General features: G+C 39.7%; 6 protein-coding genes and 1 long non-coding RNA gene across 11 annotated transcripts; all 7 read right to left on the minus strand.

Annotated features, from left to right (window-relative positions):
* Positions 1-391: 391 nt before the first annotated feature.
* On the minus strand, positions 392-3986 carry LOC139626427 (uncharacterized). Its single transcript, XR_011692266.1, has 3 exons — positions 3046-3986; positions 2854-2946; positions 392-2776 (listed from the first exon to the last, which is right to left on the minus strand). It is a non-coding gene; the product is annotated as an uncharacterized lncRNA (long non-coding RNA).
* A 19408-nt stretch (positions 3987-23394) lies between these two features.
* Positions 23395-69050, minus strand: kdm4b (lysine (K)-specific demethylase 4B). 3 transcript variants are annotated; one of them, XM_071485978.1, is made up of 22 exons: positions 68909-69050; positions 63450-63890; positions 62250-62425; positions 61542-61656; positions 60940-61133; positions 53778-53827; positions 48798-48901; positions 46291-46428; positions 40330-40526; positions 39245-39492; positions 38184-38419; positions 37750-37870; positions 36619-36779; positions 36191-36395; positions 34413-34489; positions 34056-34111; positions 33427-33535; positions 30028-30216; positions 29240-29416; positions 28553-28672; positions 26901-26993; positions 23395-25614 (listed from the first exon to the last, which is right to left on the minus strand). In XM_071485978.1, the coding sequence occupies exons 2-22, from the start codon at positions 63861-63863 to the stop codon at positions 25084-25086; spliced, it is 3711 nt and encodes a 1236-aa protein (XP_071342079.1). In that variant the 5' UTR covers positions 63864-63890; positions 68909-69050; the 3' UTR covers positions 23395-25083. The 3 variants fall into 3 exon arrangements, with proteins under 3 accessions (XP_071342079.1, XP_071342077.1, XP_071342078.1); XM_071485976.1 differs by having other exon boundaries at positions 38169-38419; XM_071485977.1 differs by having other exon boundaries at positions 38169-38419; positions 63450-63976; positions 68909-69045.
* A 464-nt stretch (positions 69051-69514) lies between these two features.
* Positions 69515-82023, minus strand: uhrf1 (ubiquitin-like with PHD and ring finger domains 1). Its single transcript, XM_071485980.1, has 17 exons — positions 81877-82023; positions 79977-80139; positions 79382-79648; positions 78120-78274; positions 76788-77003; positions 76208-76323; positions 75852-76038; positions 75263-75386; positions 74840-74947; positions 74552-74656; positions 74213-74319; positions 73945-74107; positions 73528-73665; positions 72821-72944; positions 72458-72606; positions 71778-71876; positions 69515-71437 (listed from the first exon to the last, which is right to left on the minus strand). Exons 2-17 carry the CDS (start codon positions 80127-80129, stop codon positions 71291-71293), a joined length of 2358 nt encoding a protein of 785 aa, XP_071342081.1. The 5' UTR covers positions 80130-80139; positions 81877-82023; the 3' UTR covers positions 69515-71290.
* A 78-nt stretch (positions 82024-82101) lies between these two features.
* Positions 82102-94012, minus strand: kcnn1b (potassium intermediate/small conductance calcium-activated channel, subfamily N, member 1b). The gene is made up of 10 exons (XM_071485979.1): positions 91098-94012; positions 88790-89936; positions 88138-88575; positions 87766-87861; positions 86679-87097; positions 86303-86444; positions 85947-86057; positions 85546-85673; positions 85290-85359; positions 82102-84873 (listed from the first exon to the last, which is right to left on the minus strand). Exons 2-10 carry the CDS (start codon positions 89927-89929, stop codon positions 84589-84591), a joined length of 2829 nt encoding a protein of 942 aa, XP_071342080.1. The 5' UTR covers positions 89930-89936; positions 91098-94012; the 3' UTR covers positions 82102-84588.
* A 146-nt stretch (positions 94013-94158) lies between these two features.
* On the minus strand, positions 94159-97495 carry ccdc124 (coiled-coil domain containing 124). The gene is made up of 5 exons (XM_071485981.1): positions 97347-97495; positions 96387-96564; positions 95143-95335; positions 94850-94955; positions 94159-94710 (listed from the first exon to the last, which is right to left on the minus strand). Exons 2-5 carry the CDS (start codon positions 96543-96545, stop codon positions 94506-94508), a joined length of 663 nt encoding a protein of 220 aa, XP_071342082.1. The 5' UTR covers positions 96546-96564; positions 97347-97495; the 3' UTR covers positions 94159-94505.
* A 588-nt stretch (positions 97496-98083) lies between these two features.
* cluap1 (clusterin associated protein 1) lies at positions 98084-104000 on the minus strand. Its single transcript, XM_071485982.1, has 13 exons — positions 103911-104000; positions 103553-103620; positions 103322-103433; positions 102921-103005; positions 102642-102821; positions 102117-102212; positions 101468-101551; positions 101224-101357; positions 100815-100956; positions 100142-100214; positions 99932-100042; positions 99693-99742; positions 98084-98452 (listed from the first exon to the last, which is right to left on the minus strand). The coding sequence occupies exons 2-13, from the start codon at positions 103572-103574 to the stop codon at positions 98276-98278; spliced, it is 1266 nt and encodes a 421-aa protein (XP_071342083.1). The 5' UTR covers positions 103575-103620; positions 103911-104000; the 3' UTR covers positions 98084-98275.
* Positions 104001-109524: 5524 nt separating this feature from the next.
* Positions 109525-124127, minus strand: slc5a5 (solute carrier family 5 member 5). Of its 3 annotated transcripts, none has more exons than XM_071485983.1 (17): positions 123987-124127; positions 121768-122200; positions 120893-120958; positions 120631-120682; positions 118871-118938; positions 117550-117704; positions 117008-117148; positions 115216-115345; positions 114733-114821; positions 114073-114185; positions 113767-113837; positions 113293-113379; positions 111766-111968; positions 111257-111354; positions 110872-110957; positions 110317-110409; positions 109525-109849 (listed from the first exon to the last, which is right to left on the minus strand). In XM_071485983.1, exons 2-17 carry the CDS (start codon positions 122131-122133, stop codon positions 109733-109735), a joined length of 1935 nt encoding a protein of 644 aa, XP_071342084.1. In that variant the 5' UTR covers positions 122134-122200; positions 123987-124127; the 3' UTR covers positions 109525-109732. The 3 variants fall into 3 exon arrangements, with proteins under 3 accessions (XP_071342084.1, XP_071342086.1, XP_071342085.1); XM_071485984.1 differs by having other exon boundaries at positions 109685-109849; positions 110298-110409; XM_071485985.1 differs by lacking the exon at positions 110317-110409.
* Between the last annotated feature and the right edge of the window lie 6573 nt (positions 124128-130700).

Genomic DNA, 130700 nt, shown 5'->3' on the forward strand with positions numbered 1-130700 from the left:
CGATTTGATTTCCCTCATTCTCAGCTGAAGCAGCGTCCACACACCCGCACACACACACATACACACACACACACACACCATGGGAATGACAGCAGGGTACAATATGAATACTGTAATCAAAGGAAACATCTCAGATGGCTCCAGCATGCTAATATTGAATAATCACTCCGTCATTGCTCTCTCTCTCTCTTTCCCTCTCTTTCACTCACTCGCCACTTCAACCACAAACACACGTACACACGCGCGCGTGCGCGCGCACACACACACACACACACACACACACACACACACACACACACACACACACACACACACAGAAACTCTGACTCTCCAATTTATTGATGGAATGAAAATCAAGGCTGCTAAAAGAACAAATTAGAGGGTTGGAGAAGGAACACTTCCCCTCCAGGCGAGGTGACTTCAATTACAATGGAGAGCCGTGTTTGGCAAAAACAAAATAAATAAATAATCATAATCATAATTCAAAAAAATATACAATAAAAATTGTCTGGTGGATTTGCTGCTCGCCTCTCCACAAGAATCAATTTGTCATATTCAGCGACATACATATATGAGAAGCAATCTATTTCACACTCTGAAAGAATTACTCATTTCCAATTTTCCTTGTTGATATTTTAGCCGTAGGGGTGGGGGCACTGTTTGTTTGTATGTTTGCTTGCTTGTGTGTTTGTATGTGCACACACACACGTGTGTATACATAGCTACATAGCCACAGAGTTGGGAACTCCCTTTTCTGAAATCCTTCTCTAGTTCTGTCCAAATCTTTTTTTTTCCTTTTTCTCTTACGCTGCGTCCACATCACTATGTGCTAGTTTTAAAACACATCCTTTTTGCTAGATTTACACCAGCTGTCCACATCATGAACGCCTAAAACTGAGGCTTTTGGAAACGCTGCTGGCCTAATTTCAGTTTGAAAACTCTGGGGTTGCGTGGCAGAAATGGAGACCTTTGGAAATGATGCTCAAAACACTCATGGGTCTTATCAGCCTCAACTACTGGTGGTGAATCCAACATAGATAACAAATTACAAGCATTACTGACCTTGTTGTCTTTGCTAGCAGCTGTTGTGCAGTTAAATTCTGCATTTTAATGCTACAACTGCAAATGTAAATCAATGAGGCGCAGGTCAAATGTAATCAATGCAAAATAATTAAAAATGACAAAATAACTTCCTGGTATTTAGTTGTAAGCAGAAGCAAGTGATGAAGGACACCACAGTGTTCACTTATCCACTTGCACAAAATGTTTAAAATCAGTCAGTTCAGTTCCGTTTTTTATGCGTGGCAATCCTGACTTAATTTTTGCTGTAAAATTACTTTTTACATGTATGATGTTCAACATTGCAGAAAAACAGGTTATTTTCCATTTTCAATGTGGTCCAAATATAGAGAGAAATGTCATTTGTTGCGTCTCCTCAGACACAGCATATTATATAATAATATTATAGAGTATAATGAAAAGCACTTGAATACATATATTTCCATACCCACATACACCCACACACAAGTGCGCATTGCCTGATGTTGAATGCTGTGGGTATAAAATATCTCTCATGTAGATTCTTTGTTAGCCTCTTCATGAGGCTCTTGAGCCGCCATTTCATTTTCCTCCATTTTTCATTCTGACAGTGTATTCATGTTAGCAGTTTTCTTACTTTAGTCAATTATTCATGACTGCAGTTGATACAGAGGCTATATTAGCAGTTGCTAGGAGACAGTAATGTTTGTCACCTCATCTGAAGAAATAGATTAAGAGTTTTTATTTCTGCAAGTCAACTTACAGCAACCTGTGCATCTGTGCTGTTCTCATCTGTGCAAAGAAAATGACATCCCTGTTCTTAATCGCGCCTACAAGACTCTGATTGGCTCCGTTTTTTTTTCTCCAACCGGGAAAACAGCAATCTCTGAGCACAGATCAGACGTATTTTCAATCACTGGAAAATCAGAGATGCTGGCGGTGATTCAGAGCTCTTGTGGTACATTAAAGCAGGAAATGCTGATGTACATCAAACTTATTTATGTGAATGCCTAAAATTGACTTTTCGTTGAACACACGTGCTGTCAACACATTATCTGTAATCTCTTGCTCAAATACAGTATGTTCTTACTCGTACTATTTCCCTGATGCAACGTACAGTCATTTACCTCCTATGACATTCTCTCCTCATACCTCACATAGTCTGCCTCTACTATACTGTCTGTCTCTTTCTGTCCCACACACTCTCTCCCTCTCTCTCCCTCTGCTTGGCTGCATCGCCAACTGGGGTCAATTAATCATCAAATACTATTTGCATATTTACAGTGGGGCTAAGCTAAGCTGATTACTGCTAGTCCAATAGCCGCTGATTCAACAGGGCTTATGCTGCGACATAATGTGATGAGGATTTGGGGAAAACGGCTTTACAGCGATCTGATTGGATCTCATCCCTGAAAGCCTAAATAACAGAGGAGCGCAACATCAGTGACCTTCACAAAACACCTTACTGTCATCTAAACCTCACAACTGTACAAGCTGATCCTGTCCTTTTCTCTCTCCCTTCTTTTGCCTGTACTTTCTGTCCATGCGTTTCTCCATGCCAGTATTGTATACACGTGTTGGTGTCTTCTTCAACTCTCCAGTCAAACGAAGATGTTCATGAGACACCAAGGCCCAGTTTTGATGTGATGTGGGGGTCCTGTCCAAATGATATCCAGTCTAATCAGGTCTAGGTGGCTCCCAGTCTATCGCTGTCAGCAGGTCTGTGTGTCGATATGTCCTGTTACACCAAAGAGCGGACTTGCTATCAGATCTCATAATATGGTGTGCTATAATCGTCACAGGAGAAAAAATTACCTTTGTCTTCTTTAGGAAGGTAGACGCTTTGGTTGGAAGTTGCATGTAACACGCAAATCACTATGTAGCAGTGGAGTCAGAGTGAGTTGAGCCCTGTGTGAAAAACGCAGCCTCCTCATTCATTTAAATGGAGCCAGTCGAGTCGTGTCATAAATTGATAAGAAAAGAATAGAAATTCAACATTCAAGTTACCTGCAAACTCTATGTAGACAGATAGAGCTGGCTGCACCTGCAGCAACGGAACAGACAGATCAGCAAAAGCAGCTGCGATTAACACGCCACGCGTCCAGTGTATCTCCACCATAACTCCAATCCAAAAATGGGCAGAGGTGGGGTGTGTGTGGAGCCAAGATTTGGTGCATGCCAGCTTGTGGTAAGCATATGCTCATCCACCTGTCACTCAAAGCGGCACATCCTCAATTATGCATAACTTTAAGTCTATTTTAACAAGTGAGTTACATAAAAATTCAACCCCGCACAGTTGTCCTGAAGGGGTAATTTAGCTATAGACACCAAAACCATCTTTTGTACCAGGCAATAAACATCCTTACTCATGCTGTAAAGTTGGGCATTTTAACATGGGAGTCTATGGGCATTGACTGGCTTTTAAGGACCGCTCCAAGTGGTCAATCGAAGAACTGCAGTTATTGGCACATCCATTTTGGTCTCAATTTTCATCCCCAGAGGTTTCCACTTGCTGCCAACATAGGAAGTTCCAGAAAAATAGGGTCATTTGGCAAAAAAAGGTTAAACCAGGCTCAGCTTTTTCCACATTACAATGGCAAGATGCTGTGTTGGCCAATCACATGCATGATTATTTTGTAATGTGAACACAGTTTATCTCACAATTGTCCCAATAAAAGATAAGCAAAGTGGCAACTTTCCAGAGTTATAAACCTCCAGTTCACTGATCTGTTACTCAAACTGGACTTCCTGGATCTTATTTCATGTCTCATTGAAGTATTAGTATACTTACTCTATGGTTTATGGTACGAAGAATCACAGAGTTTAACAATGTTTACTGTCACCTGCCTCCTGCACTTTTCATACAAACTAAAAGTAACCTCAGTTCATAACAAATAACAACATTGTTCAAAATAAAATATGTCAAGCTTTTCACAGGATTTCCATTTAATTTGGTGCAATCATTTATGTCTGCAGAGAGTGACTTTTCACCCACTGCCACCAACAAAATGTGGATGCTAACGTAACATGCTAACATTAGAACCTTATATTTAATTCAAATTTGAGTATCATTTGAGGCAATATTTTATGATATACATAGTATGTATATATGTATACATTTAATGTCATCTAAGGGATGAACTTACATGGACGCATCTCTTCACAGGTAGATGAACAAACTCTCCCTGCCATGTATGCTGTCACCAAATATCATTACAGATACTGTATGTAGCCTGCACACTGAGCTGTTTGAGATCTGCTGTTTATTTAAGGACTTTCATTCATTTTCCACACCTGTAAAGAGTCATTATTAATATGAAAATTGAAATCCAGCACTCTAGGACTGCACTGAATCTCCCTCTCATCTCTCTCTCATTTTGCCTTTCACCCCTTGTCTTTACTCACCTCTCTACGCCGTCAATCGCCTCCTCCTCTTCTAATTTCTCTGAACCTTCTCTACCTTCTTTCCCTGCTTCATAAAATGGGGCGGGGAGAGTAAGGGGGGTATTACGCTGGGATTAGGTCTCAGACGGCTTTAATTCAACCCTCCTGAAATGAAATCCACGCCGGAGCCAACATGTGGAGTTTCACTGCCCCCTACTGGCAGCAGATAGACAGAGGAGTTGACCAGTTATGAAAAGAGTGTATGTGAGATAAATTCAGACAGAGATAGAAGGGATGTACACGACAAGCAGAGGAACAAAAGAGGACTAACAGGGGGTATGTTTAGTGGAGAGGTAGAATAAAAAGCAGACAGACGGGGTAAAGGGTCTGTCACGCATGAAACAGTGCCCTGCAAACACTGCTCTGACTCTCATTCTCAGTCAAATTCAAGAATGTGTTTCCATCCAGTTTGAGACACAGGGTGAGACTGAGCTTTTGTTCAGCAAGCACTGATTGATTTTATCCTTGTTTATTTATCTACATGGTGAAAGAAAACAAGCAGAAGAATAAAAAAAAGATGCAGTATGGGTGAATGTAAGCACAGGGATGCTGGAAACAAGACACAAGAAAGTGTGATTTAGAAAAGTGTAAGATTTACATATTTGGGATGCGGTTTGCAAACAGCTTTCTCCATGCTGGTTCCTGCCCTGTAAACTTTTTTATTGCTTTTTTTTTTTTTTTTTTTTTTGCAATGACATTTTACTGGAGCAGTTCTGGCCTGACCACAGATGAAAGGCAGCCAGCAGCATGAGGAAAACGAGAGAGGAAAAAGAGGAAAGAAAGGCGAAGCCAAAAAAAAAGTTAAATTCAGGGTAGACAGAAAAAAGAGAGGGACAGAGACAGGAAAAAGCAAGCAAATGAGAAAAAAAAAATTACAACAGAAAGAAACAGAAAAGAAAAAGACAGGAAATATAAATCTATCTGAACAAACCAGCACATGCAAGAAACTGTACCTGCTGTACAATGAAAGAGATGAGCAGAGCGGGAGGGAGCAGATGGAGGATAATAGCATTTACACTTTCCATTTAAGGGATTTATACAGCAGTTATACAGTTTATACAGTGTCGACGACCCTTTAACTTTGAGAGGCTGAGCAGTGCGCACGCACACACACACACACACACACACACACACTTTCATTCATTTATTCATTCATTCTTTTTTCGCTTATTTGTGTTTTATTCAGCAGCACGACTCACAGGCGTTAATTGAATGAGAGCAGGTGCAGACATTTTGGTTCGAGTTTATAGGAAGGTGAATGTCAAAGAGTTCCAAGTGAAGTGGTGGGATGCCAGAAAAAGAGCTGAACTCATCTTTATGCAAATTTGGGGAGTCTGCAGCAATTACAGATACAGTGGTATACAGAGTGTCCACTTGACTGAGGTGAGATCATGGAACAAAATGTTCTGCCTGAGACTAACTAGTTAAAAGTAACCTGATGTGTTGCATTTTATCAAGCATGATGAAAATACTGCAAAAGAAGTTGTTACAGACTGCTGATGATTTTCATGCTGCATTATAACATGAATCTGTGCTGTTTCAGGAGAGAAATATAATGATTCCTAATGTATTTCACACATAGTTATCATTCATTTTGCACAAGGAATTGTAAGTGGGCCAATCTGAGGGTGTTTCCCCTCAGAATTCATTTAATTTATCTAAAACAAAACAGTTAAAGGAGCTAATTTATTTAAATGTACCTCTTAGACAATCACAAAAGTCCACATGTCACCAGGTGTCAGAGGTCAAACTGTGTAGCAGGCTGTGGAAGGCTGCTGGGGGACTCGTTGGCGAGGACCGAGACACAGCACTGGCAGTTGTGTCCATCTAGTTTTGGATCAGCCTTTCTTTCCACTGAAGCTTTCAGCCATCACTCCTAGTCAAACTGTTTGTCGCTGCTCTCCAGTTGAGACAGCTGGGTGGAACTGGCAGTGACCGGAGGCCCGATTAGGTGTTGAGGTTGCCAGGTTGAGTCGTGAAGTATGGAGCGGAGAGCAAAGCCGGCACACAGCCTCTACTTACTGGGCCGAGGAGCAGCTACAGCTCTGCAGCTTCCATGTTGGCAGGCGGGGAAGCCAAGCTGTCTGTGAGTCTGCTCGGCCTGAATCTCTGGATATTTCTCCACGTCTGTTTAGAAGTATGTGATCATCTACAGTTCTATTCATACAGGGGCAAATGTTACCTCAGGATGTCCAGTCACCTTAAGTAGCTGTGGAGTTTGTTAAAGGTGTCAGTTCTTCACAAATCTATAACCAATGTCTGCGCTCATTGGCAAAGTAAAAATTTAGTATGAATTAGTGATTTCAAATTGAATTCAATGAGGAAAGGTCAAGTTGAGGTGAATTACAAAACTGAAAAAGAATAGTTTGGTTCATACTTTTTTTCCTGGGCTGAATTTTGCTGTAGAAACTGAAGCTAAGAGGATACAAGTTGCAACTTGTTTTTGTGTCAACACTGACTCACTCAAATCATGAAAACACATTTTCCAATTTACTCCAAGTAGTATCCAGCCATTATTTTGGATTTGAAGTGTCTTTTTTTTTTAGATACTGTATCTGCATCTGAAGCTTCTTCTGTCTCCACAGTACAATGGAAGTAAATGGATTTAACAACAAATTACTTATTTGAAAAACTCAGCTTTCACTGGGACTCATCCTGCTGCAGAAAATAGTAACTTCAAATCCATCAGATGACTGGTTCACTGTTCACTGACAAGGACTTGATTGAGATATGAAGAACAATTTGTTAATGAAAGGATGAAAGGCTAGGATAGTGTGATATGATTTGAAATACAACCAGAAGAGACAGTAGAACCTCCTTTTAACTGAACTTTTACTCTTTTCTTTTTTACATGTTTATTTTTTAATTTTTTGCAATTCCAGATATCCCATCATGCAGGAGGCAGTCATGGAGTATTTGTTGCTGGCCAGAGCGGCTGAGTTTTCCCCTCACATTCACCACTTGTGCTCGACTTTGAAGACACTACAGGTAAGATCTCTTTCTAGATCTAACACCATCAAAGCAGCTGTGATGGTGAGCAAAATTCAGCAAATCCTGCAGCTTATCACTGCTACTGTTTTTTAAGCTTGACTCTTTGTTTTAAACAGCAGAATATTCAGGAAGAAACGGCAGCAAAATTAAGCTGCTTTGTTCTTTCATAAAGCAGGATTTGGAAGGTTTGGGGTTGGATTTCTCATGAAAGCTGTAAATTCCTTCCCACCAGGATGTTGATTTAACATTTTCATTAGAGCAAGAGAGGACAAGAGCTGTGAGTGGCATTTCTAAACTGTTTCAAATGGTAAGTAGGGCCACTGTGACTGCAGTGGTCCTGTTGTTTTGCAGCCAAAGAAAACATGAAACTGCAAAAAAAAAAAAAAAAAAACATAAAAGTGTAGCAATAAATTCACCACAACAAACATTTTGAAACATCCTTGGTTTTCAAGACAACTAGGAGTGAAACTGTTTCATGACAATTAGGGTCACAGCAGCTGCCTCCTCACTGATTCACTGAGCACCTGAATCTCATTTCAGTTTCAAGGTTTGAGACGAGAACATTTGCAGCTGTCAGGAAACTGTCACTTGTTTGTTTTTGACTGACAAAGCAACAAAAGGTATGATGGATAGGAAATTCCACAGCCTGCAAAAGTTGCAAAATCTTTTTTCTTGCTAAAAAACTTAAACAACCAGTTGATCATTGAAAAAGTTGAGCAGTTTTCTAACAAGCGAGTAAGCACTTTCTTATTTCTGCACCAATCAAAGGTTCAATCTATGTATTGTAGTTCTAGGTCCCCCAACAAAAGCTCCAGGGGCTGGATAATTACTTCATGGAGGTCACCTGTGGGCAGGTTTTAAAAGCCCGTGAGGTGGCGGGGTTCTCTGCTTTCGCCCTGGCCATGCTTACTTGAGAGGGTTAGGTCTAATGTTTGGTTCTGAGTGATCGTTGATCTGTTGGGTCCATGTCTGCTGTGACAGAATAATTCAACCACTTTCTTTTAAACAAGCCGCATAACGAAGTCTTCATCTTACGAAGCTAAATTAAACTAGCAGCCGTTGAATGAAAAAAGAAATGCATCCTGATTCAGGCTCTGCACAACTCTGCATCATTTACAGCAATGATGAGGGTAATTTGGATTGTATATCCAAGGTCTCTTCATGAATCAGTGAAGCTTTTTTTTTTTTTTTTTTTTTTTTTTTTTTTTTTTTTTTTTTTTTTTTTTTTTTTTTTTTACACAAAAAACTGTAAAACTGCAGTCTGAATGTCAATTTGCCACAACGGAAAATTTCAATTTTACTGCAGATCAGCTGTGTTTGCCATCTGCTCTTCACCACCTGCAGAGGCTTTCAGGACACTGGTCAGGACATTCAGCCTTGATAGTACAAAATGAGGGAAAAGCGAGTGAGAATATTTCAGCCTATGAGGGGGAAGGAGGAGGGGGAGGTATCTGTTCACTTTCTGCCTCAGGGTGACAAGTCACAATTACAGCTTTTGACTCACGAAACTGATTCTTTGGCATGAATAAAATAGAGTCAAAAAGAACAAGGTCAGGTGAGGTGCTCTTCACCACATCTGAAAATCAAAGTCATATAATTTCTGAGAGCTTTCACATGGCCTCGGGGGCAGGTCCTCTTTCAGAAAAAGCTTACATGCAGATTACTGGCAAATTGCAGATACATTTTCAAGTCCCACAGCACTCTTGTCAAGCTTGCAACCCATGCCGGGTGTTTTGACAAGTGAAATGTGTCAAAGTTAGTGCAAGAAAACCATGTACAATTAACAGCTTGATTTGAATGTTTCACGTTTAGTGAAACAAGTGCAAGGTCGTCTTCGTGAGGAAAAGATGACCCTGGCCCCCCTTCGTCAGCCTGACATTAAGTTACATGCATTGACCTTTTAAGTCTGTGACTGTTTGTGCAGGAGTAACCCTGCTGTGCTGGGCATGGTAGTCTGAAGTAAAGGACTGCAATCTAGTCTCCTCATACATTAAAAGTTTTTAAAGAAAAGAACCATTTGAGATTGAGAGGCATTTGCGATTAAAGGCTTTTCTCGCTGACAGGCGACATCACTTTCTGTTCTGTGAGTAGCCCTCCGCAGCAGACGGCGTGCGGTGTCCTGTTCTACAGCTGGGAGGGACGACCAGCCAATTACATCTTCGTCCCCTCTTAAGTCCATTAATCACCTCATTACAAAGGCCTTCCTTCCCTTAAAGGAGAGTTCTGCCCTGCTATCACACTTTATCACATTAGTGCTTAATTAAGAATTATGTCCTAGCATCTTGGTTTTAATTATGTGAATGCCCGGCTCCATTTGTAAAGTAACTGTGTGGTGACGTGCAGCAGCAGCAACCACTGCAGGAAAGATAGGGAGGGAAAACAGGCTGTGGCCTTTTGTTGAAGTAATGAATTTAGTTTTAATGATGAAGGAATGGAGGGCAGAGCTTCCAGGCAACTGTGGCTAATTTGAAAGAGTGAACATTTATACATTTAAAAGTCAAGGGGAAGCTGTGACGCATGTAACACATATCCGTGCAAGGCCAACGCTGAATATGGACTAGAGTTTCATTCATTGACATCAACTGCTGTGATACTATCACAGCACAATAAAACGCTTGCTTTTGCAAAGAGGATGTTTCATTGCTGCTTTCTCTTCTTCACGTTGACATGTTTGTTTTGAGGAGCGGGGATAAGAGCTGTTATTCACAGGGGGGAGGCAGATAAGGCGACTGCATCTTTTGTTGTGGAATGGTTAGTCCTTCGGCTCCTGCTGAATTTTGTTCCCAAGCAACACATGTTCAAACTGATTCATTTCTGGGTTGAGGTTGCAGACAAAGCAGCAGCAACAAGCAGACATATCTTTTCATTCATACTCTAACTTTTTACAGCATTAATATGAGGTGGTCCAATGAGAGTGGTTGCTCCGTGTACACACAGCAGTTAATCCAAACAGCACAAACAGATATTAAAACCAGTGTTTAAACAAAATCTCAACACAATATGGGATAAGACCTAATTAACCTTAAATCTATACTTAGTTCTAAGCACTGTGGGTACAAGTGTATGTACAGTGGTGGACTATACTGTACTGTAGGGTCCTATCACACTAATACAATGAGTTTCAAAACAAATACTAGTTATATGACTGGTGGAAAAGGTCAACTGACCATCTACAGCACAAGTATGATTGGGGGGGGGGAAAAAAGCACTGAATGCTTTTTTTTTTTTTTTTTTTTTTTTTTTTAAAAACCAGCCTCTCATATTGTTACTATTTCTGATTGGACAGTGAAGTCTTAATTCATATTACAGGTCATTCAGTTCACATGTCCCTCTGCAGCAAAGAAATGTGACACATTTTTATCAGCCAAGACATGTGGTGACACATTTTGCCCAAAAGATGTTTCTCTGCGCCAATTCAACCAACATAAATAAAAAGAGATGTATTTATGTTGCTTAGGTAATAGGTATGGTTAACTAGTATTTAAATCCATATTATGTCTCTAAATGAATGTAATGGTAATTTATCAGGTACTCTGGTACTGATGAGCTGACATTATGAGGGTTATCATAAGATTAAGGTCAGGATTTGTGAATATCAGAAGCTAGCTGAGATGATTTGAATATTTACTGTCAATGTAGGTTTTTTTTTTTCCTTGTTGTTGTTGTTGTTGTTGTTGTTGTTGTTGTTGTTGTTGTTGTTGTTGTTGTTTTATGTTGAATGTTTCAGTTTTATCTTCAGTTTTCTGTTTGAGCTGTTGTTTTCATGCCAGAAATTGGGATTGTGTTGACTCAATGCCCATCTATTTTTCAAAGTATGAATGTCAGGCGGACTATAGTGGCTGTCATATCAAAATCAGTAGGAGTCCAACTCCAAAGAGTGAAGATGGTGCGTGGCAGCCCTCCATTTCCACAGAGAAATGACTGCAGAGTCTCCTGAAGTTGAAGTTCCTCCACATTTGAAACAATATTGAAGTTCGGTCTTGTTTACATAACCCTGTCAGGTTTGGAGAGCTAGAAGAACCTACAAAGAAACCCTCACACGCAAGAGTGTGAAGTGCGCTTGCAACAGAGACGAGAAAGTGTTTTGTTACTTTCAATTAGGAGGAAAACTAAAAGGCTCCTCAGTGAAGAGGGCGGAGATCAAGGTGTTGGATGCGATAATGATCCAGGGGTTGATTCAGGGTGAGATGGCGATGGGGAGGGCTGATGAGGACATAGCGCAGTGATGGGTGGTTTCCTCCCAGAGTGCACTTCTGTCAGATGTTTAAGGAGGGACAGCCAATCAGATACGGTGAAGGTTGATGTCTCCATTTTCAATTTCCGCACCGCCGGCTCATCATCTGTTGCATCAGGTCTGCAGATGTAGCTCTCTGCACAGACTGATGTTCACGGCACCTTTTGATAACAGCTGGAGCCAAATCGTGACTCAATTTGTCTCTGGATTGGATGTTTCGTTTTTGCAAAATGAGATCTGCTATTTGAATGAGATGTCACGTACAATTTCAAAACGCTGGATTTAGCCCCATTTTACATTGTTAATGCATCAAACATGGTGTTAGCCGTGTGCGTGTGTGCGCACTTAGACGAGGGTAGATAAAAGTAATTTTTTTCCTCTCTGAAATAAGATTGAGACACCTGCTCAAACAAGTAAAACTGAGAAATTATTGCAAAGATCTTCAACTATGACACATTCAGAAGAAAATTAAAAAAACAAATTTGATATTTTAACAACACATACCACTGTGCAGGACCCATGCTGGGGGTCACCCAAAATATTAGCAACAAGGTAGCAGCTATTAAGTGTGGAGGTGTTGTTAAATAACTGAATTTATACCTTCGAACCAAGGAGATCAGATTCATTAAATTTGACCCTGCTCTTCAGCTTTTCTCTCTCATACATGTGTGATGTGACGTTAAATGTACTTAGCTCTTTGTTTACTCTTGCTTGGCCAGCTTTGGCCGCCTGGTGCACACACTCCGTTGTGTAATGTAGTGCTAAATAACAGTGGAAGCTGTGAGGTCTCGGGAAATCTAAATGACATATTTTGTCTAATCTTCCAAAGTAAGATGCTACTGCTGCCCCCTGCTGTTCCGTCATTACTACAATTAGGAGCTTATACATGCTGAAAACAGCACTGTTGGCGATGTAACAAATAAATGACAGAACAGGTTTCTGGTTCTAAGACAAAAAATATATGGTGTGTGTCCATTTTTAAATAGCAACAAAGCATTTTTTCCAGGGTGTTGGTTGATGCACTGGTGCCCTCTGTTGGCCAGCAGCAGCTGTGTGACGACGTGGAGGATGGAGAGACTTTCTCTCTTCCTGTCTCTGTTGACAGTTAATCAAATGAACGCTCGTCGGTCGCCTGTCAACTAGAACAAATATGATCCCTTGTATTAAATTCCCTGGTTGTTAATGTTGACCCTCAGAGCCTTCACCACACAAACACACAGGCGCACACACCACTTCCTGTGTAATACAGATTTAATTTAGTTTTATTCAAATAAAATCACTGCAACGGCAGAGCAGGTGAGGCAGGCGAGGAGAGGAGGATAATTAACAGCATTTAAAGTGTTACCTTTCCTCTTCCATTTTAGCTTTTTTAATTATAGGAAAGAAAACTCTCTTCATTCTCTCTCTTACGCGGACAAATGCACGCAGGCACACACACGCTCTCACAAACACATACTCATAATTATTGAGAAACATGCAGTGCATTCAGAAAATGTTCAGACCCCTTGAAAATATTCAGAATTTTTTTGTATTTTTGCAAATTTATTAAAAAGGAAAAATTGCGACATCGCCTTGATATAAGTATTCAGGGCCTTTGCAATGACACTTTAAATTTAGCTCAGGTGCCTCCCCATTTCTCATCTTTGAGATGCTTCTAGTCCTTGGTTGGAGTCAACTGCGGGAAATTAAGCTGATTGCAAGTGATTTGGACAATGGAGCAAAAACCAAGCCATGAGGTGGAAGGAACTTCCTGCAGAGCTCAGACACAGGGTTGTGTTGAAGCCCAGATCTGGGGAAGGTTACAAAAATTTCTGCTGCCCTGAAGGTTCCCAAGAGCACAATGGTCTCCATCATTGTTAAATGGAGGAAGTTTGGAGCAAGCAGGACTCTTCCTAAAGCTGGCTGCCCGGCCAAACTGAGCAATCAGGGGAGATGGACTTTGGTAAGAGAGGTGACCAAGAACCTGATGGTAACTCTGGCTGAGCTTCAGAGATCCTGTGTCACGATCGGGGAGACTTCCAGACTGACAACCAGTCAGTCTGGAAGTGTCATGTTAAGTTTCCTCCAAAGATGACACAAGAGGCCAAACTTTTCAATCTTAGTTTCATCAAACTAGAGAATCTTGTTTCTCAGTCTGAGAGCAAACTTTCACTGAGGTGAGGCCTCAGTCTGACCACTCTGCCATAAAGCCCAGATCAGTGGCGCTGCAGTGAGCTACAAGTTTCTCCCAAACATTGTGTGTGTTTTTTAAATTTTGGTCATGACACACTTTGCTAGTGCTGACAGAGGGTTTTGCAGTGTTGTGTTCCCTTGGTGACTGACTCTGACCTTCTAAAACAAGCTCCTCTTTACTAAATGCTATATCTTTTTTTTTTGTTTGTTTTTTTTGTCATCCCTCTCTCCTTTACTTCTTCCTCTCCTTTCTTTCACTACCTTCCACTCTTTCTACTTTCTAAGGTGACTTCCTGACACCTCACCTTCAGGCAGCCGATCTCTCAGTGCATAATTACCCACTGAGATGCTCCCACCTTGCTCAACACCCCACTCTGCCGATCGCAACGGGAAATAACAGTCGTTAGGCAGGTGCAGGAGGTGACACTCCCTGTAGTAGATACGGTATATAGCACACATAATGAACTGAAGCTTGTACCTGAAGATGTGAGTTTTAACTCTTCCACAAAGATTTTACTTTATAACCTCAATAGCTTTTTAGATTGCCAGCAAGACATTGATGTTTTTTGTTACTGATGTGTGCCTTTTTTAAATGTTTTTTACGCTTTTTTTAAATGTGTTTTACTACACTGGGAAAATTGGACGGAATTTCATTGTACAATTTTGACAATAAATATTCTATGCTATTCTCTTCTCAGATCATTTAATTGATCATTTGTGGATAGAGGAGAGGTGGATGACTAAATAATTGATTGGGGTTTGATAGTGGTTTCTAGGATTTCTTGTTTTTTGACATGAAACTTACTTTGTTCAAACCATACCTTAACTTTGTAGGTTTAATTTTCAGAATTTTTTTTTTTTCAATAGAAAATTATACGGAAAGGGTTGAAAGGACTTCAAAGGAGATGATAAGTTAATGAGCTTTTAAAAAAGTCAAACAGATACAGATATAATCCAAAACAATCAGTTTTATATTTATATAGCAGTTGTGCTAGAAGGCCATGTACACTTAAGCATTTGATATGTAAAATGGTATCTTTAAGCACTTAAGAGTTTGGCCCAGAATTAAAATTGTAATTGAAATAGCTTTAAATGTTTTCCTCACCTGTACTTAAATGTGCATAAAGTGTTTGGATCATTTTAGCAGTTTCATCACACCCTTTTTAACCCCACCCATAAAGGGTGTTTAAGCAGAAACCTGAGAATGAATTCCAGGTGTAAATGTTGCTGTTGTTAATGGAGGTAAAAACCTTGAGTTTCAGTTGACCTGGTGCAATCATTTCATTTTGTTTCATTTCATTTTGTGAATTTGCTTAAGGACTGTAGCATTTCTGGGATTTTTCTGTAGAATTTGGGAGTGGGGGGGGGGGCTTCAGTTACATATGTAATTAAGCATATTCAGCATTTACTTTCCTCCTTTCAGGTAAAACAGGAAGGAGTCATCCTAAAACAAGTGGAAGGTCCGGCCCTTCAGCACTGTCTGCTGAGGGAATTTGAGTCAATTTTGTTACCATTAAAACAAAACTTGTTGGGAACTTGCATACTGATTTCATATTAAAAGACTTTAAAGTGCTAAAAGTTTGCCACTCAAAAGTTGACTTCAGGAAATGTAACTGACATTGTGATTTCAGGACAACCTGTAAATTCACAGAATAGTGGATAGAAACATTATCAGATAGCTGAATGAATTTCTCCTCAGAGGCTTTACAGACAAATGTAGAGAAAAACACACACACGCACGCTTTGTGCACTTAGCCAAACAAAAATTATCCAAATGTGCATTTGAAAAATAAACCCATTTACAGGCAGCTGCAAAGCAGACGCAGTAAAATTATGTTGTGACTTGCCTGCAAAGTAAAAATGATGAGCGTCCTCGTTTTGCAAGCTCTGCAGTTAAGAGTTTCCCTAAAAATAAATAACAGCAGCAGGGCTGGGCTCTGCCTTAGTGAAAGTCTTTGTCTCCAAATGTAATTAAAAAACTTTGGGCAAAGGAATGAATTAGAGGCTCCCAATAGCACTGATAACCCCGGCGTAGCAACAAGCGCGGGTTTTAACAGTCTCCTAATGGGTCCGCTAAAAGGCCCTTTTAATATGTTTTCTCCTGTAAGTGATCAAAACTCCTTTTCAGTAATGATCTTTATCGGAGAGTGAAAGAGAAAATGTTCACAAAGGATGAAAGGGGAGGTGGGTGGGGGTTGGGGGGGGGGGCACCACAGGCGATGGCTCTTGGATGGGCAAAAGGCTAATTGTGTCTGAAATGAGATTTTAAGCGGCTGAATTAGCAGAGGGTGCAGCGAAAGGCAGCTGAGAAATGGAAGGAAAATAAGCGCAGGTCACATACAGATAAGCATAGCAGTTCGCTGAGAGTCTGACTCGGTGTTTGTGCAGCTCTTTAAGCCACACAGGACGCTGTCTGGTGATTAATTAGGCTGACTTAGAAGAGCAAACCCTGTCATTACTTAGCCTATTCATCTTTCATTTCAGTCATTTAGACCCCACTTCTGCAGAGCTGTTTACAGTGAGTCACAGAATCTGATTGAATTCATATATCAGCAAATTAAAGTCACTGCAGGGAACAAAACGTTCCCAGAGATGATCATGTAGGGTCGAAAAAAAAAAAAAATAAGGAAGATGGAGTATTGGTGAAGCAGGTTTCCAGGTTACTTGTGAAAAGGGGTAAGGTGGGTATTTAAATGACAGAGAGAGGCTTGGGATGTGGAGAACAGTGTTTATTGCACAAGCAAGGGAGTAAATATGATGTAGCATCTCCAGCTGTGCTCTCAGCTCTGTCAGCGTGTGTGGTCGGCATGCAAATACGACGTGATGGATGTATCTGGTCTGGTCTAAAGGGAACGAGCCAGAAAGGGAGAAAAAAGGAGGCTGTGGTCGCTCGAAGACTAATGGGCCGATTAAGAGCTTCAAGGGGGCGGCCATTTATTTGTCGTGTGTGACTGGATGAAGATTCACTTCATTAATAAGGCCTGGCACTTACCAACATTGTGTTTTTTTTTGTTGTGTTTTTTTTTTTTCGCCCACCCTTCTTGTTCTTCAACAAGCGTCTCCCCTTTTTTAGTTAATTATGTCTGGAGCAGGAGAAAACAAATGGAGACTTTTGAGAAAAAGAGCTGCATCACCAAATCCAGACATTCAAGACAAACAGTTTCCTCCCAAAATAAAGGCAAACTTCCCCCACATGAAAAAGTTTAAATCTAACCATCCATCAGAATCCATGAATATCTTCTGCTTATAGCCTTTAGCTGCATATACATACACCAGCATAACTAACAAAACAACATAAAATATATGGAACGATGAGATACAAATGACAAAATTGTTTAGGTATTATCCTAAAGGTGTGACTTGTTTCAATTTAACAGGTGAGTGTTTGAAGATGGGTGGGACACTTCTGAAAGGTCAAGAAGTCAAAGCTGTATTCTGTACAGAAACTGTAGTGAGTCAGAAACATGTTCACACTGGCAAAAATAGCAAAAGGAAGTGAACTTAACAATGGCACCTTGTAGACTAAAATAATAAATCATGGAGAGTTACTGTGGGATCTTGACTTTGATTAACATTAGGATCTGGGTGAAGGTTTGGTAACTCCTAAAGTTTAGCTTCAAAAGTCTTCAGACCCTCACGAACACAAACAGCCTTGATGCGAAAAAGGTTTTATTGTGAGTCATAAGCACAATAATGCTAAGCTGGTCCCCAGGGAGCAAGCTAAACCATCTCAGTTGTGCACTCATTTTTATATCATTAATCTCTCCTTCTGTGAGCCTAATTGTAAGTACATTCCTATTGTCATACTTCTTTAACCTGGCCCACACTGCCAAGACGCCATCGTTTTCATGCTTAGGGACTTTCCACCATGATTAGCCACTCTTGTATTTAATAATATATCTAATATTCTTCAGGTAGCCTACTGATATCTTGTAGGGAGCTGAACATTGAATGCATTCCTGTACCACTTGGTTTCATTCACCATTATAAAAACACATCTTAAGTAACAAAAAATAAACTGCAGTATCTGACTGCATACACCATTATATTCACATCTGCCGCTAACACAAAAGTGATTTATGCCCTTAATCATAAAGAAAAAAAGTGGCTAGACTTGATCATTTGTATATTTTATAAAATGACTTGGTAAAAATAAGAATAAACAAGTAATAAGTGAAAAATAATGTTGATAAATAGGATAAATGAATGAATATGGGTAAAATATATTTCCCAAAATTATCTGCATTAGCATCCAGGCAAGAGACAATATGGTTCCATTAAAGTAATTTGAACATTTATTGATAAGTCACTCTTTTTTTTTTTTTTTTTTTTTTTTTTTTTCTCCACAAATCTGGACCAGATTGTTCATTAAAATTATACAATTAAAATTATTGTTCAGTTGGTCACATGGTGATCATTCATTTCTGCTGACTTTAAAATTCACGTGACTGAAGGAGCTTTAGTTAAAGCTCACTCTGTTAAATCCTCGGTGGATTCTGTGTGTAAACAATTTTGTCTCTTGTGCTCTTTGTTTTAAATTTTTCTGTGTCATGTCAAAGACATTGATCTGTGCTACCTGGGATTTCAAGACTGTGCACAAAACCAGTGAAAGGAAAGGAAAAACATAAATCATGATGACAGTATGTACTTAATTTCAGGTAAAATGTTTGTTTTTGAAAATTTTAATTGTGCATAGAATAGAAGAAGGAAAAATCTACAATCTTAAAGTTAATCCTAATGAAGGGCTGTTTATTTTCACCTCCTGGTGAATAGCCAACTATGATCTTTAATTTTAAAAAAATGTATTTTTGGTTAAACCATGAGAACATCAATGGACTATGTTCAGCACCTATTTTAAATCCAGATAAATGATGATCTTATATTTATTTATTTATTTATTTTTGTTGTTCAACTTCCATTCTCACAGGAACACACCAGTTTCCTAGGCAAAGATGGGTGTGTTCTCCCCACAGTTGAAATAAATATCCCCATGTTTTTCTAATATCTCTTCTAGATAAATGAGCTAGCACGCAAACCTGCTGCGTCAGCAACTGTGCAGCATTGGAGCTAACAAGACACAAACAGCAGGGAATTTAACCCTTTTTCAAATTCAGTTCATTTCTCACGCCAGCTTCTCTCTGTCCCTCTTGCCAGGCAGCTAGTACTCTGTATGGCCATTAGAGGATGTCTTGGTGGATCTTAATGAGACAATGCAGCCATGTTTGAAAGCCCTCTGTGTCTATAGGAGTTCATAAAGATCAGCCACCTCCAACTACTCAGTCCAGTCCCCTTCAAACAAGGGACAGTGTTAAACAGATTGAGCTCCACTAAGTCATTATGGTAATACTGCCTCAGTGATGTGATTTACGAGGCAGAAATGCAATAAAAGCTTAAGGCTATAATGGAGCCTGTCATATCAACCAGCTTGTCAACATAATTGCCACTTCCATCTGCAATTAGATCCCACTGCATTCACTGATTTCCATTTCCATGTGAGCCATTCAGCTGTCTGATGGTCATTGAGCAGGTTAGAGGCATCCTGAAGGACATTTTGGTGGAGACAGACTCTCAAACTGGCTGCCACGACCTTTGAACTTACAGGTGTGTGTGTGTGTGTGTGTGTGTGTGTGTGTGTGATCTCTATAGCCTCAAGGACACATACTGGTGATACCTCCTTGATTATATTGTTATATATTGTTGAAATGATGAAAGTTCCCTATTCCTTTTCCTCTGCTGAACTGCAGTTGGTTCATCCTAAACTTTTGTCCTTTTTTGGAGTTCCTTTTCCTCATGTTTCTCCTTAGTTTTACCTCTGGCTGGGTTCAGCTGAATAAAGAAATCAAACTTTGGGGTTGTTAAAGTAATTGCCAAGCTGGCACATCCCCAGTTCCTCTGCAAAGACACAGCGGGCACTTCAGAATGTTAATGGCCACCCTGATTCAGAGAGGGCAATGCAGCCTTGGCATATGCACAGCTAGGTGTGTGTGTGTGTGTGTGTGTGTGTGTGTGTGTGTGTGTGTGTGTGTGTGTGTGTGTGCTCATGCCCACATTAACAATTTGTCCATAAGACACAGATTTCTTGTTCTTTCAGTGACCTTCTCTCTCTCCACTATTATCCTCTTCTCATTGGGCTTCTTCCAAATTTAGAAGGTCGGTCTTCACACTGACAAGTCAAAGTGAATCCTGTTAGTGTATCAGGACATCAAGGAAGAAAGCACTTGATGTGCTTCTGTTTTTAAAAATAGATCTTAGTGAGCCCGTTGTGTTGGTCTGTGGGTTATTTTTATCCTCTTGGCAAATGTCGACCATATGACGTCATTTTCTTTTACAAAAGCTGTAAAAGACTGAATGACTAATGGCAGAAACGGTAAGCAGCAGGTGTTTGCCAGTTCTGCAGAATCAGGGAGCAAGTGTTGCACAGCGACCATTTTGCACCACTGTTGAATGCTCAAACCACTTGTATGATGGATTTGTCATAAAAGAAATCAACACATGCACATTCAAGAAACAGGTGAGGGCCAGTTTTACCAATTTTGCAACACTCCCTCTCGCTCATTTTGACATGTTCCACTGATGAATACAAACACCCCACTTGTGACCCATGCATGATGATATGACAGCCTTGTAGGACTTGCAGATTTATTTATACTGCAATTTGTGAGCTACAATAGTTTGTCGTGAATTTTGATCTTTGGGAAGCAGTGCTTGCAAATCGTTTTTATGAAATGGGCCCAAGAACCAATGCAGCCCACAGTGCTGGTTGCATTGAGCACCACATTAGTGCAACATCCCAACCTGTGAGAAGATGCTTTAGAACCCATTGCAGGCTGAGGACGTGCTGAGGGGAAGCAGGTACATTAATGAAGCACAGTGTCAGAATATCTGAGGGTGAATTTTTTTTTTTTTTTTTTTTTTTTTTTTTTCCTTTCAGCAGCAGGTGGTCCTTCTGGTTAAATGGACTGCTTGCACTGCAGTGACCTCTGACCTTATACATTGTAGTGATGTAAAATGAAGTGGAACATTTTTTTTTTTTTTTCTATTAAACGCTGCACTACATACAAATGATTTTGAGTCTTTGTGCACGTTCATCTTTCTGGTGGTTTAAAAAAGCATGCATGGTTGGATATGCACAATCCCACAGCAAAAAACACAAGAGTGCACTGGTCCGTCCAGATTGAATGCTACTAATGATGTAGTGTAGGACAGGCACACTTGATTAGTGTATGTCTTATCTTGACTCCCATGAAACAGACTCAAGTTCCCTCTCAGAGTAATGTATTCCACTAATGAAAATATAATTAAATTATTGGGAGGGGGTGGGGTTCAGTTTGGTCTGAATGGTGGTTCCTGCTAATTACGCCATCTAAAAATAACTCTCATGATGAACCCAGCAAGCAAGAGCAACAACACACTTCCCTGCTGTGTGCTTAATGTGCAAAGCCAGAATTCCTGCCAACGAGACACCGCAGAGTGGAATAAACAGCAATGCTGCTGTTTGCACTGCCAATTATTTAAAATACTCTTATAATCTCTTTGTCTGAGGAGAGGCAGAGGATCATGTCTTAAAAAGACAATTACACGCCACAGACTCAGGGCAACCCTGGTGGCCTTAATTAAATTTCACCATTACCTGAAAAAATGTGAAAGAAATGGAAGAAAATAGAATTTCCCCCAAGGCCTTAAGAGAAAAGCATTTCAATATTATAAAGTAAATGTAATGCTGAAACTACTTTCTTTTAAGATGCAAAATTATGGATTCCCCACAGGTGCTCTGATGGGTCTGTCAAAGCAGAGGGTTTAAAGTGATAATGTTCGTAAGTCTTCCTATGGGTTGGAGTTGAGTATAAAGTTGAAATAGTTATGTTTAGGTTTGTTTTAGAGATGGCTAAGTAACGGTTTGGATGGTCAAATATAAGGTTAGTGTATATAAGTGGGACAAGAACATCTGTATTTAGAATCCAGTGTGTCACACAATCTATAGTCCAGACATGTTGCCTGACACTTAAATCAAACTTCAGTCACACTAAATAAAAAAAACCTGACACTTGACTTGATTTTCAAAAATGCCAAAAGGTTTTAGGCTCAGGAGTTGTTGTTGTTGTTGTTGTTGTTGTTGTTGTTGTTGTTGTTGTTGTTGTTGTTGTTTGGGTCAAAACTGTGAAGTCAGCCCTGATTAAGTTCTTTGTCTAAATTACAAATTTCTGAATGACTAATTTCTCTTGGCTAGATTTAAGCATTTTGGTGGAGGTTTAATAATATTGTTCAGTAGCAACGTCCACAAATTTGTGTACAGAACAATAATATTGCTCAAGACCCAAGATCCTTGTGCTATTAAATCAATTACTAAAAGTTAACACGACATTGAATGTGGGGGGTTCATTATTTAAAATGTGTTTATATACTTACTGTTGCCTTCTTTTACTTTCCCAAACATGGTGAAGTCATAATTCTGTTGTGCTTCTCATTCATACATGTAGGCTTAACGCACTTGGTAGCTGCCTGGTACACTCAAACATCTATACTGAAAAAGTTTGTTCACATTAAACATGTTGGAAGCAGAGTGTGCTCCAAAAAACTCCAAATAGATGACTGAAACCACAACAAAGTTATAAAGGAGGGATGAGTACAGTATTTGGACCAAAAATACCAGCTTCAGCCAGTTTTTACAATACAAGAGGTTATAATATACCCTCTGAGCAGCCTCAGGGCAGACTGGACAATACAGAGACTTACTACTGAAAAGTGACAAGGCTGTCCAGGTGGACCAGGGCTAACTGGTTAGCTTGCTAATGTAAGTGGAAGACAAGAAGTGACAGAAAAAGATGCAAAACAAGAGTCAACACTCAACTACTGGAGACAGCTGTTGGTGAGTAAAATAATGAAGTTTGATGCTGCAACATTTCCTCTAGTCTGGTAAGTAAACAGCTACTAATGCTTATGTTGGTTCTGTAGCAACGGAAATTCTTACAAATAGTTCCTTGAACTGTGACAATTTTATACCACTCTCCTGTCTTGTAAATACTTCACCTACAACCATTAGACAAATAGCATAAAGACTAAAAGCAAGAGAAATCAGACAGCTTGGCTCTTTGCAAAGGTTAAAAGAGGTGCTAACTAAACAAAAAATACATTTCAGTGTCAGAGATGATGGTAGCCACAATAATATTTTGCTATATTATACTAAAAGTTATCTTTGCTTGAATTGAAGCTTTGTGGACAAGATTGTGACGAAGCAGCTTGATTTGTCACTTATATAATTCAGTGGATTTACCAAAAACAGAGATTCTTATCTGGTTAGTTCATCGAATGACTGATATTGCAATATAAATTTTACACATACAGTGTTCATTTTAATCCGTGGCACTCAGCACAGTTAGCTTTAACATCTAATAATTTGAAGATGTTAGTTGTTTCCCAGGAGACTCTCATTATCTTTCCATAGTTAGTCCAAGGATTTTGCCCAGAAACTACTTTTTGAATCTCCGGGCTACTGAACACACAAAACACAGAAGAGCTGGCAACTAGCAACCCACTTTAATCCCTATGAAATAAGATTTCTCGACTGATGAAGTCATTTGGATACAGGAACACATCTGTGTTCCAACATTTCAGCTGTGGTGACAGGAAAAAAAACGAGGAAAAGGACATTTACAAATTTGATTCACAATACACAAGGCCTGCGGTATGTACAAGGTGACAGTGTTGGGAAATTTAGTCCATCAGTAGTTTAATATCTCTGTAGCACCTCTGTAGCACAAAATGGCCATATCCAAGAAAAAAACATGTAGCTGTCAGTACAAACTGAGTAATATGCCTGCAAAAATCTGTCAAAAATAAAGGTATTAATATTTTTAGATTGGCCAAGTTTGTGAATTCAGTTAAGAAAATGAACATAGAAAGGATACTGTCATAGAAAAAACGGACAACATTAACAATATACAATATTGATTAATACACAGAATTTAAACCAAAAATGGTACAAAATATTTCCAGATTTTAGGGTTCCTACATACATTTCCTATTTCCAAGACATTTTTCATACTTTTATTCTTTAAACGGACTTCATAGTTTTGGCTAGTTCATGTGCTAATAGGAGATAACGTGACAGTAAACATAGATATCACTTGATATAGCAGATAAACTGTTAACAGGAGCAAATATAACAATAAGAGCAACAGATATTCATGTGCCAACTATGACTGAGGATCATTTGAGGCAATTTTCCAGGCTGTTGTGTACTTCCTTAAGTGAAAACTTGCATGTTAGAATTTATTTTCCACATGTAGGAACCCTGAGACAGTTTTTGGGTGTGAAAAGTGGAGTCGCCAAATGACCATTTGAATGACTTCATTACATAAAAGATCTCATCTGTTAACTACGGTGACACATCTACTAGTGTTTGCATTCAACATGTTTCATCTATGACAAATAATTCTTTCAATATTTGACTAAGACATTTAAATACTGAGTTTCCCCTACAATACTTCTTTTTTTTTTTTTTTTTAAACCCCTTTTCCCACATTTACCTCTTGCAATCCGGCAATAAAACACCATACTGAAAATATCCTGTAGATGGACAATGTGACACTTTCCTTCCAAACAGTTTCAAAGCCACGAGTGGCTGGATTGAAAAATAGATATTTTGTTGCTGGTTATTTGCTTTGGAGAGAAAAGAAAAAAAAATAAAATAAGTGTAGTCCACCGAGACCTCAATGCTGAGAGGCCATTATAGTAATTAGCTTCCTGTATAAAGAAAACGGGAGTGTGCTGTTATTGAATTAATGCAACGAGGTATGGAGTTGATACCACCCAGAGACGTATTCATATTAAGATGGAGGAGAAAAGCACAGCAGCTGACCAAAAACAAACAAACAAACAAAAAAACCTACCAAAAAAAACCCAACATATAATAATAATAATAATAATAATTATAATGTTAAAAATAAAAAAAACCTTGTCCTCTTTAGCTGCTGCTTCAGAGCAAGCTAAAGCACCACTGCAAATACATTAACTCAAAAATAGAAAAGTAGCATGCATTAAAAGAGTGCTCGTGTGTCCGTATCTCTTCCTGCTCCTGCCCTCAGCTCTCAGGGTCAGTTAATACAGCACTCAGTACAATCCACCTCCATTAGCTTACTTCCTATTGGCTCAGTCTCCATTGACCAAGTAATAACATAGTGGAGTTGAGTTTTTTTTTTTTTCCTTTAATACAGGGGTCCAGGGTCATCGTCCTGAGGGAAATGTGCATGGAGGAGCGTCTCCATGTAGGAAACATAGCCACTGCTTGGCGTGTAGCTGTCGGACATGTGCTGGGGGGGTGGGGGAGGGGACGGGGCTGACAGGAGGGGGTCAGAGTTCAATGTCGACTGAAAAGAGGTCGTCTGTGGAGTCAGCGTAGGGTCCGACGCCAGGGATGACTCCGTTAGAGCGTCATTGAGGCTGACGGTTGTGTCCATTGGGGTCTCAGCGTCCATCTGAACACCACTGGTTGGGGTGGGGGCATCCTGTGGGGCCAAGCTGAGCTCGGACAGAGGTTGTGAGGTTGGTGGTGCACTAATACTGTCATGCTGTCCTGCTGGTGCTTCTACTGGAGATGTAGTTAGGGGGCAGATGGGTGGATTTGTTGTTTCCATAGGAGCTTCTGTGGGTGGGGCTGAGCCGGACGGCAGGCGGCGGCGTTTGGCTGCTTGGGCTTCATCTGCTGAGGGGACCTCTTCCTGAGGTACAGGTATGGCCTGAAAACAATGGGTATGTCATTAGGAAGTGATTTGTGTCCCCTCTGTTTACAATAGCACTCTACCATTTTATTTGAGTGTCTGAATTCTCAGCATGTAAATGTATCCACTACATAATGCCTTAAAAAATTCCACAATGAAATGAAAAGTGTCAATGGTGTATACACTACTTTCTGTTAATCCCAGGATGCACAGACTTGCGTTTTATGAATGTGAAACTTAACACTTATGAGGATAAGTGTCCGTAAACTAACGTCCATTATACAGGGAGGGATCACTGTTCACATGTGCACAAGTGTCCTGTTTTATATCCTGGTCTTTGATTCGGAATTTGGTGTTTACAGGGAACATGAAAAACCTGATTATTCAAATCCCTGTTTACATGATTCCAACAATATCCAGGTTTCTGGTTGTCCAATTTTTTTTTTAATTATTATTATTTACATTGTTTGATAGTCGACATCAGTTGGTTGGCTGACTGACAAATAAATAATAGATTAATTGTCCAATTAATCCAAAGATTCTCATATATGAGTACTAATTCTTTTTTTTTTCTTTTTGGACAAAAGGGTTAAATTTTTTTTTTTAAACTATACTTGATAATCACAATAAATTGCCATTGTTTGCCAAAATCAAACATTACGACTCAACTGCTGATGGATATTCAGAGTTTTATTTCAGGGGGAGTTTGCAGGCAAACTCCCACATCCTCACTCAGAACTAGTTAGTGGTTATATTACTCTTTTCTAATGAAGAACACTCACCTCAGCTTGGTTATACCAGTTACACAGTTTACACAACTTCCCAGTCTTTTTTTTTTTTTTACCACTCTGGTTTAATAATGTGTATATTAATACAGAGTTATGTTGGGATTGCATGAGTTCCTGTCCTGTCCAATCATCCAGTGTGGGTGGATTTGGACATGGTCTATGAAATCTGTTATCAAGTGTCTTCAAAATTAACTGCAATTTTAAAAGTCAGCCCAGACTTCGTCTGTACAAATACTCAAGGAAAACTTCTCTGGCATCAGAACCAGTTAGATGTTAAACCTGCATTAAAGTTTCAGAAGTACATCAACACTCATTTTCTTACCAGATAAAACTCATATTTATTCAAACTACCAACCCACACATATTGGCCAACACACAGTCTGCAAAGTGTCAGTTGTTTCCTTGAATAAAAGTGTTTATCTGCAACTACTTTAGTGTCCCTTTATTTAATGATAAAAGCTGCTGGCCTTCCCCTTCTTACTGATTTCTGAAGCAGAATTTCAGTAAGATACTCACAAGTCGGGCTCGGACCCTCTTGGGCAGTTCCTGGTCCAGCTGATGGATCTCTGAGTGTTTTAGCATCAGCTGACTCTGATCCTGAAATTCAACCTGCACAGACATAATAAAACTCTGGATTAATCAACCAACATTTCCATGTTTTGTCCCCTATGAGTAGAGAACACAGTTGGCCACATATGATTTTCAAATATATTCGACTTGATAATAATATGAGGCTATATAAGGAGGAGAATACATTGTCAGTGGCAAAAGAGGACATATGAGGAAGAAAAGAGATTCAGGGTGGCTAGGTGAGTAAAAACACAAACATGTACCCAGAAAGTCACGGGCTGGATCTCAGCCACAACAAATGGTTAATCAAAACCATGTGTTCTGTCAAAATGTCCTTGACCATGGCACTGAACCCAAAAGCTGTTCACTGACTGGAAATGGCCATCAGCTAAGGGTTTTTAAATATAAATGTAGATGTTAAAAAATCTTGAGCAAAAAAGGACAAGGTCAGGGCTGTGGCTCTGAAACAGCTACCAGGTGGAGGCTTGCCTTTTTCTACTCATTCTAACAGTGTTCCCTGTCTCTAACAGGACTCTCAGAACTGTAGCCACTGGGCTACACAGGGACATTAAAAGAGAACAGAAAGATGCCACACCAATCTACTTTCTGAAGAGAAAACAAACATGAACTTGCCAGTGACTGAGTAAACAAGATTGGGACACTGAAACATGTCTGGCAACCTTTCCCCTGTGTAATGAATGCAAACAACAACCTGGACGACTGGTTCAGTATTTTAAACATTATATTTCAGGCACTTAATTGATGTTTTAACACAGACACTAAATGAGCCAGACAGGGTTCAATGACTTGTTCAGCAAGTCATCTGAATTTCTGTTCTTTGTGTATGTGTATTTATAACTGCACTCAGAATTACAGTCACAAATGTACCTCCGAAACCAGTGTCTGGCAAAATCTGAGATTAACAACCTCATTTAACCTCGTCTTCTAATGCATTTCTGCACCCATGTACAGCAGTGACTGTCAAGATGGCCTCCTCTGACACCAGTCCCAGAATTGTCTTCTTCAATTTGGAATTTTCCACTTTGTAAGCACTCTTCATATTTGCCCCATAAATATCCCAGCATGCATCCGTGATTGCTCCACTTTTACTTTTTAATGCCACACTGGATCAAAATGCTCGGCCATAATCTACGGGGCAGCCGAGCATTTCACATGTTGATAAATACCAGGACTGGGCACCAAACCAGAGGGTGGCAAAGCCATGAGACAGAGCACCTTGTTACCAAAAGTTCACAGGTTCAGTCACTTCCAGTCACGCTGCAGAAGACCATCAGGTGAAATATGTAAATTATACCATTACTCACACAGTACTTGCCTTGCTGTTTTTTCTGCACCACATCTTTGTGACACTGTACTCAGAAATGCATTTTGATTTGACTTGGAGGGGTTCATACATTTACACATACTGGACTGCTTAAAGGCTTTTCAACAGCAGTTGCTAAGTAACACAAAACAGTTCGAGTAAATTTATGTAAGAAAAACCATCAGCTGTGCAAGTCACAGATCTAAACTGTGATGCATTTTTAGGAGATTTATCCAGTCTGTTCAGAGAGACATTCTGCTGTTTTTCCCCTCACCTGGTAGAGCTTGTGGGTGTGCTGTTTGACGAAAGAAGCGTTGAGGACCTGACCCTCGGGTGTGCTGACCACAATCAACTCTCCTATTTCAGGAGGACCGCTACGCAGGCAATCATGACTCTGAAAGATGAGGGGAAGGAAGAGGAAAAGGATGTAGACAAAGAGGAAGAAGGTGGAAAGAAATAGAAGTGCAAAATAAATACACTTTTAAAATGTTGATGAATCACTGATTTAAAATAACATTACAAGTAACTGACCTGAGGCAGCTAGTGGTGTAAAGCGAGTAAAGAACTAATAAAGGTTTTTTGGCCGGATTTTCATAAGGTCTTTCCACTTTCCACTGCTATTCAAAGTGCTTTCAAGTGTTTTAGAAAGCAGCAAAAATTAAGTTTAATTTCCCTGATTGCTTAAGTTTTATTTATTTATATTAGATTACTTGATATAATTCATTTTGATATAATAATAAAAGCATAATGTTTTTAGTTTAATTTCTCTTCTCAAAGGGAACAGTGAGATGTTGTAAAAGTTAAGTTTCTAACTTTACAGCAGTGAGTCATTCTCAATGAGATATTTTCATTTGCTAGAAGCTAGAAAGCAAATACCAGTTGCTAGGATATGTCTGGTTTTAAAAGGCACCATTTATTTAAACTGTAGGTAGGTGTGTAGCTAAACTACAGGAGTACTCACTAATATGTTTTCTGGGTGCAGATTGTCACAGTATGAGCCGTCGTCAAAGTTGACCTCATAGAATGTCTGTGTTGCCATGCCGATGATAGTACAGTGGTAGTACCAGCCGTCAGCGTTGCGACCGATCACTCTTTGACCCAGGTTCAGACATGGTGGGCCTTTGGGTGCTGTCCGTGGCTAGAAGTAGAGAACCCCAGACAGAAATTAAGACGGGTTTTTAAATGGAAAATCAACCTCACTATAATTCAGTCATATTTTCTGTCTGAAACATAAAGTGAAATGACCTAAAACCCAAATAAGAGGCTCTCAGCTCTGTGAAGGGAATCTATGTCTGTGTGCAGTCTTATGTGCAAGTGTCTTGTTCAAGAGGAGCTTTGCTACTTTCAGACTCTTCTGCCCATTAGCACCTTTCACCAATTGTTATGTTTCTGCTGCTTCATCAAAAAATCTAAACCATTCAGACAAGCGTCGTTTCACAACGCAACAAAAAGAAAGTGTGAAGTTTTCTCCACTTCATTGAAAACAAAAGCAGCAATTTCCCTTCCACCACATTGCACCCACTTTAATAACAATCACTGTCTTACAATGCCACGCCTGCTCATAAAACATGACAACAGCAAAAACACTGATTCCAGTTCTGACATTTTTGAAAGCAATTTTAGGTGAGAGGCTATAATTTTACAAAATCTCCAATCACATCTGAAATATTGAATAATGACTTCTGTGTGGTTTATTCAAACAACAACACACACTTCAATGGCTGACTTTTTCTCTTGAGTTGCACTTACCTTTGGAGAGACCCTTTTATGCCTGTGGCAGGTGACAGACACCACATAGGGCCAGTCAGCAGGCTTCATGACCACTCCGGCAATTTGGGCGCAGGTGACATGGAAGGAAGTGGCACAGTTCTCATATGAGCACTGGATGCAGGCGCCGCGATTCTGATTGGCGTTCTTGTCGTGGCAGAACACACACTTCTGCAATGAGAACAAAAAACAAAGACTTTTGGTTGGTGATTCAGGTTAGAGACAAACCCCCCTTGACCTCATTAGCTTATTTTTCCTTCTTGCATTCTCTTTCATTGATGTTCAAAAATTACAGGACTTTTATCACAGTCCTCAGTTTCTGAATCTTGCACTTACAAGACTGTTACTTACAACAGTTACTTATAGATTAGATAAGAAAAAGATTCTCAGCTAAATGATCAAATGTAAATCCAAAACAACAGAGACATAATAGGAGCTGGGTAAACAGATGCTTCACATTTCTCAGACGACTGTATCAGTGAAACTGTTGTTTTCACAGCAAGGATTTCATTCCTGTAGCCAAAACCCTGACATTGTCAAAGTTCCCACTGAGGTTGTTGATAGTGAAAATGTTTATTAGAGATGTGAGGAAAAAAGGTGCTCACCAGACAGGTAAATACTTAATAAACAGACCCTTTGATCACAGAAATGTTGAAATTCAGTACTTAAACCCCACTGAGCTACTCCAAGGTGAAAACCAGCACTGCAATTTAGCTACTGAACACATGTCACTCTTTCATTCAGGTCTTTCACGTCTTCAAGTTGCAGGAATCGTAGAGTATCACATGAAACAAAGATGATGGAGGAATCAGCAGAGTAATAATTTTCTCTTCTCTCAGATCTTCGATTCTGTTTGGTACTCAGGTTTCTAATCATTAAAAATAGAACGAATGTTTTCAGCTTTGAACATGACATGCTTATGCAGTTATCAGTGTGAGTGGCATAGTGGGATTCTCTTCCCAACTCACTTCTCTACAGAGCAACTTTGTCTTTGTTAGCAGCAGCCCGAACAATCGTTGACAAATTCAGCACAAGTTTTTCATCTTTCTTTTTCCTTGCATCACTCGTTCAACCTCTACTCTTACACAGTTATACAAGAAATTTGCCATTTTGCCTTGGAGCACTTTACTTTTCAAATCCCTTCTTTCCATCCCCACATCCTGACTGTGAAATTACCACCAGCCAACCAAATCTTCGCCCTTGTCCGCGAACCAGGTCTACTTCCCACTGAGCCACTCTGACCCGTACCACCCCGCACGTACAACCCCACAACCTTCATTTCATTCACTTCAAATCCTTCGACCCTCCCTGTCTTCTGCTCTTCCCCTTTGCACCTTTCCTCTCCATCCCTCATTTGTCCTCTGATTCAGTGAAAACCAAGAGAACAAGGGAGAGAGAGATGAAAAGCCGGGATGCAACAAGGAAAGAGAGAACAGCGGGAGAACAATAGTATTTGGTTTGTCAAATTGAGTTATATTCTCAGTGAACAAGGACATCTTCAGGTGAGTTTCAGAAACATCATCTCCCTCCAAATCCTTTTGTAAAATCACCTGCCAGGAAATAAATAAAGATTAGAGTAAAGTGGAATTATATGAATTCCACCACCATGCTCCAATCGAACAAACAGATTCAACCCATTATCCCACCAGCTTTGACAACAGTCTCATCTTATGTGCCTGATATCTTTCTGTGTACTCGGTTTATTGTGATTATCTATCATCATACACAGTCTATGTCTTCCCAATCCCTCCCTTTTTCTCTCTCATGCTTCCCTCTCCATCCTCCCCCTTCTTACAAATCACACGGTGAGTGTCTGTACAGCAGCACATGGGCGATCAATAAGAAATAAAAATTCTTTATTAAAGTGCCAATACTTCATTTTTGTACCGGTGCAGGAAAAATGTACAACAGCTCTCAACAGAGCTGTACTGTGTGATATTTCACCGGCTGCTGTAGCTTATACTTTGCACTGGCTGCAATCGTTTTCCACTGCTGAAATTGCAGACAAGCAGTGACATGAGACCAGAGCAGCATGGAAGCAATTCAGTAGCACCAAGAAACATGACTTGCATGTCCAGTTGTTTGTTTCTATCTCGTTCCACCTCACTGTTTTTATATGTACATTTGAACTCCAATTAAAAATTAGTAACATTTTGAAAGAAATCAACCAAAACCTCCCTTATTTTCACATTTTTTTAATGCATTTTGAGCTTCTATTTGTAGAATAAGACAATGTCTGAGGTTGGCCGTGGCCTCTTATAGCCTAAAAAAAATGGACACTACATCTACCCTCTCAACTACACCGCTAACTCCAAATTTACAACAGTAGTCCATATCACAACTGATTAGATAATTTTGTGCTATGTGTTGTTGCATGTATCAGGAGGATGAATGTTGAATAGAAGGCGGAAAACTCAACAGTTACTGCACCAGAGAAATCCTGAAATACTGAAGACTGCTTGTGCTTGTGTGAAATCTCTGTCCCTGAAAACTATACCTTCAAAAATGGCAGAAAAAACCACAGATTGCTGAACACTGTGCAATATAAACGGGTTCCATGGCTGCGTGTTCACATTTGATCAGCCCAGTCATCCAAATCATTAGACCGCAGAGTTTCTTCTCATGGCCTTTTAAGAAGAGATGGAGGAAACTTGCTTTGACAGCACTCGGATGCAAATGTCACCCAGCTTGTCTTGGATAGATTATTTAGAGAGAAGGAGAGATTTGTGATAATGCGCTGGCATGCGCTGCTGTTGCCTGTGAAGCGGGAGAGGGTGAATGGCGGGAAAGCAGAGACTGGGAGGGAGAGATGGCGAGGGAACGAGTTGTGTTCAAAGACACGGCAGCAATGGGGAAATTACCTCCTGCCCACGGGATCGATGCAGTTCATTTGGCGCAGTGAGAAATGACAGCTGATTATTCAGCCATTTCCCTCAGCACATATGTTTTACCCCGTATCTTCCACAGCTCGCAAAAACATGATCTATCCATCCAATGGGGAAGGAGAGTGGGTAACGGAGAGTGACAGATACAGAGGCAGTGAGTGGGAAAGACAGGAATTCGCTTAAAGGTAGATAAAGACTGTAGGAGTGAGAAAAGGAAATTAAGGATGAGGAGATGCTTCCATAAAAGTGAAGAAAGCAAGACCAAAGAAATGAACAGTGACAATAAGCAATGAGCAATGAGCTCAATACAGAGAAGTTTTGGAACTTTCTTCAAGAGAGAGAGAGAGAGAGAGAGAGAGAGAGAGGTTGCCATTTTTAGCACAAAGGTGAGGATTTTAAACTGTAAAGCTGTTTAATCATGAACCTGTGTGTCTGGCTTCGCACTGCACCATGAGAGAGATGAATACATCTTTTCTTTGTCTCTGCCTCAACTTACAAGATTCTTGCGTGTTTCTGGAACAGCGCTGACGTCCACTGGCTCCCTTTCAATGGCGTTGACAAAGCGAGCTTCAGCCACAGCTATGGCACAGATGACATGGACCCACCTAGTGACGCAGAGGGAGGGAGAGACCGTAAAAAATCAGCAGAGGTAAAACTAGTAGACATCCAAGCTGATCACTTCTGATGTCAATGACTGTCAGCACAATTTCCTGTACCTTACAAAAACAGTTACGCTGATGACAATACATAATGGTTTTCATTTCAAAATTGTATCTATCCATGATGGAAAATAAGTAAGCAAATGTTTAAAAGAAAAAACAACAATCTCCTTTTTAATGTTTTTTTGTTTAACTTCATTCTTGCAAAAATAAAAAAGGCTAATACTGTAGACAAATGTATGTCAGTTCAGCTAGAAGTACTATTTTCTGATTCACTGCAAGAAACTTAGATGGTATCAGAAAAATCCTGTGAAAATGGAGAGTCAATATATTTTAAATAATAATTTTATCGTAATGTGTTTTATTTACTTTTCCTGAAGAAGGACATTTTAATAAACACCCGGGGGTTTTGTTATTAGTGAATTTGCAGCTAAAAAACATCAAAACCCAAGCATGTGTCACTAACCGGTTATTTGTGGTAGTCTTCAAAGCTCCACCTCGCAAGTTGCAGAGACAACACTCCTTAACAGAAAAACAAAAACAAAAAGCAAATGAGGATTAAGTTCAGGCATTAAGGGAAATGGAGAACAAAGTGACACAGATCCATTGATTTTTCTTTTTTCATGAACAAATGGAGGCTGTGTAAGCGCATAAAGGCTTTAAGTCAAGTCAACTCGGAGAAACATGTTCACCTATTTCTTCAGACTTAATTCTTATACTTGTAGTACTGGTGAAGATCAGATTATTCGTGACTCTTTTTGATTTTTTTTTTTTTTTTTTTTTTTTTTTTTAAATTTAATGCGTAAGTTAGTGCTACACTCACCACTGTCCAGGCTCCTGCTGTACATCTGGAGCACATCCACGAATCACTGACAGAGTCTGGCTTTATACCATAACAACCTGTAAGAGAGGTGACATTAGTGACTTCACATACCTCTCATTCATTCATCCATTTTGCATTTAATGTTTCTAAAGCACCATCTAGATGAAGTGTATTAATGTTCAGTATGGACAATCTCTGTGGTAACTTTCCCCCATAATTTATTAAATACTTTCAAATTTTTATAATTGCTTTATTTTTGTGTCCTTTTCAGCACACCAGACCTGCTTGTTAACCAGTTTGTTCACATTTTATATACAACTTGCCCAATCTTTTCGTCACTATCTCCAATTTGAGCCTCTGAACCAAAAGAATGGCACGTTTCTGTAACACCTAGGCAGGTCTGAATGATTTTTAGCTGGATGTCCACAATGAGGAGCACAGGGATGGGGTGCAGAGCTGGTGTTTTTGACAGGAGTTCTTTCTGCTTCATGTCGTCTTATCAATAGCAACGCTGCTTCCCCACAGCTGAGCCCAGCTCATCCCTGGTTGACTAATGAACTGGCCTTTTTGAAGGTGCACTTCAGCTTTAGGGATAATAAGAACCCTGGAGGGTTGGTGTGTGCATTGTGTGTGTGTGTGTTACTGACTGTGCATGTGTGCACATGCCCGTTCTGTAGTTTATGTGGTTGCATGTGCAGTCTGACACAAAACAACCACACATGCAGACACTGGAAAAGTAGATCCTTCCTTATTATAAAAACTAGATATTACAGAATCATTATATAAACAGATATTGTTTATCTGCATCATGATTTACAAAAACCAAAAAACACTTTTTTTTAGTTTAGATAGCTGATGTTGACATTTGGAGATGGGAGGTAGAGCGAGTACAGAGAGAGATCCCTGTGCTAACTCTGTCAGACACAATGATAACAAGCTGCCTGTCCTTTCACACTTTACTTTGACAGAAGCCATATGCCCTTAAAAGTTGATTTGCTTTTTGAAATGTTTAAGTGCAGAAAGCAGAGTAAATAAGAGCTGGGGAAGTTTATGTTGTGCTGCCTTCAGAGAGGTTTTCGTGTTGCTTGAGCAGCCTCTTAGCTAGTTTAACCCGAGTCAAGGAGAGTTAAACTAGGAAGCCTCACTGAGCGTGGCAACAGGGGAATTAAGCTGACAGTTTGTTGCAGTGTTGTAGTGGAGCCTCATCTTTGGTGCTTCCTATTTTTCCAGCACTATTCTCAGGGGTCCATGGATAAAAAAAAGTTGTGAATAGAGAAGAGCAGTGGAATACCCAGTAGAGCCTGTCTGTAAAGCTTGTCAGCACATGTACGGGCTTGTGGCTGGCTGAGACAGAGATTCAGCAACTCATGTCCCGCTGCTGAATAGAATCAAAAAAAAACTTTTCTGCAAAATATTGTTCACAAAAAAGAGCTTGTACGCTCAGAGAACATCATCCTCATTTCATTGCCATTAGGTGTCTGCATGAGATCCTAACTATATTGTAAAACATGTTTGTTACATAAATACGATAAATAGTGACAAAAGTCTTAAGACCACCTAAGTTGCCTCAGTGGCCGCACTCAATTCCTGGTGCTGTTTCAGTGTAAAAGCTGTAATCAAATTCCAAAGCTTCATGCAAGAGTGTTGACTTTTCATTAAAAGGATATTAATAATGTGTTGTGCCCAAATTAATTTTTACTGCTCATCTATAAAAAAACATTAACTAGTACATTAACAATGTGTTTACTCCATTGCTGTATTGAAGGTTTTATACTTACTGGCATGAACTTGCATTTTGCAAGATGAACAGCAGACCAGGAGACTGGTTCCATCCTCCCCAATGTGATAGTTGGTGGGTGGAGGCTCGGTGTTTCCCGCTCCAACACTGAAGCACATCTCTGGGACCAGCGGACGAGTCATACTGCCATGACGGGGAAGAGAGGCACGCGGGGTGTCGTTTGCAATGGCGGCCTCTTTGTGCGGCTGGAAAGGCCAGAGGAAAGATGCTGATTGTGATTATGTGTTAGCCTTTTTTATTGGTTGGGATGAATGGAAAGAAGAGTTCTTCCTTTCTTTGCACTTATGGCCCAAAGTTTGTAGTTCTAATAGTCAACTACTCAATGATCAACACTGAACTCTTAATACAATCACCACCACTAATACTTTACTGTAACATGTGTGTTACTGCTGCAGTGTGAGGCTGTACCTTAGTGTAGGGACAGAAGAGTGAACAGATAGCACAGTGTGGTTGGAGTGCTGCCACGGCAACATTGAAGGCCTTCTCTGCCAGGAAGTTGGGTGAGTGATTCTGCCACAGGTGCTCCTGTTTCTTCATGTCGCTGTCCAGTGGCATGGGGGACGACAGTTCTGTGGGTAAAAATTTAAATACATTAGGGTTTTGCTGCAAAAGAGGGAGTGATACATACTGAAGACATGTTGGAGGATCCATTATCTGTAATGGTTTGTGTTTTTTTACTTGGAGATGCATATGAAGCATTTTTGGAAAAGCACGACAATCTTTTTGATACGTGAGCCCTTGCCAAGACACAAAAATGGCAGATTCTGTTCCAGACAACAACACCACCACCACTCCCGAATTATTGGCCGATGAACACAAATAGCAGTGACATCAACAACTTGCTGCTGTGGGTCAGGAATCAATTTAGCAGTGAAGCCCCTTAAGCTACTGATCCAGACAGTTTGTTAGACCTGGACAGAAGGCAGGACAATCTTTTTACAAGATTCCCATTTAACTCTCTCTTTGCTCCCACCACCGGTCCCCTCTTTCTCCTTGTCCCCCATCCACTCTTCTGAAGGACAGGCCCTGAGCCAGGTCCCCTGCTGCTGACTTAAAGTGACTTTGAAAGCAGGTAATTGGAAGTCATGATCCCCAGATCAATAAGTGTCAGTCAGAAAATGGAAAAAAATAAATAAATAATAAGTCAAAAGGCACGAGAGGAAAAAGAAGTCTAGCAGTCTTGATTTCATTATCCCCACAGGGAGCTTTTGGCCTGTTTGTTTTTCCTTCCTCCAGATCAATAATCAAAACAAAAATGGTGTCTTTTTCATTCTTCAAGCACCTTGATGGATAAGAAAATGAATAATGAGGGGGCCAGAGAATAAAAAAAGAGGATGGTGATGGAAGAGCTGTGAGGGTTCAACGGATATATTTCGTACAATCTTGTTTTGATACTTGATGAATTTGTGTGAATCTATAACTGTTTAATTTCATTAATAGTCAATAGTATGAAAACTTTATTCACAATACGAATATATTTATATCAAATTTATTCTACGGATTCAATAAATGTGCAATGACAGACACAAAGCCTCATACCTTTGTCACTGGTTGGTTCTTGCTTCACAATGGACAGAGGGGAGCGCATGGGTGGCTTGCTGAGGGGGTGACGGCGACTCTTTTTCACCTCTGTTGGCATCTTCATCTTGGAGTAGCATGCCTGAAAAAACATACATTTGTTGCATAATGTCTTTTTTTATTTTATTTTTTTTTGGTTGAGTGTATTTTTAACCTTGTAATGTTAAACAGAAAATATATAAAATCTTTCCAACATGCCGACATTATTTTTGTAAATGATTAATTTACTGTGGGTAGGTATGTTAAATTCAAACAGAAAGCTGTTAAAATGTAGAGGTTCAGCTCTATTTACTGCAATACCAATACCAGCAACTGGGCAACTTTGCCTTTCACAAACCAAAAGGTAAAATCCATTAAATGTCAGTCATGAACAATCTCACCTGGGTGGCACTCACATCTAGCTTGCTGCCTGCTGGGATGTCACTCTGACTTGGGGTTAGAGGTTTCCCCACCTCCGGATGACTGAACATGGCGTTCTTTGAATTCCTGATGCCAGATGTAGCAAACTGCTCAAATGCTTCCTCAAATCCAGTGATGGCGTTGTGGGTATTTGATATCTTCTTTGGCTTTTTCTGCTTCTTTTTCTCACTATCTTCTGTCAAGTTCTGTGGTTTGGCCTCGAGCTCTTGTGCTGTGTGAGGAAAATTAGGATTAGTGTGTGCACTGATTTCAAATTTGAGACTATTAGTAGACTTCGACAGGAAAGTATCTGGTAGGAAATATTTACTGATCTCTATGAACCAAGAAAGTTTTGGCAGGGGCACGTCGACCATCAGCTCTTGGGTAACAACTGAGATGAACTGAGTATTCTGGGAGGAAGGGCCTATTACACCATGTTTGGTGTTGTTCTGTTCCTGTATCTCTGCCACAGAGTGGTGTTGAGTGCATGAAAAAACAGATGATTACTGTAATACAGTAGTGTGTCAGTTGCACATGTACTGAGTTTTGTGTGTGACGTATCCTCTGTGCATGTTCAAAAGGATTGTAAAGGAGCATTTCATCAATCTCACTCCTCTTAAGTTATTCTGCGTTCATGAGCTATAGAGAAGAATTTCCCTCATAGACGACAGATTAGAAAAAAAAAACTTCAGAAGAAGGTGAAAAGGTAATAAGATGGATGATTTACAGTGATTATGGGAATGTGGACTGTGCCGAGAGGGTGAGAAATAACAAGCTTTGAATATGGAAGGTTCTATCTTAAATGTTTTTTTTTTGTTTTGTTTTTGTTTTAAAAGCAGTTACTCAGATTTCATCCTACAAATAAATACACAAAGTTCAAAAGAATCTAGAGAAACACTTCTAATGCAAAAAGAAGGCATCTGTGTTTTGATCATGTCTGCATTAATCTAGTGCTATACTATACTATACTATACTATACTTTCACCTACACCCTTAATCTCTTGTTTCATGTGTTTACATAAACAAACTACAATCTAACTGCTCATCTCGTTCTCACCCTCTACAGCTGGAGCCTCAGCTGCTTTAGCAGCAGCCTCAGCGGCCTCCTGTTCCTCACGCTCCATGGCCTCCAGGGTCATCATAGCCTCTCTGGCAAGACGCTCCTCCCTCTCCTGCCTCCGCTGGGCCTCACGCTCCTCCACCTGACGCTGGTACTCAGCAGCATTCAGCTCAATGCCCTCCTCCGCCAGCACCTTCACCTCCTCCAGTTTGAGACGACGGAACTGTTTCATCTTCTGCATGGCCCTGGGGTAGTGCAGAGAGACAGGTGAGTAAAAACTTCCCATAATGTCCTTTTGAAAAGACACACACATGCACTTATGGGAGAGGAATCTTCACCAGAGTTCAGGTCCTCAGCCACACCATTAGCAGTTCCAATAAAACTCCAGCAGTTCATTCAGCTCAATCGGAAGTAGGTTTATTGCAAAAGTCAAAACAGAGTAATAATACCAGTCCAGTCCCCTGGTATCTGACTGAACTGTCTCTGCTGTGCATCAGCTTTTATACCCTTGCTCACTCCACCTATTGTGGGCCCACTTCTCCTCCTCCTGTCTTAAACACCATACCAGGAAACCGTCATCTCCAAGTCTTGGGAGTTTTCCACCTTGGTCAAAATTAATAGTGTCTATTGCTCCTTAATCACTGACATCACGGATGGATGGGTGTCAAAACCAATTTTTGTACCACCTAGCTCTATAGTCCATGTAGTCCGAGTCTAACCTATTCTTGACATAATAAATAAATAAGTGGCTATATCTTCCAATCATAATAGCATTGAATGATTGAACTTGATCATTTGTATATGTAAAGAGTACATGAGTAATTAACAATAACACTTAATGAGTAGTGAAAAGGTGAAAAAATTACCCACACACTGATACTATGCTTTTGCCTCAGTAACTCCTGCATATTACATATGACAAATTTAGACTTAACACATATCCTAAATGGTGAATAGATACTATGATGATATATAGAGAAACCACACACATTTTCAAAATATTGTAACATCTGATGCATATATTTGGATGTTTACTACCTTCGCACCATGTGTATCAAAACGTATGTGGTTTGACCTCTCACCTTCGCAGGAGGTTTTCTCGGAAGGTGACACGATGCTGCCTCCAGCGTTCTAGTTCGGGGCTGCTGAGCTCAGTGGGTTTAAGATGGTCTAACAACGTGGAGTCTTTGCCCTGCTTCCACATCTCATAGCGATCAGGCTGCAAGCAGCGCACAAAAACATCCATGGAGATCTTCACCATGTCCTTACGACAGGTACACTGGAGGAAAAAAAACAGCAGAGAAAGAGGAGATGACTGCATGTTAGAATGGGGAATAGCTTCAGGTAGGGCAGGACCAAACTCTGATGTCTTCAAGATCTAATCTTTAAGAACCTCAAGTAAGTCCAGTTGCCTTCGTTTAGCTCTTAGAGTTACCGTGACCTGGATGACTGAGAATCTTCAGACATGCAGTGAAACAAGTCAACACCTTGAATGTTCTCAGATTCTGCCTTTGGAATATCATGTGTGCAAATCACATTAATTAAAATACACCTGACATAACTTGATTTTAGCCTAATTAGATCCTGAATATGGAGAGAGAGACATTAACGAGGCTGTATTCATGGAGCCAGTGTAAAGGCTTTACAACTGTAACTATGAAGGTTAGCCTTGAATGGTATTGTATATAATTCTGCAGAACTGTATAAAAAGAGCACTGAAAAGAGTGTGTGTAGTGTGTGTATGAGCAGTGTGTATGAGCAGTTAAAACGATAGGGTACGGAGAAAAATAGGACAGGTAATAAGATCTGGTAGATGTGGGACTGTGCAGATTTCATATGTAGTGTAAATGAGACTGGCAGCTGCATCTGGTAACCTCTCAGATTTCAAAATGTCTCCACAAACCTTCATAATGACCCATCAATGAATCATTCTACTGACTAGTGACAGAGCTGTTAAATGAAACCACACTGCTGTATATAGGCAAGGGGAAAGTGGCAGGAGCAGCAAAAAGAAGTTTGGGAATGAAGGAAACAAAAAGAGGGAGACACAAAGATGGGGGAGGAGAGAGATGAAAATATTTTCTTTTGTGCCTTGCTTGCTGTATTACATTCTGGCCCTATTATTTCCCGAGTTGTACTGAGAGCTTTATGTTCAATTACTGGAAACACAGCAGCTCTCCCTCCCCAGCAAAACAATATCCAGCCTACATCTCATCTAGACACCACTTGACAGACGGAAACATTAAAATATGGTGTTGGGTGGAGGGTGTTCGAGCGGGAAGTAGGAGGGCAGATGGGAGCAAGTGAGCATGGGCAGAGCTGATTGTTACCATTGCAAAACCTTTTGTGGAAACAGTATCATGTCAGGAAACTACAAACGCAAGAGAACACCAGATAAACATTTCTCTTACAGTGGCAAAATTTGCCGTTTTCATCTGTAAATGGATATAAAAGTCCATTTTATTTTTATGTAACTATTAAGAGGTTATGGAGATTGTTGCCATCCTCAAGGGCCAGGACAAGTTACACTTTATTATCATATAAAAACTTAATTAAAGGAGAGAAACACATTTGGAGATGCACAAGATGTGGGAAAACAAAAACTCACCCTGAGGCAAGCAGTCAATGAGCCCTGAAGTATACTTGGGCTCCTAATGAAGCTAAATTGTTGCAGCAACAGAAAACCAAGAGCCTGGGGACTTTCTATAGACTCAGTGGACTGGATGTGCCAAGTGCTAATGACAAAACAGGGCTCGAGTCTGACCTGTCTGACCTGACTCATGGTAGCTGTGAGCTTATGATTATCCAGAATTCTTTATGTTTGCTTTGATCACACTCTTGCTGAGGACATGAATAACCAGGAAGATGAGGAATGATTGGAGAGGTAATTAAAAACTGTTAAGATGCAAAATCCAGGATATACCACGCAGCAGGGCTTTATATCTTCCAGCTGCTTATGCTATTAAACCTACTGTGAAATGAGACAAAAACTTATCTGAAGCTGTCCTTGCATGTGTTTCTCTTCCATAAATGTTTCTATAGTTTTTCACTGAGATGCATGCTGTAGAAAAATGCTGACCAAGTTTAAATAATGACTAAATTGCTCCCATTTTTCTTACCCACCCACTTATTTCCTTCCCTCCTGTATCTCCTCATATACAGCCCAATCAACAACAGCTGCTTAATGTGCTGAAAAGGGGAAGTTTTTAAAATAAAAAAAAGTAAGCGATGTACAAATGGTAATTAGTAAGTTGTGTATGGCTTTCACAACTGTAGGCCTGAGTCCTGACTGTGTGCATAACAAACAGTATATACCGAACTGTATTGCTGCATCTGTCGAGTTTATTTTTATGTTGCACCAAGTTTTCCGCTGTAAATGTCAGTGATATTTCAACTGTGATAACAGTACCCACTAATCTCATTGTGCTGCCATAAGTCTATGGTCTCCTCGACTAAAGACTGCCCGTTATTACAATATGGCTGCCCTGTACTGGCAGTGAATGGTGACAGGGTGGACTTGGCACTACAGAGCTTGTCTTGATTTGATGTGCCCATCCTTCAGGTAAACTCAACAGTCAACTACATAAAATGTAAATGAACTAGAAACAGAAAAAGTTGCAATATCCCCTCCTGGAATAGCAGCTTCCAGGATGGGCATTTGTAGTAAGAAAAATAAGAAGCTACTACTATGACAACACGATACAAGTCTAATCTTTCATCAACACCAAGACACAGTGAAATACTGTGCTTGTTACATTATTGTGCTATCTACTCATAAATGCAAGTGAGTTCATTAGGGCTTAATCCCAGTGAAATTTTAATCAAGAAATTGCTAATTTAAACTGCTTCAAGTCATACTTGTAATGTACCAGGGTTCAATGTGGCAAATGCTGCCTTTGGGCTGCTTCTCATCTCACTAACACCTACTAACTAGTTATTGTGATTGTGGGTGTCAATATAGGTGAAATCACAGGTTTCTAATGTGATAATTAAAGTCTAGGTAAAGCATCTTTGTTGAATGTGTGTGACACATTTACTGTGAAACTCCAAGATGACGACATCAACCGCCTTTGTGAACTCACTGGACAAATGCTGACAATAATTATCTACTGCTAGGTTTGTGTGGCAGATAATCTTCTTTTTGATGGTCTTGGTCAATTATCAAATACCTAGTTTGTTTCCTATTGGACATGTCAGTTTTTTTTTTCTGTGGACAGTTCTGGCCTCTAAGCAGTGTTTGCTGTAAGACCAATCATCCTCCCTTACCCATTTAATAATGCAGTTAGTCTACTACTAAGAGAACGCATTTTGTTTATTGGTTATCCTGGACACAGGTTGCATATAAAGCCTAATAAAAATTCAGTATGTCCAATCACAGCATGTCTGGGCTCGCCAAAACCAAGACAAGTCTGCAAACAAATATAAGAAAGATGGAGTGAGTCATCTGCAATTCCCTTTCAAGATGAAAAAGTGATGTGATTTAGTCTGGGAACTGGGAGGATGATTTCTGCTCCTCTCCCAGACAGAAAAAGATCACCCTGGAAACCTTGGGGAACTGTGTGACTGAGCACCAAATAAACAGAGAAAGACTTTCATTGAGAATACTATGGACCCAGAACACAGAAACTATTAACACTGAGCAACATAATGGTTTGGCAGACATTACTACTTTCAGGAATAATCTGCAAGATCCTTTCTGCCATCTTCAGTGCATAGAGAGGTGAGCTCACTACGGGCTGTTGTTGACCTGTTTTCTACTAAAGTTATTTTCCTAGTAACTAGTTAACTAGTTTAACCAATTACCAGATAGTTCTTCTGAGCACTGAAACCTTAAGAGTTTTGTTCAAATTCAACACGGCACCTCAACACATCCACAAGGAAGGATGCAAGGAAACCTGACTTGAGGCCTGCTTTGTCAGAAAGATGGGTCAGCAGTTGAGGAGCTTGTATTTAAGAAGACTGAGGCATGCACGCCCACCCTCTCTCCTTCTCTCAGCCCCCAAACAGTGACAAATTTGATACTAAGCCCCATTGTTCACTGTCCTGTTTGGTGCAGACAGAGCAGGGCTTAGTAGGGGGAGGACGGCAGAGGGAGGAGAGAGTCAAACGAGTTCGCAGATGACTGCTTGAGTCAAAGACTCGGGGTGAGTTGACAGAGAGACCAAGAAGGAGTGAGAGACTTCATTGTTGGCAAGCAAGTGGATGATGTAGGGGAGCTATAGAAAACTAGTGTGTGTGCGTGTGCGTCTCTCTATCTAACAGCCTTATGCTAACAATCAAAAAATTCAATACCCTATAATGAAAAAACAAAAACTGAAGGTACTGTACTGTATTTAAAAACCTGACTTTCAAGTCGTGTCAGGCAACATTTTGATAATTTCTAAAAATACGCTGCCTAGATGTGTCTGTACTCACTATTCACTCTTGAGAACTAGAACCACAGCAAAAAAAAGCCATTTAATGTAGTTATTAAGTTGCTGAGCAAGTCAAAAACCAGACAGTTCAACTTCAACTTTGTTTTTGTAGTATAATTTTTGTACGGTAAGAGAGAAGCTTCTGTTAGGGCAACTGAAGATCTAAAAAAAAAAAAAATTAGGGAGCTGGGGGTGTTAGTATTCTGAAAAAAAACTGTGACAGTCACAAATATTAGCTTTTTCTCATAAATTTACCACTTTAATGTCACAATTTCTGATTTCATTTTCTCAGAAAATTTCATTTCGCTAAAGAACACACAGCCTGACTGCTGTTACGAGACAATTTCTATAACCACAATGCTACCACACCAACCCAAGAGACTGAAAATGTCTATGTGAGAGAGAAAAAGAAAGCGGAAGATGGACTGGCAGAAACAGCCTGTCTCACTGGCTGAGCTGTTCTCTTTCACATTTCTCTGATTCTCTGCGTGTGGTGCCGCGCTGTCGATTTGTCGACTCGGATTAGCAGTACAGAGTGGACCACTCTTCTTTATCAAACTGAGACAAGTGTAGTGGAGACGCTCCCTTGAGCACTTGGTAGGATGGGGGGGGGGGGGGGGGGGGGGGGTGCAAGAGTCTGGAGTACTGGTTCTTAAATTACAACTGGTCACATGGGTAAAGTAGGGAGGCTGAAAATGAGAAAGAGGGAAACGGGAGGGAGATGTACTTCTGCAAACTGGCACCTCATAAATCTGACATGCAGCCAAGTAAAGAAAAAGCAGGGAAATGGGGTACGTACACACTCACACAAACACACACACACACACACACACACACACACACACACACTCTAACACTAACACTCAAGGAAAGACAGGGGGAACTGAACAGGAAAATGAAGTGGAATGTATTGAAAAGAGACAAGGGGGGAGGTTCTTCCAGGGGACATTGTGGTTGAGCTCCCGTCCACAACCAACCCATGCCCTGTCAATTTCATGCTCAGCAGCCCACAGGCAAGGAGGCAGTTTGCGTCAATGGAAGGATGCGAGGGTATGGTTAGTGTCGGTAACAGATGGTGTGCAGCAGAGAACCAGACAGTGCTTTTATATTTTGATATGATCTATTACTTCACCCCTTCAGAGAAGCAAGTTGCCACTGAATCACACATCGGCTCAAACCTCCGCCAGTGGAGTGTCTACATTTGCCTGCAGAGTGTTTGTGTGAGATGATGATTTTCGTGTAAGTTTAGGTGAAGGTTTCCATATGCTTTCTTTCACTACAAAATGTTATTCCTTGTTTCACTGATGCTGCTGATGCCCTTAGTTTAAAGACAACTGCCAGAATTTAGAGAAAATATTTTAATATACATCCCATCCCAGTCAACCTGCCAATTACTTCAGCTCACCCTTTATACTTTTCAAGATCATTCCAAAAAAATTTAAAGACATAAAAATGTACTATTTCCCATAATTTCTGAAACTTTCCAGACATAAATCTATGCCTTTCAGTTCAATGCCTAGATTTTACACTGTGGATTTTAACACTGTGGCTTGAGTTTTATGTCTGTTATAATGACATCCTCTCAATGCTACATGGCTGAATATATACCACCAGTCTGTCTTATCTTACCTGGGTGGCCATCTTGCCATAGTCTACCCAGCGCAGGGTGGCAAAGTTTGTGGACTCTGCACAGTTGAAGCCGTGGTTGAAGCCAGCATGGTAGCCATAAGGAAAGGTGATCATAAACTCCCCTTCATTCTGAGTTATCTGTTGGTAAAGAGAGAAAAACACAAAAGATCAAATTAAATTACTTACCTACCTATTTCCATCCATATTCTGTTAAACTAATTCCAACTGAATCCCTATTAAATTCATATGAAGATGAAGCAAATCTACCCACATTCATGGGTCCACTGCCACATCGAGTTAAGACCACTATGCATCTCAAAACCAACTGGCTAAATAAAAACTAATTAGGTCTCTAATTAAGGGCATTATTAATCTTCATTTTAATTGGTTTGGGGGACAACACTTGTTTCTCAAGTTTTTGTTCAGTCATTACAGAAGTGTTGCCACATTTTTATTGAACATTTTATTCTGTTATGTGAAGATGATAGTGTTTCTGATGTATGCATTTTGCAGAGGGTGGCTGCCTCAATGTCGTGAAGTTGCAATTACACAACTCTGCAGAGGGCTTTTAATTTGAAATGACAAATACAGGAAGTTAAGTCATGTGGCGACAAGTGGCCAAGGTGAGAGGTGCCCGGACTGGCCATTGGGAAAACCAGGAACCACTGTGGTCTGTCAGTGGACTGTCAATATTCCGTTAAGGTTTTATCAGCCCTGTCAGTTTCCTTTAAGACTGAAATTGTACTTAACATTGACACTTGACTGTGAATAACCTGAACAGCCTTTCTAAGTGGTTAAATGGCATTTTGCATATTTTCTAAATGCTGTGATTTAGACTTTTTATTTTAACTCACACATTTCTCTTTAATATATCTTGGTACTATAATGATCAGTTGTCTGTGTTCATGCTGCCCGCTTTGCTTTCTTCTTATTAATGATGCAGTGTTTTTGATTTACTCAATTATTACTTGCATCTGCGAATCCCAATTTTATGATCATTAAAAAAATGATCTTATCTAATTCTAAAATATATTCTATTACTACTCATAAAATCTCACATACACAACAGATGCCATTAAGGTTGTAAGGATAAATATGGAGTTCTCAGTAACAACTTTTGTCTAAACTTTTCTGACGTGCGAGCAAAATTAATTCAGCCTAACACGACTGCTGCATCAAGTGTTGAGTGTCTTCCCATGAGCTCAGTGTTATTCTGAGAATTTTAAAAAATGTGAGGACAAGTTAAGCACATTCTTTTTTTTAATATGTTGCCCCAAAACTTAAGCCCTCTATGTCTGGCTGTGGATCTCAACTTCTTTGTGAAGCCAGGATCGAGGCAATCAAGAGACACATCAAGCCAGACAAGGTGACAGGCATGAGGGGAGAGACAGGGGTGGAGGCTGAAAGCAGGATATAAACTTCCTCAACTAAAGGCAGTGGTTCAAATATCAAACATCCCTTTTTGCTCTTGCAAGAACGCAAGAAGACGGTTTTATTTTTACACACGAATCGAGAGAGGTACTGTAGGTGTGTAACGAGTAACATGTTCACTGTGATAACGACGTCCTGAAGGGGGAGTAAAAAGATAAATGGAGTGGGGGGGTGGGGGCTCTGCTGACAGTGGAGAACTTTGTATGCCTGCTCTCTGCCAGTTTTTTTCTCTTTCAATCTTACATTAATTTCTTCTATGTGAGGATTTATATTGCCTACTGAATAGAACATAAACAACGAGATATAAAAAAAAAAGGCAAATTAATTTCCTATGACAGACACAAGAGAACGTTATTAGTCATACTGTATCTGTACTATAGCCTGTAGCAGTTGTAGTGTTTATGTCAAAGCTCTCTTGTGCTGTCATTCATCATTCAAAACAAGCCCATCTCTTCTGCGATTTATGCAAGACCCACTTATGTTATTAGAGAAGAGCAGGTATGGAATACACAACTTCAATTCCTCTTTAAACCATTAAACCTGTAATCCCCCCAGTCACATAGCCACAATGTGAAGGTGCACACATGTGCATGGGCTCATGGTGGGGAGGACTAGAATCGGTTAGGGGACACTTGTAATTACTGAAAAAAGGCAATAGTTTTTTTTCCCCTAATTTTACAAATAAGCATTGTTAAAGTGAGGACTTATCATTGTTTTATGGACTGTGTGTACGTTATATTGTAAGCCATGATTCTGTCACCTGACATGGTAGAGGTTTTTGAGTGACCAAGGGTTAATGAAAAACTAGCTTTCTTCAGTAAGGTGGAGTGTTCAGCTTAACATTTGAGTTAGTAGATGAGAGTTTGGAGAGAAAACACTGTGTCAACACATTTATGACTCTGACCATTGTGAAAGCATCATGACTGTCATCCAGTATCGGGTACAGCAAATATATAGAACCTTCTAACTATAACACAGACAACATCCGCCTCTACTAAGACCAAAATGTAAATTACTTTTGTCATGGTGACCAATGAAATGTCCTTTTACGTCAGCACAGACCAGTTGCTACTCACCCTGTCAAATGGAATGCTGTATTTCTTTAGGATGGATGGCGATATCAGCGTCATCTTGTGGCGAAGGAAGGCATCACAGCCTTGGGAACTGCCAGGGAAGAAGCCTGCAGAGGGTCGGAGTGAACACATGACATTCAGGGCATTTTCCTGACAATCCTGATAAACAGTCATATACAGTCTATGAGAGAAACTCAAGTTACCTGATAAAACCATGAACACCTTCACCAATATCAGAGGCACTGGAAAAGTATAGTAGCACATCTACAAATACATGTTGTAATGCATGACTTATTCACTAGCAAACATTATTTATCAAACAGCACTCGTTCCCAAAAGCGTTCAATTTTCATAATTACTTCCTGGTCCCACAATTTCCTAATGCCACAGTGTGGTTGCTGTCTGTCAAATGTACAAGATTGTCAGTAAGAGGTAAACTTCAGATGACATGGCAGCTGAACAGACAATAAATACTGTGGAGATAATATGGATGTAGCTATTGTATACTGCAGGCATTATCACTCTCTGCGGTACTCTGGAATAACACCTCTTTAAGTGTTAATCACTCATTATGAAGCACCAATCACATATCTTAACTCTGGATCTGATATAGAGCATTCAATGATTGTCTATCATTCACTAAGTGCATGAATGAGGACACAATCACCAAGGCTGCACCTTAGTCTGAGCAAGAATAAGGTGCACAAGATACAAGAACCATATTACTGTGAGTGATCTCTTTAAGTAAGAAATTAATGTAACACATTTAGTGATGTATTAGTTTGATTACTCTACAAACTCAGTTCACATGCTAATCAGTATTCGCATTTCTATGGTAATTATTTTTTTTACTGTGTGTGTGTGTGTGTGTGTGTGTATATATATATATATATAGTTATTTCCATATATGTGATGTAATATCTTAAACATGTGATTAGTAATGTTTGAAGCTATGAAATGATATGATGCTGCTAACAAAATTTTTTGTTAGTTTCGGGAGAAGGTTTAATTGGCAGGAACGTATCTGAAGAACACTAGATAAGTATTGCCAATTAAACTGGTGTTTCCGGCAGAAATGTAACAGTGTTTACTGATTATTGTTAATCCCACAACCTGGGAAAGGAGATCTGGTTTCTGTTGACATGGGAGTGAATTAATTTACTGCCTTAAGTGTGGAATAATCACATTACCATAGCGCATGTAAATGCATTGTTTGTGTGCCTCCAGGTTAGATTTCAGGGGAAATCTGATGGGTTGCATTATGACACAAAGAAAAACTACAGCACAGAACAGAAATTCAGAGCTGTCACTTCCAAAGATCATTATCCCATTCAGCGCAACCAAAGAGAAAACCTTTCCCTGAAGAACATCTGCTTCGCAGTCAAAAAGAGTGTGTATTGAAATTGATCAAGAATAAGCAGCACTAAAACTGAAAGAGAGAGGTTACCAATTACCTTAACAATCATTTCATTTGTTTACTGTGAAATTAATCCAACAATAATATAATGAGGTCTAAAACTGCTGTCCTTTAATTGTTGATGGCTTTGTCCCTGAGGGGAAATTCTGCAGTCATGGTACTTTACAAGACTATTAAAACTGTGTATTGTGCAAATGAGTGACTGAAACTACTACTATTTTGATCTGCAAAAGTCCACCTGCACAGCTGCTGAAACTTAGCAATGTTAACTTTTGTTTTACAAAACAACCCCACTTCCTTATAAACACTGACTGCTTTGAGATCATAATATGACTCTGACATTTTGGGTTTTCAAAGGCCCAACTCTCCCTAAAACAAAGGCTCACTTTCGCTCTTGAAGACAGAGAAACTCCTATGGCCACTGCATAATCAAAGCAAGAGTGTCTCTTCCATCACTCACTCTCCTGCTCTTTACTGTCTTTACCCACCAGTGCTTAAAAGGGGGTCCATCCAAGCCTCCACCCAGTTAAACTTTAATGTGACTGACAGTATAATTGGCACCCATTTCATCCTTCATTTTCACTGCATTGTTTCAGCTTCTGTTCTACCCTACAAAGCAAGAGAGGGAGAGAGGGTCTCTATTCTCTCATCGCCTGCCTGCTTGTTGGAGCTGATAAAGGTGAATAATGTGCCGACACAGCCCGTGTATTAATCCCCATTAAAATGCAGCTGGCTCTCTGAGCTCTCCGTGGGGTAATATTAACTTAAAGGCTTCATTCTGTCCTTTTGAGTTTTAAAATTAAGTTCCTGCCTTCGACCTACTCCCTCCCTCCAATCCAAAAAGTCTGAAATATAAGGAAATGAGGAGCGATAAGAGCAACGGCTGTCGTTGTGTCAAATGTTTGGACAGAAGTTTTCAAGTAACAAGACCATTGTCCCAGCCCCATTAGGCATTCCTACTACACTCATAACTGTCTTTTTAGGACCTCGTAAACAGTTGGCTGCCTGTGCAGACGATGGCTTTGATAGGTCAGTGGGTGCTTGTTAAATAACGTTGGCACTGCTTTCCTCCCACTGCCAGCTGCTTAGATAAGAGAGGAAGGATGCAATCTGACAGCGACTGAAAGCTGAATGCCAACATGACAAATGATAACACAGTTTGATAGCATTTTATCACATCTGCGATTCCAGTATTGAATTTACCTGTCAAATCTGAACACTTTCATATCCCTTATCTATTTAGTTACCATTCAACGATCTAACTGAAAATCATCCTTAGTATGACAGAAAACATGATATGTAGTAGATGTTACACTCTAAAACTATTTTACTGCATAATTCTTTTTTTTTAATTAACAAAGATGTACGTTAGCTACTGAGCAAACATTAGCTTCACTGACTCTAGCTACTTGTTTTAATCAATGCAGGTCCAGATTCAGAACTATTTGGTTGACAAGCCTAAAATACCAATATGAAAAACTTTTTAACTGGAGATTAACTGGAAGATTTCACAACTGATAGTGACTTAACCAACCAGGTGGGAAAGACAAACAACTCTTTGCTGACTTGATAAATTACAACTTTACTGAAATGATAAACAGGGCATTACTGCACCTGACCAAGAATGCTTGGCTAAAATTTCAAATCTGCTTGAGGTAGAGGTATCACAGGAAAAGTACAGGTGGAAGTACTGATGCTTATTATGGTCCCATTCCATTCAGTTGGGGCAGTATGTTAACGAGAACAACACGACGACTGTGGAACTGAAACAAGTACATGGAAAACAGCCATTACTAATGGTATTCATGTCTGCTGTGAAATTGGTCTATTTTATCCAAGGCAGTGGCTCTTCTTAATACTCATTTTCTAGGGTTTTCTCCTGGTGTCTGACTTAAGTGTGAATCAGTGTGAGGGTGAAAAAAAAAAAAAAAAAAAAAAAAAACAGGCACGCTCACTGCTAATGATCAGGGTTTAGAATAACACAGATGTACCTAACAACATGAATAGTGCTCAAAGTTAATTTCGGTCTACCAGTTCCAGGACCTCTGTCGTGGACCCATTGGTTATGTTATGAGTTAATCCTGTGATTTTTCTGCTATGGTATTAGGTCTATTTATATCACCCAAGCCACAGAACAACTGTTATGTGGACACATATGCATATGGCTGCTGTTCAACATAATTCACACTGTGAATCATGTGTTTAATATATATATAAAGTGCTGTTTTTTTTTTTTTCCTCTGAAGGGGACTGCTTGTCTTTCACATGTCACATACTGAGCGTTACTCCATTATGAAGGGAGGATAGCCAGTGACAGAGGCTATGCATTCATGACTATTGATTTGCTCTCAGCTCTTTGCAGCAACAAGGACAAACACTGTTTCTATTTAATGTAGTTTGGATTGGACAACTCTCCCTCATCGTCTCCACATCTACCTCACTCTGAACAACATGCAACACACAAGGTAATCTTCATTGATCAGAACAGGGAATAGGAGTAGGAGAACACGGTGGATGAAAGGAAGGGGAGAGATGCAAGGAGACATCTTGCACCACAGAGAGGGGCAGATGGTTGAAGAAACACTAAAGGCAGAATGGCTAAAGACTTTCTCACTTCAGTCCCCATGTCTCTGAGTCAGACAGGATTTTAAAATTTGAGATGTCAGAAGCATCTCTTGCTATATCGTTCAGTGAAGCATGAAATATAAATTATTTAATTAGTAAAGGAGGGATGCAGTCTGACACAAGACAGAAAACTGGTTCCAATGCATTTCATTTTGTCAAAATCTGCAAAGATCTTGGGTTGTTACACGTATGAAGAAAATGTAGCCGCCAGCCGCAGCCAATGCTTGCTCTTTGGGACCATAAACAATTGATCACCGCATAGTCTGAATAACCATTTTGATTGGACTTTGTTGTATGAGCTTTGTAGGTTTCCTCCTATTTGTACAGAACAGACAGTTAATGCTGCTGGTTTCAGCTCAGCCGGCCTTTCCTCCAAATTCAGCATCTACAGCCCTTCCTGATCTTTTTAGTACAAGTGAGTGCACACGCTAACTGCTTCAAGCTGCTCTTCCTTTTCGAGCTCCATCTTAGCACAGCCAGGTGACAAAGAAATCTATGTTTTTATATGTGGTGAGAAAGCGGGATGTAGAAGTTTCTCATCCATTGAATACATGCACATTTAACCACAGCATGTACCGCACTGTTTACTGTGAGGACCACTGACACAGACAACAGACTGCAGAAAGGTTGTTTATTGTTGAGTGGTAAAAGGTTCTTAACAATGTTGTGCATGCTGTGCTCAAGGGGAATAGGACAGGCTGTAGCTGAGAACTGCTTCTTTACTTTATTCACTTGTGCAAGTGAGAACAGGTGTGCTCTGGATGTGTGTTAGTGTGTATTCTGTGCATGTGTTAAGTATGTAGCATGTGTACAATTCAATGATGTGTGTTTGATGGTCTAAAGCACTTTCCCCTTTATATATTATGCATTACTGACAGAGACGGGGTAATATAAGCAAGGGAACAAAAGGATTTTCACTGAAAACATTCTCAGTTCCTCACCTTGTGCCAGCCTCTCCAGCCTCTTGCCGTGCTCAGGTGGGATGGCGTACCTGCAGACAGAGGGAGTAAAAAGGTGATCAGTTTAGTGCCAGGTTTTCCTATTATGAAGGCAGACTGTGTGGTTACCAGGACACAAGTTTGACTGCAGCAACATGAAAAATAAGCTGCATCTAAATCTTCCTTTACCAATATTTTTGTCAAGTAAAATACATAAATACCTCTGAGTATTTTGCTACTATTTCTCTTGTACATTTCCCTAGACTATCTCAAACATATATGCAATATTCTCATAATATTATCATTTTAGAATTACCTATGACCTAGGTTTTATCTGCTTCTCAGCTGATCATTTACAAAAAATCTCAAAGTTTTATAAATCTAATCTTCAACTTTATGACCATATTGATGATTGCTGATGATTGGGCTGCCTTTCTTGGTATTCAACAATGTTAACAGGTACTGGATAAAGTAGAGGCCGTACTAAGCAATACTTAAGTGTCTTTCCATAAAGGGGGAGTTAAGGCCTGTAACACACAATAGTGTATAAGGTCAAAGCAAAGATGCAAATTGACACAAATTGACGCTAGGCGTGCAGATTGAGGCAAAGACAACAATCATTCGAGTGAACAATATTTCACCTTCAGCAAAATATTTGCAGATTGTGACTCAGCATAATAGTAAATCAGAAATGTGGAGAAATTAGAGGACACAGTGCAGACACACTCCAAAGACATGTTCATGTGCACGTTGCTACACAATACTAACTAGCAACGCCTGCCTACTGTACAGCTGGCACAGTGGAAAAAAAACACAAAAAAAAAAACAAGGACTGTGAAATCACTCAAGGAATCAAATTAGCATGAATTACAAGAGAACATACCTCTGAACAAACCTTAAAAAACATTTAAAAAAAACCTGCCCTATACCACAGCCTTGTATAGATGCTTAAAACAAGTTATAATTTGAAGGGAAGAAGAAGAAGGAGGAACAGAAAGGGTGGAGGGAAAGATAAAATGACCAGTGAAGGGCAGGACCAGGAGAAATGACTGTATTGGGAGTGCAGGGTTATTTCACAGCCCTCAGCACTTCCCGTTTTAAGAAATGAAATTACCCATGCTTTACACCTCACCACCCCTCCCTCTTTCACACATGCACTCATCATGCAAATCACTATTCTTGTCAATGTTTGGCCGCTCTGGAGGGGTTTTAGGGGGGGGATTAGGTTTGCTACCATATTGCTTTGATCTTTTACATTGTTTTGATCTACTCTAGCTTATCTTTCTGATATTACTGCTTTGTTTCATTCATAATATCTCATCATTTTTCCTCCCTCCACTTTGCTTCTGTTTTATTACTGTATAAATATGGTAGCCCTGTGGCCCCGGTTTTGTGTTGCACGACAGGTAGAGCAAGGTACTAAAATTACCACAAAGTCAAAGTGTTTGTACTGTTCAAACATGAAGTAGGCACTGTAAAGTCTGTATCATTACACTAAATATCAGATGCTACATTTAGCGAGCTTATTTGTAAAAGAGAGTGGTAGGGAGCCAGCAAAGCTCAAATCTAATCTGTTCATTTGTGAAGTTATTACATTACTTTTTATTACTGAAATTATTTCCTCTGGGTTGCTTAAGCCTCCAGAGACCACAGGCAATGAACTATTATCCTTTCTTGCTCAAGCCTCAACGGCCATATGGATGGAGAAACAGAGGGCAAGCATTAGAAAGAAAGAACAAAGATGGAGTGATGGCGAGAGGCAACAACATGTAAGGAGAGACAGAATAAGAGGGTGCAAGAGCGTAATACAGAGACAGAGAGGGTGAGATAAAAATAATAAACGCAAAGAAAAAAATACAAGAGTCTGTTTCAGAGAGGGGAGTCGAGACATGGAGCCACACTGCCACCTGTAGACGAAAGCTTTGAACTTCAGAGAGGTGCAGCATCCTTCAGTGGCGTTACACAACTATCCAACATCAGAAGCTTTTGACCAAAGTCCTTAATGCCATTAGGCAGCACGCAAGTGACAAGGAACACATTAGAACTGAAATTCAGGTTATTAACTTAGAGTTGTAAATGGTCTACTTAATATACAGTTAACTGCCCTCTGTATTCTGTTTAGTTTTAAAACCATCATCTCTCTCATTGAGTGAGAATACCTTTAATTTGTGCATTCTGCACTTGAAGATAAAGGGTGATGACTAAGACAACAAAATGAATCAGGTTATACGATCAGAGTTATAATTTGTCCTGTTGCTCAAAGACAAAGGCCAACAAGAGAAATATGACAGTCAGTCAGAGAAACCTGAAAATATTACACATAGTTAAGAACTATAGCAGTATGCTGTACATTGTCGATGGCCACCAGCTACACCATACAAACTGGCCTGCATCATTGTTTTTCTACTGGCAATAAAGATTAAAGCATTTCTGCTGTTGTGTTATCCAACACTTGTCAAGACACTTATCTTGTGTGTCCTATAATGGGTGTTGTGAGCGCTTGTTTGCATTAGTAGCATGTGCCATTTGAATGGATATGCTGCTAGAAATATCTACAACTTATGTTGGGACTCAGCCGCACACAGGAAGTAAAACAAGGTGGGTTTTAAGTAACGTGTGTTACAGTGTTTGTGCTTAGCTAATCTAAACATGTAATGAATAAAACTATAAGATGAAACTGATACTGATCTTCTCATCTCTCGGAGATAGAAAGCATTTCTCAAGATGTTCAAGTATTTCTTTAGAGGCGTTTTTCTCCGCAGGGATTGTCACATTTCAGAGTTCATTGTGTAAATGTGCACGTACTTCAAAGAAGCCTGCGCTAGAGAATATCCCTCAGATGATCCCTTCCATCCCAGCATCAAACTAAACAAATCAGCCGATCAGCGTGTCTCCTCCTGTTCCCTCCTTCCTAAGGCCACGGTTGCCATGGCAGCAACACGTCTGTCACCCCAGCAGCAGAGAGAGAAACACACAAATAAAACAACACACAGCAAACGACGGCTTGAACTTTTCCACCTCTCCAAGGAAGACTATGATTTATCTATTGCAGGACAGCGTTTCTAGCAGGTGGAATTAAGATGTCTTGACAGCATGAAGAGCAGCACAGCGTGTTGTGTTGCTGTGTGTTTTTCACCTTTACAGACAGTTTAAGAATATTAAGCGTTGTTCTTATTCAGTATTTTCCAGTTGAAAGTCATTTCTATTAGAAACAGTGACAACTGCTGCACAAAATATATGCCGAGAAGTTTCTCCTGTTTAATTCATGATTTACAGTGCATTCACAAAGTGGTCAGACCCTTTCACTTTTTTCTTTTAGCTATGTTGCAGCTTTACGCTAAAATAAAAGAAATAATTTGGTTCTCACCAGTCTCAATACCCCATAATGTCAAAGTGAAGACAGAATTGTAGAAACTTTTGCAAATTCATTAAAAAGGAAAAACTGAAATATCACATTGACATAAGTATTCAGACCCTTTGCTATGACAAAGGGGAAAAGGGAAAAACTGTCACAGACTGTCGAGGAGGTTGAGGACTCATAGATTCATAAGAAACTCCTCCCTTCCCTGGAAGTTGCAGCTGGGGTATGCTTCAAAATATCCCTTTCAATTCTCTTTCGTCAGCCTTTTCCTACCTTCCCCTCACATGCTCTGAGGCTAATCTTTTATCTGACAGCAGATCGGCTGGTGTGTGTTGAGGTAGAGGGGTGATTGAGAGGGTTTCAGCAATAAAAATAAAAAGATGGAGGGATAAAGACAGGGAAAAAGTGACTGCCAAGGCTGAGAGCTTTTACACAGCCACCTGTCTGTGTGTGTGTGAGCAGAGTTGCATTTCACAAATGGCTGCAATATGTGTGCGTGCGCGCATGTGCGTGTGTTTTAAGGGGGTATGGTCTATTTAACAGCCTGTGCGTACCCCACCACACACAAGTGTAAAAGTGAAAATGATACAATTTCAGAGGAATGAAGATGGGAAGGCTTGGTGAGCACTGAGAGTGTGAGAGAGGGAGTAATAGAGAGAGGAAAAAAACCAAGCAAGAGAAATAAGACAAAGGGAAGGAAGGAACAAAAGAAGAAAGAAAAAAAGAAAAGCACATGCTTAAAAAAGGAAATGAATGGTGTGTATTCATCCATCTGGGAGTTAATTAGTCTTAAATGACAAGGATGACAGGAAGAGCAAACTAATATGCACTTTTGTAAGTAAATATCAGTTACTTACTGTATATTATGATTGACATTCTTGAAAGGCTTAATTTGATTTTCTCTTACAGTATTAATGAGGTTCTTGCAAAAACAAAGGGACAACAAACACTGTTAGTCTGGAGTGCACATCTTGTTTTCTGTGCAAGACCATACACCGACAACGTCTTTAAATGCACATTAACACAACTGATGCTCCACAAGGTGCCACTGACCTTGACAACTTCTTTGTCTGTATGCTGCAGTGGCTGTTGCCTTTAGAATTAAGAAAGTATAGGGAAAGTTGCTTGGTCGAGGAGTTGCACATTGATTAAATTGATCTGTGATAGAAAAATAGGCAATGATTCTTTGTATTGAAAGGGTACAATTTAGACATTTTTAAAAAAGAATCAGAATTGATGCAGCAGAACCAAAGATAATGTCTTTTCTTTATTCCACGCATTCAGCTTTGTTATACGAGTAGCAGCTAATGTAGCCTTGAGCTGCTAACCCCAAGCAGAGATAAGGGAGCAGCTACAGAGGTCTGGTTTAGTCCTCTTTCCAACTTATCACCCACAGATGTTTTCATTTTCAAAACTTGAAGACTTCACACCCAACAGATGCTACCTCAAGTGACATCACTTGTAGCCACAAAAGGCTTAATGCAACTTTTATCCCCACATATAGTAGTACTCCTCAAGGCCCATTATCAGCTTTTGATATATGAAAATCAGTGTCCTTTAAATATACACCGTACATTTGATTCCACAACCTTACTAATTTGTCCTGTCACTGATTCAAATCATGCAACAAAGGTTCCCTGTGGAAGTTTCCAGTAACACCCAACAATTAGCACTGCATCAGCTGAATATATGATCAGATCAGGGGTTTCGTACAAACTGTGGCCATCCAGGCTAAAGTATAATGCAGATATAAAGCTGACACTGTCACCACTGAGCTCAGCTCCTGTTGAACACCAGAGTGAAAATCACAGCTAAATGAATTTCATTTTTATCTACACACACGTTGACAGTGATTTGTAAAGATACAAAGCCACTCTCAGCAAGAGGTGTGAAAATGAGACAGGCATATGATTTTAATGAGATGACATCACAGAGAGCAGGAACTGGTATCATGCATGGACGCACGCATACATACACACGTACATATGTACACACACACACACACACACACACACACACACACACACACACACACACACACACACACACACACAGTACACCACTCCGGGAGGAAGACAGGAGAGGGGGAAAGGTGAAAGGGAAGCACACTGTAATAAAAATGAAGACAGGTGAGAGAGCAAACAGAGAAGGTGAGCCAAACACACACACACACAGAGGTAATACTGTATTTCTGAATGTTTCAACGCTGGGTTGAATCTGCTCACCACCTGCGGTTCCAAAGATCAGAAAATATGGAGGGAAAGAAGGGAGAAAACACACACACACACACACACAGATAAACGCAAGAGAGAATCAAGGTGCAGAAAAGGAAAAGAAAAGCAGATTTTTCTTCGGGTACCATGGGCCTCCATGGTAGAGTGACAGAAAGACAAAAAGAAATGTAATAATGATGCATAAAAAAAAAAGCCAGCAAGCAAAACAACTAAAACTAAACTAAAACCCCTATAACTTCCTATAGTGTACCAGGCTGCTACAAATGGTTTCAACAAACTTTCTGTGAATTCACAGGAGTAAAGTCATGATAAAACCTTGAACTTCACAACCCCAGTAAGAATCATGGTAAGATCATGGTTTACTGTTTTCTTGTGTTCAACTTTCTTCGGATACTTACTGCACAGGTTTGAGGACAATTTTGATTTGAGGGGACAACAAATGAGAAAAAAGTTTGCAAACAATTCTCAAACAAAATGAGAGGAAACGGCAGAAAAACATAACTGAACTCTAGCATTATTCATGAAGCGTTTGTCGTAATACCCGAAAGGTCAAAACACAATTGTAAAACAAACAGACGTCAAGCATGATCAAATATCTCAAAAGTTTAACTGCCAAATAGGGAACCCTCCGATGGTGAAATAACCAATGAGAAACCTCAGTGCTGCGAGCACAACGCAGCATGCTCAAACAAACAACACTGTAGTCAACAGCAGATTCCAAGAATGACTCAGTAAAACAAGTTTTTAAAAAAAACACCAATTAAAAAAAGAATTGAAGAACTGGGAATTGTGTAGTTGGTTAGAGTTGTGAGGTTTAATACCCAACAGATCTTCCAACTCTCTGGCCCTGGTCTGTTACAACTGCTTTGGACTGGTTCACTGAGATCACTGAGGTTTCCACTTGTACGTGAGACACAGCAATTCTGCTTATTCATACTAGTAACGCCACAACCAAGTTACAACCACAAACCAAAATTCTGTTGAAAGGAAGCAGAAAAATGTAGAAAACATTCAACCGTGTGCCAAGTGTTTATATTAATTATTAATAAAGATACTAATTCATTAATTAATCAAGAACTGTGATACTAGTAATGACATGGTTCTTACAATTAAACTCCATAAAATTTTTTCAATAGATAAGGCAAATTATAATCTTCACTCAAACTGAGATTTCCCTGCATCATGGTTGTGCTACCTCAGCTTCCTGGGCAGACTATGTTTCTGTTGGGCTCCACGTGAACTTTCGGTGGTGCTGTTAACCGAATGCTACCAGGCAGGCAGCATCATCAGGCTGTTGTAATATTCACAGTGCAAGCCAGCATGTCAGATGCTGCTTGCCGCACAGCTTCTGCCAGTAACACTCCAATCCAGTCCAAACTGTTTTGGGAAAATCACAAAGTGTTTGCTACTGCAGTTAACTATGGCCTACAACATTGTATATGACCACTAACAATACTGACACACTACTGCTGTGCAGCAAGCACGGACTGTAAAACTAATTAAAAGTTTAAAGTGAAAAGTGACATGGCTGGGGCGATATGGAAAACATCAAGACAAAACAGGGACTGACCAGGACTTGGACTGTCCAAAGTGCAGGTAGTTGATGCTGTAGAGGTCCATGTCCTCGGTGTGCCAGGCAAACGTGGTCTTCCACATGCCAAAATATAGATATGGAGTGTTGACACCCTCAATAACGATGCCACACTCCTGCTCCACCATATCCAGCAGCGTGTTGAGATGGCCAATGTTCCACTCTTGAACATCCTGGACAGAATAACATGCATTCTTTTGATCATTTACTCAGAGTAGAGTACACACTAGACTCAAAGGCTATCTATGGCTAGACCACCAGATGGTGTTGTAGTCAAGCAAAAATGACAACTTCTCTTTCACTGAGCTAGGTAGATAGCTTTATGATCCTGGCAACAAGTCATAAAAGCACAATATTTAAAGAATATAATATTAACAACATTTGAACAATTATCAAATTATTACAATGAACAATTATCCATTTATCAGTGCATTTAAAATATGCATCCTATGCAAAAATGCAAAAGGTGTATTAAATTCAGTTTCATCCTCATGCCACTGAGTCATGATTAATAATACTGATGAAAGTATCGAGCAAAATAAGTAGGGTTAAAAATGAGCACTAACACACACACAACTCACCTCATCATAGATGGAGCCACTGACATCCGCACCATAAATGGGTGACACAAATGTCAAGTTTTTCCAGTACTTCCTCTCTAGGTCATCAAAGTCTTTGTGGCGAGGTGTGCAGTACCTAAAAACAGAACAGGACCAGACATATTGTCAGACGTAGAGAGATTGCCTTTCAGCTACACCCTCATGTTGGCAATTTATCACTAGCATGTAACTATTTAGCTACTTTAGGTCTACAAACAGTACATAAGAAAATCTCATCTTTTAATACATACTTCATGTTCTTACACAAAGTACTTTCAATATCATCCTCAAATGGCAAGTTATTCAATTCAGCAAAAGCTACCACTTTGTATGTCAGCATTTGATAATACTATTTTACAAACAAAGTTGTTCTTTGCTCTGGAGGAGTTTCACGCAAATGACATTGTTACAGATGCAGGCTTAAACCATTGGGCAACTGGTGGAAGTTTACTGATAAACCAGTGAAGGGTCCTGAATTAATATGCTTATATTTAATTACTAAAAAACTTTTCTTTAAAAAGGTTATGTAATAGAAATAAATGTATCATCAGCACATGTAATATATGAAATTTGACTACCTGTGAGCAAACTGCTTAGAAGACAAAAGCAATTTAGATCATCATCAGTTTCAGTCTATTCTATACACAACCACATTTATAAAGGACACACCTGGACTGGGCACAAACTTACTTCTTGCTGTTGGCCAGTTTGCGGTACTCGCCCACAGTCATTGACTTCTTCTGGATGTTGTACTGGGTGAACAGACCTGACTGACCGGTTACCACCTGCATGATGGGAGCTGGAATCACCATGTCCTCAATGGTGTCGTAGCATTTCCGCGGCTTCCATCCCTCCGGGGGAATCACCTGTTAAAGAGAGCAAATGTTTAGCATTTACATGCAGTAAGTTGACATTCAAATGGAGAGGTTTACAGTGACCTCCAGCTCCATCAGAGTAAAAGTTTTAGATTCTACAAGAACATTATCAACATCCCATACAAGTTTTATTTAGGGCATATACACCTATCTGATCTGCCAGAGCATTGGAATTCTATTTAACTTTGAACAGTTTGAGCAATCAATCAGATAACATACTATTAAGCTCTTGACTAATTATTTGCATTTACATTTACTTATTTGGTAGTCACTTTTATTCAAAGCACCTTATAAGTGAGGGACAGCACAAAGTCAACAATGAGACCTGTTCAGGCCTGCTATTAAGTACAGGTGTGAACGCACACAGGACCCATTCAAGACGCAGTTGAGATCCGATCACTCAGACCACATTCAGAGGTGGTGTGGGCCACATGTGGCCACATTCTTTTAGCAGTGTGAATGCAATGCGTCCTGGCCACTTTGAAGGACCGCCTACTCTACTGACGTCCTCAGCCACAGTCTAATGAGTCCCGTCACAGTTTTATAATAAACCGAAAATATTTTACGATTTCTAACGGATAGCACCTTATTTCACTATAGAGCTGTGCACAACACATTGATTCGCTCAACCTCTCTCTCTCTCACTCACACACACACACACCGACAAACAAACACACACACACACACACACACACACACACACACACACACACACACACACACACACACGCACACACACACACACATACACAGAGGTGACAATGGAGCCAACACCGCATACATGTTTATTTGCATATGAAGTGGGGAAGAGAGATCAGATCTTCAGTGTAAAAGACACATGTGGAGACGCAATTTAAAGCCTGGTGTGAACAGACGTACTTAGAGCTGACCGGTTGTGACCTGATCTCTCAGGATGCAGGTTAATACCAGGTATGAACAGGGCCTAAGTGAATGATTGTTTGAGAGTATAATTGTAGACTAAATCTGTGTGGGTGTATTTGCGTGTTTTTCTCACCTTTGCCAGGCCAGCCCGGTGAGCTCCTTGACTCTCCATGAAGACAATGTATTTGGCGAAGTCTTTAAACTCCTCCATGGTGGGCCGGAAGGTCATGATCTTGCAGCTGGGGTTCTTGGTGCTGGCTGGTGGCAGTGGTTGTAGGACAGGTGTTGGGGGGACCTCAGAACCTGGAACGAGTCCTGGGGCCATGTCTGGGGCTGCAGGCTGAGCTGAGGTGATATCTGGAGCAGCATCATGTTCTGAGGTCACTGCTGTGTGAGGGGTTTCAACTATTGCCGGCTCCTGGGAGGGAATCCTGTCTTGGGTTGAACTGGAGCTGAGTGCAGGAGATGAGGCTGGGGCAGGGTCTGGGGGTGAGGCTGGGGCAGGGTGAGGAGTCGGCACCGTGTCCATGGGCGTATCGGTAGCCATTTGGTCGTTGAAGTCTTGCAGGTTAACCTGGAGAGGGGAGCATGGGTAATGAGGGCATATTCAGAATAGTTCCGCTTCTTCTCAGGACCTTTGCAAGCTCAAACTGGGAGCAGCTGCAAGGTGAACAACAAGTAAACAACAAGTCAGAAAAGTTTAGGAATCTAGATTTTTTTAAGGAGTGCAAAATGCTTTTTTCAAATTGAAACATGGGTAGGTTCATTATAGAAAATGACATTGTGTGAGAAAATCACGTGAGCCTCATCACTAACAAGCTTTCAGCTGACCTTTTTATCCAAATGATAATATGAACTAGGGAACTTCAGGATGTAGATCTGAAAATAGAGGCCCCCCAAAAAATGATTAAATAGGCCATACTGAAGACCAACCGTCCAAAAAAAACAGAGACAAGTGCTTTACTCTGTATTTTGCTACTGGTTTCCTTGCTGCAGCCAAAGGTCTGTTTTATGATTATTTGCTTTTGAAGTACCACTTTTGGAAGAATGGTGTTCCACCCCTCCAGTTAAGATCCAGAAACTTGGAGAATAGATAAAGAATTTATACCAAGGCTTAATGATGCTGTTCTGGCACCACCTCACTAAGACACTTTATCTTGGTTTTTCCTTTCCTTTGTCACCCGTCTGTACGTTGCCAAGTTTGTTGAGTCATTGTTGCAGCCGCTGGTGGAAACACTAGCAACTTACTCCACCACCTCAGCAGAAAACATGTTGGATTACATGCGATCATCAGATTCTGGGCCATCAACCAGTAGGACCAGTGAAACAGTGGTCAGAGACGTGCATCCATAATTCCAAGTATGCACCGATAATCAACATTTTAAATATAATATCTATTAAATGGTAGGTCGTAACTAAACCTTGCTGACTAGATAATCATTGTCTTATTTTATATATTGTCTGGACTGGTCCCCACAGAGGTTGCTGCTGGAAAGCTTCAGTAAAGTTTCATTTGGTGAGTGTGCATATTGCCGTGTGTTCATGCACAACGCTGTTACCTTTCACAAGCTGCCCATCGGCATTTATAAAGCATAATAAATAGTTGTATTTCACTCGAACTTTTGCTAGGCAGAAAGTCACAGAGCAGCCCTGGAAGTGGCAGGTAAGCAAGATACAGACTGACCCAGAGACGCACTACTGTTATTTGCTGATATTAAACTTGGAGAGAACAAGTTCACCTGATAGCTGTTCCCGCAATTCCCACAGTTGGCTCTTAAAGTGAGCTTTATCTTCCCATCAAAACAAAGTGAAGTTTAGCTTTCTCTGATTCACTCTGCTGATCTGCGGCATAATACAATGCCCGCTGTAGGTGCACCTGTGCGTAGGAATACGGCAGACCAGTAGTTGTGCTACCGGTAAATGTGCTACCAAAAGTGCTGTTTGGACAGGAAGATAGAGCACTGAAAATATTCTAAATTAAGTGTATATTTCAACAGATATTGGATTGTTCCAGTGTCTAAAATACTTTTTTTTTTCTGCTGGCCCCATGAACAGCAGCACATCTCTCTGCGAGTATGCCAGTGCGCCTTGCTGCCTCTCCTAACTGGCAGCACACTGATCCAAATCTACCGCAGGTAATACACTGACTAGGCATGACTACCTCACACAACCCCATGTCAAATAACCCAAACCAATTTATTGAGAGATGTCAAGTTGTGGGTGTCCACACATGATTTTAAGTTAATATCTGCAAGTTGTCTCACTCTGTGTGTGGTCCTGGTCCTGTCGGTGCACTGCAGCATAAGGTTTCCTCTTGGTGCTATGGATGGCCCTTGATGCGTTTAACATGATGTGCACCAGTGGCTCTAGGAACATGTGGCAGTTTTTTTTTTACTACATTTTGACATTCTATAGACTACATGAACAGGTGCTAGGGTATAAAAGATATTAGGAGAGGAGGTGCTCTCGGAAGAGATGAGTTTTCAAGAGATTCTTGGAGATAAAGAGGGATGCACCTGCTCTGATCGCATTTCTGTAGCTTGTTCTACCATCAGGGAATTAAAAAAGTGAAAACGACTAAGAACTGTGCTTTAGGCTACATCCACACAACTACAATTTCACTTTAAGGCTCATCTCGTTTGCTACGTTTTCACCTCCGATCCACACAACTCCAGAGTTTCCAAGCCCAGAAAACAGAGTTTAGGCAACGCTGCTAGACCCGTTCTAGTTTGGAAACTGCATTATAGTCTGGACGGTCAAAAACAGAGACCTTGATGAGAGAAATGATGACTTAGTCGCATGCGGTTGCTCCCTGATTGGGTGTTATCAGCCTCAACTACCAATGGTTGAAAGCAACATGTGTAATGAATTTCAAGTGTTTGAAGTGAAACCCTGCATGTTAGCACTACAACTGCCGTTGCCGCTCCTTGTTCGTGGTATTTTCCGCAACTAATCAACTGAGTACAACTGAGAGTAGACAATGTGTTTCCTATTCACATCGAACATTGCACATGCTGTTTGTACATGAATGATCATGTGCGTCTGTGTTTTCAGGGGTGTTAGTATGGACGGAGATCTTTTCTGATACGGAGCCAAAATGGCCGTCTGGACAGAAATCATTTTCGTTTTATAACGAAAAATGTAGTAGTAATGATGTAGCCTGGACGTAGAAAGCACCTGTCTTGAAGGGAAATAATGGAGAATCAAAGGGCTTGGAGAAAAACTGAATTTTTAAGTGTAATTAACAGTGGGGAGGAGAAGTATACATGCAGAACTAGGGTGGAACGATATGCAAAAAAAGAAAATCATACTGTGACAGATATTGCGATTGCAATTTTAGAAGGAATGGTTATTTTTCCTTTTTCATTTTAACTAAACAAAAAATGTAAAAATTATGATGGTTTTTGCTGGGGTCTGTCCCAAACAAGAATCTTCCCTTACATCTGTAGAATATGATTCACAGACTGGGGTATCTCTGTAGCACTCCAATTGTATTTACAGAAAGAATTCAATTCAATTTTATTTGTATAGCACCAAATCATAATATACATTATCTCAAGGCACTTTACATGGTAAGGTCAAAACATAACTTTATTATAGAAAGAAACCCAACAGTTCCCACAAAAGGTTGAGCGATGGAGTGGGGGAGAAAAATGTGTTCTGACACATTTTACCTTTATCAAAAAAACTGCAGCTCCTGTGATTTGGATATTGCACTTGGCCATGTTGCGATTTCCAAAATATATGGATTGATTGTGCAGCCTTATTCAGAACTAATGGAGATCCAAACTGTATATTCAAAAAGTGAATATTGAACTAATGTGTGTACTGCTTTGACGCTCACTATAAGATTTTTTGTTTGACATCAAAATCAACAGGTTGTCAGACCTTCAACTCTAGATGGAAACCTTTAGTTTAATTTCAAATATTTCATTTCTATGTGACACAGCTTACGTACTACACATCTCTTATCTGACAGTAAACTCACAAAATAATTAGGAATTCTACGTGAATATATCAAATGTCCATGGAGCAGAAAGAATAAAGTTTTGTCTTCTCAGCAGATAGTCTTGTGCATCAAAACCTGACTCCTTCAAGAGAGAATCGCAATGCATCATTTACTTTTCTAACTTTTCCTATCTCCAAACAAACAGGTGACATGAAAGTAACTGTTCACACAATGGCTGACAAGAAGATATCTGTTTGAAGATGAACTTAGATAACACTGGCACTGCCAACCACACAGGTGTCAGCCAAACAAACTGTCAACATTTTGTCACTAACTGTCCCCAGATGCAATAAATGTGCAACTTTAACAATAATATATTGATTTAAAATGAGTTTAGCTGTAGAATTGGCATATCAGGGAAGATTAACCCATGTGATAGCTGCATGTGCACAGCAACACTTACTGTTTCTAAGAAAATATACACATCACCACATCCCTGTTTGCATTTCATGCAGTTTCTCATTCACAACTTCATGCACATGCACTTGCCACTTGCAGCATTAAGAGATAACCAGCTGCGAATTTGAGGTTTCTTGTTTGTCTTGTGAGTTTCCATTAGAGAGCAAGCCAAACGGTGACCGTCATTTAACACGTTATTTGCATCAAACACAAACAGCCTGTAGAGCAGGAAACATGGTGCAAGCTTAAAACGGCTGAAGAAAAAAAAAAAAAAAAAAAAAGTCAACTTCCAAGCAAGCTAAATGACAAGACAGGAGTTAGATATGTCTAAGTTTGGTATCTTTAATATGAAACGTGCAAATAATCCCACTGCCACACAGAGAATACGTGTCTTCCAAAATAACTGTCTGTTAATAAAACCGGCTCAACTAACAACTGAGAACTGGTTTTGCTTCATCAACTAATAATCTCTCTTGCTGTAACGTTACCTCACTTTTAAGAATATAATCATCATATATCAATTATGAGCAGGGACCCTCTTTCTGCTGGGACTGACCTAATCAGTGAATGGAAAGGCACATGACCCCCAGCTGTCTAACCACAACAAAAAGGGGCCTACACAGACCCTTTAACTCCATCTGGGCCTGAAACTTATTTTAATACTACAGCAAGCTGCCCTCATAATAAAAGCTGCGATGTTAATACCCATAAATGGCATTTGTGGCTTAATTCATTTCAGGCTTATTGAGAGTAAAATGATGCTGCTTGGTTTCACAGGAGCAGTTTTTACAGGCTGCTGCTGCTGCTGCTGAGGGCGACGATAGCTCTGCACAACTAACATCAACTGTTAGCATTTTATCTAAGATGACAGCGAACAAAAAACCGCAGCTGAAGCGACTCAAATCAACAAAAATGGGGAACTCACATGAACCTTCAATGCAATCTACCTAAGTTGCACATACAAGCAAAAGCAGTCGTTGGCTATATATTTAAACACAGCTACACTTCACAGTGTCCTAACGTTAATGTATTCTTAAGCTAGCTGGCTAGCTACTCGCTAGCTACTTCCATATCTGCAGTTAGAAAAAACAAAACACCGCGACGGCAGACACCGCACATCACAATTAAACAAGAACACAGACTCTGTGATTCAAAAGAATGAATCCCGTTTGGGGAAATATTACCTCCTGCGGTACAGTATCGCCTTTCCCTGTTACTCTCAATCAATTTGGTTTCGGTTTGTAAAAATTCCCTGGATCGGTTTTCTTCTAGCATTAGCAAGCTGAGGGTGGTCGGGGTCACGCCCACCTCACGAAATACACCTTGTGATTGGGCAAATGTCGCCGATACTATGATTCTCGGTCAGAAGGCCAGCGATGTGATTGGTTTATTCAGTTACAGACACACAAATCAACCAATGAAAATAGACGCTCATTTCTACTCCTGTCCTGACGGCCATACTTCAGCGATGCGCACGCCACACACGTACACACTGCCGGGTTTGGCAAAAGCTGTTCTGCTCCGTCAACCATGAGAAAAATAAAGCATCCTCACTGCAAGTGAACATTTTTATCAGTATTGTCATGATCCCTGTATGAGACCGAGAGTTTGTACAAGGCCTGGACAGCATGTGCCATTAATCAAAGTTCTTTATGTAGTTTGTCTTGGTGCTTGAGTGACTTAAAATTTAATCCAGGTGAGAACTAAGGAGGCACAACCAGTTCATCACTTAGTTCAGAACACGACTAAAATCTTCAAGACAGGTGTGGGGTGAAAAATAAATAACACACTTCATTTTCACTTTTTATTGAATAACACTGAAAATGTATTGACAAATTTTTGCACCAAACATGTGCAAGCATTTCTAAAAACTACATATCAAAACTAAAATGGACTACAAATTATACAATTTTAGAAAATATACATTTCCTGGTCTATGCAAATCTTTGTCTCTCCATAAAAACTCAAAGTGCTGGCATATGGATGGATATTGTCACACACTGCTGTTGAAATTCAACACCAAACATCATTCATAAAAAGACAAGAGTCTGCAGCAAAACTAGTAAATAACAAATTCAGATAATTTAGTTGATTCAATATCAAATTTCAGTAGCAGTGTGTGTAATTTCCTTAACGTTTCAAATTAATGCAAGCATTTCCTGTTTTTTTAATGAATTCAGGTAAGACTAATTACCACAGGAGACAAAAATCTGACTCAACAGCCCCCTTCCATAGAGAGCAGTAATGGATTATAAAAGATGAAAAATACACATTTTAATTTTAGCAAAAGAAATACAAATAGTTTCTAGACTCAATTAGGTTTAAGTGTCAGGGACAACATCTAAAGAGCTAGATAGATGGGAGTTCTACGTTACACTCTTGGTTAAGTACATAAGTTTCTTTGGACTTAATCAAAATAAACCTTTTCAGAAGAGAGGAAACCCAAATCAACGCCAAAGAATAAAATGGTCTTCAAATTGTAACATGTTTGGCTTCTAAGATTTTTAAATTCATAGCAACTGTTAAACCAACGTTCAGAAAATTCATATACCAAAAAAAAAAAAAAAAAAAAAAAAAAAAAAAAAGTATGAAAATATATAGGGAACCAATGCACAAGGCAGAAAATCCAACAAGTTGGATGACACAGTTTCCCAACAAGACACTTCCGAGAGTGAAGAGGAGGAGAGAAACAAAATTTAACTGGTTCAGTTTGTGCTTACTTGTTAAGTCTTGTCTACATTTTATGCAACGGCTTTAGATTTAGAAAATGTCTTATCTCAAAGAAAAATTTAAAAAAAAAAAAAAAAAAAAAAGGCTTTGTTCACTCATGTTAATGCAATTGCAGTCATCTGATCATACCAGGATACACAAGGTGTCACATTTACAACCTGTCAGGACTACACTGCCCTGACTCTGTCTATTTTAGTTTGTCAGCTGACAACAAGCAGCATGGTCTTTGTAAACACGCAAGATTTTTAAAAAGCAGAAATACTGAGTACAGAGACGTACACAGCTACAGGAGAAACAACAGTCTTCCAGGTCAGATGCGAATGCAGACCAAATGAAATCCCGACTGCGTGATCAGTTTGAGGAGATTGCACCAAAATGATGACCAGCCACAGCCAAACTAACAGTAGATCCAGACTCTAAAAAGTCTTGTACAAAAGAATCTCCAAACAAGTTGGGTAAACGGCTTAACCACGTTTGTCTTAACGTTCTCTTAAGGAGTGCTAAACATGGAAGGACTTAGTTGAAAGTAACAATTTTACATGGATAATATTAGCATTAGTTAATGGAACAGAATGAAAACACTGGGGTAATAATCACAACTGAAGGTATAAACGGAGTAATGGCACAGGCAGTTATAAAGGAATTTGATTCATCAGTAACTACACATCATGGCAGATCCAAGGTGAAAAATGGTAGCATTTAAGTCCACAAAAACTGTAGTTTTATAAATCATAAAAAATATATTAAGAGAAACTGATTCTTTATTGCCTCTACTGAAAATTCCCCTTACAGTTTACATCGCGTTTCTTCGAAGGCTGAGTGAGCAGAACCAATGATCATCGCCCGTTGCTGTACCCTGGGAAAAACTGATTTAGAATGTCTTGCAGACATTTGTTGACAGTCATGGAGTAGTTTTTGCCCAGATCATGTCTGCAGGCTGGGCAGGTGTACACCTCTGCTCTGAAGGACCGCTGAAGGCATTCCTGGAGTAAAAAGAAACAGCTTTCAGTTATCAGGGGCTCCGCCATCTATTTTTTAATCAAAATTTCACCGTTTTACCAGATTACTCTTGTATTGTTAAATATCAGTTTGTGATTTAAAAAAAAAATGTCATGACTTTATTTAGTTGGTGGTTTCCTGCATTCTCCAGAATAAGACAGTTTCAGAGGTGGGTGTAAGGCACAAATGAGTCATCAGATCAAAAGCTACTACAGCTACCATGACATTTAAGATAGCAAGTCTAACACTCGCTTTGCACCTGCTACAACTTTTGAATCTCAGTAACTTGGGATCCCAAAATTTGGGACAGTAATAGTTTCTTACCCTGCAGACATTGTGTTGGCACTCTGTGGTGATGGGCTGATAGACCACTTCTTGGCAGCAAATGCAGAGGAACACTTCTTCAACCTTGTTCAAAAATTTCTGCAGACAAAATATTCAACATTTGAGAAGACGTTACAATCTGTTCTATTATTGACACTTATGAGCCTTCTGCCATTTCAAGTGCGAGATTTATTGAGCACCTCAAAGTTATTATCTGCATTCTGCATTTAAACCAAGAAGCTCCTGTTTAGTTAATAAACTAACTAGAGTCCAGCACTGACAAATCTCCACCCAGCAGTCTTGTTCAACAATCCAAATTTTCCCAATCATACTGGCTATTTTTGGTTAAATATGTCAACTGTAAGCACGGACTTGTTATCAGTTGAACTTTATACAGGAGTACAGCTGCAATTTCATGTTGAAAGTTATCAGGACCATGCTGGCAAACTTTCTAAGGTTCTAAGGGGTAACATGTTTCACATATTTAGTTTCTTCCACTTGAAATCACAGCAGCGGGACATTAAGTATTTGCTTGTAGTTATTCAACATCAACTATTTATCTTATGGTCACAGTATAAAAGTGTTGAAGTGCTTTAGCAATGTAAATTTACCCAAATTCCCTTAAATTTAAGCTTAAGCATATCAAAACCCTACTTGACCAAATACACAGTCATTCTCACCGGTCCAAGTGACAGTGACTCCATGGCTTCATCCCACAGCTTCTTGTTTGGCTTGTCATTCTTGATGAGGGCCTTCTGCTCCTGGGAAAGCTTGTACACCTCTACCTTGATTTTCTTAGGAGTCTTGGCTGGTGAGGTCTTGGTGGATTCTGACAGAAACCAAGAAATACATTTTCCATTTAGTTAAATGGTTTTAGGGCAAAGGGTGGCAGATATTGTTTGGATTTCTACAGAGAGATCATGATCACGCCACTCTGCAATATAATTTTCTGCATGCCACAAAAACGCCTTTTGCATGAGTGTTATATGTTGTATGTTTCTGAACACCAGGTAAAAATAAAAATTCCAACACCCACAACTTACCGCTGCCCTGAGATTTTCTCTTCCTCTTTGCTTTGCTGGGTGTTGCTGCTGCTGCCGCCGCCGCCGCCGCCGCCTCCTCCGCTTCATTTTTGTTCTCCTTCTCTTTCTGATAGCCAGCAGGATACTGAAACAACAAGATTGAGTCAATATAATCGCAATTGCACCAACATTAGCAGGTCAACATGGATTTTAACACCTAAAGGATGTAACATTTTGTATTTACCAAGAAACATTTCCAACTTAAATATTAACATGCTTACTGTTAGCACGGCAGTGTAACATGCTAAGTGTGAGCTCAATACTGTTTAAGAATTTGGCTGCAATACTCAAAGTTTCATTGCTCGCTAGTTCCAAGAAAAGACCATGCCAAAAACGTATTTGTCCTATCGACAAGAACTGACTCTGCAGCCTGATATAACTTATTCTTCCATGTCAGACCATCGCTGTGGTCCAAATATGCTGAAAACATGAATGAGTCACACCGTTGACTTATGCTGGGTGACATGTGCCTCACTTACAATGAACATGGATACTGTACTTTATTTGGATCAGTTTGAATTTATTTGCATTGGACTCCGTAGTCTATAAGAAATATAAAAATTAAATAGTGAAACTACTACAGATTGTACAGTGAATGACTTTGTCAACTTTGTGCTGATCATAACACCCAGAAAAAGTAATGTATTATACTATGATCTCATCTGTACCTGCATGGTGAGAGCGAGCTTCTTGATGCGTTCCTTGCCATCTCTTGTCCACGGTGCCGGCTCATCATCGTCACGCTTCAGCAGATACCGCCAGACCAAGAAGCCAGACTTGCCCTTGTCTGGCCAGTACTTCACCACCTGGAGGAAGTCAAAGACATGTAAAGTAAAACTACAAATGGACGCTCAAAGATACATGATTATTATAAACATTTTAGTCAAACTATAGTTAATTGTTGGCCTACTAGTAATTCAGTGCTGGTAAGGCTGAATAACAAAGCTTATCAATGTAATGAATTAACTGTCACACCCCATGTTTAACAGTTCCATAACTGGCGTAATCATGTTTTGCAATGTGCCAGTTTGACATCTCCCCTCCCTAAAAATGCATACAGAAACGTGTCCAGTGTTCCTTCCTACCTTATATATCCCATCATATCGGTTTCCTTCCTCGGGGCAATATTTACTGTGCTTACGACCTTTGCAGCTGCGCACAACTCTGACTGGTTTGCCTTCCTTCCAGTGCTTGGCCTCAGCTCCATTTTTGTCATTAACAGGGACATTGCAGTTGAGAGCCAGTGCCCTGCAGAGGGTCAAAGCAAACAATTTAAATATACAAAATAAATAAAAGAGAACGAAAATCCTGTTGACTGAAGGCAGTTATGCGTTCTGTCATTTAGAATCATACCGGTTCATGTGGGTAAGTGTCTGATCACATGACTGCTCAGCAGTCCTCTTATTTCCAGACAGATCTCGTCCGCCAGAGCCAGTGTAAGTGAACTCATTACCATCATCCTACAATGGAAGAGACATCAAACATCAAACACAAAAGACTACATAGGTTTGCTAACAGGATGCAAGCGCTTAGAAAGAAGTCTCTCTGTTTTATATCAAAATGAGACCTTCACTTAACACTTGAGACTCCCCCTGAAAACTGAAATTAATCAGCAACTTTGACCTCATTAAAAGTTATCCTCGCTACCTTTTATATGTTACTACTACTGATGAAATAAAAACAACAGCTTACCACATCGTCCTCATAGCCTCCAGCCAGGACCAGAGAGTAAGCACCATCGTTGCTCCTGCCATGGATTCCAGCTACATGTGGCCTGTGGACTCCAGACTCACTGACCTAGAAAACCCAAAGAAGTGAAACATTACTTCCGGCCACTGGAACACATTTTGTGGTTATTCGGTTTGTCACCACCAAGATCCAAGTCAAACTTAAGTTGAAGACAAGAACAAGAATTTTGAACTACATCGCAAATGTTTCTTCAACAGCATTAGTTGTAATTCCCAGGTTGCATGGACTGACCTGTACTCTGAACTTCCACAAGGAGCCGACAGGGATACCGGGGATTGGGCCGTAGTGATTGGACGGCACAATGGTGCACTGCTTGGTTCGACCAACACAGGCCATTCCCTGGAGAGGGAGGAGTTTTTAATTTTCATATAAAGACTTTATCATGTAATACCAAGTATAATGTGGTACCTAGTTCTGCCATGGCACTGAGAATGGAAACAGGAAGTCTGTTTCTTACAGCATACTCTTTGCTCTAACCAGTGTCAATATAAAATCATCTTTGACAAAATCCCCTTGATATAAAATATTAATTGTTGGCCAAATGTGTCAAAATAATGAATTAAAATCATATCTTAGATATCTAAATGTAATCCAAAAAATTGTTTGCACATCCAGATAAGATTCGCTGTCAAGCAGCACCATCTCAGCACTCACCTTGCCCCAGTCCCTCTGGCTGGAGGAGCTAGCAGAAGCCATCTTTGCTTTCTTCTTGCTCTCTTTCAGCTTCTCTCCAGCCAACACAACTTCACTGGCGTCATTACGGCAACCTGGGCAATACCTGTAACAGCATGACATGTAGAGTAAAGGTCAAGTCAAGCACAACATATTAACACAGGTAATGATCGAAAGCATGACGCCATGCCAGAAATGGCTTGAAAAGAATTATGTTTAATGTTTTGATTCAGCTAAACAGCAGCCCTGACATTTACTGCCGACAGTACAGCTGTGAATGAGGCTTTGAAGCTATTAAAATCTCAGTATACTGAATACTATACAGTATATGAACAGTAGAAAACATTCTGTTCTTGGCTTTGGGAAGAAGGAAAAAAAAAAAAAAAAGAGAAAATACTCAATATTGATTACATTTGAAAAAAGTTTGCCTTTAAAACTAGGTCACTACCTATATAGACCCATAATGGTCATATGACCCATAATGGTCATATGACCCAATGTTATATCAAGCAAATGTCAGGCTATCTGAACCCATTGGGAATTATGGAGTTCTGCATCTGCTCTTACTGACCAGTCCTCATCTTCAGGGATGGAGGTGAGTGGGGGGTTCAGGCAGTAGGTGTGATAGGCCATGTCACATTCATCACACAACAACTGTTTGTCAGGATCCTGCTTGATGCCGCAGATGTGGCAGTTACACCAGCGACAGTTTTTTTTGGGATCATCCTTACAGTACTTGCACTCAGGTCCATTTGATCCTGGAGAAGAGAAATTTCATAATATTATATTTCAATATACAACACTTTAACTGGGTAGAGTAAGGCAGGTTTCATATCTGCAAAGTAACACTGAGTCCCCCGACGAGTGAAAATCTAAATCCTCTTTCACATTTCAAAAAAAATTGTTTAAAAACAACCTTAAACTTACTTTTTAGTGGACTCTCAGATCCAGTTGGGGTCTCACTCAGAGAGCCAGGTTCCTCAATTTTGTAGATTTCAGTCAGGAACATGATCCGGCAGTCATTAAGAGAGTCACCAGCATCGCTGCAAACAAAGAAACATAGTGACAATGTAACCTGCATAGAAGCAATATACTAGTATGATCTCTATTACAATACTGTATGAATCGCTTGAAAAAGAAGGAAATAAAAAAAACATACAACTTTGAGATAACTATGCAGAGACGAAAGGAAAGTAGTATATTGGGAGATCCAAATCCAGATATAGACAGGGATACCGGGGATTGGGCCGTAGTAAATGACAGTGGTTTATACTCCAACATCTTAAAATATTAGCCTTGCGGAACATATTCTGCCTTCTACTTTGACACCACAACAGGAAATTAACTTCTCCCCACCTGCTACAGTGGCAGCCGAAATCCAAACGAACTCTGACATACAGACAAAAATGTTCACTTGCCACAACAGCTAGATGAACAGATGTTAGACTTGTGGTAATTCACCCTATATAGTGTTAGAATTCCACCTTAAATGCAACAGTGCCCTTACCCAAGGATAATCTTGGCATAGATTTCTCGCGCAGAGCGCGTCTCCCTCTTCTTCTGGATCTCTGCATCATACCAGTAGCCACGCTCCTTGCGATCATCTGGGTTGTAGTTGACCATAACTACCATTCCTGGCTCCAGCTGGTGCCACTGGTACACCGTACGGGCCCGTGGACGAACATCCTTGGCCAGCAACTCAATCACACCATTCTCTGGGTAGCTGTGACAGTAAATGTTACACCATATCAGTTTGCAGTTCAGAAACAAGCCACACACCACCACAGGTGCTTCCTACACAGTGCTGCCAGGGATTGTAGCCTGAATGTATAAGCATGGTGAGGAACAGCTACGCCACTCAGATAAATGTTCCCACCAACAGTAATGCACTTGCAAACTCACCAACACAAGAGCGCTTTTCAGAGAGGGCAAAGAGATACCACAGAAAACCCAAATCTTCAACTGTTAGTGCTACTTACTCATGAAAAGTTATTTTAGTTCAATGTCAGAATTGGTTCCACAATGAGGAACCGTCATAAGCCTTTCATGTGAAGATGCAGTAGGCATAATTTTTCATAGTAGTAGATAAACAGAAGCTTACTCTAATTTAAGACAATGAAAGTGCATGTTATGTTGTCTAACAGGTGGTGGTTCAATTGTCTAAATTACTGCTGTGCCTGTGCATGCTACAGGAGAGGAGAGGAGGAAAAGAAAAAAAACAAAACAAAAACAAACACTCTGTATTGGGTTCTACAATTTAACTGACATTATTATTATTATTATTATTATTATTATTATTATTATTATTATTATGTAAGAAAGATAATGCTGCACATTCATTTCACTTCCATCACTGCAGCACTGATAGATTGAAGCATCTTACTGAGCTTAAAGAGCCATAATTTAATCTTCTTCAGCCTTGGGATCATCAATAATATTTGTCTTTGGTTCACTGCTTTCGTTTTGGTCAATTGATTTGTTGTTGGTTCTTGAGAAAATTTTGAATGTTAGCACTTCATCTACATCCTGTAGCTCACAGCAAGTCAATATAATGCCACAACCATTTATAATAAATTTTATTGTTTGTTTTTATAAATGATATTCAGTTGTGTGCATTTATTCTGGACAATTTCACTACTGAAACCATCTAAGCTCTATGTTGCAGATGGTGGGCTATATGTCAAAAAAAACACTTGCTCCTTTATGTTACACACTAAGATAGTAAGCAAATCTTGGGTTGAGTTATGTTTTTTGGTTTCAGGATTCATCTAATTTGAATGGTGAATGATGATCAAAAGCTTTGATAAAATTGACCATTAGGAACAAAACTGATTCTTACTCTTCATATTTAACGTGGTACAGTATGTCTTCCTCTGCTGGCTCTGCCTCTGCGGCCTCCTCTTTGGGCAGCTTTGTTGTCTTCGTAACATTAACGATCTGGGCCTCAAACCACGCTCCCATGTTCAAGTCCCTTGCATCCACCAACTCATTGATCTTCAAACACACAAAATAGAAAAAGTTAGTCAGATTTTCAGAGATATTTTAAGACCAATTAGTATCAAGCACACACTTTTCAAACTTTTCATGATTTTCTTTTAGCTTAAAAAAGTGTTCTACTGAATATCTGAAGTCTCACCGGGCCTTCAGCCTTACATATGCAATTTCAGCACAAAGGGTAGAATTATATATTTTGACAATGTCTATAAGATGAAGAAAGCCAAGCCACTACACCCACACCTTATCCAAGTCTGTAGAGGTGCAAAACTGCTGGATTCTGCAGAGTTTTGATACTTAAAACTGTATTGTGGTCAAACACATAAAACAAATTAAAAAAAAAAAAAAAAAAACATAAAACTCTGCTGCGTTTTCCTTATACTCATAAATTAAGGCTAAAAACTACAACATGAAGTGGTTATACAGTAATATAAATTACACAGTGTAGCTGCAAATTCTGCAGCATCATAAGACACAGTAATATAGCTGGTTGAGTGATACAACGCAGGGTCGGGTTGCGCTTGAAAATAACTAGTTTGTACGATGTGGTGTTCAACAATCTTGGAAATCAATTGTGTTCATAGTTGTTTCCAAGAGCCACACTCAAATCCGGCCATCATACTTGAGAGGGCGAGATGTGAAATGTTTTAAATATGATGACAATGTTGCACATTTTCACTCAATCTCTCACCTCTCATATACAAAGCGGCCAACACAGCAGTGAGCATGACTTAATGTGGAGTGACACTCAAACTGAACTACACACAATTATCTGAAGGATTCACAGGATGACATCTGATGTTTGAGACAGCAATAGAAACTTTTTAAATGTCCACATGTATAAGAAATGTCTTCGAAGTTGTCCAGTTTTTTTCCTTTCAGATTGTCGGTCAGGTTAAACCCATGCTGTTCGTTGATCAACACGTCATTTGACCATATTTCATGGCCTCTTCCCAGCCTGGGCTGAGCATAGGTCATACAGTACAGCTGTTCACCACATATCCCCAACAGAAGTATTTGATTTCCCCCTTGCCACAAAACAAAAGTAACCTGTAACAGCTACGGATAATTCCTAATTTAACCCCAAATGTTAGATTTAAAACGCACCTTGTAAAATCCGAACCCTGGATCGATGAGTTCTGGGGTGTTTGTCTGGGCAGAGGTGCCAGCAGTCTGACCCTCTACCTCACCGTGAGTAGAGCTCTTGTCAGACTCGCTCTGGGTTGAGCCACAGCCAGAATCAGAGTCAGAGAGCTCAGCTTCTTTGTCCTTGCTCTTGACGACATCAACAGGGGGCATCTTCTGCCTAACAAGCAGCTGCACTATGTCGTTTAGTCCCACATTGTAGTCGAATATGGTATGGCCATCCTCCATCTGTTGAAAAATAAACACATGTAACATTGCTTTTGTGCTTCTGTGTTTTTTAATATTACCTACTGATGTCTGTACAATTGTCTATAAGAGATTTTTTTTTTTTTGAGAAGAGGAAATTACAATTCTATTTAAGACGAGCTTTTAATTTAATGCAAGTTTTGCATTTCATGCATTCTATATTTTGTTCGAGTAAATGCTAAGCAGCACTCATGACTGAGCTACAACCATCACCTGGAAAAAAAACCTTGAAAGATTTATATCAGCAGAGACTAAATAAATCTTACAAACTAAATTACTTACTATTAAAATTTCAACTATGTCGTCTCACCTGCTTGCCACGGTAGAACAGCCGCTGCCTCTCTGGCTCCACCTTGAAGAGCTCCATGATTTTGAGACGCAGCTCATCCACCTTGGTAAGTTTGGATAGGGAATCTACCCGGTGGGTCTCCTTCCCATCCATTGTGCGCACTTGAATCCACATTGCAGCTGCCCTGTGTCGACAGCCAAACCATGACCCATTTTAGCCACAACAATGACTGCAATTATTTTACTGAACACTGTAAATAATTGCAGTAACTAATTCCATTTATTGGATTATGTGATCTGGTATTTTTCGACCCCAGAGGACATTTTTATAATGTAATGTTCCAAATTAGTACACAAACCATTTTAACCAAGTTTAATAATCTCACACCCATGGAGAACAATTCAAAACAAATGCACATTTCCATTTAACACAAGAATAAAATTGTGCCCAGTAGCCATTTGTATTATTTGTAAATAAGTGCAACCACAAAATTTTAACTTATAACATTTTCTTTTTGAAATAAGCAATTAATGAATCCATCAACTCCACTGAATAGTACAACATTATTATTTATTATGGCTATATCTAAGACTTGAAGGTCTGATCTGTGTAACAACCGTCAGTTTTGTTTTCATAGTTTTCTGCCAGCTCTGTATGCTGTTTGTGCAATGTAAGGTGACACTTGCCACATAGCCTGTCAACACTTAGAGGTAGTTTTACCATTTAAAATTGAACATGTTTTCCCCTCTGAATGCATTGTTGAATTTACTTTCACTTGCAACTGTGACTACATGTTCACACCAAGCTGCGCACATTTAAAATCTATATTTTCCTTCCCTTTAGACCTTTTCTCTTTGTGGTCTTGAAAGCGCGTCAGTCAAAGAAAGAGTTAACTGTAGTTTCTCCGTAGCAGAAATATGAGTATTCACACTTGGGTCAGTGTATTATGCTGCTGTCAGCACTGGGCTGTCACTTCAGCAGAGTAACAGAAAGGGAGGGAACAAGCTGATTTAAATACAGTGCGGGAAACTGGGCTGCAGGCCACTCCCAGTTCTTTTAAAGCGAGCACATCCGGACGCGAGGGAGCGCTAGCAAACAATGTGCCTTCGCTCTGACAATAAAATACACCGAATTATTGCGTATATATTGTTTTAAAATCGATAGTTTTCACAGGGTACGGTTATTTACCCGTATAGACTGCGCTTTGTTCCTATAATAATCGGCGAGCTCGGCAGCTGCTTGGCTTTTACTTTTGCGCTCTCAGCTGAGGTGCTGCTCGCTGTGCTGTCTCTCGAAATAAAGCGACACCAGTGAACAAAACAGGAGTAATAACATCGAAAACAAACGACTTCCTTTCACCTAGGGTGCGTAACTTCACCGACACCATTCATTCATTTTTAAATGCAGACGAAACGAGCGAAATTCCTCACAAGACAATGAAAAAAAAAAAAAAAACAAGGAAATAATCTGTTTATGGTTAGCGTATTTGTTTTGCTTAATAGTAAACACTGAGGTGAAGGTTGTCGAAATTGCAGCATGCGTTGCACATTAAGCAGGCATACTACAGATAAACAACAGAGTACAACAGCTCGTTGCAGTCAAGTTCATCGCCCACCCATATCTATGCAAACCACGTTACAACTTATTGTTACACTGCTTTCAACTGATATTTTACCCATAAGAAACCAGACAGCATTCATTCACACGAAAACTGTCCGGGTCACTGCTTTTTTTTTTTTTTTTTTTTTTTCCATTTGGCACCTTACATTTGGCTGACTAGGGAACTTGATGTAGTAAACCAAACAGAAACGAGGTAGGACTTTGTCAAGTTAGCTAACCTTAGTAAGCTAGCTACTGGGTAAAGATATCAGTGAATACAATTTTAAAAGTTATTAGAATATGAGGGGAAAAAACGCTTTACCTGTTTGCTCGTCCAAGTGAAAATAAGAAATTGACGTTTCAGGAATAACGCGCACGTTTTCCCTAAATAACTTCGTTGCAGCGGTTTGCACGACCAACTCTCTGCCTTGTTAGAGACTGATCAATGAGTTATTCTTCAAGACTTTGATATCCCGCCCGCTGTAAAAATGCGGATTCTCCATTGGCTGCTTGCCTCTCACTGGATCCTGCTCATTGGACGGCGGAGCTGTCAATCTGAAATGCGACTGGAGCTTAGCCTCAGCGCGCGAAACGACATTCTCGTGGGTGCAGCTCGCATAAAGTGACTTATCGCGAGATTACGCAGCGCCATGTAACCTCGCATCCAAGAGGCAGATGGTGGTTCTGGTAAACAACCTCACCAGGAGAGATGTTTGTCATGTCTGGAGAATGACTGGCTTCGTTATTTGATTTCTCAATAAGTTTCCTTCCTCAAACTAATCGTCTTAATATGTTAAACTTTGATGTGGAGCCCCCCCCCCCACCACCTTCTACTGACTTAAGTAACACTGTTTAATTAATGATATACAATTAGCTGCCGACAGGGCCTCTTCAGTTTGGCGGGAGCTGAGCACGGATAAGGCCAACTCAGTTCATAGTAGAGCACTGAAAGTAAGAAGTGTTTGTGTAAGGGGAGAAGCAGTATTTGGGTGCATTAGCAGAGGCCGCGTGTTTACTTGTAAAATTGAAATGTGCTGTGCAACACACTGATTCTGACACTCGCCTCTTGCTGTGCACTATCAAATGGTGCCCTTGTTGACAACTGATGACCACTATTTCCTGTCAGGCTCTAGTGTCACCAATAAATTACAAGCAACCTGTCAGAAAAATTATTTAAAAATGGGAATATGCTGTTTTGTTCAGTCCAGGATTATTATTCTGATTTCCCCAACCTGGTGGATATAACCCTTTCACCTAACAAACACAAATCAATTCCCTAAAACCAATCTCTCTATGACAGAACTGACAAGAAGGTTTCAGAACTACAAATGGAGTTCCCAAGTTATCAAATATATATAAACTTTATTTCTATTGCACATTTCTCGAGAAGGTTTTCAAGTTTACAACGTAAAAAGTACCACTTAAAAGAGCGCACACAATTAAGTTTACTAGAAGCAGCAGAATACCACATGAAAATGAAATTTAAAACAAAAACAAAAAATCAAGAATGTGAGTTAAGCAAATAAATGAATTATTATTGCAATAATGGTATTACAGTGGTCATTGACACGAGCTGCAGTGTTAAATGAATGTAATACCTTTAGGCAAACTGTTCTAAAGTCTACAGGTGCCCTGACTAATGTTTCTTCCCCTCCAGGCTTTAATCTGGCATTTTGAACAATCAAGACAATTTTGTCCAACTATCTACAGCACTAACTATAGCACTCGACAGCTGTGAAATCTTAGCTTGAACGAGATCATTATTGCTTTTAAAGTAATCATAAACATCAGAAAATCTCTTCTCTATGCCTTATCACTTCTCTCTAATGGAGGACCTCATTTACAGTAAAGCATTAGGACAAAGAAAACTTAATCCTTGAGGAACAACAACTTTTTTTTTTTTTAGTTCTGGTTAAGAGTCAGTCGGTACCATTCTTGACAAATTGCTGCAGATGTTTTCGAGTTAGAACAGTAAGTGAAGGCTTTGTCATTTTTATTTTGAACCTTCATTGCTCTGCTTTTCATAAGTAGCTACAGTTTCACATGTTCATTCCTGGGAGCTGCCCTGCACAACCTGGACCATCAAGTGGAAGTTGTCTTTCTCATCATTTTCACAGCCAGTTCATTCAAGGAGCACGATGTTGACAAGCTGACTTCTGTAACCCCAAGACAGCCATCAACTTTCAGTTATCAAAGCTGCTCAGTTGACTTTGCTCATATCCACCATTTTGGCAGAGCTGCGTCTAAAAATATTCACTTGTAATTAATCTAGCTTCTCTCCAAATCACCTTGTTGGAGAACTGTCTTTAAGTGCTCCCATATTACAGATGTTTTACTCTTGTTGATTTGTGATTTAGTAGTATTTAGTTTTTCTGTTATCAGTGTTCTGATAAAAAGGATAGCCATTGAACTAAGCTAATGTTGATCTTTAACTTTGTAGTCTTAGCTTTTCTTAATTAAAATACTGGTATGGTAAGCCAAAAAAACTTGCTTAAACCTTAAGAAAATGTCCTCCACAGGAGGTCTGAGAACCCATAGTGGTCAATGTGCCCAGCTATGGTACCCCCAAAAATAGGAATATCATTTCAAATTTCTTAAACTGCCTGAGAGTTAGCTAAGTTACACAGAATATGATAAGGTGTTTTAATAATTGATTTTATATAATAGCTGACAGTTATACTTAAATTCTCCATGACCATCTTCTCATGCAGTTCACTGTGGTGCAATCAAGAGAGGCTGCATGGATTAACGTTTGTCTATTTACAGGTGAAAACCCGGTCCCTCAGCTAACAACTTGAAGCAGAAGAAATGAAGAGATGATGTTTTCCCTTCCTCTAGAGTCCCCTGACCGAAACACTTCCCCTCCCATTGGAGCTGCTCGACATGACTTTAGCTGCAACTCCCGGGGGTGAATGTATGTCAATGTATGATTGCACAGCAGAGTGTTACTAAAAAGAAGAATGCATGTCAAGAAAATCCTCCCCAGCATTAAAATAGGTTGTAGACTAAGAAGGAAACCACTAAGTGAGGCCTATCAGCTATAAGGTGTCTCTGGCGTGGTGGATCCTGGACAGAGCTGCCTGGCAGGGACCGGACAGCACTCAGAGCTCAGAGAGGATGACAGGAAGTGGACACGACAAGCCAAGTCGTCCAGGAAATCCTTTTGTAACTTTGTTATTGCTTGAGAAAGCACAAGGGGCAGCGACTGCACACTGAGAAGGAGGGAATCCAGTTTCTCCTCCAGAGCTACAATCCTCCTGTCCAGCTCCTCGCTTCGATGCTGCAGCTCCGACACTAGATCATACATCATGTTCTGAGTCTGAAAGCAGGAGGGAGGACAGATCATACATTTAATTCATTGTATTTGAATTGAGCTATTCTTTGCATTTGTAGTAGAGCTGTGGGTCCTCAGTGGGTCAATACCAATATGAAATGATACGTCATGTGACAAATGTGCCCCACCATTTCACAGTGGTCAGTGGGAGACCTGTGTGTTTTGGCTCAGGAAGTATGGGTAAAGTAACTGCTAAAAGGGAAGTATGGCAAACTAGAGAAACTGGAATTAGATTTTAAAATTGCTTGGAATAACACACAGTATCTTCTGGCTTCTACTGTTAATAGATGATTATGGATAATTACCTAACTTGGTGAAAAATCTTTCTTTCACTTCTGTCAAATTAAGAATTTCTCAACTGATCAATTTTTTAAAATGTGAAAGATACTACACATACAGACCTTGGCAAGGTCAGCAACTGTGTTGGCTTGGTCAGTGAGTTTCCTTTGCTCCATTTTGACTCTTCGCAGTCTACGTTTGAAAATCAGAAACACAGTCACAGTCATATTTAAGTGCATGAATCAAAACCCTGTCGCATGTTTTACTTTGACAACATTTATCATTTACCATGAGTAAAATGCAACACTTACAATGTCAGTAAAGTTTTCCTACAATATCTACACTTTCTTCAAACTGTGGTGGTGTATTTATACCTACTGGTGGATAGCTTGCAGGAATTTACGCTGATGGTGGCGTACTCTGGCACGGTCAATCTTCTTCACCAGCTTGGTGTTTTTGTAGATGAGCCAAGTCTCCCTCAACACGTTAGCAGCTGTGTTTTTTATCTGGGGGAGGGATATCATACAGATGACACAGCAGAGTAGAATTACATTAATACATTTACAGCAAGCAATGTTTGTGTCATGTGTCATTGCATGTGTTTGTTTTGTTCCACTGTAAAGCTCTTTGAGATATAAATAAACTTCTAGACAAAACTTCAATTGACCCAATATGGTAAAAAAAAAAAAAAAAAAGCCAAAATAGTATTTAAATTGTACTTTACTGTTAATATTAAGAAATGATGTACAACAAGTTTGCATCTGTGATTGTGAAGTGACCTTTTTGTAGAGTTGGGTATCCATCATGAAATTATGGACGTGCTTCTCGGCTCTGGTGAGTTCTGACTTCCTTGCAACAACAGCAACAACTAAAGCTGTACAGCCCGCTCCCTGAGGAGAAGAGCAGTGGTTAGTGGCACTGTGGGATACTGTGGCAAAGGGCTTTACAAGGGCAATTTTAAACTAAGCAAATATATTTACAAATTATAAGATTGATTATGAATTTGAGGCCACAAATATTGCTGTGATGTAGTATGCCAGTATATAGTATTTGGCTAGTTGATTGGTAAAGTGTTTTGTTAATAGGTTTACCCTCCGATATATGTCTGGTTGTAATGTATCATTACAAGTCTCACCATAATTCCTGTTAACAGGCAAACACCTTTCCCACAGTAGGTGTGAGGGACCATGTCTCCATAGCCGATGGACAGGAAGGTGATGGAGATTAGCCACATCGCTCCAAGGAAGGTACTAGTTACCTCCTGTGCATCGTGATACCTGTGAAGACATGACACCTGGCTGCAACAGCAGTGGATGTAAAAACTGAGAGAGGCTGTGTCATAGCAAGGAAGATGTTTTACACATAGACTATCCCTGATTTTGGTTTCTTAAATGAATATACACCATCTAAATAAGGTGGAAAATACACAAACCTGAAGTAATGCAAGAGGTTACTTAAGGAAGAAAAGGAAGAGTGAGAAGTTAAGGTTTTTGTTTTTTTCTTGCTGATACCTCTCACACACACGCACGGTCCACGCTGCAATGATCCAACAGGACACACTGAAGACCAGCAGGACTGTGCCGGGGCAAATGGTCATCAGAGTCTTCATCACAAAACGAGTGTCAAAGTTGATCTTGTTGAGCGCCCCGATGCTGCGGGAGGAAGCGTCTGTGAACAGTTTGCTGTGAAGCAGCATGACCCGGCCAATCAGGTAGAGGCGCAGGAACATTGGCACCGAGAGGATGATGTCAACGTCAGCATCCGCTACTGATGCTGTGTAGCTGAAGGCCAGTCGAGCCGTCCAGGTGAACACATACTGGCCCGGGACTGGATGGATGGCACAGACCAGCAGCTCAAAGACAACAAAGAGAATCCGCTCAAAGGTCATAGCTATCCTCCAATCGTCTGCCCCGTTGTCCACCATGAAAAGCTGTAGAAGAAGAGGACAGAAGGTTTAAGGTAATGTGTGATCTATTAACCCAGAACACAATAATAACTAACTATCAATAATAAGCAAATTCGTTTGGAGAGGAGTTTTCATTTGAAGTGTTTTGTTAATGTGATTGATTTCTATATGAAGATTTGGATAATAGGCAAATTTCTCACTAAATCAACACTATTGGTGATGGCATTAAGCATTGATGAGCACCTTTTCTTATATTTCAGACCTTTTTTTTTTGTTGCGTGGCCCAGCCAGAGTTGCCTACCTTTGTACTAATTTCCCCTAAACAATGATTCAGTTCTGTGATAAATAAATTCAAAACTCAAAGTTCACTTATTTTGCTGAAGCTTCAGCTGTATATCCCAGCCTCCTTCAGTAATCTTCCCACAGTATACAGCCACCTGTTACCAAGTGACTGATGTCTTGTACTTGGGTTACATGATGACACCTGAGCATGTTCCACTCTCAGAACAAGGTTGTATGATAGGGAATGGTTACCTAAGTGAATGTTAGTTAACTTTTCCCATTTATCACATTATCACATTTGCTACCAAGGTCAAGAATGAACTTCCACGCTCAAATAATAAAGTTTACCAATCAAAAAACAGGCCATCAGTTACCTAACTAAATGGGTTTGAATTAAATCATCTACATACCTGGATTTCCCTCGCATGGTACATCACAATGAGTCCAAGAAGTATTGCAGTAGAAAGGCTGATCAGGCCTTTCAGTACATATGAATATATGGATTCCTGTAAACAATGGAAACAAAAACATGAATGTGGTGAATGCAGCTCATAAGGTAGGGTATTTCTGCCCAAAATATTCCTGAGTAATAGTCATTTAAATGGCCTTAAAACCCATGTCGACATCTGTTTGCTTTGTTGGCATCAGTTTCTCATAAAGGATGCCCCACTAGCTTGTATGTCAGTCTGTCAGTAACAAATGAGCATTCAGTTTTCTTGGCTGCATTCTGTTCTACCTAATAAAGTAATAATACTACATAAAATGAGTCTGAAGAGGACTACCTTGTTGTAATATCCCCTCGAAAGCTCTGTCTCGATCACCATAACAATAATTCCAAACATCCCACAGACCAAGGCGTAGTCACTCAATTGTTTGCGCTTCCCAAAGAGAGCTCTTCTTTGACCTAGCCGGTAACTAATATCCTTAGTCTTCTTTTGAGGTACGCAGCCTTCCTCCCTGGTCAGGTTGTCACTGTTGGCCTTACTAGAGTCTTCTCGGATGACTTTGGAGAAGGCATCCTCGAGGATGGCACTGTGAAGAAGCTGAAGAGGCTGTTGGCTCGAGTGAAGATCTGCAGAACTGGATCTTATAGCGCCATGGCTGCTCAGCGGTCGCACTGCATCCCCGTTAACTGTGTCACTAGTTTCTAAGTTGTCAGATGGTGGGGAAGTATGTTTAGGGAGGGAGAGTTTTGATCCACTGAGCAGCTGAGAGTCTGTCTGCAAGTAAGACAGTCAGCACAGAGCATGAAATTTATCAGACAACACATCTTGGTAGAAACCATAATCAGTACACCAGAAGAAATAGGACCGCCCAACAAGAAAATATGTTTTACCTTTAAACTCAGGAGCTAGGTGATATGGACTGCATTTCATGAAATTATCTGCACAAAGTCAGGAGACAACAGTAGATAAAGAAAAAGAAATCCTGTACCTGACTTTGCTGCTGTCTAGTTCTCTCCTCGACTAAATCCTGGTTCTCAAGTGAACTATACTGGCTGATGGAGAAGGACTGGACACTTTTGTTACTGGCTGGCGTATATGACCTCTTCACCCGCGGAGTACTGGTCAGAGGGTTGTATGGGAGATGACGACACTTGAGAATAATTGAGGGATCCCCAGGTGACTTGCAGGTTTGATCACCAGTCATCGATCCATGAGAGTCTTTCTTTTGACGTTGCTGAACTAACAGTGGTTCTTTACCGAAAAGCTCTCTCCAGTTCAGGTCTGTACTGGCAGCAGGCTGAGGCCGTTGGTGAACTTTCTGATTTGTCTCAACACACTCAACAGAGTTTAAAGGGATGTTGAATAGATTTGGAAGGGTTGGTTGGCTGCTGTCTTTGAGTTTAAAATGATTGCAAGGGTGCTGCTGCAAAAGCTCCTTGCGACCTTCTTGGTCACTGCACTGAGGCATGAAATTATCTTCTGGATGGTTTGTTGCAGGTTTCAAAAAACCCCTTTGGTTTGTTTGCTGTGGTAAAACCTGGCAAGAGCTTGAACCTTGGGTGCTTTGAGAGAAAGACTGGGTGTGTGGTAAAGATGAAAGGCTCCTCTTGTTTGCCACTCTGGAGAGGCAGTCTTGGACTGTACTGGGTTTTGATTGTGGTTGAAAAGTAGAAGCTTCTGAATGCTTGTGCGCATCAGGACAGGCACAACCACATCTGTCATTGTGGTTTGGATGTCCTACACTGGTCCCTGCTCTTTCTGCTGAGGGTGAATCATCTCCTACACTGCTAACCTGGCCACAAAGCAGCAGCCAGTCCTGATCACTCAGCTGTGATAAGGTTAGGTTTTGGGTTTTCAGCGGTGACATCTGGGCTGAAACTCTCGGAGGACTGATTCCATTTGATCTTTCATGGGGTGAAGATGAAACACAGCACAGGCTCGTCTCCTGTGCGGACGAAGATGCTTCAACTAAGGTTCCAGAGTATCGATCGTGCTTCCCCTCAGGGGTCTTTGTTGAAGGGGACGGACCTCCTGATGTGCAATGCTCATGGTCCCCGTCGTGGAAGACTTCACCTGTTGAGTCAAGACGTCGCGTTGCGTTGGTGGGTTTAACCAGAATCAGCCTCATGGCATCACTACGGAAGAGAAACAAGATCACAAACACATCATTTTTCACGTCACTGGAAAGAGAGAGGACAGACGAGACAGAATAGATGCACATGCAACACAGACAGAGATATATCTGAATCAGGATGTCACAGTTGAATAATGTGAACACAGCATGTGTTGAATATTTTTCTTTCTCCTTTTGTGCCTAAATTTTAACAAAAAAAACAACAAAAAACCAATGTTATTTTGCTTAAGAGATAATCAGATAAAGTATTTTAAAACTCTGGAGTGGAATTTTTTTAACTCAAATTTTCATGCCTCCATAATAGCCTTTATAGAGTAGGCTATTTAACTGATTATTCACACTCTTATTATTGAGTATTTATTCAAGGCAAATTGTGTGTTCAGCTGGTTATGAATATGAAACATTCTGTCAAAAGCAGATGTGACCCCCCTCTAATGTTATTCTACTGTGCGTGGGAATCAGAAAGGCTCAGAAAATTAAACAGATCAGTTTCACATGTTATTCAACTATTTAAGAGGAAAGAAACTCATAATTTGGAATTATTGAAAGCCATTGTTAAAAAGTAAAGTCTTAAATTACTATCAACAAAGGTGTAGTAAGTGGATATTATTTTGTCTAGAGTGAAAAAGGAAAATTTTGTAGCAGATGTAACAGCTTTTAAAGTTGCATTATTTTTGAATGATGCTGTCACATTTATTAAAAAACCAGATGATAATATGATCATAAGGATTGTAAGCAGTGTCCAATGTCAGTCCTCCTTCACCCTTCAAACACTGAAACCCATGAAATTATAACATTTTTTAGAAACTGATTTATCCTTTTATCTTCATAACAGGTGTCATTCTGATGTATATGGTGTACACGACAGTAGCCTATGTGTTTAACGCCTAACGCTCAGCCCAAACGGTGGGTTTATTGTCACCCCATACAAAAACGTGAGCCATCACTGTCATAGCTTATCTTTAAGTGTTTTATGACTTGAGTGCCACTTTCCACGTGTAAAAACCATTTTGTAAATAAGCAAACCTAAATGTTCCAAATGGTGGTTGTCTTATTGTGGAGTACAGCCTTTCAACTACAATTCAACATCTCAATTTTTACAAGTTTCTCTAAAAAACGAACAAAGATACATCCTGAACAAATCCCCCCTGGAGATCCTTACCTTCTTCTTCCATATGTTGTTTTCCCCAAACTTAAAGACGCAGGTCACAAATGGGAAGTGCTCGCAGTTTACAGAACAGAGGTGGCAAGAAGAGCAGCCTGAGTGGGTGTCGGACAGTGGCTTGCCTCCTCCCAGTTCGAGCACTTGATAAAGGAGCTTTGGAGACGCTTTCCTTTGAAAGTAATGATTAGAATTCAACCTGAAGAAAGAAAAGGGCAGCAGCAGCTGGCCTGGTAAAGGGTTGCCATGCAAATGGACAGGGAGTGGGAGGGTGCTGCAACAGGTTAGGATGCAGAAAAACAAAAACCTGTACCATCAGACCGGAGTGTTAAGGCGGAACATCACACGAATGAGCTCAAAGAAATCCCCATAAAGTGGGAGTGATTGGTTGCTAGGGAAAATAAAAGGAATTGGTTGCTTTCAATACAAAATGGAAAATAAAAGAGGTCAGTTGAACTTGTCATTAAAGCTCTGTATTTCAAAGGTCTTTACAGGGTCTCTTATCTCTTCCGCCGCAAGAGCCTGGCTGGACAAAAGTGTCCATTTTTAAATCTGGCTCTGAATGAATGAAGCCAGCGAGTGCAAGGCCCCATCAGATGTGTCCTGGATGATCTAACAGATGTAACTGCAGGAGATATTTTAAAACAACTGCATGGTGAGATACATTCAAAAACACTGCCAATCTCCTAAGAAGTTCAAAACAATCTAGATTCAGTCAGCAGGAGTAGTGTTACTTACCTCACCAGTGTTTTTTTTTCTTTTCTTTTTTTGCTGTTTAGAAATAAAAACCTGCAAACATGAAACAGATCTGGTGTCTCTCAATGTGAAATGCATGGCATAAAAAAAAAAATCCAAACTATTTCAAGAAATGCAGTTGCTTTTCTGGATTACTGACCAGTACACAGATCAGTGGCTCAACAACCATTTCTGTTTTATCTTGGTTTTCTAGTTCATTTTTTACATTTCCAAGGCATTTAAAATCTGTAAATGGCTACACCTGACTGCATGTTTCAGGTGGAAAAGCCCAAAATGTAACTGCAGGTAAACTATATTTGTTATATTATTTTACTTGCCTTACCCATTTATTACTTATATTTAGACTGCTTTAGGCCTGTTTTATTTGTGCTTGCTGTCTCTCCACCTGGCATCTGACAAACCCACAAAGCCTGCAGCTTGCTGCCTCAGCAGCTCAGTATATCAATGTTGCTGTGCTGGAGAAAACCTTTGTGACCAACAGTGGCAATGACCACAGCCAAAAACAATCAGGAAGTATTTTCCATGAGAAGTTACTTTGGTTGTTGCAATTAACTGCATTAAAGTTATAGTTTTGTTACTACCCGAGCAGTAAGTGATCTCTCGTTTTAAAACAGATTTGTGACAAGCAAATAAAACAAAAGTTGAATCCACAGCAGCAATATAGCTCTGAGTGTTTGGATTATAATCCTGTTCAATTTCAACTTCAATTTCACCAGCCCACCAAAGTTGTGAAAGGATAGGAATTTAAAGTGATCGCTGGCTAAAGGCCAAAGTGTCTGGTGGAGTGGATAAGGGAGGTCAGTCAGCTACTGTTTGAGGTCTGGAGATGTTTTTTTTTTTGCCTTTAATAAGAAAATCAGCTAGCTCATTTTGTGGATGTGGTAAAAACTTAAAAATCTTCATGCCAATTTACATTGTTTTAACGTATCAATAAAAATATTTTAGAGCAGATCTCGACCTGTAAAAGCAGATGATTCAGTCTTTTTATTTCTTGTTTTCAGTTTGTGTAGATGTGTTATGAAGCAATAAAGGGACAACTTGTATTCTTGGTAAAAGCAGATACACCAGGATTTGATTAATTAATTTCTCCCTCACATTTGGGTTTTACAAGTGACAGATTCTGCTTGCAACAATCCAAAGACCAAACCATGCTGAGGATAATGCCTTATAATAGTGGAGGGGAAGCACAGGCAAAGTATTTTATCAGAAATGTTTAAAGCTGTGAAGAAATCATACTTGTGTCAACACTTAACTTGAGCCTTTACCGTTGATGTTGCTGGTTATGAGGCAATAGCACCAACTCCACAGTCAGGAGTCATGGTGCGGTCAAGTAGTCTCACATAGCCAGACCTATCTGGAGAATGGTCTGGCTGCACCCATTATCTTTCTGCTTTTGGGGGGGGAAAAAAACAAACGGTCTGGCTAGTTTGCATTTCTTTAAACCAATCACAAATGTCTCAGGCGGCTCTGAGCCCACGATGCAGCGACAGTGCTCCTTCAAAATAGTGTCAGCGAAGACGTACGCCGTTTGTGTTATTACACAATCCAAATCTTCATCAAAAACGTGATGTTTTCAGTGTGTAGGTTGCGAGCTCTGAGGTTGTTGTTGTTTCGTCTAGCAAAGGGGATTCTAAAAATGGTAAAAGGAAGGGGAAGAGGAAAGGGGAGAAAATGCTGCCTGTAATAGGAAGCCAATGGCAGACTTTTACCAACAGCCTACATCCAGTCAGTCAGACTACAGTTCAAGCAAGTCACATTTTACATTTACTGCATTTAACAGACTTTTGTCCATAACAGTGTGGGTCCTTGTCACCTGGCTGATGGACATGGCAACAGAAAAAGAGATTGATATGGGGAGTGAGCCCACACAATTACAGTTAATCTTTGTGCCTGCTTGGCCATCCCCAGTGAGGATATCTTGGTATAAAATGCACTGTGCATCTGAGTATATTCAGGGCACGACTCTTAATCCACTGGCGACGGTGGCTTCAATGCTCAAGGCCAACTGTTCTGCTATTTAAGCAAAGAAACAGCTCCTTTGAACAAACTGGTTCTTCACTGGCCAAAGTAACTAAAACCTAAAGTCACTTCCAGCCACAGCTATTTAAAATTTACCATGTACCCTGGCCACAAAACCATAGTTAACTTTCTCCTTGAATGAAAAGTAAAGTTTGAACTCCATCATCTTCTTTTCTGAATAAGCATTGTACAAGAGCTGGAAGAAACATTTGACTTCAGTGTGTGACTTCAAGTATGTGCCTCCTAACAAAGGAAGAAGTTTTGCATTTAAAAGCAACAAGAAATGTTTATGATCGAGCGTTGAACTTTAATAAGTTATTCTCAAAACATCTTATCCCCCACCTCCCCAGAAGTGCTAAAAAAAGATGTAATTAAATTTATTCGATGCTGAGATGTCTCATTAGAGGCCAAGTGCACAGACACGATGATCAGTTGTGATGCCGATTCGGGGGGTGGGTGAGCTTCTCCTTGCAAGTGAATGGAACAGCAAAGTAGAGTCCTCTGAGCAGGTAGCGGTGAAGTTCTCATCAGCAATACTCACACTTTTCATTTTTAGATGAAATTATTCAATTTCTGCATAGGCAGACAGTTTTCAAATTGTGTTGGGGGGGGGGGGGGGGGGGGGGAGTGCATTCACTTTATATTGTAGTTGGCAAAGCGTTGGTTCAGGGGGTTCTCTGGGGCCTTCATCCACTCCTTCTTCAACTGTTGCTTCAGCTGGGACAATCTCATATTGGGGTTTTCCTTTTTTAGGCGTGGCATGTTGGCCTCCTCATAGGCAAGGAAGGCTGCTTTCATCCTCCGCTCTGGGTGGCGGTCCAGGTCCTCAGGCCCCGTGCTGGGAGACAGGAAGACAGGGTAAGTAATAACAAATTGTAAGTGTTCACAATTCATATTTGCTGCTTCATTTAGATCAACACTGCAGTAACCACAAGGACAACAGGATGTCACAGACAGTGCAAACAAACAACTGGTACCTAAGCACAGCAATGGCATCTTCTATTGTTCTGGCTTCCACCGTTCCTTCATCAGGAATAATTCTGTTCACGTTCTCCTCCAGTGGAGTCTCCAGGTGGCTCTTTTCTGTGGGGAAAAAAATCATTTGAAACATGTCAAAGGTGGTGTCATGGTTAAAGAAAATGTACTGTCAGGTTTGAGCCCGGATATGGCCACTGCTGTTTGATTTTATCTGATCGGCACCTTCTGATCGCCAGTTTCATCTTTATTCTAACCATCACACCTTTATGAACATCTTCAACCTTAACTTCACCTTTCGGTTTGAGCTGTTCCTGTTGCTGTTGCTCATTCTGAAGTGTCTCCTCGATCTGGGCACGAGTCACTTTTCCTCCAGCTGCAGCCTCTTTTTGAGCTTTGCCTCTCAGCCTGGCGTTTTCCTCATCCAGGAGTCGCTGGTTTTCCTTTTTCCGCTCCAGGAGTTCCAGTCTCCTCTTCTCCTTGTCATCCTGCAGAAATTTGTCTCATCAGGCTGATAGTTCTTTTTCACTGACAAAATGTATTTATTTACAGGCCAAACATGTTGCACCAAACTTCTAAAATACCTGATCTTTGATTGTTCAGAACTATTCAATATATAGGATACAATAGAATAGAAATTGCACATGTAATCATCCATATAAGATAATGTGGTATTTTCAAGAATATGGAATTGTATGGCTTGTTTTAGACGTAGTTTGGACACCACTTATATTATGACATCTGCAATTGCTTTGCAGATGTTCACCCAACATCACAGAGAATAATGAACTGTATAAAAGAATACTTAAAAGTATATTGCACTTATACTATGAGCTTAAAGAGAGACATAAAAAAATGCTAGTTAAGTCCCCAAAGCCCACTGTGGTAACTAAACTAAACTGACAGAGCTAGATAAAGTTCAAACTCAGCCAGAGAACTGTCTGCAGTAGTAGTATCTTAAGTAAGTCCAGAAGAGTAAGAGAATTTTTCTTTGTGTTCTCTTCATGAAACTCTTCCACTATTATTTTGCACATTATGTACATAAAGATATACAAGATTACTTAATACATGATAGTCTTCTACTTGCTTAAATGCTGATTAAGTTAAGCACAGCCCATTTGCTCTTTTTCTATTTGTTCTGTTCTGTAACTGGTTGCTAATGCAACAACCCAATGTCCATTTGGGGAAAATTAAGACTTAATCACATCTAGACATTAGACCTGAGGATGCGTGTGTGTAACGAATATGAGGCCACAGACAGGTGTCCCTGTCCAAATCAAAAACTGTAATCCTGATTTCTGCCTTTTTAAATTTGAGAGTTTGTCAGCATTTCTGTAATGTTTATTTCATTGTCAAGCCTAAAGACTTTATAATTTATTGTTTGTACACACATTACTTAGTGCAGACCACCCAAGAGTGCATAAAAAAAATGTCAAAGTAATGAAACCTCATCAAAACAGAACACTCTCTAGATATGCAGCAAAAAATAACTATGACTCATGTATGTGAAACTGAGACCTGGCTGGAGAGACAGCTCACCTTTCTCTGCTCTTTTTTGAGTACATGTTTGTCAGTTTCCTGCCACAGAGCGTCTTCTTCCTCTTGCTTCTTGCGGGCGTCCGCCACTGCCTTGGCCTCAGCCTTGCGGGCTCTGGCTGTGGCCGCCTTGGAGTTCTCACCCTGGAACTTCTTTGGCATCCCAACAGCTGCTATTCAGCTGAGAAAGAGTGAGGAGAGTATCACTGAAAGGAGATTTTTTTTTAAGACTGATGCTCAGTATTGAGGTTAATTTTGAATATCATTTGATTCAACTTGAGCTGCCATTTGATAAACTCCAGCTTATCAAATGGCAGATTTCTTTCCTTTACCACGTATAATAACAAAGTGTACAGTAAATCTTTGGGTTTTTGGATTAAACAGAACAAGACATCTAAAATGTCACCTTGGCCTTTGCAAAGTTGTGATTGGCAATTTTTCACCATTTGAAAACATATTCTTCAGATTAATTGATAATGAAAATACCATTAATTGTAGCAGATTCAAGCAAGCCAAATACCCCCAATGATTCAAGGTGGTAATTGCTTCTTACCAATATATTTAAAAAGAAATCTAACTGTCCACGTACGCGGAGACAGTGAATTACCGAAATTAATTTTGTATTATGTGTGAATAAAGTAACACAAGCCAATTATCACTGCTATATAGCTGCCATGACTAAGCATCAGTTTGAAAATGTGGGTTTGCAAACAAGTAGACTAACAAAACACACTGAAAGAGGAGGTTAACTTAGCCAAATCTGAATTCTCTAAAACTACACAAAAGACTGTAGCTTTGCTTGTCAGTGTAGCTAGTTAGCTTTAGCTAGCTGGTGTTAGCTGATAAACAAGACAGGTTCGCTCGTCGACGAGCAAGATATTCCCTTTTAACCCACGCCGAAATTTATCTAAGAAGATAACAATCGCAATTCACATTTGTTGAAGTATAAACATGGTTTCATACCAGTATGATAGGAAAAACAGGTCGTAACTAGACGACTGTTGTTCCGAAGAGGCATCCGCCACCTCCTCTCTGAAACCAGCGCGCACTGCGATGACGTCACGTCTCCTATGGTTACGCAGCTCAGATAATTCCAGTTTTAAACTTTTACCTTTACTCTGCTACATCCTAGAGGATGTGGAGGATTTTAACTTGGTGGCCTTTAGATAAAGCCTTGTTAGTGGTAAAAATTTTACATCTGTATCTAATGTCAAGACATGTGAATTACATCCATCAAGAAATATTTAATTTCCTATTTGTATGGAAAATGTCATGAGGCATTATTGTTTCTGGAGATAAAATATAATGTCCTAAACACTTGCATTTACATTTAACATGTATTTAAAATGGTTTTCTGTTGAATGCACCTTACATTGCAATTGCAAAGAATCTTGCAAGCTTGTACAATTTTTATACTTAATATTTTTCATTTACGATTTCACGTTTTTCCTGTAAAAATAATTTTCAGTCATTTAAACAGTATCTGCCAGCCTTCTTAGTGCCATAGAAAATATGTATCTGATTTAAAATCTGACCAAGTAGAATCTATCTGAAGGATACAGTTGAGCTAATAGTGTTTTCCTCGAAAGCGTAGTAGAGTATAAAAGAGAATTGTACAATATTGAAATAATCTGTCTCAAAATATGACTAATTCACTCTTGCTACATACTTGAGTCAATCAAGAGACACAGACTAGACAGTAAAATGTTAATATTTAATTAAGGAAACCAGTTCACACAAATATTTAAAAAATAGGAACTATATTAATGCTTTATGTAGCAATAACAACATAATGGAACAGAATATTAAATGCATATTTCTGAGAGGTAATAAGATGCTCTAATTTGACTCAGAATACAGAGTTGGAGGACATCTGTGTGTGTGTTCTTTATTCAGAAGTCATTGTCGCTCTCCTCCAACAGAGGGGGTCTCATGCCCCCCCTGGTGGGGCGAGTACCCCTGGATACCGGACCCTCCAAACTGTCATCCTCCAAATCCTTGCTCTCTTCCTCGTCACCTTCCTCATCTTCTTCATCATCCTCATCCACATCAATCTCGCTGTCTTCAGTCTGAATCAGCAGATCACATGATAACAACAATTACAAAATGCACCATAACAAGAGAATAACAATTTCAACCCACTGTGTAGAACTACAACAGAGATGGGCACGTCTTCAGCCCAACTAAACACGAAACCAGCTAACTGTTTACCACAACCTAAATCAGACAAGAGGATCTAATCACAGAGTCACATCTTGGGCTTGAATGAAAACATGCAGAGTCCAGAATTGATTTTACAGTGAAATCATTGAACTGGAACATGTCCATCTGGAGTCAGACAACTACAGGGACAACATAACCATTTTCCTGATTCAAAGGAAAAATCCAGTCCAAATCCAAATAACGTAGTAAAATAACTACCTGGAGGGGAAGAGTACAACGCAGTGTTGAGGCTAAACTAAATGTATGTCAATATGTCATTACGTGGCAGATCCTGGTATGCACTCAACTCCACACATTAAGATAAATGGTACTTTGTGTTCACACAGCACAGAACATAGACATAGTAGAATTAATTGCATGAAAGCAAGTTTTGTGTAGATTGTGTAGAAGAGGAAACAATGTCTCTTGTCGTGTAATGTGCAGCGACAATAAAGAAACTGGTAGTTTTAAACTGTTCACGTGCTTCTGTGACAGTATGATGCAAAAATAGCCGTTCTCAGTGTGAAATGATAACAATGTGTGTCTTACAGAAAAAACTGAGAACAAACCAAAACAATTGCAACTGATCTAAAATGTTTGATTGGCCATGAGAACTATGTGAACACTCCTGTCAATTAGTGGATTATTAATTAGACGGGATACAGGCTATACTTGCTATGTGAGCAATGCCTACAGTGTCAGATCGTTTGAGAATGGATTTTTCCTTTTCATACTCAGGTAAATGAGGAGAGACCTAGATCCTGTTCCTGCACGAACCTTTCCATTCCGTTGTTTTTTGGCAGAATGAATTGACCTTTTGGAAACGGCTAAGAAGGGCTTTCAAAATGCAAGTGAGTGACAGAGAAAGGGAAGATATTGAAAAGAGCAGATGATGGAAAGCAAAAGGGATGTGAAACTGATCAGAGATAGTGCACAGGATACTTGTTTCGTTAAAAATTACAAATACAAGTAAACAGCAAGTAATTCTGCAGTGAGAAAGATATCACAGGGAGCAAAACCAGCAGAAAAAGTTTGAGAATTTTCAAAATTGTGGCAAACAAAATGAGGAAGGAAGTCTTGTATTAGTGTTGCTATGACAATACTAACCTCGTCACTGTCCCCACCCTGCATGTTCCCAATGAATCGCGCTCCTCTTCCTAGGGTAAAGAAGAAGGCATGCTCAGTTTACATGAAAGGGCATATTTTCATGGTTGAGTATTTATTTTTGAGAACTGCAGATGTAAATCATACAAGGCAGAAAATGATGCAGTTAATTTTGGTTTTAATTTTTCCAAGCCATTTATAGGTGATCACTGCAAAAACATGGCTTTCCACTGCCTGTGTACCTGCCATGATGGCGTTTCGCGTTGGCCGGGGCTTGGAAGGTCGACACTCTTCCATGTCACTGTCTGAACCTTCATCCTCTGGAACGTCCATGTCAGAATCCTCATCTTTCACTGCAGATAACAATATGAAACAAGTGTGTGAAACCATGAAGAAGTGTTGAGACTATGTCATTACTTTCTGAATTTTGTTTTTGTGTTTGATTGTCTCACAGGAGCTTCTCATCAAATCCCTCTCCTCCTCCCTCAGTTTGTGCTGCATCATCCTCAGAGTGTTTTCAGCCTCCTGCAGGCGAGACAAACGGACAACAAAACGGACACATATAGTATAAAGAGGGCCAGTGAGAGGACAGAAGTTTTTATTGACACGAGCTTTCATACATCTGTCAAATCCAGACAGATGTAATCCATTTCTGCCTTAATGTCAAATGCCCTATTCTCTTCCATCCACTGCATTCAGGGTATTACTCCCATTTTCACCAGATCTGAATTTTCATTGCCATGCCAATGATTGTGAGCTGTATTGTTTTTTTTGTTTTTTTTCTCATCACACATGCGAGCATATGCTATCTCATATAGAAAAGAAGAAAGAAGTGGGGCACTCATGTTTCACCTGGTCGCTCTCCCTTCATTTGTGGTTCGTTGTATTTGTGCAGAATGGCTGAGATTGCCTTAGTGTAGCAGTATAACAATAGTTAAGCAAGTTCAAAGCATGATGCTAAATTAATACATGTCTCTGGGTTATACTGAGCATTACTAAGACAGAGTGGAAAGTTATTTAGGCAAAATATGTATGAGTGTATGAGTGTTAGTTTTAAACAGCAGAAGCAGTTCTGTAGGATGTCACTGTTCTACATATCACACACACACACACACACACACACACCTCAAACCTCTCCTGCTCCAGTCTGTGGTATTCATCCAGCTGAGACTCCAGGAAGCAGAGGTTCCTGAACTTCTCCACGTAGGTGTCATATTGCTTTTGCAGATCTTCCTCAATCTTCTCATATTCATCCATGAAGGCCGGCCTAAAGAGAGGAACAAAAAAATATTTTGCAAGCAAGGTGGTGAACATATATGTACTTACCTGTCAAAGTTTTGTTTAAATATTTTCTGCAAGTTGAGGGGAGCAACTTCAATGACGTGTTTTGGAAAGCGAGTGCAAATAAGAACAATTAAAATACTAATTCCAATTCAGTGTCTTTATGTGTTTGACATTAGCTGAGGCAGCAGGGAAACATTCCATTCCAACATCCCATGTTGCCTTTTTGCTGCCTGTCCGGTTGCAAACTGACCTGACACTCTGCAGTGTCTGGAGCCTCTTCTGATTCCTCTCCAGCTCCTGCTTCTTCTTTTCTATCTTGGCGTCCAGACTGGTCTCATCAGAGACAACATTACTCAGCATCTCTTTGGTCTTCTCCACGCTTTGCTTGACAATGAACACAGAGGCATGGTGGCAGATTCAGTGCCATTTCATGGATAAAATCAGGTTGTGTGTGAATTTAAAAAAAATTCAAGATTGTTGGGATGATTTCATACCAAAACCTCCTTGATGGCAGCTCTCAGCGCTTTTTCAGTCTCATTTATTTCCAGAGGTCTGGCAATGGCTGCAGTTCTCATTTCCTGTTGAGACAACAAAGACAGAGTGATCTCCTGCATCACTGACAGTGACAGCTTCTCAAACAGACTTCATCGTTGTACAGCTGTTATCATTAGAGAGCAGCAGCCTGGGCTCACTAGAGCCAAACAAAGCCACATCATGCTACCAGCCTCAACAGCACTACTGTAGAGCAGTACCTGATGGCCACTGACAGTTTTTTTGTCAGACTGCTCTTAAAGAAAGAAGATTCTTGAAGAAAATATCAAAAATAAGGATGATATGATTCTCTTCACATTAATAATCTCAGAACTTCTGGAATTATGTCTTTTCAGACCAAGATATTACTATGTTTCTTAAAATCATTCTTAAAAAGCACTTACATACAAAAGTTGGCCTTCAAAAAATAAAGCAATCAATCCAGTCTGTGTTTGATGTATCCAAAAATAAAACCATTAAAATGACATCTCATGGCATGTTTGATCTTTCTAAATGTTTACATGAACAGTTTTTTACTGTCTAGCACTGTATGGACGCAGGATCATGGAAAATGGAAACCAGAATGTGTCAGTGAATGAGGTTTTCCCTCACCCTTAATTCCACCTCTTTTCCCAGTAAATCATATAGAGATGCTCCTTTAGACGTGACCTCGGATGCCAGCTGTCGAGCTGCTTTGAGATCTGAAATCTACAGTGAAGACAGAGTGAGACATAAGCAGCAATACACAGTTTTCTCTTCTACTAAGAAATTAGATGAAACAGCACCAAGATAGTAAATACTATACGGTGTGAAGTCAAATGTTGTACTGTTTATACTTTTTAACCAGAGTGTCATATGCATATGGGTCAAGACTTTAAGTGACCAACTAGAGGCTGTTCAAGCTAAGTAATGCAAAAAAGAATAAAGTTAATGAAAACCACATTCACATCTGCAAAACTGCACAATATGTGGTATTTGTTTAAATGTATCTGTCCTTTATTTCAACACTGACTCAACTTAAATGTCATGAAATGTAATTTTTATTGCTCCAAACTCCAGACAGTCTGGTCAACTTAAAAACAATTGAAGATTAAGAAACACAAACGTTAAGATTACAGTGTAAAAACGGAATCTCACCCGTGAGCTGAGGTCAAACTTGAACTTGCTGTTATCCTCCTCGACTTGGTCTTCCAGGGCCATCTGCTTGGTCTTCATCGCGCTGTACAGCACTGAGGTGATCTTCAGCATCTCTTTCACTGCATAGCCATCGGCCTGGTAGAGACGCTTCGTGTTCAGCTTGATGTGAGCCTTCGTTGCCTGCACCCAGGTAAGACATTGGTTAAAACAGAACGACAGCAGACCTTTAGTAAATTTTAATGAACTGTACATTTGTACTGAAAATAAGATTGGTGTCACCATGAACTGGGCCACAGCCTTGATGAAGAATATTCTGTCTGACTCTGTATCCACATCGGTGGGAATATCCATGTGAAGCTCATATCTACATGTGATGGGAAAAAGAGAGGGATATGGAGCAAAAGACACAGAGCTAAATATATCACAGTATCCTCCTTTATACACATAATGCATATACATAGTTTTGCTGACCTAAGTAAATATAAAAATAAATTTAATATTAATGTAAATATACACTGACATCTGATGCCATACCAGGGGGTAGCCAGAAAAAAACACATGGGGCAGAAGTAGAGCTGATGGATCACTAGGTTATGCAAAAGCTCCAACCAATATTTTAGAGCAGAGGCCAGTCTTTTTAGACCCCGAAGAATTATGAAATGGGTGACCCTCAAGCATACCTCTTTACAAGCCATACTAAGATTTCTGCCACTAAAGTAAAGTTTGGCGTTCTGAAATTCTCCATAGATATCAACCGAGGATAGCCCAAGGCCCTCATCATCTCCGTGAAATCTGCCAAATAAGACACAGCTCCAGTTACAAACATGATATAGACACAAAACAATTCCCAGTTAAGCGATACGATGTTTATTGTACAAAATGGATAGCAGCAGATAGCGAGCATCACTTACTTCTTAAGTCTCTGAAAGACATTGTGACCTGCGGGCACTGCACAGCACAACATGCACTGGTTCCTCCACTGGCAGCAAAAAAAAGCGAAGATATAAGTTATTTACACACGACGAGCACAACACATGTTTTCTGGGAAAGGCGGTGACAATTGAGGGCGTCGCATTTATGTCGTCTTGAGGCAGGTAACGTCAGATTTTACGTTAGCTAACTGGTGGCTAGCTAGAAGTTAACAGAAAAGCTAACGCTTAGTGTCGTCGCAGGTGATTAGAAAAGAGGAGTTGATTTCTCTGAACGTCCTGGTTAAGGATGGTCAAACACAGCATATCGTATAAGCAGGCACGACAGCGGTTTTGTTACCTGTCCCAGCTGCGTCTGAGCAGTCTATGGCCTCCACCGAACGGTCTCTATGGAAACCGATTTTTGTTCTACGGAAGCTCAACGCGTCCAAACAAACTAAAAGCGACCTTTTTTGGGATGATCGGCGTCACGACCATCTGGAATTAAAACATACGATAATTTATATGTTATATGGGTCAATGAATTGATTTTTAAATGATTTCCACAGCGTGTAAAAAGTTTACATTGTGTTTTTATATCACAGTCGTTGTCCCTCTTTGCTGTGGACTGAAAAAAAAAGACAAAATAAGATATAATGAAGCTGTAAAGTTTGTTTTCAAAGCCACTTTCCAAAGTAAACAAACAAAAAATAGTGATAAAATTTGTAGAAATGTTGCATTGCAGATGAGGTTTCAAAATAAAAATAGAAAAAATGTGATTCCCTTATAAAATAATGTACTGCAATAGGATTATTTTACCAATAGCGCATAGCTGCACCACAGGTTTTATACTTGTGTATTTTATTTAAATAACACTGTGTATGCAATGCTCTTGTACCAGAGTATTTTGACATTGTGGTACTTTCTACTTTTAATTGTGTGAAAGATCTGCAACTTTTCCACCAATGTGAAAGGGTTGCAGTGTATGTTAATAGTGCAGCCACAGGGCGGCGACACCTCTCAGTCTGCGCCACATGAGTCTTTTCTATCTGTGGGCCGCACTCCTGACGCAGAACATGATGGAGCAAACTGGTGAGCCGCCTCACAACAACAACAACCCGGCTGCAAATGAGCCCCCTGCCTGCGGCCTCCACAGCAAGCGCTTGAAAGAGCTGGAAAATGCCGCCCTGCAGACCACTTTAATATCACAGATGGAGACGGAATCGGGGGCGAACGCCGGGAACCGGACGGAGCAGCGGTCCGGGGAGGACCAGCAGGCGAACGGCTTGTCCTTGAACCACCGGTCGTCTCCTCCGCCGCCGCAGCTCAGCGCGGACACCGAGGCGGAGGAGGTGGAGACGGTGGGAAATGTCGCCAAGGAGCGTGTCGAAGAGGAAAGGACCCTGACGGACCATTTAAACAAACGACTGCTTTCCTCGTTTCTGGAGAAGCTTAACGAAAGGGACCTGGCGCTGCCCGGCGTTCAGCGCCTGGACTGTGCTGTAGCCGACGAGGACTCGAACAGGGCCGCGGATGAGTGGTGAAGGCACCGGGCCGGTAAAAGCAGGGGATTCAGGACCAGCGTGCACGGAAGCACAATCCCACAACGTTTAAAACAGACTTGTATTTAGTCCTGTCTATCTATTCCGCAAAATAGAGTGTCTGGAAATGTTATGCTTACTTTTGTATGGTGAGATTGGGTGAAAGAGTAAGAAAATGCAATAAATGACCATCACATGACATGAAGTGCTTTGTACTTACTGGTTACATGTATCTGGCAGCCATAATGGCTGTGTGGCAGCCATGTGTGCACATCTGTATTTTGAAGTGACATTCAGTCTACAGCAGGTGTCACTACACACCAAAAAATATGACACACCTATACCACAGTACACCTATGTTATCTTCATACTTCTCTTCTAATTCTCAAGGCTCATCTTAAGGGCCTTAAATGAATATATGTATATGATATAATATCCTAGAAACCTATCTTAGTTAAAGAAAGAGTCAGTTTCTTCAAGACTTTTGAAAATGAATTACTACAACCGCTTGACGATAATTTGAGAATATAGCCTGCCCTTTTTCCAAGTCAGCGATACTCTCTAAAAATGTGACCATCACTTCTTTAGAAGGATGTGTCACAACCTGGAATTAGAAAGGTTGGACAAAACAAATAACTGTCAGACACCATCAAAGCCACTTTAAAACCCACTGAAGTGAAAGCAGAATCTAAGTGTTACTTCTCCCCTACTCACAACCTACTCACACTTACCAGTAATTTTACAGGCCGTCTACCCGTGGAGGTGTCCTGAAACCTTTCACGGGACTTTGAGCAGCCAGACACTGAAGTTTTTATATCAGTGTCATTATATCAGTACTCACTGTGAGTTCACAGTGGGTCAAGCTGACATGACACATTAACAGGAAATTATTTTTGATCCAGTATATTACTGATATTAACCACCAATTTCCAGTACACTGGAAATTGTAATCATTTAAATAGGTTGTCACAGACCGAGAAAGTTGTAACATAGATTTTATTTATTATTGTTATAAAGTTGTGCAACAAGCATGTACTCTATAACCCGCTTAAAATACAGGAAGGCGTTTCTCTTATATTTTATGCTGCAACTCGGAATACTGCTAATTATACTGGGAAGTGTACCATAGTTAAAGCCAGTCTATGCAACAGACTGTTTAAATCATGTGATAAATTATGGGATCATGATAACGTTAAAGTGTAACGGTAACACATGTAGAGAAAAATCACAAGGTCACTTCACTAAGCAGCAAAACCCCTGAGGCTACTGAACTGAGCAGGAGTGTTGTATTGCTCATAAATTCAACTTTTCATTTGTGAGAGGATGATTGTGGTAATTCTTATTTCAAAAGTTGCCAAGTCTCGCTTTAATGTTCATATCCACAAATCTTCCATTGAAGCCAGAGTCAATCAGTGGATTGACGGTAAAATGTGAACAGTGGCAAACAGGGCCAAGGGAACATTTATGTTTTTTTAATTCTCATTGTCTTTCATGTTTCTTCCCTTCCTTTGCATCCGCTCCTGGAAGCAGAGGGGGTTGTTCACATATGATGCTGCTATTTGTGGTGAACTGTGGTGAACTTATTCTGTAGACATGAATGCTGTTACCTGCTGCTTATTTCTGTGTGACTACACTACAGGTTTTGACTGTGTGGGCTGGGTGAGCAGTGCCCTCTCACCTAGTGTGTCTAAAAACCCTTTTATAGCTTTATTATGTTTTAATGTGGAAAGCCATAACTGGCTAGGAGATCTCCCATTTATAGGTGTTGTGCTAGCAAATATTTCTACCTGAGTCACAAAGAGGGCTCAAAGAGGATGCTTTAGATTAATTTCATTAACAAATATGATGTAAAAATATGATCCCAGAGTGGAGAACAAGGAAAGACGACACATGCACAGACCAGACTCACTTTAACCTCAGGCTGCCTGTCACATATCTATAAACATCAGCCGAACAGGAACAGGTGTGCATTGGCGCAAATATTGAACATACCAGAATGATTGTCCTGATGAAAGAACCTTTCATCATTAAAGGAATTCAAATAATACCTGAGGGTATTTGAATACAGCCCATATGTTCCTTAGCACAATAATAAAGGGCCTCTTTATTCAGCCACGTGTTAAAGCATACATTATGAAGATAGCTCCAAATGTGGGGCAGAAGTAAAGTGTTGAATTGAACAAAAAAAAATAGACAAGTACTATAAATGATTACAAGAGAGGAGTTTCCACTGTCATTGGTGTTCTTCAGTTGTCCAGCATCTACACTCTGAGCGGGGACTGAATATTCTCATCCTCTGTCAGCTGTTTTTCATTCTCATCACCTTTGTGCAGGTTCCTCAAAGGCATAAGCTGTGGTTTAACTTTTACCTTGTCTCTCTGCAAAAAAAGAGAAAAATTATATTTTCCAGATGATAAATAAAAAAAAAAAAAAAAGGATGGACACAGAGGTGCTCTGACACACACGTACTGCACAGTAACAAACATCCCTTGCACATACATCTGTTTATGCATTTTGATTTTGAAATATGAATCCTCAACACATTCCTGATTTCACACTGTCAGACGTAGACTATACTTATAAATATATGCTTTCCTATTAAAGCTTTTACACTGTGGAGGTAACAGACAGACTTGGATGTGAGGTTACGCTGTAAGAGTTGTTTTTTATGTCATGCTACATACATACATCTGCAGTACATTGCATTATATTCATAATGAAGGTGCCAAGAGACAACTAGGACTATGATGTCTCTCATTTGCATAAGTGTATGAAGTTGGTTCATTAAGTTACAGTCGAAGAACATAATTTATTCGTTAATTACTTTTCGTTAATTTCTTTACCCTGTTATTCCTATTCAGGTTGACAGGTGGCTGCAGCGTATCCAAGTATGCACTGTGCACAAAACAGGGAAACATCCTGGACCTTGTTCCAGTCTTAGAACAAACACAGACAGCCAACACGTTCACATTCAGAGCTTAAAATGCTGGCATGAAAGTGAAGCACATTATACATTTAATGCAGCATTAACAAGACATTTTCTTATGAATGACATGGATAATGGAAAATGGATATTTAATATTTTGGAGAAAACCCCCCTCATTTAAAATCCACATGTGAACTGCCTGACTTAGACTGGGGAAGAAAGACAGAGCTTCTGAGGTAAATCAGCAGTAAGTGAGGAAAACATGCAAAAGTCCTTGCAGAAATGTAATCCCACGTAGGACCTTACAGTGGGTCAAGCTGACATGACACATTAACAGGAAATTATTTTTGATCCAGTATATTACTGATATTAACCACCAATTTCCAGTACACTGGAAATTGTAATCATTTAAATAGGTTGTCACAGACCGAGAAAGTTGTAACATAGATTTTATTTATTATTGTTATAAAGTTGTGCAACAAGCATGTACTCTATAACCCGCTTAAAATACAGGAAGGCGTTTCTCTTATATTTTATGCTGCAACTCGGAATACTGCTAATTATACTGGGAAGTGTACCATAGTTAAAGCCAGTCTATGCAACAGACTGTTTAAATCATGTGATAAATTATGGGATCATGATAACGTTAAAGTGTAACGGTAACACATGTAGAGAAAAATCACAAGGTCACTTCACTAAGCAGCAAAACCCCTGAGGCTACTGAACTGAGCAGGAGTGTTGTATTGCTCATAAATTCAACTTTTCATTTGTGAGAGGATGATTGTGGTAATTCTTATTTCAAAAGTTGCCAAGTCTCGCTTTAATGTTCATATCCACAAATCTTCCATTGAAGCCAGAGTCAATCAGTGGATTGACGGTAAAATGTGAACAGTGGCAAACAGGGCCAAGGGAACATTTATGTTTTTTTAATTCTCATTGTCTTTCATGTTTCTTCCCTTCCTTTGCATCCGCTCCTGGAAGCAGAGGGGGTTGTTCACATATGATGTTGCTATTTGTGGTGAACTGTGGTGAACTTATTCTGTAGACATGAATGCTGTTACCTGCTGCTTATTTCTGTGTGACTACACTACAGGTTTTGACTGTGTGGCCTGGGTGAGCAGTGCCCTCTCACCTAGTGTGTCTAAAAACCCTTTTATAGCTTTATTATGTTTTAATGTGGAAAGCCATAACTGGCTAGGAGATCTCCCATTTATAGGTGTTGTGCTAGCAAATATTTCTACCTGAGTCACAAAGAGGGCTCAAAGAGGATGCTTTAGATTAATTTCATTAACAAATATGATGTAAAAATATGATCCCAGAGTGGAGAACAAGGAAAGACGACACATGCACAGACCAGACTCACTTTAACCTCAGGCTGCCTGTCACATATCTATAAACATCAGCCGAACAGGAACAGGTGTGCATTGGCGCAAATATTGAACATACCAGAATGATTGTCCTGATGAAAGAACCTTTCATCATTAAAGGAATTCAAATAATACCTGAGGGTATTTGAATACAGCCCATATGTTCCTTAGCACAATAATAAAGGGCCTCTTTATTCAGCCACGTGTTAAAACATACATTATGAAGATAGCTCCAAATGTGGGGCAGAAGTAAAGTGTTGAATTGAACAAAAAAAAAATAGACAAGTACTATAAATGATTACAAGAGAGGAGTTTCCACTGTCATTGGTGTTCTTCAGTTGTCCAGCATCTACACTCTGAGCGGGGACTGAATATTCTCATCCTCTGTCAGCTGTTTTTCATTCTCATCATCTTTGTGCAGGTTCCTCAAAGGCATAAGCTGTGGTTTAACTTTCACCTTGTCTCTCTGCAAAAAAAGAGGAAAATTATATTTTCCAGATGATAAATAAAAAAAAAAAAAAAAAAGGATGGACACAGAGGTGCTCTGACACACACGTACTGCACAGTAACAAACATCCCTTGCACATACATCTGTTTATGCATTTTGATTTTGAAATATGAATCCTCAACACATTCCTGATTTCACACTGTCAGACGTAGACTATACTTATAAATATATGCTTTCCTATTAAAGCTTTTACACTGTGGAGGTAACAGACAGACTTGGATGTGAGGTTACGCTGTAAGAGTTGTTTTTTATGTCATGCTACATACATACATCTGCAGTACATTGCATTATATTCATAATGAAGGTGCCAAGAGACAACTAGGACTATGATGTCTCTCATTTGCATAAGTGTATGAAGTTGGTTCATTAAGTTACAGTCGAAGAACATAATTTATTCGTTAATTACTTTTCGTTAATTTCTTTACCCTGTTATTCCTATTCAGGTTGACAGGTGGCTGCAGCGTATCCAAGCATGCACTGTGCACAAAACAGGGAAGCATCCTGGACCTTGTTCCAGTCTTAGAACAAACACAGACAGCCAACACGTTCACATTCAGAGCTTAAAATGCTGGCATGAAAGTGAAGCACATTATACATTTAATGCAGCATTAACAAGACATTTTCTTATGAATGACATGGATAATGGAAAATGGATATTTAATATTTTGGAGAAAACCCCCCTCATTTAAAATCCACATGTGAACTGCCTGACTTAGACTGGGGAAGAAAGACAGAGCTTCTGAGGTAAATCAGCAGTAAGTGAGGAAAACACGCAAAACTCCTTGCAGAAATGTAATCCCACGTAGGACCTTATTTCCATAAGGAAACAAACCCAAGATAATAAAAAGACAAATTAAAGAAATACATTTTTCAGTTCATCCATTTATCCTACTTCCTCCCAAGTACCAATAAACACAATAAACATTCAGAAACACAAATTTAACAAAACATAAGTTCATAGCTTTTAATATGGCACTTACCCTGCGCTCTGATGGGACCTCCACTTGCTTCCTGCTCAGGTCCCACCACAATAAACCCTCTTTAATATGATTCCTCTTTGTTGGCCCTGTGTGTAGAGAGAAACAACACAACCTGTTCATTTGAAATACATTGTAATGCAATTTCATCATCACTAATGGCTCCAGAATTGAATCACAATTCTCAAGTATAGGCTCAATGAAAATAGAACTGTACAAATTTTAATTGGATGGCAGGTATATTGTACTGGCATCTCAGTGTAGTTAGAAGTAGTAGTATGACTACAATTCAAGCTGCAGTTAAGAATATGTCATCGTGAATGAGCAGTTTTCACTTCAACCAAACACAAGTGTAGCTCAGCTTACTCATTAATCTTGATCTTCTTACCTGTTGCATAACTCACTATCAGCCCAGCTAGTACAACTGAACTAGATGCCATGGCACCAAAGTAGAGGTAGGACATGGAGTAGAAGTTCTGCAGGCCCCTAGTTTTGGAAAAGTAAAGAAAATACCTTAGCATTTTTAAAAGTCATTTTCATATTTCTGTAGTTCTTTGGTTCATCTATCATCAATCAAGTGACCAACCTACTATACACTACTATATAAAAATAAAAGTCAACTAAAGACAACAAAACCAAGCTAAGACTGTATTATACTCAATTAAACTCAACAACCAGACTAAATAACACACAAATGCTCCAATACACCACACCATTTTAAATGGCACCACACTGACTGAGGAATCGATCCCATTTTTAATTTTTATTCTTCTAGCACAAACTGGGATGATCAGAACTGGTCTCCTTCAATAAATACCTACAGTATAAACCAGTCTAAGCCACAGGAGCGAACAAAAGCACAGTTCTGTGCCAGTGGAAGCTGCTGAACTCACTGACCCCTGGTTATTGGGGTGAAGCGGGGAGGAGATGGAGTGCTGTTCCTCATTAGGGCTGCTGTTCAGAGTGATGTTGCCAGGTTCACACTCGCCTGCGTAGCTGGGCAAGACACCCATCGTCTCCTCACTGGGTGGGTAAAGAGTCGAACCGACAGCCAGCCACATAGAGACACAAAAGCCCACTAATGTTCCTGCATATGCCCCCTGAAGCACAGATAAAGACAATGAAATGGTTAAAAGAATAACATAGTGTCAGGGCCCTGACAATCCACACCAATCAGCCATCAACTAAGACGTTGTTGAGCGAACATGAGTTGGTTTTCCCGGCATTAAGTGATGTGTAAAGGCTCCATAAATAGAAACATTTCTTAAAGTAAATTGTTCTAAAAGAAATTAGACTAGAGTTGATGCAAAATGAGACACAACGTTTGAAGTTAAGTTCTTATAAAATGTTCCAACTTTCTATCAAAATAAAAAAAAAAGAAAAAAACTTTGTGTCATAAAAAATTATCTTTGTTCTACTGTAGTCTTGCACCTAACATAAAATCACAGTCAGCGAAAGCAGTCATAAAGTTCTTGGTGATAACACAGACCACTCAGGAAAGACTGACTGGTTAACAGGACAAAACAAAGGTGCTGAGTCAAAGGTGTGGGGGCTCATGTTTGTTAAGTGTGACATTCCTGCTGATCTGCCCCATCATGCACTCAGTGTTCTGAAGGTTGTCTCAAGGAAGTGTTAAGTTAATGATTTTAAATGGTTGTATTTGCATTTAGACAGTGACCTCCTCATATCAGGAAGTGATATTAACAAATAAAGAGGCTACAAACTCAACAGACAATAGTGTGACTATCAGGAAAAGTACTAAACTTTCCTAATACTGGCAATGGCGTGATCTTCTAACACAAGGTCCACATGATCGAATGAGGAAGAAATTTTACAGAAATGTTCACAATGACACCACGGTATAACTGGAATAACACAAAGTGGAGGAATTCAAGTGAGTATATTTAAATGAATCTAACGTCTAAAAAAATCAGCAACTAATTTGTAGTTTAAGTCCAATTTTTTTTATTTTTTTTTTATTTTCAACAAAATCAACGTTTGTAGCCGTTTATTGCAGCTATGTAGCCCGTGGCCATAACAGAGGGAGGGTAGAGACTTGTTGAGTTGGAATTAAATCTGAAGATCTGAAAGCAAGATCCAACGCAATTTTACTTTTTTTTTACATCAACCACTAAAGATAAGACTCATCCAATCCAGAGTGATAATAAGAGATAGATACTATTGTAATACATGGTTGGATGAATCTTTATATGCATTTGTTGGGAAGTCTTACTCATGCAAGAGGTTTAGTTTCAAGGAAAATATCCAACCTTTCCACCAAGTAATTCAGTTTTCATTGTTGTTTATTGTTTCTTATTTTCAAAAAGACTGCACCCCAAAGCAAATGCTAAGAATTTAAGGTGTATACACTGTGAACAGTTCTAATGTGTTCATCTGGAAAACTGGATCACCACTTCCACTCACCACCCTGTTTGTTGCTGGAAAAAACATCCCCAAAATGAATACGCCCAGCAATGGACCGCTGACTACTCCCATGACAGTGAATGATCCCTGAGGAGAGAGGACAAAGGAAGTGCTGGGAAAGCATTCAAACACTCTGCTTAGATACAAGATTACTTCTTAAATCTTGTAGTGCCGTTCAGTCTGCACTACTGCTCATTAGCCCATTATATCTACAAAACCTTGCTTTTGGATATCTTTAATTCATCTGGTATAATTTTTGATGTGATGAAAATTAAATAAAGACCCAGTTTGTATGATGCTTTCTTAACAACCAACAAAACTCCATTATTCCATTCATTATTCAATATTTCATAATTTCCTAAGCTACTTTCAGGATTGCGTTCCTTTTAAAGCTCTTGTAATGCCGCATTTTTTGACTGGGGGTTGCATGATAGATTAAATGTTATATAATATGGTAGTATTTAGGTTTTACACCTGCAGAACTCCCAAGTCCAGGAGGGAGGAGAGAGCAGCTACGGTGATACAACCAACTCCATACAGGAAAGCTTAAAGACAAAGAGAAAAGAGTGAACATTGTGGTAATGAAGTAGCACTGTGCAAAATACAAGCTTTAGCATTCACCTGGGACCCAAAATACTGGAAGTGGTTTTAGCTACTAGGAGGTGAATTATGAAATATGATGAGGTGACAGTAAGATAACAAAGCTGGTGCCAGTGTAAGTGGCAGTTTTCTGCCTTATGTCATGATGACGAAAGTGGTTTCAAGAATAAATCAACCTACACAGTCCTTTCGAAACAAGGATCAGTTTCTTCTGGGTCATGTGAACCAGATGAGGTAGCAGCAGATCATCCATGGTTACTGCAGCCATGGCGTTGATACTTGTGGATGCTGTGCTGTAAAAAGACATTTACCACTTTTACCAGTAATCTGGCTGTGCAGCTGTGGTCAGTGCTCAGAAATCCCATCCGGTACAGAATATAGATGCAGTGATGGATGGGACACCTGAGGCCCAGAGTGTTACAGACTTTCTTTAGGTTGGTTCAAATAAACTGGCAGTAATACACAGTATCCAAATGGAAAAAGTGGATAATTGTGTGGTAAAAACATCCCTACACCAAGGTACAGAGCTTCATTTTCTAATGTTAACTTTGTTCAAAATGAACAAGTAAAGAAAAAAAAGGGCGATTGTTTACAACATGAACTATGTTCCCAAGTGTCACAGTGGTCTCTGCCTCATGGGAACTTGTTTCCCAAGACTGTGAAAGTGATTGACAATATTAGTCTGTGGAGCTGTTGACAAATATGAAGAAACATGCCACCCAGAGTAACACTGTCTATAGACAACAGTGGAGCAATGGAGATTTGTTGAAAGAAAAATACAGCAAATCACCATCTAGTCACACAATGGGGTTACGTTTATAGAAACTAAGATTCAAATACCTCAGAGTCCCGCTGTATGCGCAGGCAAGGAAAAGACCTGGAAAGCCTGGGAGACCTCTGAATATGTCCAGCACAAAGTATGGCATATACTTCATCAGACCAGTCAGAGAAGTAGAAAAGTGAATATCAGTGTTAGAAAGATTTATAATGATAATTTCTGTTGCTCTTCATTGAAAAAAAACTAAATAAGGAATTTGATCTCTTGATCAAAGTCCTTGTCACCAATAAAATATAACTATTTTTATCCTGTTTACATCTGTAATCGCATCAAAGCGACAGCTTGGTAAAGAGCCATCTGAAATGTGAAGTAACACTCTAATTTAAAGTCAGAAATTTATTAAACAATATTACTTAACTGTAACATCAATACATTATATCAATAATCAAAATGGCTTTCAAACTCTGCAGCAGTTGGACCTCACACTGTGTCGCCTGCTACCCATGGATCAATATGAATATTTTTTTCAGGAGTGTCATGATTACCAGATCAGGAGCAGATATTTCTCCAGACTTCAGTGGATCGCAGTTGATGTAATATGCAAACATGACAATACCGCAGGTTGCTGCACTGCTCACAATGAAGCATAGACCCACTTGGTTCACAAACAGGGCCCTACAATCAAAAGCAAATATAATTTTAGTGAGTTTACCGCTGGTGTTTTGCATTTCCACTATTTACACAGTTACCTGGGAAAAGTACAACTTCAGATTTGCCTGACGATGGGTCTGTAATCATAAAATCAGTTCAAGCAGTTTGGTGAAGAGCTGACACATCGTTAGATACTTATTGATGCCTTGAAAAACCTTGACAGTCAACATAAGGAGTTGTCAGCATCACCAGGGAGATATTTGATGTCCATAAATTCCTCTTAACATTTGTTCATAGTCAAAATGGAGGGTGGCATGACTTAAACTCCAACCATGTCCTTCCTCTAAAGTCAGCAGTGAATAAACATTCATAGAAGGTGAATATCAACACTGAATCCAAGATATCAAATGTCTGATGACTCACTGCAGCACAAATGTGACCTGATAGTATAAAAAGTCTCGTTGTCTAATGACAGTTAGACAATGAGGCTACAATTACCTAATGTGGAACAAAGCAATAATATTATATTTCACTTTGTGAGTGACATTCTTCTGAATTCAAAGCAGACAGTCTGCACATGCCGTTGGCGGAAAGATAAATTAATAATGTCAACTGAAAACAAAGAAGATGTTGATACCTGTGTAATTAAACAAGCAATCTTCTATCCAAACACAGTGATAGGGAAAAGAGCATGTCTCTTATAGTTTTTGGAAGGAATACTGTTGCTCTCTAGACATGTGTCCGGATTATTGTGTGTTTAGTCCAATACTACCTGTCAGAGTAGAGGGTTACGCCTAAGATGCAGCTTGTGTCCAGTAATTTTGTATTATAAATATGTTCGAATATATCAGCATCTATTATATCAGAATCCTGCTGTGAAACAATGGGACGATAGCATGACATCCGACTTCACTGGTATTTGCAAAGGCAGCAAAACATATCCCATAAAACCATGTAAGAGAGGCAATGCGTTTTAATGTTACATTCATGATGTATAAGCAACTCCAGCTGGATTGCATGCCAGATGGTCAGATAGCATCAGAAACCCCCTCTTGCAACACCTTTCCGTCGTCAAATGGGCAGGGTCCAACCATTTCTGTAACTTTCTGAAACTGACAATCAGACTTCACACTGTTTGCAGCACATTTCAACCGTACAACCATGTGTAACACTATGAATGTCTCCCTGGAGAGGTTGTCTGAAAATCTGTGCCGTTAACAACATTTTTTAACATTAGTGTATCTCACCTGCAAGAATGTCTACACCCATGCTTGTGGCTTGATGGTTAATTTTGCTTATTTGTGTCTTAGTCATTTTAATTTTGATATTTGTTTGTTTGGGGCTGTGCTTGCTTGATAGATAGGTCTCACAGCCTGTTATTTCACTTGTGATCAGCCAAAAACCAAGCCTCAAAATGTCTAAACAGAAAGGTGTTCTCCACACATCTTTTAGTGACAGGCAGCTGATGGTGCCTCTTAGATCTGGGACAGCAAACTTAAAATGTCCCTTTTTAAATGACTCCACAGATTCTAGATTTATATTTTTCTGCAGTTTGTTAAATAAATGCAGTCAATGACAGTTTTGGAAGTAGCTGTTCAAATGTCTAAACCTGGTCTACTACACCTGGTGTAGTAGATCTTAAAGTGCTAGAACTTTAATATAAATGACAAACAAATCTCCTCTCACCACTGGGCGTCTCTCTCCGTTCTGCAGGAGATGTACCGTTGCACTTGAGCTTGGTTTACGCTGTACATGGACAGCCAAACAAATGCACCCCCGACGGAGAGGCTCCAGAAGGTATACCGCCGCCGCGGGTCAACATCAAAACTGGTGGAAAACAATATGGAACAAATCAGTGACACTCCACTTTTTACTGCTTCTTTCCAGGGAAACACCAGCAATTTACATATAAACTTTAGAAACCAGTTCCAGGACCAGTACTACTGAAATCAAGTTAACCTTGAGTTTAGATTATTTTTGTCTGTTTCATTGGACAAGAATTAAATTTTATGCTCAACTAAATGTATAGTGTAATTTTATGCAGTAAGTGAACCCAGAAGCAACCATTAGCATACTCTGAAATAATGTCAATCAAAGGGTTCTTGATATTACTGTGGAGGAACTGTAGTCAGGCTGTGACAACATTATAAGACTTGAGCATCTTTTTGTGCTCATACAAAAATGTGTGGTTATCATATATCTATGCGTTGAAATCAAAATGCTGTTACTCATTAAAATTAATGCGTGATCCATTCTTGGCGATCTCCAGCACCAATGAAGGACTGCCAACCAGGACGGTGCCTTGGATGAAAATGGCCACAAAGCCAGACAACATGACGATGATCTGGAACACATCAGTCCAGATCACAGCTTTCATGCCACCCTGTTACAAACACATGATGGAAGAGACAGACAGGGAGACAGAAAGATGCTTAGGCAAATGCAAGACAACTACTGAGACTAAAACCAAAATAAGGCCATGATGTATGACTTCTTTTGCTATGAGACGAGATGTACTGCCAACATGGAAATCTGGTGTTAAGGAAAATTCACATTTCATATATTTGGAATGGTTCAATTAAAATCTGGAGGGTTTCCTATATTAAATTTGGTACATTTAACCAGGTGAGACTAAAGGCAACTATAAATATGGCTTTTCCACAAGAAACATAGCACAGTTGATAACTAGTGAAGCTGCATTTGTATTGTCATGAAGTTACTGTGATAAAACTAGTAATGAGTGCAATAAAACTATGACTTGCTGCCAGGAAGAAACTAAAAACCAAAATAATTAATGTTGATTTTATTCATTTATCATATAACAAAAACAGGGTTGAACATGTGGGAAACACAACCAGGAACTTAGACAATCTGACCAAGAGTGAGGGAGACACAGAGGCCAAAAACACAAGGAAGGTAAAGGTAACAGGGCACAGGTGAAGCTAGTTGGGGCAGGTAATCAAGCAGGTGGGAAACAAACAAGGGTGGGAAAAAAAAAACCACGGACACAACAGTATGAATTTCAAATAAAACAGGAAATGATAAGTTAAAGGTTACCACAGAAACATAATCTGAGTAATATCATAATGTCAGCTCTCTGAGAGCGCTCAAGAAACAACACCAAAACCCCAGGCCGAAATAATACATGGACACAAGTTAAGGTTTATGAGAGACCAACCTAAAAATTTGATAAGATTTAGTGCTCTCAGTCGTCTTGGCAACAACAAAATTTGATTATCTTCCTGGGAGGAAGCCAAGTGAGACAAGTAAACATCAACCACCACATCCAACTGTGGCATTACTAGACGTCTATCAGTGTAACAATGATGAAACTCTGCTAGACTCACGTAGTGGACACAGTAACCCTGACATTACTGCTGGCATACACTGCTAAATCTTCACTGGCTAGAGTGAACATTCATCTGTGAGACGTGCTGCACCCTGACAATATGCAATTCTACATGAACACAGGAGTCTTGACAGAAGCCAGTTAATGAAGTTAATATTGTTCATGCTGTCTGGAATAGATGGAGGAAAATATGCTCTTACCACTGTGGTGTACAGGGTGCAAATGATCCCAGTAGAAAGCAAAGACACCCAGATATTGAGTCCAGTAGCTGAAATACAAAAAAAAAAAAAAAAAGAATTACGAAAAGAAACATTTTTCTTACAGTGTTTATTCACATGGACTCTCCCTTTAATTAAACACTGACAGTGACACTAATCTCTGTTTGCTTTGGTCCTCCCTGCAGAGGTCCTAAAAACCCGTAGATGAAAAGTGAACTGTAGTTTGCAAAGCCTGTATGGTTTATGGTGATCATTTAGACATATGTTATACAATGTAATAATCTTTGCTGTTGCATACTTAAGGTGTTAAAGTAACAAACATATATACAGACGCAATTTGTAAAAATATATTTTTATATATATTACCCCAGTCAGCATTAACCTTGAGCACAACATAATCGTGAATAAAGTATATCTTGTGTCCTGCGTCTATCTTGTGTGACAATCAATACAGTACAATAAAAATACAGTCCAGTTAAAATACAATACAGTAACAACAACAACTGCGGAAAGAACACCACAGGTAGCATAAAAGGATATGACATTTACACTGTCCAAATGTAGAGCACATGTAGTGCGAGGTGGCATGGTAAAGGGCAGGATCCTGAATCGCTCCATCTTTGACTTGGGGAAGATCTCTCCCATCTTCCACAGCTCATAATGGGAGGGGTTTTCCAGGATGGGATTTCTTCCCTCATCTTCCTCTCCACCACTGCTTCCAGACTGTCCAGTTTTAGTCCAACAACAGAGCTGGCCTTTCTCACCAGCTTGTTAACTCTGTTGGTCTCTTGAGCCTCCGAAGAGAGAACAGTCTGCTCTGTCCTTCTCCATACAGGGCCTCACTGTTGTCCATCCACTCCAGTTAATTCACCATCACTATTTATTTTTTATTTACTATCTTTTGGGTGCTTCTCAGCACCAGCTCCTTGGTGTTACTGATGTTCATGTGGAGGTGGTCATACCCACACCATGCCACAGAGGAAGAGCAAATTTGTTGCAGCACACCTTGTCCAGTACTTACCTGTTTTCCTGTAAATCCCTTGTGCATAGGTAAAAAAAAATATTCTATACTGCACTTGAGGACACAAAACTAAACGAATGTCATGAGAAAGGTGGTCTGTGCCAGTCACAATGAACAACGAATACTGAGGCTAATATTGATATTTGAGAGTTTAAAAATAGGATTACATGTGAAAGAATGTGACCAACATATCTACTAAATGGTGGATTTTATGGTTGAAAAATAAACTTGTTAATGCCTTCTGGTAAACTATGTAATGGTAACAATATTTCTATATTACCTCAAACATATATTTCTGTAATTTTGATCATTTTTCTTGAATGTTTCTTAAATGTTCATTCTCACTGTTTTGAGATGAATCAGTATTTAAATAGAATAAATATTTCTTTAGTTCATATTTCCCTTCAGTTCACTTCACACATCCTGTTCTCAGCAAAAGGTTAATTCTTTTGTTACCTTGGTACTAGCGTTGATACTGACAAGAAGAAAATCTAATGATAAAGGGCTTTTTATTTCCTTGTGTTCAGATCTTGGTGTTGGGTGTACAAATGGAAGAAATATTTGAGTAAACCCACTGATAAAGTTGTGAATTCATGGAGTAAAGCATGTTTCTTTTGTGAGTGATGGATGAAACATCAAAGAATTGTGGGAATTATAATCATAATGCCAGATGAATGACAAGATCCCATTAGACAGCAGGGCATCAGGTGATCTCTCTTACCTTGGTTGAGGATCAAGGCTGGTGCATAGATGACAATCCCTGTGTAAAGCAGCTGAGAAAAGGGAAAGAACAAGGAAATCAAGGACAAACTGCAGGGGGTAAAAAGTTCAACTCATTTTTTGTGCTAATTAAAGAACTGGCTGCCTGGAGTCTGAGTCTGAGCCCTAGAAATTATTTGCATTAGAGAAGTTGTGAAAACGAAAACGAAAACTTTGAACTCAACAATATTGAGTAACAGGGAACACAGCAACGTCTGTCTTACCGTCGCCACAAGAAACTGGACACTCCCCAGCAGCTGCATCCCTCTGCCAAATCTCATCTTCAGATACTGTGACAGGCAGACGGCTGGAGTTATAACACATCAGAGAATCTCTGCACACATCCCTCATCCCTCCTCACCTCTTATATTCACCTCATTTGATGACCCACAGGTGCATTTCAACATTTTGTCAGAGACATCCTGGTCCTATTTCTACACTATAATTGGTTAGAAATAGCCTACCTACTCTTACGGTGTCTCTTTTCATACTTAATTATTTTATGTTAGTTTGTTTAAACTCTCAAATCAGCCCATTCTCTCTTCTTTAATTCTGCTGGTGTGGTCCAAAAATCTACAACCACTGCCTTCAAAAACAAATAAAAATGTTCCTGTTCCTCTGAAAATTCTACAGACTGAAATCGTTTGAACTTTGCAAACAGTTCACATAAAACTGAAATGTAACTTGTTCAGGATTATCAGATTCTGACTAAATAAAAATGGTGGTTGACTTTCACCGACTACATTGTAAAATAATAACAAACTGCAGCCAACAACATATTTTTTTTTTAGTATTAATATGTCATTTTGACAAATATTTGCCAAATTTGTAGCCCTTCCTTATAAACATTTGATTAAAAAAAACTATATCAATTAGTAAGCTTTAAAAGCTGTATACTAAATTCACGATCATTGACTAATAATGTTGTCATCTCAAAAGAAAGTGAAAATATTTCTTCTTAATCATTTGAGCTATTAAACATCAATGAGAAAACACACCACAAGAAATAATTACATCCATACTTTCTCTGACTTTCTGTCATATTCAGTCACTTTGTTTACATTATGCTCCACGATAATAACTGGAAGCTCATTAAGACCTGATTGGTGCTGGTGATTCCCAGTCGAAAGAAAACTGGCAGGAAGATGTAAGCTGTCAGCAGGGAGTTGATGCTTTGTCCGAGGCACATGTAGAGGAATTTAAAGCCATAGCGGGAAGCCTCAGAGGGAACACCCAGAACCTGAACTGCTGACATAAAACTGGCACAGAGCGACAGCCCGACGGGCACGGCTGGCATGCTCCGACCACCGGTGAAGAAGTCATCAACACTAGCGTTGCCTGGCCTCTTCTTCAGGGCCTGGAAGAGTCCTATGGCCATAGAGACCAACAACATGGTGGCAAAGACAGCGTAGTCAGCCAGGACGAAGCCTGATCTGGATGGTTCACTGGCAGACTGCTCTTCCATTATTTTTACTTTGATGCCCTTCGTCTCGGAGTATCGGTGTATAGGTGAATTCAGATGTTTGGTGGATCTATCAGAGTGAATTACAGTCAATTAATGACCATACGATTGATGGAGACACATGACACAAGCATATACATACTGTAGGCGATAACTGTAATGTTCACTTTCAAAAAGAATGTTATGATATAACTGAATGTTCACTTGTTACACAATTTAATTTCCCCAGAGAATTGAACTCTTGGATAAGTCGATTAGACAATGTCTGGGAAGACATTGTAACAGTTTTCTAGATCTGCTGAGTGCATTTCCTTTGTCATAAAACATTAGCAAAGCCATTATTTTTTGTTTGTTTGTTTCTTTCCTCTTTTTTATTGCTTTTGATATGGCATTGCTACATTTTTGTGCCCATCAATATGATACATGATACAAATAAAACAGACATATAAACACTGTTTTAGACCTTTAAAAGTGTCTAGTCTTGGTTTCCTGTAAACACTGACACACAGAGTTTCTCACCAAAATGCATTTAGTGTCACACTGAAGTCTAACACACAGTCTAACAAATGCTTTTCTTTCCTCACAAAACATCTACAAAGTTTATTTCAAAATGTTTTAATGGCTGTCAACAACGCAGTCTTATTCTTCCCTGCCTTTGCTGGTGCAGTGGTTTTGTTTCTCAGTTTGTGCCATAGTGTGAAACTGGCTGCAGTATTGCGTCTCTTCCATTTTGGCGTGCCTTCAAATAAAAGGTTGACCTGCTCATAAAAACACTGTCAGTTAGTGATACAAGGGTCAAAAGCTTTGCAGGCAACCTTTAACTTTACTCTGCACAGAAGCTGCTGATGAGAACGACTCGATAACGTCCTGGGTCCTGTATGTAGGAAACATACACTAGGAAGTGAACAACTAAATCTACAGGAAACTATAGATTATTACTGAAAAATGTTGACATGCCACAAACCTTAGGGTAATGTTTAACATTTACATTAAAATTGTTGCTTCCTGTCACGAAGAAAATAGTTCTTTTCTTAGTAAAATAACAGCACTGGTTTCTTATTCAAAAAACAATACAGTAACCTATGATCAGGTTTAGTACCAAAGCTTCATACAGTCTGACATACTCACACCACTGCGAAAGACTTGAGCAGCGAATGGATGAACACACAAAGCATTTGACTCTGACACTGCAGGTCAGGGTTCAAGTTTCATCTCCTTCCAACAACCAAAGGGAAACAATGCTATCAGCCATGTGCAGTTAATGCTTACTTTTAACCAAACCCATTATCTTTCCCTAAACTTAATTGTAGTCACTAATTCTTCCTTGACTACAACTTATTACAACTTATTACTTGTATTACTTATTATACCGCGCTTTCCTGATTTGTTTTCACCAATTTCTGCACCAGACCAGAAAGATGCTCATATTGGTTGTTGACAGACAATTCATATTTAGTTATAAGTTCTTGTTTAGTAATGACAAAACACTACCCTAAATTAATTTACAGTACACAATAACTCCTGGTAGTTTTAGGGGATCATTGAATTGAATATTTATTAAAAAAAAAAAATTCTGATTGAAACTTTTGCCCACACTATGCTTGTGGATTAGCTGCATCTTGTTTTTTTTTTTTTTGTTTGTTTGTTTGTTTGTTTTTGTCCCTTTTTGCCTTTGTATTCCCTTGATTTTGCAAAAATCACAAAGTGGGATATTGCTACAACAAAAGTAAGGCTGAATTGAAGTATGTCCTCTCCTGCCACACTATTTTTCATTTAAGTAAAGTGAGTTATATATATATATATATATATATATATATATATATCAGTAAATTACAAAAAAAAATGCAAAGACTCACCACTAGTGCTCCATTCAGTCCAGTCACTTGTGAGGAAAATGTGCTGACTCCCGTCCTCGCTCCTCAGCAGCTGCTTCGCCTCCTCCACACACCTTCTTAAATGCAGCGTTCACATGTGCAGGACGCTCCGTCAACTTTCCCATGAAGAACATAACCCCCCCCCCCCTCCCGCGGGAACAGCACTCAGGTATGTGCGGGGGGGGGGGGGGGGCAGGTAGGTTGCTCAGTCAGAAGTTTGCAGTGCGTGACAACAAAGAGGAGGATGGTCAGTGTTGAGGAGTGCTGGGAGAATGAAAGTAGTTCACTTTCTGTACCGCATGATCCGTGTGTGTGTGTGTGGAGAATAAAGACGAGTTGAGACAAGTGTACAGCAAGGCAACATCTAACATTTTCACTACTGACCTATTGATAAAGTTTTCTTCCCCCCTCTCTCATTTTTTTAGTGCACACATATCCCATATATGGGTGTGCAGTATGGACATAGACATGTAACAAGTTCAATTCAATTTCAATTCAATTTTATTTGTATAGCGCCGAATCATAACATACATTATCTGGAGGCACTTTACAGGGCAAGGTCAAGACCTTACTTTGTTACAGAGAAAAATCCAACAGTTCCCACACAGAGAAAGCGCTTGGCGACAGGGGGGAAGGAAAAACTCCCCTTTAACAGGAAGAAACCTCCAACAGAACCGGGCTCAGGGTGGGCGGCCGTCTGCCTCGACCGGTTGGAACAAGTGATGATATTAGCTTACAAAACACAGTATAAGGCACAGACAGGCAATAAAGAGAAACCAACAACAGCAACAAAGAGAAAGAAGAACAAACTTCTGTTTGGGTTTAGATACATTTCAGAGGAGTGTTGCAGGATGATGTTGTTACATACGGCTAAACCATTTGCAAAAACAACAACAACAAATCGTGATTATTTTGTCATATATTGTAATTGTGATATGAGTCATGATTATAGTGGGAATGGTCATTTTTGCTTTTCACTTTCACTGGAAAATAAATGAATAAAAATGGTTTTGTGATTGTTGCTGGGGCCTGTACCAAATAAGCATGTTCCTCACAGCTGGAGAATACGGCGTGTAGGCCGGGCATCTCTGTAGCAACACAGTGCTTCATTTATGGTATGTTGTGACACAATTAACCTTATTCAAAAAAAATTGCAGCTCCGGTGATTTGGATCTTGCACTTTTGCCATATTGCGATTTCAATAATATTTTAATTAATTATTCAGCCCTAATTATACATAAAATATATAATAACACATCTACGCGAACGCACTTCTTTCCAATTGCCGGTATGTTTAATGTGTATACTTGTGGCATGAGCTCACTGGCAGCAGAATAGAGCTGAGAATTGTTGAATATATTTTATTGAATTATTCAAGTTGTTCTTTTTGTAAAGCTGATTGTTTGTCTGTTGATATCTGTTGTGTTGGTAGATCTAACCATTGTGAGCTGTTGACCCACTTCAGTAGCATTGTTTTCCTGGCGATAGTTACTGCTACAAGTACAGGTATTGGGATTTTTTTTTTTTGAGCCTGAGTTGAGTATGTCCAGGTTGCTGACTGAGCACAGACAGGGACAATGGAATGCAACAGCTGAGCAGTAGGGACACTGTTGTGGTTACCTCCTCCTTGAAATGTTGCATTGGTGGTCAGAGCCAGAGTGCATGGAGGATGTCTTCAGTTGTGTAAAATAAGTGCATATGTCTGATTCAGTTATTCACATTACGTGCGTCATATGTGTGTTCTTTGAATGATCTTATATTGTATTAGCCTTGTGTTAGTATTTTTGTGGACATGCTGAAGATGAGGTCTTTTCCCCATTTGTTTATTGGAATATGAGGTTCATGTCATATCAGGTTCTTTGTCATTGGAGGATATAAGTTTATGCAGTTTTGAGAGGGGTTTGTTTGTTAGTGGTGGTAATTCTACCTTTATTCGACAATTTTTTAAAAGCGTCAGAAAATATAGAAAAACCATCCATCACAATTTTTCTGAGCCTATAATAACAACTTCAAATGTCATGTTTTTTCTGATCAAATAATAAAAACTTAAAGATACTCATTTTACTATCATAGACTATCTAAGAGAACATCTAAATATTCACTTTTGAGAGCCTCGTACAAGGTTTAAGTAATTTGGCAGTTCATCGGTTGTAGTTTAATTTTCTCTCCGTCAACTAATCAATCAGCTAATCACTTCAGCTCTATGTAGCCTACATGATGTTCAGAATATGACTAGAGTACGTGGAATAACTCATCTCATACTCATCGTAGTGCTTTGCAGTATTAATGTATATCATGTTCTGTTTGAGAATTGTTAAGAGTTTGTTACTCACCTTTTGATATGGAAAAAGTAAAAATATCATAAGTTAATTTCTATCCATCCATTCTCTACTGTTAGTTTAAACATCTCGGTCCCCACCAACGCTTTCCAGTTACTCCTGGGGCACCCCAAAGCTTTCCCAGGCCAGATGAGAAGTTCTGGGTCTATCCCAGGGGCCTCAACAGGATTCTTTATAATTAATAACTTGTACAATGTATATGCATACACATAATAGGAAAAGGGAAAAAAAAACAAAACATTAATTCAATTCAATTCAATTTTATTTGTATAGCGCCAAATCATAATATACATTATCTCAAGGCACTTTACAGGGTAAGGTCAAGACCTTACTTTGTTACAGAGAAAAACCCAACAGTTCCCACAAAGAGCAAGCGCTTGGCGACAGGGGGGAGGAAAAACTCCCTTTTAACAGGAAGAAACCTCCAACAGAACCAGGCTCAGGGTGGGCGGCCGTCTGCCTCGACCGGTTGGGTTTAGGAGAAGATAGAAAGAGGGGGAGGGGGAGGAGAGGGGAGAGAAGAGAGAGAGAGAGAGAGAGAGACCAGGAACAGCTGTGTAGGTAATGGTGTTATCAATAATAATGATGACAGGTAACAGTGGTTAATAGTAAAGATGAGTAGTGGTGGATCTGGATCCTGCTGCTCCAGAGGCAGAGATACCTGCAGAATGAGGACAGAGAGAGGGAGAGAGAGGAGAAGCACAAACTACTTGAAAGAAACTGTGGGAACTGTCAACAAAAATGGAGGAGAACAAAATGACAGGAGCACCTCAACATGTTAAATGAAAACCCTTTGATTTGCAAATGTGGCATCAAATTTGCTGGGCAGATCGGTTTCTCAGACTCCTCGTGTTTTAGTTTCAGCAGTTCACTCACTGAATCCTCGCGCATTCATAAAGCCTGATCTACTGTCATTATTTAAATGTAATGACTTTGTTTTCAGAGATAAAATAACTAACAATGGTTCACATATGTCTTCAAACATGTCAAATCTTCCCACCAACCAGCACCTTTTCAGTTTTACTGTAGTTTGCAGCAATTTGCTCAACAGAGTAGTTGTCTTTCATCTTAAGACGATTGTCTTATCTCAAGTCTACTACTTGTGCTCTTGACCCCCATGGTCTTTTATTGTGTGTCAGCAGAGCTGTTGCATATGAATAACTTCTCACTACAGACTGGCTGTTTCCCTGTTTTCCCTGCTTTCAAAACTGCTTTTGTACAACCTTCTCTGAAGAAACACACTCTAGATATCAGACAATTTGATAACTTTAGGCCAAATTCCGACTCAGTGTTTATCAGGAAAATACTTGAAAATATTGCTCTATCTTCAGCTATAAGACTTTACTGACTCTCTTCAAAGTGGTAAACAAGTGGGAAAATATTTCTTCTTCTTCTTTTACTTCCTAATCTTAGTGTTGCATTCGATACTCCTCCCACCCTGGACACAAACTCTTTGAGACACTCCCCTCTGGCAGGAGGCTGCGGTCCTTCAGGACCAAAACCTCTCGCCACAAAAATAGCTTCTTCCCATCTGCTATTAGCCTCATCAACAAGGCTAGAGAGCCCCACTGTTGCTGATCAATTGCACCAATCACCAGAAAAAATTCCTTGTATGTGAAAACATACTTGGAAATAAAACTGATTCTGATTCTGATCCTGATTCTGATACAGTGAATTATAATTTTCTTCTAGAGAGATCAGAAACCTGGGTAGATTAAGTTTATCCTCAAAACACTCCCTGCATCACTCACTGTTGCTCATTTAGCTTATTGTTTTATGCCAGTGTTGATAATTGAAGGTGACTCATGTCCCTGTATTAAGATGTAGCAGTGCTTTTCTTCTCCCATCTGGATTCTGGCAGCTGTACAAGCTCTTTCACTCACAAACATGGCATCTGTTTCCATTGATATACAGATGGCACATAACTCTATATGTCTCTACTTCACCTGAAGATCTGGGGCCTTTCCTTAAAGTCCAGTTAAGATTTCCTTAAAATAAAAACAGTTGCACAAAACACCCTTAAGTCACCCTTAATGTTCACTCAAGTATTTAAGGTTTTCTCCTTATCTTTGTCTTATACTTAAGGAATCACTTAAAGGCACTTAAGACCTCTCACGTGGGCCTGCGCCACTGCACTAAATGTATTGTATGAACAACCAGAGTCACACAAGGTCACTTTCCTTGTTTGAAAATGGGTCAAGGGTCAAGCTGAAATTAATATATAATTCAACAACAGCTGTGTGGTAATGATGGCTGAGAGTTCACAGCCCACCTCGGCCACAGGGAGAGTGAGTTGCACTCTGAGAAATCCAAAATTATATAAAAAAAAATTATAGTTTGGATTTTAGTCAGTAGACTATCGCGGAACCTTGTGATTTGTATGCAAGCTATGTAAGCTACAGTAAGCCCATCCTACCATTCCAGTACTAGCAAACATCTTTGTGCTGGTTTGCTCTCTTACGGACATAATGCACAGAACTAAGTATTTGAATGGTTCTATTTTTTTATTTAATTTTTTTTTATTAAGAAATATTCCAAAGTATTATTTGGCCAATTCTGTCAGCATTATTATTATTATTATGTACTGAATTATCTGCATTGTTCCTTGCCTCAGTAACAGTAACTTCCTTCATTCCAGCAAGGAAACAGCCTGACATACAACCCCTCATAAAATGGCAAAGATCCCAGTATTGCTGTGTCATAATACAACTGGCAGCACAAGCGGTTACACTAAGATATCAAAAGAAGTAAATCATACAACTGAAATAAAGTGAAATCCAATAAAGAAATATATATTTAGAAATGAAGCTTAAAGATTAAAGAGTATGCCGACTGTAGTAATTTCAAAATCAAGAGGTTTTTGCTTGTTAAAGTTTATAAGATGAGATTTTAGTGATTAAAAAAAGGAGTTTGTTGGCATCAGTGTCTCTATGAGAATGATCCAAAGCACTTTGACTGTAAAACCCCTGTTATCTATAGTCTATATGCTGGACCTTGAGACAGGAACAAGAGAATTATATGGGCTCTATTACTGTGCACACATCTGTTACATAAAATGAATGGGAAACAAGTGGCTGAGGGGGATTATTGGAGTTCTACATTTTTAACACAAAAAAAGAGATGAGCACAGACAAGAAAAATGATGCATTTTCCTGAAACATAAAATATTATACAGATGCTGCCTCTATATATATATATACCATATATGTGTATGTATATATATATGTATATGTGTATATATATATATATATATATATATATATATATATATATATATATATATATATATATATATGTTGACTTGTCATGTTGTAATTGAAGCTGTTTTTCACTGTTGTACAGTTATAAAGCACTGTGATCCAGTTCATTCAGTAAAACATACAGAATCCATGGGCATGAAACAAAAATAGCCCCCAGAGGACCGTCTTAAAAGTGGGTGGAAAATTTTAAACTAAATTCAAGTTTTAACAGGCTACTAACATAAATAATGTAGAATTTCCCTGATTGGACCATCCAGTCTGGTTGACTGGGTCATATGACCTGCAAGTTCAGGTCAAATAAAAATCCCCAACGATCCCATTTCCTTGTAGATACATTGTTGACTGTTGGGCTTCACTTCCCTTTCCTCTCGGGCTGTTAACCACCACAACAACCCACACATACCAATTGCAATTGTCTCAAAGGTTAGCAGTCTCTAAAATACCACTATTGCAAAATATCAAACATTCTTGTAAGACAACATACATTTCCTAGAAAGCTGTTTAATTAAAGGTTATGTCCTGAGATCATTTTGACTCCAACTGACCTGCTGGAGGTGCCAGAGAAAAACTCAACTTCAAGGGAGCATCTATACCACCTTTATTAGTAATCTTATGGTAATCTGCTCTGTTAGATTTTTGACATTATGCACAAGTAGAAATTTGGTCCTCTCAGTGGTGCTGGGTGCCTTCTATTTCCATATCATGTTTTTAACATCTTAAATTTGTGAATTTAACCTCAATTTTTAGTCAACTAGTAGCATGGCTCTAGGGATGTGGCAGAGTGTCTGTCAGTCACTTGGCTGATTGGTCAGTCAGTCCACCAGGACTAAAATATTAACTACTCAACAGCTACTGGATCGATTGCTATGAAATTCAGCACAGATATCCATGGTGCCCAAGGGGTGCATTGTAATGGTGATCCTCTAACTTTAAATAGTAACACCACCATGAAGTTGATACTTGTGGTTGTAAGTGAAATGTCTCACCATGGCATGAAATCTGGTATTGGTATTCACATTCCCTTCAGGATCCTAATAACTATTTCTAATAACTGATTATGAAGAACTTTCAACCCCCTAATTTTTCATCTCAAAACG

This window comes from Trachinotus anak, unplaced genomic scaffold, assembly GCF_046630095.1.
Source record: "Trachinotus anak isolate AG129_WGS33_773 ecotype Australia unplaced genomic scaffold, CSIRO_AGI_Tana_v1 ptg000010l, whole genome shotgun sequence".
In the NCBI taxonomy this organism is placed as follows: Eukaryota; Metazoa; Chordata; class Actinopteri; order Carangiformes; family Carangidae; genus Trachinotus; species Trachinotus anak.

Bases quoted from the DNA above. Each gene is read 5' to 3' on its own strand.
- kdm4b (XM_071485976.1), bottom strand. From the start codon at position 63,863: ATGGCTACCGATACGCCCATGGACACGGTGCCGACTCCTCACCCTGCC. The intron at 61,134-61,541 runs GTGAGTTGTGTG...TATTCTGTCCAG, and splicing joins GTGGCTCCATCTATGATGAG to GATGTTCAAGAGTGGAACAT. The intron at 53,828-60,939 runs GTCAGTCCCTGT...CTCTGTCTGCAG, and splicing joins TTTGGACAGTCCAAGTCCTG to GTACGCCATCCCACCTGAGC.
- uhrf1 (XM_071485980.1), bottom strand. From the start codon at position 80,129: ATGTGGATTCAAGTGCGCACAATGGATGGGAAGGAGACCCACCGGGTA. The intron at 74,948-75,262 runs GTGAGTGCTGAG...CTCCCTCTCCAG, and splicing joins GCCAGAGGGACTGGGGCAAG to GGAATGGCCTGTGTTGGTCG. The intron at 74,320-74,551 runs GTAAGCTGTTGT...CTTCCATTGTAG, and splicing joins GAGGCTATGAGGACGATGTG to GATGATGGTAATGAGTTCAC.
- kcnn1b (XM_071485979.1), bottom strand. From the start codon at position 89,929: ATGAGGCTGATTCTGGTTAAACCCACCAACGCAACGCGACGTCTTGAC. The intron at 87,862-88,137 runs GTAGTCCTCTTC...CATTGTTTACAG, and splicing joins CGAGGGGATATTACAACAAG to GAATCCATATATTCATATGT. The intron at 87,098-87,765 runs GTATGTAGATGA...CTTCTTCTACAG, and splicing joins ACCATGCGAGGGAAATCCAG to CTTTTCATGGTGGACAACGG.
- ccdc124 (XM_071485981.1), bottom strand. From the start codon at position 96,545: ATGCCAAAGAAGTTCCAGGGTGAGAACTCCAAGGCGGCCACAGCCAGA. The intron at 95,336-96,386 runs GTGAGCTGTCTC...AAATTTCTGCAG, and splicing joins TCAAAAAAGAGCAGAGAAAG to GATGACAAGGAGAAGAGGAG. The intron at 94,711-94,849 runs GTACCAGTTGTT...CCTGTCTCCCAG, and splicing joins GATGCCATTGCTGTGCTTAG to CACGGGGCCTGAGGACCTGG.
- cluap1 (XM_071485982.1), bottom strand. From the start codon at position 103,574: ATGTCTTTCAGAGACTTAAGAA. The intron at 103,006-103,321 runs GTATGCTTGAGG...CATCACATGTAG, and splicing joins TTAGTATGGCTTGTAAAGAG to ATATGAGCTTCACATGGATA. The intron at 99,743-99,931 runs GTACACAGGCAG...TCTTTACCCTAG, and splicing joins GCGAAACGCCATCATGGCAG to GAAGAGGAGCGCGATTCATT.
- slc5a5 (XM_071485983.1), bottom strand. From the start codon at position 122,133: ATGGAAGAGCAGTCTGCCAGTGAACCATCCAGATCAGGCTTCGTCCTG. The intron at 117,149-117,549 runs GTAACAGCATTT...GTTTTCCACCAG, and splicing joins TCACGCATTAATTTTAATGA to TTTTGATGTTGACCCGCGGC. The intron at 114,822-115,215 runs GTAATCATGACA...GGTCTGATGAAG, and splicing joins AAATATCTGCTCCTGATCTG to TATATGCCATACTTTGTGCT.